Source organism: Candoia aspera, chromosome 11 (assembly GCF_035149785.1).
Source record: "Candoia aspera isolate rCanAsp1 chromosome 11, rCanAsp1.hap2, whole genome shotgun sequence".
Lineage (NCBI taxonomy): Eukaryota > Metazoa > Chordata > Lepidosauria > Squamata > Boidae > Candoia > Candoia aspera.
Genome location: NC_086163.1, coordinates 7613885 through 7758063, shown reverse-complemented (window position 1 = coordinate 7758063; position 144179 = coordinate 7613885). Strand labels below are relative to the sequence as shown.

The 144179-nt window shown below is 39.6% G+C and overlaps 1 protein-coding gene and 1 long non-coding RNA gene across 2 annotated transcripts; both read left to right on the top strand.

The window, feature by feature from the left end:
- Positions 1 to 12264: 12264 nt before the first annotated feature.
- Positions 12265 to 15423, top strand: LOC134503884 (uncharacterized). Its single transcript, XR_010068603.1, has 2 exons — positions 12265 to 13748; positions 14447 to 15423. It is a non-coding gene; the product is annotated as an uncharacterized LOC134503884 (long non-coding RNA).
- A 28643-nt stretch (positions 15424 to 44066) lies between these two features.
- Positions 44067 to 123045, top strand: CDYL2 (chromodomain Y like 2). The gene is made up of 7 exons (XM_063312741.1): positions 44067 to 44407; positions 79817 to 80411; positions 104081 to 104298; positions 105782 to 105954; positions 112963 to 113173; positions 114439 to 114582; positions 118220 to 123045. Exons 1-7 carry the CDS (start codon positions 44384 to 44386, stop codon positions 118376 to 118378), a joined length of 1524 nt encoding a protein of 507 aa, XP_063168811.1. The 5' UTR covers positions 44067 to 44383; the 3' UTR covers positions 118379 to 123045.
- Positions 123046 to 144179: the final 21134 nt, after the last annotated feature.

The window sequence follows — 144179 nt, the reverse complement described above, 5'->3', positions numbered from 1 at the left end:
AAGGCTGATGGAAGTGGAAGGGGAAGACAACATGTAAGGTGGCAAGTGAGGGGGGGGGGGGAGGATGTGCTCTAAGAGATTACATCACTATCCTTGGAAAAGCTTCAAGAAATCCTGGAGACAGATTTAGATGGTGAGCATTTGTCCATGTGGTAGACAGTATCAAAACCAATTAAATGGCATCTACCTTGAAAATGTCAGTTTTAAATTGTGCAAACTGCCACCGAATTTTGGTAGTTAAATCTTCGAGTGTTCCAAGGGCAGCCAAAAAGGGGGGGGGGTCATTATGGCCTTGGTCCACAAGTTTCTCACCCTTATCTTATATCCTAAGACGCATATTATCTCTGCTGCAAATTGGATAGATTTAATTCTACACTTAGAGCTACATTAAGCCCCTTTGTCAATATCACTGACCCCTGGGATCAATATTTAACTGCTGTTATTAATAGTTTCATAATGGGATTACTACATCTTTCTGCAGAGTTTGTATATTTACTCCAAAGGAAGTCCCACCGAGCTTCTTCTCAGACACATGTCTAGAAGTGCTATTTTTGGCAAAGGGAGGAGGTGACTATTACATTCATCCTGTCAGGCTTTGCATTTCTGGAAATCAAGTTGGCAATGCGCCAGTCCAAAAAGCAAAACAGTGCCTTGAAAAAATTCCTATTGATGCCTTTACACTAAATGAACTGCACACAGCAATTTTGCATGGTGATGTATTTCCTTTTTATCATGCTAGGCAGCCAAGTTTCAAGTGAACTTTTTTAACTGTAATATTACTTCCTGTAGTAAGTTCAACTGCTCAAAAGTCCTTCTTAATGAAGCCAGCTCTGCAGGAAATGGTCTTGCCCTACTTAGATATTTTCTCATTATACAACTTACTCCCCTTTGGATTTTCTGAATTCCCTCTTCTAAATTTGGAGTACTTTATTTGAAGGGGATTGCTGTTGAACATCAGGAATTATTCTTTTTTTTTTTTAATGAAGCATTTCTAACAGAATTTATATTCTAGCTGATAAATGTTTACATTAGAATCTCACCAGCCTCATCCAAGACAAAATGAGGCAGAAAGAAAAATCTTCAGGATATATAAGGAAGCTCACTTTCATGTGAAATACAGTGTCAAACTATTTAATACCAAGTTTTAAGTTTACTGCTGGGCACTGCCCAACATATATAAAGACGTATCTAGCATGGAAGCCATCCATTTCTATATTTCTGAGAAGCTTCCTCCACATGCCTTGAGCAATAGCAAACATACTTGCCTGGTTAAACCATGGTTGTATCTTTGCTGGGCGCCTGCTGAGACCCTGCTGATTTAAATATTGGTTAAAACAAATATTTGGAGGTGAATCTCTAGTCTTTAGTCCAGGTCAGCCTTTCTCAACTTTTTGACCCTGGAGGAACCCTTGAAATATTTTCAGGCCTCAGGGAACCCCTGCACATTCAGGCCCAAATATAGGCCAGAAGTTACAAAATTATTATATTCATTTCATGGGTAGGCCTGTAGATGTGCATTAACAGTGTTCTTAAAATTGAAAATAAAGAATGAAACCTACTTCTTTAATGTGAAGTTGCCTGAATTTGATAAATCATGATCTCCCAGGGAACCCCTAGTGACCTCTTGCAGAACCCTGGTTGAGAAACCCTGGTCCGGATTATTGGGTTTTTTTTAGCAATCATATTTCTTCATTGGGAAAAACAAATAGATCTTGATCTGACCCATTGAGGTCTATCTACCTGAGCTATACTCTCAATGAGCCCAGAGAAATGTATGACAGAGCTCAAATACAGAGTTCTATAGCTAGATGTCCCAAGACAGGAAGGTCATGACAGAGAGGTCAGACCAAATGTGATCCCTGGGGAAGGTAATGGCAACCCACCCTAGTATTCTTGCCATGAAAACTAAATGGATCAGTACAACCAGAGATATGTGGGTATACCATCGGAAGAGGAGACCCCCAGGTCGGAAGATGGTCAAAATGCTACTGGGGAAGAACAGAGGATGAGTTCAACTAGCCCCAGACGTGATGACGCAGCTAGCTCAAAGCCGAAAGGATGGCTAGCGGCCCACGGTGCTGGTGGTGAACGGCGAATCCGATGTTCTAAGGATCAACACACCATTGGAACCTGGAATGTAAGATCCATGAGCCAGGGCAAATTGGATGTGGTTATTGGTGAGATGTCAAGATTAAAGATAGACATTTTGGGCGTCAGTGAACTGAAATGGACTGGAATGGGCCACTTCACATCAAATGACCACCAGATCTACTACTGTGGACAAGAGGACCACAGAAGAAATGGAGTAGCCTTCATAATTAATAGTAAAGTTGCTAAAGCAGTCCTTGGATACAATCCAAAAAACGACAGAATGATCTCAATTCGAATTCAGGGCAAGCCATCTAACATCACAGTGATCCAAATATACGCCCCAACCACAGATGCTGAAGAAGCTGAAGTAGAGCAGTTCTATGAGGATCTGCAGCACCTACTGGACAACACGCCTAAAAGAGATGTTATTTTCATCACGGGAGACTGGAATGCTAAGGTGGGCAGTCAAATGACACCTGGAATTACAGGTAAGCATGGCCTGGGAGAACAAAATGAAGCAGGACATAGGCTGATAGAATTTTGCCAAGACAACTCACTCTGCATAACGAACACTCTCTTCCAACAACCTAAGAGACGGCTTTATGCATGGACTTCACCAGATGGACAACACCGAAATCAGATTGACTACATCCTTTGCAGCCAAAGGTGGCGGACATCTATACAGTTGGTAAAAACAAGACCTGGAGCTGACTGTAGTTCTGATCACGAACTTCTTCTTGCACAATTTAGGATCAGACTAAAGAGATTAGGGAAGACCCACAGATCAGCTAGATATGAGCTCACTAATATCCCTCAGGAATATGCAGTGGAGGTGAAGAATAGATTTAAGGGACTGGACTTAGTAGATAGGGTCCCGGAAGAACTCTGGACAGAAGTTTGCAACATTGTTCAGGAGGCGGCAACAAAATACATCCCAAAGAAAGAGAAAACCAAGAAGGCAAAATGGCTGTCTGCTGAGACACTAGAAGTAGCCTAAGAAAGAAGGAAAGCAAAAGGCAACAGTGACAGGGGGAGATATGCCCAATTAAATGCAAAATTCCAGAGGTTAGCCAGAAGAGATAAGGAATTATTTTTAAACAAGCAATGTGCAGAAGTGGAAGAAGACAACAGAATAGGAAGGACAAGAGACCTCTTCCAGAAAATTAGAAACATTGGAGGTAAATTCCAGGCCAAAATGGGTATGATCAAAAACAAAGATGGTAAGGACCTAACAGAAGAAGAAGAGATCAAGAAAAGGTGGCAAGAATATACAGGAGACCTGTATTGGAAGGATAACAATATCGGGGATAGCTTTGACAGTGTGGTCAGTGAGCTAGAGCCAGACATCCTGAAGAGTGAGGTTGAATGGGCCTTAAGAAGCATTGCTAATAACAAGGCAGCAGGAGATGATGGCATCCCAGCTGAACTGTTCAAAATCTTGCAAGATGATGCTGTCAAGGTAATGCATGCTATATGCCAGCAAATTTGGAAAACACAAGAATGGCCATCAGACTGGAAAAAATCAACTTATATCCCCATACCAAAAAAGGGAAACACTAAAGAATGTTCAAACTATTGAACAGTGGCACTCATTTCACAAGCCAGTAAGGTAATGCTCAAGATCCTGCAAGGTAGACTTCAGCAATTCATGGAGCGAGAATTGCCAGATGTACAAGCTGGGTTTAGAAAAGGCAGAGGAACTAGAGACCAAATTGCCAATATCCGCTGGATAATGGAAAAAGCCAGGGAGTTTCAGAAAAACATCTATTTCTGTTTTATTGACTATTCTAAAGCTTTTGACTGTGTGGACCAGAACAAATTGTGGCAAGTTCTTAGTGGTATGGGGATACCAAGTCATCTTGTCTGCCTCCTGAAGAATCTGTATAACGACCAAGTAGCAACAGTAAGAACAGACCACAGAACAACGGACTGGTTTAAGATTGGGAAAGGAGTACGGCAGGGCTGTATCCTCTCACCCTACCTATTCAACTTGTATGCAGAACACATCATGTGACATGCTGGGCTTGAGGAATCCAAGGCTGGAGTTAAAATCTGTGTATTTCTAGGTGCGAAGATTACTGCAGATGCTGACTGCAGTCAGGAAATCAGAAGACGCTTAATCCTTGGGAGAAGCGCAATGACAAATCTTGATAAAATAGTTAACAGCAGAGACATCACACTGACAACAAAGGTCCACATAGTTAAAGCAATGGTGTTCCCCGTAGTAACATATGGCTGTGAGAGCTGGACCATAAGGAAGGCTGAGAGAAGGAAGATCGATGCTTTTGAACTGTGGTGTTGGAGGAAAATTCTGAGAGTGCCTTGGACTGCAAGAAGATCAAACCAGTCCATCCTCCAGGAAATAAAGCCAGACTGCTCACTTGAAGGAATGATATTAAAGGCAAAACTGAAATAGTTTGGCCACATAATGAGAAGACAGAACACCCTGGAGAAGATGCTGATGCTAGGGAGAGTGGAGGGCAAAAGGAAGAGGGACCGACCAAGGGCAAGGTGGATGGATGATATTCTAGAGGTGACGGACTTGTCCCTGGGGGAGCTGGGGGTGTCGACGATCAACAGGAAGCTGTGGCGTGGGCTGGTCCATGAAGTCACGAAGAGTCGGAAGTGACTAAACGAATAAACAACAAATAGCTAGATGTACAAGAAGACGACCCAAGGCTTCACACCTCTGTTATGCAGATCTCAGAGATGTCCCCTTCATCATATTTTTATGATATTCTCCACATTTCACACAGAAGGGCATTTACATTAGTGTGATTCAATGTTTTGCCCTCCATGGAGATGATAGGAAGATACTATAATATTCCTTACCAAGACCATCCGTGTATCTACTCAGATACTTAAGCTAAGTCAATTATTTAAGGACTATTCTACTGTCATCAATATCATATCTGACATCTTAAAGTCATTGCACCCCTTTTTAGTAAATTCTTACACTAACACAATCAATGATTATGAACCAGGTGTTGTGAGATCAGTCTACTGACATTTCTAGAAAAGTTGCCGATTTTTGTTGCTATCGCTTTCGCCATTAGAAATTATGGAGTACGCCCAACAACAAATTATATTTGGGCTCTGTTTTGTACTCACCTTTATGAAGCCTAACCATTTTCACTTTTGGGCTGTTTTTCATTTCATTTCATTTCATTGGAATCTGTACTTGTTTGGCTTGTCACAGCAGCCCTCACTAGAAGTTGTTGGATTGGACCTTTTGATAGTTAAGACTGTTTCTTTGTCGCATAAGATGTTTATTTACTATTTATTTATTTGGCAATTCACAAAAAATATGTTCATGATGTCTAAATATTTACCTATCGTCTTCCTGGTCTTTAACCATTTAGCAAGATGAGAGAGAGAGAGAGAGAGAGATTTAATTAAAGCATTGAAAGTCTGGGAGGCTGTAGACTGGTAGAGAGATGATTATATATGTTTCATACCCACGTTTTGGCCCTGATGACTAAACAAAATGCAAGAACTCAATAGTCAACCTTTCAGCAAGAGTTTCAGCACATATATACATACATACTGTAAACACACACACACACACACATTCTTTTTTGAATCAAAGGAAATCAAAAATAGTTTTAAGGATTTCTTGTTTTTTTCCCACTGAATTGAAGGAGAAAGGATGGCAAAAAACCCAGAAGATTTTTTATTTTTATTTTTTGGCACAGCCCTGTTTTTCTGACCAAAAATGGTTTCAATAAAGCTTTATGGAAATGAATGAGATACAGGTCTAAGAAAAACACTTTTCCAGAACAAAAGAGTATCAGATCCCCTTAAGAAGAAATGAGTTATATTTAGAGTGGATTTGACTTGGAAGTCTGGTTCCATATGAAGCTATGATGACAGGAGCTTTATTAAAGTTGGTCAACACTGTTTAAGTTGCTGCCTAATTAGAGGGAGCAAGATGATAGTCCCAGCTACCCACCCTGCATTTTCTTCTTTGAAAATGTGCCCACCAAGAAGAGCTGAGAGGTGTGCCAACGTGCTGGACATGTTTCTGGGAGGGGGTGCAGTACAAATCCATTTTTTGAAAGGATTCAGAACAGGCCATCATCATTCTTCAAGGGAGGTGAAACCACTCAAAATAAAGAAAAAGGTAGGGAGTAGTGTGCTGGATAGAAAGGGACAGTGATATGTGGATCACAAGGAAATTCATCTGATGGACCTTTTGCTTTTCCCGGTCTGCCCAAAGTTGCCCAAAGTTGCTTGTTGATAATGGATACTGTTCTATGCCAACCCTAACTTTAACCTAACCTGTTGTGCAATCCACAGCTCTAAGTGTTGTGATTCAACAACAGTGAAGTCCATGTTGGTCAATATTTCAGAGCCAGAAATAGAGACGTGGTTGGAACAATCATTAGTTATTTACTTGGGGTGACAGACCATAGAAATAAAGTACAGTAATGAGGTAATACAATAAGCAGAGACTCATAAAAAGAAAAGATGTAACAAGACCATAAGGCCAAATTCAAATGCAATGCTTCCTAACAGTGATCAATATTGTGCAGAATTTAGCCGTTTTCACAGACAGAACAGTCTACCAATAAAACTAGTCTGATCCACTGATAAAAAAATACTACCTCCTCTACTAGATGAAACACTTAATGGGGAGTGGGGGATTAATAGTGTGGATGGTCAGATAGCATAAAAAGGACAGTGCGGCGACACAGGAACAAGTCTTTTGAGAGCTACACGGACACAGAAAATGGAAAACATTATTGTAACTTCCCCCCTAGAAGGAAAGATGTCTAATCTTAATGAGTAATGTTCTGTACTATGTATGTCATGCAATTTTTAAATGATGATTCTTCCTACTGTTTTGGCTCAAGTCCTAAGGGACAGTCTTTGAAACTGGGGTAGCCCAGGAGCTGGATCTTGCTGTTTCGACAGCTGATGCCAAGCTAAGTTGCCTTTCCTTCCTTCCTCACAGACATGGCAGGGAGTTCTCTGATGCTTTCAGGATTTACATATTAAAAGCAATCTGTTAGACCCAACTGTTCTAGGATTGCACAACAGAAATTCCACTGCTGAAAAACATAAACAGAGGCAAGCAGTTGGAAGGTCCTAAGTCCAAAGTTGTGTGAAAGGACCCACAATGGCAATTCTATTAGACTTCTATTTTTCTGATCCAGCAACTGAGCAACAGAGACTTCAGTGCCCCCCAAAATAAATAAAATAATCTATTAAGCCATTAGTTCCCTATGAGATTAGCACAGCAAACCAAACATTTTCAAGCTTCTTGTGTGTGTGTGTGTCTGTGTGTGTGTGTGTGTGTGTGATTACTGTCTTCTCCATGAACTGATATATAATTTGAACATGCACACATACTAGCTGGGTTCACATAATACATAATTTAGTTTCTAAACTCACTTTCTGAGATTGCCCAATGCTTTGATCCATAAACTATATAAACAGGTAGGTTTGCACAACACACTAATCCTCATAACAAAACCTAAGATTAACTCTAACCAAGTTTATCATAATGTATGAACACAGCTTCTAAGTTTTTAACTAACTTTTGGAGCCATGTTGGGTGAACATAGCTAATTGGTCAATGAAAAAACATTGAACAATTTTCTCATGAAAAATATAATGCTACATGAGTCTGTAATTTTCATTTCTGTATTGCTAGAATAGGGGACGCGGTGGCGCTGCGGGTTAAACCGCTGAGCTGCTGAGCTTGCCGATCGGAAGGTTGGCAGTTCGAATCTGCATGACGGGGTGAGCTCCCATTGCTAGTCCCAGCTCCTGCCAACCTAGCAGTTCGAAAACATGCAAATGTGAGTAGATTAAGAAGTACCGCTTCGGCGGGCAGGTAATGGCGTTCCATGTAGTCATGCTGGCCACATGACCACGGAAGTGTCTATGGACAAACGCCGGCTCTTCAGCTTTGAAACGGAGATGAGCACCGCCCCCTAGAGTCGGACATGACTGGACTTAATGTCAAGGGAAACCTTTACCTTTACCTTTTATTGCTAGAATACATTTTCCATGTTGGTGGGAGTTATGTTTTATATTTGGAAATCTATACACTGTAAGAGAAAAACCCAGCTGGATTTACAAAAACCTACAGAACTTTTCAAAACTGATAGTGATGCAAAAGAAAGGAAAGAGGATAGCGCCATCTTAAACCAGCCCTACTTAGATACTTCAGGTCTGGTTTATCCACTCAGTTGAGTGAGTTGAGGTTTATAAATTTCATTGCAGAAATCTGTCATTTGTGGGATACTTTGGTGTGTGGGGGGGCAGCAATAGTTTAGTAGAATTTTTAAAATTATTATTATACTGTGAATATTATGAAGCACTTGCTTGAAGAATTTTAATTTTGGTTACTGTCTTTCTAAAAACTTCCAGTTTTTTTTTTAATGCCAATTCTCAATTTCATTCTCCCTGCATAGATATGTACTGTATACTACTGAACAAAGGAGATGTTCATAGCCCCTTACAGGCAAAAATATTTATTTATAGCATGAAATGCAGTTTAAACTCATTGACTTCTGCTATTCTGTAATTGCAATTAGCAGTTAACATCCCAGCTTGTTTAAACATTTCTGTGGAAATATCCTCTACGAAGAACTGTGCACTCTCAGATAAGACCCAGCCGCTGCACCTAGCAAGGAGTGGGTGCAGTACTATAGATCACCAAACATGAAGACCATTGTTTAATTATTCTGATCTTACTATAGAAATCCTTCATAATACTAATTTTACATTGCCTTCCTTCCTAGAATTAATCTCCTCTTTCTTTCCAACATATTATCTGTAAGTCAGAGTTGGGCCACTATAATAAATATAACAAATTTGAATGAATGAATGAATGAATGAATGAATGAATGAATGAATAAATAAATAAAGCTGCCGCTGCCAATTAATTAAATAAATAAATAATTACATTTGTATGCAGCTGAATCTTTTAGTAGGCTACAATATCATAAAACACAATAAAAAAAAATTCCATGCAAAGTAAAATAGCCCTAACCCCACAAATAATATGTATAATGCAATTCAGATTCATAAACAAAAGACAACCGTTGCAATACAGAGTCATAACAAATAAATGAATAGAAGTATGAATTGTTCAGGTCATTCTAGGCTCTCTGATCGTCTTGCAGGAACAAAATAACTATGTCTTCCCATTCTTGATCGAAGAGTTCAACAGGTCTCCCAGGTAAGGTAGGATTGTAGCCTGAGATGGCAGTCTCTGAGGAAGCGATTGGCCAAAAGATTTCCCCAGCACAGTCACTCTCCTCTGGAGAAAGAAGGATTTGAATCTGGGGACAAAACATGTGAAAACTGTCTTGTCTCCCTTGGAGCTCTTTGTCCTCTCCTCCACTCACCAAACAAGCAAGAACTTGATCAAGGAAATGAATTTCCAGCAAACAGCTGCAACTCTGCTGAACGCACATTTTCAACTCTCCCCGTTAATGGTGTAGGGCATAGCTTCTTGGTAAAGATTGCTAATAGGAGGCTGCACACTCTTCCTGGATGGTCTCTCACAAATCACATACTCTGGCTTCAACACCTTTGGTAAATCCTAGAGACAGAATGGGAATGGAGTGGAAGGTAGCATTAAGGAGCTACTGTACGTATATCCCAAAAAAAAAAAAAAAGCCTCTGCATTCATGTCCATATTTCAAGCTGGTGTCATTTGGATTTTGATTGCTGTTGCCACTGCTGCAGTGATGGGGAAAATGTTTTGTCCTTGTCTTCATCACAATCAGCAATTGGACTCCTCTGTTTTTTTATATAAGATGGCAAATCCTTGATGCAGAGCAGAATTGGGAAGGTAAACTGTTAAACTGTTTTATTGTGAACCACCCAGAGTCCCCTGTATGGGGGAGATGGGCAGTGATAAAAATATGATAGATAGATAGATAGATAGATAGATAGATAGATAGATAGATAGATAGATAGATAGATAGATAGATAAACAAACTGTGACTCCCCAGCTCCAAAAGAAGCCAGGATTAATGGGATATGTTTCTCCCTCTCCAGAACAATAATTATTCAGGCCAATCCGGGACAGTTATTTGATACAGAATTTTCTTCCTAGCTTCTTTTCCTGTGTTCTTGGTAATAATTCGACAGATATGGCTAAAAATAGAGATACAGGTGTATGGCAGTTCCTTTCATGGAATGAACTGTACACACACACACACACAAACACAGTGTGCCACCATGCAATAAACCTTGGGAGATGTTTTCATGCTAGGTTGCAGCTTCCTCTTGTTCCAGTCCCAAGGGTTGTTTTTGGTATTGTTATTGGTGGTGGTGTTATTGTTGTTGTGCAAATTGAAAACTCTCATTGGCAAGGAGCAGGTGCCATTGGAGAAGAGATACTGTAGGTTTCACTTTGATTCCAGTTACTGGCCAACAGATGTATGCTGACCAGCTGAAACATTTCTGCTCATATATCTGGCCTATCAGGAAGGGCCTATTCTGAATGGTTGTTCTTAATTCTCCACAGGGACTAGAGGTCTGCAACAAAGAGATGCGTGCTGGAGTTGAAGCCATCCTCTTATGCCTTGCTCTCTTTCAAAAGTGAAATTAAAAAACTTGGGTGACCGAAAGCCTTCTCATTTGAAAGTGCCCATAAGTATATTATTTATCGAATTTTGTTATTATATTGATATTTTCATCATGTCAGCCACCCAGAATTCCTTGTGTGAGATGGACAGCCAATCCAATCCAATCCAATCCAATCCATCAATAAATAGTTATATTTGGACTTCAATGTGTTCTCTCTGTATTATACAGGTCTATTCCAAATTAATTAATTCACACTTAATTTATAACTGTATCGGTTTATTTGGAATCGGTGGGGAAATGTTGCAACTATGCAACTGAAATAAATGCAGTGACCTAGCAAACGTCACAGTAGAATAAGTGCCTTTTATGGGGTGACAGTCATGATTTTTGAAGCTGGAGCAACCAAAATACTTTCTAAAAGGGTCAGTGTGGTGGAGAAGACCTTGCTCTCTATATTAAATGGAGAATGTGCATTAGCAGGCAGACATGTTTCTGTCACTAGTGTGTCTCCCCCAAAAGGTGCTGAACTCTGAGATCTGCACTTCCTTTGCTAGTTAATTTATTGCATTTTCTTGCTTGCCATCTTCAAGAACCATTGTAGATCTTTCTAGTCTGCTGATCACATACAGAATACATCTTCTGAAGTGAACACACATCAGGGAAGACAGCATACAGTACACTCTTGGTTTCTATCTTGCTTCTAAGCTTCCCAGAAGGCCACTGAAATGGAATTAGATAAACCAGAGATAGATGATATGTGGCCATAAGTGCCAAGGTGCCCACAGAAACCTCCCTTGGTGTCTCTTAGGCTCCATGAACCATCTGACTTAATTTTTTTAACCCATCCTGCTAAGTTAAGGCTCACCCGCTTGGGCATCTTTACCTCAAGGATGCCTCTGAGAGCTTCTGATGTGAATTCTCATTCCAGGAAGGTAGATCCAGTCCATTTTACTGTCCAGGTTAATAAGATAGCACACTCCTTCAACCCATCACTTTAAAAAAAGCAGACTGTTTTGGAAGCTCTATAAAAGAAACCACAATATTTCAGCTATTTTTGTTCACAGCTTTCCTAGACATATGAAGCTTTATACCTAACTCTCAGTATTGCCTGGGACCAAAATGGTGCTCCAAGATATCAGTTTGCTTCCCAAGTTAGATTCTTCTATTTTTTTTTTCTTTTAAGCCAGCATGCTGCAAAAATGCTTAAGTATAATCTCAATTTCCACAATACCTGCAGTGGTCAGTATGTGCCCCAGTGTTATTCCCAGAAAATTAAAATGGAGGCTGGCTATTGCCCAGTTCTCTGCTTGGAAGTGTGCCCATCTGCCCAGAAAAAAAATAAAAAATAAAGGTAAGCTGGGATGGTCGAGAGCATCTCATGAGGCTAGAGGACAGCCCAAAAGATACAAACAAAAGGAAGTTGTGGATTCAAAAGACACAGTCAAAAGAAGGCAGGAAGTTTAGCTGAAGTCTATTCTAGAGTTCTGAAGGGGAGAGACAAAAACCAGAAATTCAGAGGAGTAGGCGTAACAAGTAATTAAGAGCCAAGCCAAAGTTCAGGAGTCCAGATGCAGAACAAGGGCAAGGTTCAGCGTTCACAAGGAAGGCTGCAACAGAGATAGTTTTCAGGCAACTTACTGAAAGGCTTTTATGCAGACTCAGCAGAAGACCATCTGAACTTACATCTGCATGGAAAAGTTTAGGCATCCTTGGTGAAACCGTATTTTCAATGAATCCCTTGGTGACTTGAAGCTGGCACAAACTTAAGGACATCTTCCTGCAAATGTGAATGCACACTTACTCTTTATGTCCTTTACAGCATCTGGAAGACTATGAGGTCCAGTGTTTTGTAATTAAGTAGTTGCTGGAAATAAAATATCTGAATTCTAATAACGTCTATTTAAATCCATGCTTCCACTTACATGTTATGAAACATCCCTCATTCGTAATAATTATGTTAATGACCCAGAGACTCTTAACTTGTCATATTTTCTGTGATGAAGAAAGCTCAGCTACAGCCCCAGTGCTACCGCAGTATTATTTCCTCCATTGTCTTCTTTTACTTTGACTCACATTTTTTTTATTCCTCATGTTCTGTCATATTCCCGATCCTCCATCACAAATGAATCATCAACTCCTAAAAGAGTTACATAGAGGGGAAGGGGAAGAAATAGAGATTATTGTTAGCTGTTTGTATCCCAGGTGTTTTGATGTAGTAAGTAAAATGCATTTTTAGCTGCTTGCATCTCAAATTATTTGATTGCTAATTGAACATCTCATGTGCTAGCCTATTGGATTAAGGGAGAAAAGGGATTTTTTTTTTCTTTGATATAAGGTTCTTCCTTGTATTTCCTCCTCAGGATGGGTGTATTTGTGAATGAGAGAAAGTTCAAAGTAACTAATAAAAATGAATAATAGCAAATCTTACTTCCTTTTAAGTAAACGTCCTCCTGCCTTTAAGCAGAATGGTTCACCAAAATGAACTGCTGTGGCATGACCAGGCACATCACTCACAAAATTTGCCAGCATCCATGTCAAAATCCTTTTCAGTTCAAAAGCTGAGTACAAAAAGCATTTAAAAGGTCAGGAACTGCATACAAAAATATCCATGATGAGGAAGGATTATACTCCCCTACCGAAACAAGTGTGGATTTTCTTAAAGCAAATTGGTAGAACTTTGATGGAAGTGAATTACCTTGGAATGCCAGAATGATATTCACCTGGAGCAACATAGACTGATAATTCCTAATAAGTATGATACAGAACAATTCTCATGTGCATTTTTTCTACCAGTTTATTGAAAAATGGTTTGTTTTTGAAATTCCTTCAAAAGGAAATTTTAGTAAATATATCATAGTTGAAGTCTGATATTTATATGCTTTTTGCACATCACCCATCATATTTAACAGGGCCCCAAGAAGGGAGGTAAGCATGTTGTTCAAAACTTAGCTAATTGTTTTTTTTTTCTTCCTAGCATTTTTCCACTGGTGCAGGGTCTCTTTTTCAGATCAGTGTTGATCCATTGCTAGCAACAGGAATTGACCAACCAGCTTGTCGCCCGAGCCTGATGTCGTGGGCTGAGAGAGAGGGACTGGCCCAAGGTAACCCAGCTGGCTTTCACGCCTAAGGCGGGACTAGAACTCTCCTACCACACCTGATTGGCTCTTGGGCTGAGAGAGAGGGACTGGCCCAAGGTCACCCAGCTGGCTTTCATGCCTAAGGCGGGACTAGAACTCTCCTACCACACCTGATTGGCTCTTGGGCTGAGAGAGAGGGACTGGCCCAAGGTAACCCAGCTGGCTTTCATGCCTAAGGCGGGACTAGAACTCTCCTACCACACCTGATTGGCTCTTGGGCTGAGAGAGAGGGACTGGCCCAAGGTCACCCAGCTGGCTTTCATGCCTAAGGCAGGACTAGAACTCTCCTACCACACCTGATTGGCTCTTGGGCTGAGAGAGAGGGACTGGCCCAAGGTCACCCAGCTGGCTTTCATGCCTAAGGCAGGACTAGAACTCTCCTACCACACCTGATTGGCTCTTGGGCTGAGAGAGAGGGACTGGCCCAAGGTAACCCAGCTGGCTTTCACGCCTAAGGCGGGACTAGAACTCTCCTACCACACCTGATTGGCTCTTGGGCTGAGAGAGAGGGACTGGCCCAAGGTCACCCAGCTGGCTTTCATGCCTAAGGCGGGACTAGAACTCTCCTACCACACCTGATTGGCTCTTGGGCTGAGAGAGAGGGACTGGCCCAAGGTCACCCAGCCAGCTTTCATGCCTAAGCCAGATTTTTCTATCACCAGTACTCTGCAGATTAAGAAGTCTCACCTGCTGAAAGCCAACAGTGGTGATTATCTCTGCCAGCACTGCTCAATTTCCATCTGCTTTCCAGTATCTAACAGGGACTCTTGTTTACACATGCCCTGTTGGATATTCAGAACAATCCTGAAGACTCAACAGCAACCAGAAAAGTTCTTCTTGAATCTCGTCCATCTGCCTGAGTATCTGGTGCTTGCTCTGCTCTCTGGAAATGATCAAACTGAGCAGATGCCTTTTGGATGCCTTTTAAACTGGTTTCAGGAGGGCTTGAGAGATGGAAATAGTGTCCTCCTGAAAATGATAATAAATGATAACTTACTGAAAGTTGCATTTACATTTGGCATTTTGCTTCTCTGCCTTTGAATTAGGCAGGTATGTATTTATGGATGTTATGACTTGCAGTATATCATTTTAAAAAAGAAAACTGAATGTACTTTCCCTAGCTCTGGGAGAACTAGCTGTGTTTCATTCTCACTGAACAGTACACGTTTTAGGGAAGAAGAATTCCAAATGCACAAGCATTATTGTTGGTGACACCTCTCAGACAAGGGGGAAAACACAGCTGATCTTTGGATTCCAGATGGAGTCTGCAATTATGACAGAGAGGCAACCAAAAGAAAAAGAATGGAAAAGAAATAAAGAATCTCTTTGCCTGCGGTGTAATTAGATTTTGATGCCACAATGAGAGAAATTAAACAATTGGCTTTATTGTGCTTTTTTCCCCCCAGTTTAACTGTAATAAAAAGTGCAATGTTTAGAGATACAATCTTTCCAGTGGCTTCCCGCTGAAGTCAAAATATGGAAAAGGAGTTTGATTGAGTGCAGGATTTCTCACCCAGCTATCAATCAGCTATGAGCTTCCAGGAATGGATTTGCAAGATTGTCAGGCTCCCCAATCAAATGTTCCCAGAACATCTTATCGGACTCGCATCCACCTTCAAGCAACCCGTGTCAGCAGACTGTGAGTCGCCAACAGGGAGGGGGAGTTGGACTGGAGTGTGAATCATTTGGTTTGGGCTAGATGCTCCTTGCCCCAAGGTCAATGGGCAGAAAACTGTTCAAGCCATCTGCTGGCACCAGGAGGGGGACGCAGACCTTTGGGGGTACTGGGGGGGAATTAGAGGCTTTCATGATTTTAAAATGTAGAATGCACGGGAATTGCCATTCACAACTTTTGCCTTGTATCGAATGCTACGCTTCATTAAACAGTTAACTAAGCAAAGGCTTATGGACTGTCACTGAATGAATGCTCAAGTGTTCTGGTCATTGTAAGCCGCCCAGAGTCACTCGCTGAGATGGGCGGCTATAGAAATCAAATAAATAATAAATAAATAAATTACAAAGACAAAGGAAATTAGAAGATGGCATTGAATAAAGTCCATGTCTACCTTTGTCATAATAGAGAATATATGTAACTCAGGGTTGACCGGTTGAGTTCTTGGTGTTCTTCAACATCTTTCTCTTCCTGCAGACTTTTCATGACAAGCTAAGTAACATTATCAGTACGTGGGGGAGTGTGGTGTTCACTGGATGTTTATATATGGCAGTTTGTTTTAATAACTTTGCCTGGGAAACTGTGGACATCTTAGACCAAGCCAGATCCAAAAATACAGGAGAATTTCTAGAGGCATGATACTCTGACAAAGCCGCTGTTCATAGCCACATTGAGATAAGCTCCATCTACAAACCAGTAAGAAGGAAGCAACCAAGGTGAAGGAAATAGGGAAGTAGACCTTAGGACGTCCCTCCTCATGGCACATCTTTTTAACCAATATGCAGATAAGCAAGAACCTGCACCAGATACACAAGAACAATCAAAGAAAAAAAAAAACCCAAGGAAGAAACAGACATCGAAGATTTATGGACTATCTTAAAAAAAAAGTTTTCCTGGCAACTTTGAGGAATAAAGAGGAATAAACAGACTATTTTTACCATCAATACATCTCAACTATCAAGTGAGAAAGATTGCCTTAAAACAACAAACTCAGAAATAAAATCTATGGTGCACTACCAAAATAAAGCCAGTATGTTTGTGTGCACTTCTGACAGATTAGGTCTAGTTATATAAAATAATAATAAAGGAGGGCGATGATGTTTTGATTCTGGGAGAAAAAAAGCAATTTTTGGCATGGCCTTTCCTTCTATTCTAAGTTTTAGCTTTTGTGAGTTTAAAAAAGACACACACTTAAACTACTATATTGTGGGTCTGTTTAAATATCGTGTAATAATTGTCCTGTCGGTCAAAAGCCTGATACATAATAAAATTCATTTTTTATTCTGCTAACAAACTTACATCTCATCCTGTAGATATACTTCACATTCATATAGTGATGTATTAATTGATACTTTCTTGGGTCTTGGATGTTGTGGTGAAACTGTAAATTTTGTGGAATAATTCTTCTGAAATTGGCAAGACTACAGTCCTAGCAAATAGTTTACAACCGTCATGGGAAGATGTCAGATTTACAGCAGTTCCAATGTTTTGCTTAGTGTTTGTTTTTCTTAGATCTCTTCTTACTAAAAGCTCAAAATATCCATGTTTTATACAAGGAATCTAAATAAAGTGATATGTTCCAGAATAGCTTGCATTCTACTTGGCATTGGAGAAGAGGGGCAAACAGGATAGGCAGAGAGAGAGAGAGAGACAGAGAGAGGTCATTTCAGAAACCAACTTTGATAATTTTTCAAATAACCTTGGAATTATCTCAGATTATTTCCCTATTTTGTTATACCCCACATTTCTCTTTATCTTTAGCAAGTGTAAAAAGTGCCTTAGAGGCATGATACTGAGACAGTAAAATGTGTGTATGTGTATTTGATTGTAAATGGATAAAGCAAAGCCTCCATACGCATAGTCTCTGTCTTGTTTAAAAAAATAAAATGTTTTTAATATGACAAATAATATATACATTGCAGTTTTGATCATTGATATAGATTGTTTTTATTATTAATTGTGCAGTTCTTAATTTATGATTTATTTGTTTGTTTATCAAATTTGTCACCGCCCATCTCCTCCGACTGGAGGGACTCTGGGCAGTTTACAATACAGAATAAATATACAATAAAATTCAAATAGATATACAATAAAATTTGAATAAAATCCCATTGAAACTAAAACTAAAGCAATTTCTTAACTACCCCATCTAATAAAATCCAGATGGCTGTGATCTCCTTCAGTCATTATGTAGGAGGGGCACTTTAAGGCACTAGCCAACCCCAAGTATGGCGATTCTCCTCCCTGCCCCAAGCCCAGTGGCAGAGCCAGATCTTCAACTTCCTCCGGAAGGCTAGGAGCAATGGGGCTAATCTCACCTCCGGAGGCAGGATGTTCCAAAGGGCGGGTGCTACTGCCCAGAAGGCCCGCTTCTTGGACCCTGCCAGATGGAATTCTCTTATCGACGGGGTCCACAGCATGCCCTCTAATGTTATTAAGAATTAGAAATATAATAAACGTCTTTTAAAAAATAACAAAAAATTACTGTATTAACTTCCCTATGGACTCATATCACATTTTCTTTACAAAGCACATCCAATTGTGCTGAGTCATGCTTCTTCAGCCTATTTTGCCTAATCCACATACCATGGCTTCCATGAACTGGATTCAGGCTTAGGTACAATGTAATCTCATTTTGAGCCAGTTTGGTGTAGTAGTTAAGGCATTAGGCTAGAAACTGGGAGACCGTGAGTTCTAGTCCACCTTCGGCACAAAGCTAGCTGTGGGCCAGTCACTCTCTCTCAGCCCTAGGAAGCAGGCAATGGCAAACCACTTCTGAAAAACCTTGCCAAGAAAACTGCAGGGACTCGTCGAGGCAGATTCCAAGAATCGGACACAATTGAATGAATAATTTAATATATAAGGGAATGGGCTGCCCTTATACACAACTGTCTGATAAATCCAAAAGTCTATCTTCACAGTCATTTGCACCACTGAAATGACAATATCATCTCAAACATGACACCAGTTAGTGCAATGATGTTATTAAATCTGCACAATCCGGTCATCAAGCTGAAAATTCCTCCCCTTTGTCAGGTTCATGTGTCAAGGGTGAAGCAGCAGACTTCCTTTGAAATAGCCCCTAACTTATGAAATGTCTCTCCCCTACCTTTCTGCTATTTTGTAAACAAGTTAAAGCTGTTTTATTCCAATGTGCTTTCAGACAGATGAGAGCCAGTCTGGTCTAGTGGTTAAGGTTCTGTGCTAGAAACCAGGAGTCTGTGACTTCTAGTCCTGCCTTAGGCATGAAAGCCAGCTGGGTGACCTTGGGCCAGTCAGTCGCTTTCTCTCAGCCCAGCTCAGTGCAATGCAGACTAGCCTCCTCGTGGTGCACCCCGGGCAACGTGACTTGTCATGGCTAAGTAGTCTACACATCTGGCTGCTGGACCTCACAAGGATTTCCCAGCAAGAAAAAGCAGCATGAACACCAAACTGCTATGTCATGCGATTAAAAAAAACAACACAGACAGATAGATATTCTTTACTATGGTTGCTGCCCAGCAAACATGAAAGAACAAAGCCTATTGAGTAGATATGGGGCAATATGGTGATACCTACTCTGATTGACTGTCTGTGGGACTCTCTCTTGGGTTATATCTTTCCTTTGATTTTTGCTTATTTTTTTGCTGTTGATATTGATTTGGATTTAGTTATTTATCATGCTATTTTGTTTTTCTTTGTACCCTACCCACAGTCCTTGGAGATTGAGGTAGATGTCAGTCCTGCAAAATAAATAAGTAAATATAATGCACACAAGTCTTGCTACATACATGCATGCCCAAATAAGCACATCCCAAATGTAAAAGTCTATTATGAAGCAGCACAATTAAAGTTATTTGATTCCATTTATATTAGAAGAATGGACTAAGCAGGGGACCTCTACAGAGAGTCTATTAGAACCTAATAATTTTTTAACTATATACTCGTCTGGCCCAAGAATTTTTCAAAAATAAAAAAAATTAGAAATGCCTTTACCAAAACAATATTTCAAATCTGGAAAAAAAAATATCCAGTATTGATAGACGGCATCTCCCCTCTAGCATCTCTATCTTTTTTTGTGACAGAGGATCAATATTGTCAGCCTTGCCAGGTAGACCAGACAGGAAACATGACTAAATAACCTACCTCTACTTTTTTGAAAAGCTACATTAACAGAATCATGTAAGTCTGAAAGTACAATTCTCCTGCCATCTCCTCTACATCCCAAGAAACTAGGGAGGGTCCCTTTTGAGCATCTTTCTCCACCCACTATGCAGCTGAGAACTAAGCCGTCTCTTTGCCCCGTCTCCCAAGGTCTTTCCCACATACCATTTCAATATGGACTAACCCAACTGAAACTGTTGAGTAATTACAACTACTATAAGATAAATGATTTTTATTGTAATACCATGCTGCATAACAAAAATGAGATTCAATAATGTACTGATTACCAGATATCTAAGTTTTTCTGGCACCAACTTAACACTGTATTGATAAAGGAGTCAGAAACTCTGCAACTCACCCATATAATTTTTGAAAACTTAATAATGACTTATTTGGTGGAACCAAAAGAATAATGTCAAAGATCTACAGCATATGCTGTTATTGCAAATTGAAATAGGGGAATCACTCTATTGGTTTAAAGGATGCTTGAGATATTGATTTAGTCAACCCAATAGCTGAATCAAAATAGCAATCGTGGCAATCTTTCCTTTCTGCCCTTATCCAAGACCTGCAGGTGGTATTTAATTCCAGCTAGATTAGCATATAGATGACACAATCATTTTCCAAAGTGTTGGAGGAGGTATGCACTAAAATGATCATTTTACCAAATGTGGTTGTCATGCCATAAAGTAGCACCCTTTATACCAATGTTTCTCAACCTTAGCAACTTTAAGTTGTGTGGACTTCAACTCCCAGAATTCCTCAGCCAGCCATGAATTGGCTGGCTGAGGAATTCTGCTGGCTGGGGAATTCTGGGAGTTAAAGTCCACACATCTCAAAGTTGCTAAAGTTGAGAAACCCTGCTTTAGACAGAAAATCTTTAGCAAAATTAGTATTATTACAAAACAAAGAGTAGAAAAACTTACAAATATGGACAGATGCTTCTGTGTATGAGTTAACTGGGTACCTCTTGACAAGGAACAAGAGTCATTCACAGTATACAATATATCCTTGAGCAAAGGGTTAGAAAGCCACTTCTTAAGAGTTAAGTCCCTCATTTTATTTAGCATTTTCTTTTGCAGTACAAAGTATTTCTGAAAGCATAGAGCAAATGGATGAAGACATTACATTCTTTTTCACTCTATCCATTCTTCTCTGAGAACTAGTTCAGGCAATTGAGGAAGACACAAGGGAAGATGTGCAGGTGCAGATGAAAGGAAAAACTCAACTACTTGAAAAGGAGTCTGCAAAATAGCCTCACTGTGGAAGAAAGGAAGGTCCCTGAGTTTCCAGTCACACACAGCCAAAGATTGTTGAGTATTTAATAAACCAGATAGAAAAAAATCATTCAGGTTTCTCTCTCTCTCTCTCTCTCTCTCTCTCTCTTTCTTTATTTATTTCCTTCTTGAGTATAAGAAACAAATATGCATTCCTTCTTGCACAAAGAACAAAATTAAGAAATAGAAAATGATGGCTTTGTCCATCAAGGACTTTGGATGCTTGTCCCTTAAAACATCTGAGTTTGACTTCAACTGAGTTTCAAGTCAAAATTGGCTTGGCATTTTTTCATTATGAAGATCCTTTTTTTCACACTTACAGTATGCAGCAGCCAGTTGAGCATAATCCTCTGAATGCTGGCAAATGCTGTTCATATTGGCTGGAATTGTGAGTGGTTGTGGAAGCTGAGAAAGTAATGTAAAAACGATTAGGCATAAACAATCAAGACAGAGAAGGCCTGTACAACTTATTTCATAAATAGCTACTCAGCCCAGGGGCTAAAAAACTGGGCTCAAATAATTGAAAAAGCCTCTGCCATAATGAATATACTACGCCGGTGCTAAAAACTGAGAAGAACCATTTCAAATCATTGAAATAGCCTCTGCCATAATGAACATACTATACATGAGGATGGGAATTTCATCTTCTGCTTTCCAAGATTCTGTATTTATCCCAGACTTGCCTTAAAGGTGCCTCAATGAAATCAATGTGCTTCCTGCTTCCTTGACCTTGCCTGGCTGCATGGATTAATGCAGGAACCAATGGAGTGATAATTTTAAAACCTTAATTAGTTAATTAATACCCTCCCCTGTAATGAGCTTGGCCCCATCCTTGTTAGCCTTCCAGGAAACCCTTAAAACATGGTTTTCCCACAAACCTTGGGGATCCCACGGTGATCCTGCGAGGTGGCTGTTAAAAGTTTTTAAATGCCTTTCAATAAGTCCAAGTGCCAGTTTGGTCTAGTGGTTAAGGCATCAGGCTAGAAACCAGCAGATCCTGAGTTCTAGTCCCACCTTAGGCACGAAGCCAGCCACGTAACCTTGGGCCAGTCACTGTCTCTCAGCCCTAGGAAGCAGGCAGTGGCAAACCAGTTCTGAAAATCCTTGCCAAGAAAACTACAGGGACTTGTCCAGGCTGTCTCTGAGAATCAGACACAGCTGAACAGAGAAAATCATATTCCTAATCAGTTATCAGAGAGATGGCTTGCCTCTCCATAAATAAAGTTAACATAACACTTTCTGTTCTTTCATTAAGATTGGCAGTAACCTTTCAAGTTTTCAGCGATCATATTTAGACCAATCATTTTTATTCTGAGAATCTTTTCATGAACAAAATTCCACACACTTACGTTTTAATTTGACATATGTGGAATTGTTCCCCTTTCAACTGAAATTCTGCATTTACTTTGAGAGCTGTCTTGAGACCACTTTATTATTTTCAAAATCATGAACATAAATAAGGAATATCAGCGAATCATACATTTGTACTCCCATGGGCTGGCATTTATTGAGAGAGAACGAGATGGTCTTTTGAGATTTTGCTTCCCCTAAATTCTTATTAGGAATGGCTGCACTACTCATAATATGTGAGCTGAACATGATACAAGTATGTGAAAATGCACGTGAGTGACTTAATATCCCTTCACTTCTTCAATTGCCTTTTTTTTTTGTCTCATTTGCATCAACAAGGACCAGGATGATCTCATGGTATTCTTGACTTTCTGCCGCTCTCATTTTTCAAGCTGTTGCTTGGAATCATGAGAAGTACAACTAAGAAAACAACTATTTGAATGAGGAAGAGACATCACAAGAGCCTTTGCACATAATTCAATATACCACCACTGCTTTTAATTCACTACACCCCTCATTGTCTGTAGCTGCACAGTTCTCTCCACCCACACAAGGTAATTTGACCCTTTGCATTTCATGTGCTGACGTGTCATTACAACACAGAACTTTCAGAGGCCATGAAAAACATTTCAGCTCTCTTTCTGTGGCACCTAAAGGCAGTTTTTCTGAGACCAGATCCCTAATATCCCAACAGTAGCCCCTAACTGACACAAAATTTCTTCAAATATGGCTAAGGATGCTTCCATAATTTCTTTCTGGGTTTTGATATTCTCAACGAACTACTCTTTTGCTCAGTTAGAACAAATGCATTAGGAGTTCTCCATTGTTCCATCTATGATTTCCAAATTCTGCACAGAATATCTGCAGTCTCCCAATATCTTCCCTTATTCATTCTACTCTGTGCCTTAGCACATTCACTGATAAAAATAGGCAAATAAGATAGACATACGATTGATATTAATATTCCTACTGATACAAGTCTATTTTTATGTATTGCTAATACTGCAAAAGAAAAAAAAGCAGGTTGACTATTGGGTTGTTATATCAGGATTCTATGTCTGTGATGTCTTAGCAACAAATGGGAGAGCTTTGCGTATCAATAAAATATTGCACAAAACAAATCCTTATGCAACTGGATGAATGCATTATTGCTGTTTTGCAGTGTTTTGCCTATGCATGGCTTGGTGCTTCAAGAATATAGGGGGTGTATAGAAAAAGCAAACGAACTGAAAACTATCGCGAACTCAATGTGCTTCATTCTAGAAATCACATTAGACATTCTCTTGATTGAGACAAAATCCAAAAAAACCAAGTGTCTAGCAGGGTGAATTCATAAAACCATACTAGAAAAGATCTTGTTGTTTTTATCTGATGCCAGTGGTGAACATGACATGATTATTAGGGCATGCCAAGAAACTGATAAAGTTTGGGACAGATGCAGCTGATTTGTTCTTGTTAAATGCCATAAACCTGTCCTCATGTACTGTACAGTATGTCTGTCATTAATCTGGTGAATCTTCTTACCAGGAACCCCAAAATGTGTCTTGGCAAAGCTCTACAGATCACCCCTTCCAATTTCTACATAAAGTGTGTATGTATGTATGTATGTATATGTATCCATTTCTAGTCCATAAGCAATACATATTTGTTGTCCGCATTACAATACTTAGCCAGGTTTCTAACTTCAGTTATTCTGAGAATGCAGAGAATGTACTTTCACAGCTGATTTTTTTTTTTTTAAAAAAACCACATCAACCATGCATTCTCGAAATGAGACTTGCTGTAAGAACCAGATTAGTCATCCAAAATTCATGTCAAAATATATGCAGTGCAGTCGATTCCTAGTCCATTGAACTATAAACTATTGCTGGGAAGGAAAACGTTCTTCTGCATGCTAGGATGCGGTCTAGTTGGAACTGTGGCACAAGACTTCAAACCAATGAGTTGTACAGTAACTGTTCACTTTGTACGTGCTGAAAAGTATACTTCTAGTGAACTGTGGGTGTGTAAAACCCCTGATTTCAGATATGTGGATCTAATAGATGCATTTTATTAGTAGCCTCCCTGGTTTAGGTTGGCGTTATGCACATCAAGGCTCTAATACTGGGAAAGGTAGAAGGAAAGAGAAGCAGAGGATGACCAGCAGCAACATGGAGGGACTCAGTTACAGTGGTGATGAGTGCACTATTGGGAGTCCTGAAAGACCAGGTTAGGGATAGTTCATCATGGAAAAAATTCATCTATGTGGACGCTAAGAGTCGACACAGACTTGATAGCAATCATCATCATCATCATGCACATCAGTTGGACTCCAGCTTCTCCCAAGGCTCTTTGTGCAGATATCAGATGGACAAAAAAAAAAGAGATTATTAGTGCGATGCACTCAAAGGCTACCTGTATTTCTGTAGCATAAAGAAATGAATCAAAGCTTTTGGGGGAGGGGATAGCTCATCTTGAAATAAACCATGGCAAGGCAGGAAAAAGCAGAAGGTGGTATGTTTCGGTAACTGTTGCTCATCCCCATTGTCACTAGACCCAAAGAAACTTGTACAGTATTTGATGGCACTTGGTACTTTCTTTTTGATTAGCCATGTCAAGTAGGAACAGTTTTTAGAGGCTCCCTCCAAAAAGTAATTGATAGGACCATAGCAAAACCTAAAACTGATTTCATTTGATTAAACTTAATTAAAAATTAAATAGAGTTAATAGGATCACTCTCCAGTCATGTGTAATTATTTTTTCATTCTGTCACATTAAGGCATACAATTTAGTAACAACTTTAGGAGATCCCTATGGGATGCATACAATTTCTAAAGCCACAGGCAGTCTTGGGGGTTCAGGTCACCCACTGCTGCCATAAATTATGGTTAAACAGATATTTGATTTAGGGCCTGACCTGGTGGAAAAAAAATAACCAATATCATCTCTTATCCAAAAACTCTGTGTGCGAGTGTGTGTGTGTCTGCGTGCGCACCTTCAAGTCAGTTTTTGACTCCTGGTGATTGCCTGGCAAGTCCCTGCAGTTTTCTTGGCAAGATTTTTTGGAAATGGTTTGCCCTTGCCTCCTTCTGAGGGCTGAGAGAGAGTGGCTGGCCCAAGCTGGCTTTGTGCCAAAGGCAGGACTCAAACTTACAGTCTCTCAGTTTCTAGCCTGATGCCTTAACCACTCTAGAGCCAGTCTGGCATAGTGGTTAAGGCACCAGGCTAGAAACTGGGAGACCATGACAATAGTCCCACCTTAGGCACAAAGACAGCTGGGTGATCTTGGGCCAGTCCCTCTCTCTCAACCCTAGGAACGAGGCAAGGGCAAACCACTTCTGAAATCTTGCCAAGAAATCTTCAAGGATGTGTCCAGGCAGTTGCCAGGAGTCAACACTGAGAGGGCCAGTTTGGTGTAGCAGTTAAGGCGTCAGGCTAGAAACCCAGAGACCAACAGTTCTAGTCCTGCCTTAGGCACAAAGCCAGCTGGGTGATCTTGGGCCAGTCATCCTCTCTCAGCCTTAGGAAGGAGGCAATCATTATTGTATATGTATATGTATAAGTATAAGTATAAGTATAAGTATAAGTATAAGTATAAGTATAAGTATAAGTATATGTATATGTATATGTATATGTATATGTATATGTATATGTACATATGGCTTGGAGATTAACTTGCTTATTTCTTCCATCATGCAAATTACAATTTGGACCATAAAAGATCCTGAAGAGTGGTAACTGTGTTTCTGAAATAATTAATATTCAAAGGCTTTGTGACATTCATATATTCAATCTGATTTGTTTGAGGGCACTGAAAAAGTATTCCAGTTTGTTGTTAGTTTCACTGTAGGTTCAGCAATGCTGGTAATTAGGTCTGGGGAGGGAAGGGCTGACATTTTGCCAACCAGTTTCACTGCCACTTCATTTTCTCACCCTCTAAATTAGTCAATGACATTAAGCTAAGAACTGCAGTTGAAAAGAAAGAAGAGACAAGTGCTTCTCAGTGGAGAAAGGGCACCACATTTGTCCTATGACTTGCTGGATCACCCACAAAATCCAAAAACTACTGTCTGTGTCTCTTAGCCAATTAATGTGCCACAGCTTTGTACATAAATAAGTAATAAAGAATTCCTTATTGAAGTCTGCCTTACTATACTTTGATATCTTGCTCTGATACAGGATGATGATGATGATGATGATGATGATGATGATGATGATGATGATGATGGCTTCTATTCAAATTTGTACAGATAAACAATATTTTAGCAAACATTATGCATTATTTCAAAGAGCCAGTTCAGTGTAGTGGTTAAGGCATTAGGCTAGAAACTGGGAGACCGGGAGTTCTAGTCCCGCCTTGGGCACGAAGCCAGCTGGGTTACCTTGGGCCAATCACTTTCTCTCAGCCCTAGGAAGGAGGCAATGGCAAACCACCTCTGAAAAACCTTGCGAAGAAAACTGCAGGGACTTGTCTAATCAGTTGCCAGGAGTCAATACTGTCTCAGAAGCACCAAAAAAACAAAATAACAAAACAAAATGTATTATTTCAGTCAGAAAGGAAAAAAGGATAAAACTTTCCTAAAAGAGCAAACTAAGCTGGAAGATTGGGAGTCTGGTGACAACACAAACCACATTCTAAATTAAAAGTGATTAATTATCTAGCTTTTCCTCTAGCATTTGTAAAATAGGTTGGATAACTGTTAAAATCACCCAGTGAACTCCTTCAATCAAATGGAAACTTGAATCTGGATCTCTCCAGTCCCATTCTCATTACCTAATCACTGCATCAAGCTGATTGTACAGTCTTGGGGAATTTTCAGGAGAAACAGAGAAAGGAGATGCCCACTGCTGGAGAGAAGAACAGGGCCCAGATATGTATGCAAACTCTATTTAGAGAAAAGGGTCATTTTAGATATTCTGAAAATTGATAAATTCCACCCATGAGTATCTGAAAGGAGGGGGCCTGTGGATCCAGGACTGAATCCACAGAGGCCTCCATTAAATCAGGAATCTTGATAATAGAAAGCATGTTTTGCATCCCTGGTGCTGGACTTCAGGGCAGTCCCACTGGGTAGATTTGCACAGCATACTAGCCCAAACCAAACAAATCACATTAGCGTTTAATGAAATGTGTGAATCCAGCCAAGAATGACCTAACGTTGTCTCAATGAGGTGAGGAATTGAACCTGAATTTTCCCAGTCATATTCCAGTAGTCAATGTATGACATAGCACTGTTTCCATTTACATGGAACAAGTTCTGTGGCAGAGCCAGGCATCCAAACCTGGGCGCCTCTTCTGAATGGGGTTGGGGCTGAAAAATAGCTGTTCACTCTGTTGCTCAAAATGTTCTGTGAACCCAGTCAGTGTGGTTAATGTTGGGGACGATGACTTGGATGTATATGGGCTACTCAGGTAGGCTTGTAGACTGTTACAGGTTTCATATCCTGGCCGTTGCTCAGATTGATTCCAAAAATGACTTTCAGATCAGTAAAAAGATACTTTTTTCTCTCTCTCTCTCTCAAGCTCACACTTTAAAAGACACACTACCAAAAGAAGGTGGCCTGGGGTAAAAAGGAAAAACATGAATATTCTGTTCCTGAGCCTTAATCTTATGCAGAATTTAGAATGACCAACTCTCATGCAGATGCAAAAAATATATGGTCATAAAACAGTTGTTGTTGTTGTTGTTGTTGTTGTTATTTCTGTCTTATTCTGAAACAGCTCATTGAGCCAAAGAGCAATCAATTCACATTTGCAGAGATGACTCTTTTCAGCTCTGCTATATTAACCTGACAGCCACAGAATCTCATCTTCAGGGCACAAAGTGTTAACTGACAGGCCTTAACCCTATTAATCTTACAACTTGAATTTTGCATGAAAAGCCTATTATTCTTGTTGGGTGGCTGCTTCTTCTCAAAGGACAAAACATGAAACTTAGTATGCAAGTCATGTGTAAAATCTTGAAATTAATAACTAAAGCTGTATTTTGTTTGCATGTGGGTTGTTGTTGTTTGCAATTCTTGTTTTTTTTTTCTGTGAGCAGATAACTTCTCTTTCTTTTCTTTTCTTTTTTTTCATTTACTTTTTCTTGCTAACTTGGCTTCTCTGGGCCAATCAGGTGACAGTGATGAGTCAGCACTGGTTGTTCCAATGATTCAGATCAGGAACTGATTGTACAGCGATGTGAGCAATGCATTTCCCTGGTCACATACTTTCACTTTGCATATTAAGAGCTGTGGAATGATGCAGCTTGTTCTAAGAATTCTTGTTACAGTGTGTTCCCTTTCCCAAGGCAGATGAAATGCGTACTGTTTGATTCTTTAAAACTCTACCTTCTTCCTGTAAATCATAGCTTATGAACTGTAAACTTGGGTTAGTAATTCTGCACAGAAGAGCTGGTGTAGAGTGGTAGTAAGTGGAGGACAGACTTAAAAATAAGCCTGGATGAATCTGTCTATTTCTAGACTACACTAGGTTTGCATTTCATTCATAGGTCTCTTCTGACGTGGATCTCAAAAGACAAAGTTCACAATGAAATGCATATTTTTGAAGGAGTTTTTTTTTCCCCTTTAAACAAAAACGGAGGAGGAGGAGGAAATGACTTTTCATAATGTCCTTTGACCAAAAGGTCAGGAAAAGGAGCAATATTACTGATTTTCCTTTCTGCAGAGAAAGGGCTGTTAAAAATTACAGGGGATGTGTACAGATCTCCCCTTGAGCTGACCTAAATTTCTTCACTGTTTGAGGTACTGAACCAGAGAAAAATCTGATCTCAGCTTCCTTCTTCAGAGGTCAATAGTCTACTTCTGAATTTGGAGGGCGGATGTATCCTATATCCACAGCTCTTGGTTATCATCCCAGTTCCCATTGCATTTTATTTGAAATGTATTCTGGTTAGGGTTTATACACAGGTTTATAGATACTTTGCAAGGTTTTCCACATAATATAAAATGTCATAACATTTGAAGTAATGGATTGAGGATTCAGCCAGTTTGAGGATCTTCCACACATTAGTTTGGGAATGAAGATCAGATAGATTCAAGGACTGAATGAAATCCTTGAATATCCCTAATTCAGGGTTCCAACTGGAGAATGCATCACTTCCATTTTCATCCTGCTTTGATAAATGTGTTGTCATGGGGTTACTGGCACATTTAAATACTCATAAGAGTCATGGGGCCTCAGTTCAATTTAAAAATATCACCAAAAAAAGAGGCTTCTTTAGAGATCTTGAAAATCAACAAGTACATATTCTGCAAATCAATAATAAATTCTCTCTTAAAGTCTGAAATGATCACATGGCATGAAGGAAACAGAGTAAGGGTGCCAGACCTCACAGACTTTTATAAGTAATTGATTTAGACATGCAAAGATCTCTTTATACCGCAAACGTGCATTCATTTGTTTGAGCAGTAGCCCTGTTAAATTCAAGAGACTTAATTTTAAGTACACTGTACATTAAAAAGCACCAGTAGCCTATTTGGCCAATAATTCCAGTGTCAGATATTTCTTCCTTTTTCCTATATGATAGCCCTAATTTTCCAGTTAAGGACAGCCTACTTTATAAATACTTTTAAAAGTATTTCTGGGGGAATGTTATTTATTAAATATATTATTGATTTATTTTATGCCAAGTGCTCTTGCACTGCTTCAAACAGCATAATACAATCAGCATGTCAAGTCATAATCATCAATGCTATTAATGTACAATATGTCTTAAATCATAGAAATGAAATCTATTATAGCAAGTCATATTGATAGCACCATCATTCACCCCACACAATCCATACCTTGTTTTGCAATCCCAAACACTCTTTGAAAAAGCCAAGTTTTTAACAACTTCCAAAATGTCAGAGCACAGATTTTCTGTGGAACAGAATTCCAAAAAAGGGGAGGTCCAGCAGGAAAAGCCTGCCTTTAGGTGGCCTCCCATCTGTAATGGTTCATCGTCAAGTTGATAAAGATTTAGGAGATGATCAGGTAAACAGCCAGCTGCAAGCTTTTCTCTTGTCAGTGAAAATATCTGCTTCCCTACCCGATTAATAGAAGGCTGTTTAAAAAAGTCATTTCAGTATCCATTTTAATGTATGAAATTGGTTGTAAATGGGAAATAAAATTTAGTTGCTGAAATTCTTGTAACGAAATGTGCTTGGAAAGTGTCGAAAGAGCATGACACTGGCAAACCTCAGAGGAATGGAAACTCTCTATAGACATGCTTTTGGTGAGCAGGTTATAATTAGAGTAATGAAGTAGAGCTAGAAAAAAACTAATTAAAACTAATGCTAAAGCCAGGCTCAAATACACAAAATGTAATAGTGCACTTTGTATCAGTCATTACTCTGCAGCCTAATCTACAACATAAGGTTATTGTTGTGAGGATCATTATTAAGGATAGACCTGATTTGAGTTCCCCAAATGAAAGCTATAAATATACATACACATATACAAAGGTAGAAATTTTAAGAAAGAGCAATAAAACATAGAAAATGCCCAATTAGATTTTTTTTCTTTTATCTCTTTACTGTTGTTGCAACTAGCAACAACTTCATGGTTTTACCTGTGAAGAATATGTACACTAGAAAAACAAGGACAAATTTCCATGATACCATGTAAATTAAGGGAGTACCTCTCCCTGGTTACATCTACCTGTCTCATCAGGTCCAGCTGATCCAGGAGATGAGCCTTCTCTGCCATGGCATCTGCCCTGTGGAGCATCATCCCCCCACCAGGTGAGAATGGCCCCAACCCTGCTGATTTTCAGAAATCTCTTAAAACTTGGTTTTTTCAGCAGGCTTGGGGATCCCATGGAAATAGGGAACCCACAAAATGGCTATATTTGCATTTAAGACCTTGAAGGGACTCCCCTATGCTTTTAGTTATATTTCTGCTTCAATTGTTAAATGATTTTCAAAGTTTTATTTTTAATTGTTCTGTTTTTTATTTTATGCCACCCAGAGTCACATTCGTAAAATGGGCAGCTATATAAATTTCATAAATAAATAAATGTTCCCATTCAAATGTATCAAAGGCTTTTTTGGCAGTTTAAGGGGAAGTGTGACTAACAGACTCAATAGATGAATTGTGCAAGAAGGGAAGCAACATGAATAGAGTAGAATAGAATAATAAATGATTTAATTATAAATTTAATTATAATCACAATGCCTGATTGGACATGTCAAAAAGATGCCACTAAGCATCATCTCCAAAATGTTTTTGGTGCTTGAAACAGTTTTCTATTTATTCCTTAGAAATATTTTACTTAAGAATATGTACTTTACATACTTATTTAAATAGAAATCCTACCATTATTATACAGTAAAGCTGGTCAGTGTGCTAAGAATTGTAAATACAGTTGCTTTGAGCACTGCTTACTATGATTATATACTGTATTAATTAATTATAAATATACATTGTAGTGTTGTCCAAAAGGATTCCTTTAAAAACTCCAGATTAATTGAAGAATGGAATAAAAAAAATGTGGGTAGTAGCAAAGAAACTATTTCGTGTGCACGCCTTTGAGTTAGTTTTTACTTCTGGCAACTATCTGGACAAACCCATGCTGTTTCCTTGGCAAATGTTTTTTGGAAGTGGCTTGCCATTTCCTTCTTCTTCCTAGGGCTGGGAGAGAAGGACTGGCCCAAAGTCACGCAGCTGGCTTTGTACCTAATGTGGGACTAGAACTCATGGTCTCCTGGTATCAGCTTTACTAGGTTGAAACATGACCAGATGAGCTAATTCTACTTTATTGTAAAGCTACATTACCAGAATCTTGCAAGTCTGAAAGTACTTCTCTCCCCTTATCCCCTTTACAGCCCAAAAACTAGGGAAGGTATCTTCTGAGCCTCTTGTCCCACCCACATTCCTGCTGCAGGCTCAGCTGCCTTTTATCTGACCATTCCCTGAGCTGTGTCTCTTTGCCCTGTCTCCCAAGTTCATCCCCACATACCATTTCAGCTGGTTTGTACACTAAACTATAAAACTATACTTTAGCCAGTACAATAAACTGGTTCTCACAGAAAAGATTACTCACTGCTAAATTGTTCTGAGGAAAACTTTGTTATGGGCCCAAGGTTAGGTTGTGAGTCTATGCTGGTCTATGACTGTAATAAAGATTGATTATTGATTTGATTTGATTTGATTTGATTTGATTTGATTTGATTTGATTTCATTTCATTTCATTTCATTTCATTTCATTTCATTTCTGTGATAGGATGTGAGTATAAACAAGGTATCTTACTGAAAGAGAGTTCTGATGTTAGTGAAGTTGACTCACTCATAGCTATGACCGATGCAAGTAGTCTGCTTACCTCAATAGATATGGAGGGAATGATCCCTGGTTTATTTCAATTCATGTTTAAGAGTTTTTCTCCTTAGAATTTGTCCTACTTAGCTGCAGTATTTGCTTGTTTCACACTAGGTCTTACAGCAAAACTCATCACTGCTTGCTGCAACAAAGGGTTTTGGTTTTATCACAAAGACTTATGCTGATTAAGACTGAGAGGGAGAAACTGGCCCAAAATCACCTAGCTGGTTTCCATGCCTAATGGAGGATTAGAACCTGGGTCTCTCCACTTCTAGTCTAGCACCTTAACCACTACGCTACATTGGGTTGCTGTCGATTCATAGTTACAATACAGAAAGAACTGTCATCTTAAAGAAGATGGATATGCTCTTCAGCATTCCTATTACTGATCACCTAAGCAGTGGGAAGAGAGGAGATGTAATAGAAGGATGATAATGGGTACAGAGGAACATGTAATAGTTGATTTCCAGATTGATAAAAATTCAGAAGACAGCTATGTAAACAGCCAGATGCAAGCTTCCACATTATCAATGAAAAGACCTGCCACTTTGCCAGTTCACAGGAAAGCTATTAGAAAGAAAATAAAAGAGTCCATGGAAATATATTGACCCACATAGGAAAATATTTCAGTTGCTGGAGTTCCTTCAACCCCATCCCATTATTCTCCATAAATCTTGCTAAAGAGAACTCTGAGAAACATGGTCTGCATAAAAATTTACATTTGGTTTGAAGCAGATGACAAAGAACCTGACAGAACATTAATGAACCACATGTGGTTTGTAGCTGTACTTATAAGAACTTCTGAATTATTTTTTAAAAGTGATGTAACAAACAAGAAAAATAATTTAAGTCCAGAAAAGCATAAATTTCATGTCCTACAGAAAACTAATTTTACACATGTACTCATGTCATGTTTTACAATTAAATGATTTTGTTTAACAATTAAATGCCTTTGTTTAACAATAGGAAAAAATGGAAAATTAAGCATATAAGCTAGGATACACAGTCCAGATTTCTAAAGAGACCCCCAATCAAGACTGTTGGTAAAATACTTCTTAAAATGCAGAGAGAGGTGTACCTGTGATGGTATGTGGGAATGTCCTTGGAAAACAGGGCAGGAGGTTGCCTCAGGGATAACAAGAGACCAAGTAGGGGGCAGGGAAAGTGACCCAGCTCCTTCTACATCAGGACATGGGGGGGGGGGGCAATTGATATCAGCCTCACAAGGTAGACCAGACAAGAAACAAGACTAGATGAGCTAACACTACTTTACTGTAAGGCTACATTAACAGAGTCTTGCAAGTCTGAAAGTACGTCTCTCCCCCTATCTCCTTTACAACCCAAGAAACTGGGCGGGAGGGGTTTCTCTTCTAAGCCTCTTGCCCTGTCTACATTCCTGCTTCAGATTCAGCTGCCTTTTATCTGACTGTTCCCTTGGCTGTGTCTCTCTAGGTCATCCCCACATACCATTACATTACCATTGTATAACATATGGGGAATCCAACTTTGCAATATTAGTTCTTTGGCAATATCATTTCTTTTTCTTTCTTTCTTTTTTTGGTTAGATTTCATTGATCTATAATTTAAAAAATCAGCTTCCAAAAATCCAAGGAGTCTTCAGGATAAAATTAGCATGAGAAATAATTTCTCAGTTACTTGAAAGGGAATCACTGTAGCACAGGGTTACATTTTGAGCACTACATACCTATCACTTAATAGATTCCCTCCTAACACTATGTGTAGATGTCCTATGAGTACAAAAAATACTACTGAATTCATCATAATTTTAAATATATAGAAATATGACAATAGATGCCAAAATGTAGTAACTTCCAAAACAATCTGGAAGCCCAAATCAAATCAATTTGCTTGGATGATGCAATTCAGATATCTAAAATGAGACTAATTTACTGAATTAGATCACCGGTTCAAATCAGATTTGCTTACCCGCCCCCGCCCCCCTCAGGCCACAGGGTAGTGCAGAACTCCCTTCTCTCCGCTGTGTGCAAATCTTTGTCTTCTCTATCATCATCTAGAAGCATTGGTTCATCTAAGGCAGAATAACTAGGCACAAATCTTGAGTCCTACAGCCTAAAGGTTGCATGGCCTGATGCACATACCACTAAAAAAATGCCAGGCTTAAAACAACTGTGACTAAATGCAATGTATATATTTAAGATATTTAAATTATGCAATACTTTCTGGCCACTGCTGCTAAGAGAGTCGAGAGGGCCCAGTAGTTAATGATCTGAGCAGTTCTTTGTACATAGTTCCTAAGAGTTCTTCCTAATTTCCTCTTTTCTAGCAAGTTCTTTTTCTCTCCCCTCTCAGAGGTTCTCAAGGGAAGAAAAGATGGGAATGAAAAAAGGTCAGCAGAGCACTGCTGATTTTTTTTAAGAGGAAAAATCACAGTAGGCTCCTAGACCTGTACCCAACAGTACTACCTTAGAGATACTAAAGTTTCTGGTGACATATTGACATAGACAATAGAGGTTTCCACAGAGCAAGGAGGAAGACTTGCATCATCCTATAATCTAGGGATAGGCAACTTGTGGACCTTTGGATGTTCCTGGAGTACTACATCTCTTGGAAGTACATCCAATAGAAATGAAAGCTAAAAGTTGTAGATCAGCATCTGAAAGGCCACAGTTATCCACCCTACTACTCCTGTTGCTCCTAGAACATCCTGTTGTCAACCCTAAAATTGCACCCTTGGCCTGTGTTAAGATTTTGATCAGTACAATTCCTCTTTCATGGTGCTTGATTTTCCCCTGCAAAATATTGGTCTCCTACTGTTCACCATCCTGAAACTTTTAAGATGACGAGCAGTTATTTTTTAAAATAGAAATAAAGACATGGCAGAAAAGAGTATTTTTCTCTGCATTTTCACAGTCACCAGTTTTATGGCTGAGCATCACAGGAATCATCAGTTCTTCAGCTTTGGGAGGGATTAAGGAATCTGAGCTCCGTGCATGAATGCTCTTGAGAACTCACCAACACAAACACCAAGGATAGCATAATGTGTCTTGAGCTTTCCTTTCTTGGAAATAATTTAAAGTATAAAAATAACACAAATGGGCAGAGGAGGGGCAGAAAGTAGCCGAATTAAATGTTCTGGAGGCTAAATGATATATACATGCTCAAATACATCTTAAGACCTTCACAAATATCTGTCCTCCAAGGTATCCTGGATTAATTTACTAGATCACAGCTCCAGCAAGAGCAAAGACACAATAGCTATTAAGCCACAGTTTTATGATTAATAAATAAAAGGTATAATACAGCTGAGAAGAGAACAACAGGAATTAAAGGTGTGTTTGCTCAGCTTTTAGCAATAAAATAACTCTAATCATTTTGCAGGGTTCAACTGCCTATGCAGGATGCTTTGTAAAACCTGTTCTTCCATTAAGTACCACAATTTGGAGACTTGGCAAGCTTAAAAAAAAGTGGCATCATTTTCTGGATGCTGTATTATATACAACACTACTGCATTTAGGAAATTATTTGCCAAATCATACCGTGCATTCAAAATCACTGTGGGGTAGCTGACAGAGGGCAGACTAAATCAGAAATGATCCTGGTTTAAACTCCCACTTACACATGAATCATCTTGAATAACTTGAGGTCACTTGCTTTCTTAATCAACCAACAACCCTCACAAGGTTGTTGTGAGTAGGAATGTGCAAAGGTTTGAAATCTGAGTCATTTCAAGTGTGAACCACTCAAGATTGAGTTCAAAACAGTTGTTTCCAATTTTGAAATGGTCTTCCCGAGGAGCAAGAAGTCAGGCAACCCCCAAGTCAGCTTGCCGGAATTTGGATCAAACAGAGCCCAGCACTAACCACAGAGATTGAGTCTTTGATCCGCAGCCAGTATAGAGACTTTTCAGATGTCTTCGATGAGAAAGAGTTAAACCAGTTGTCTCCCCACAAAAAAACTGATTGTGCCATTGAGATAGACCCTAAGGCCAAACTGCCAAAGCCGAAATTGTATGCCATGTCAGAAACAGAAAAAAAGGTGCTGAGGGAATTCATAGACAAAAACTTGGCAAGGGGGTTCATCGAGCCTGCCAATTCACCCATGGCTGCCCTGATGCTGTTCAGGGTGAAAAAGGATGGGACCCTGAGACTCTGCACCGACTACAGGGGTCTCAGTGCCATTACCATTACCAATCAGTACCCTCTCCCCCTAATGAAAGGCATGCTAGCGCATCTGGCAAAAGGGAAAATCTTCACCAAGCTAGACCTGAGAGAGGCGTATTTTAGGATCTGGATCAGAAAGGGAGATGAGTGGAAAACTGCTTTCAACTGCCCCTTAGGGGCATACCAATACAAAGTCCTCCCCTTTGGGTTGGCTGGGGCCCCAGGAGTATTCATGCAGTACATCAATGAGGTCTTACATGACCACCTATATAAGGGGGTCCTGGTCTATCTGGATAATATCCTAATCCATACCAAGACTGAGGAGGAACATGTGCAACTAGTTAGGCAAGTGCTGCCAAAGCTGAGGATTCCCAGCTATGTGCTAAACTGTCTACATGTGAGTTCCCTAAATCTCAGTTGGACTACTTGGGGTATCGCATCTCCACTAAAAGGGTGGAAATGGACCCCTTAAGAGCCCCTTAAGAGCCGATGTGCAAAGTTACATCTTTACGTGTTCTGTCTGCGCCCAGGCTAAGCATAAAGGGGGAAAAACTCAAGGGCTCCTGCAACCCGTGGCTTCCCCTAGTGCCCCATGGAAGGAAATCACCATGGATTTTGTAGTGGACTTACCCAAAAGCAAAAATAAAATATTTATTTGAACTGTAATTGACTTGTTTTCCAAACAAGCACATTTTATTCCCTGTGCCAAACTTCCCATCACAAAAAAAGCTCACAGCTCTTCCTACAACATGTCTACCACTTGCACGGCTGTCCCGAACATGTGATCTCCGATCCCAGGGTACAGTTCACCTCCAAATTCTGAGGGCCTTTTTAAAGCTTCTTGGGGTGCAGCAGTCTTTAAGCTCGTTGAACCATCTGCAGGCTGATGGATCCACTGGACAAGCTCAGGCTACTCTAGAGCAATTCTTATGCTGCTACATCAACTTTCAACAGGATGACTGGGTAGACCTCCTCCCTTTCGCTGAAGTGGCTTACAATAATTCAGTTCACCAGACCACAGGATTTTCCCCTTTTCAAGTGGTCTCTGGCCAGGATTTTGTCCCTATTCCCGAGCTGCCGCTCAAACCCCCCAACTGTTCTGCTAGCAAATGGTGTGCTAAGGTTGCTTCTAACTGGCCAGTCATCAAACAAGCTTTAACTCATGCACAACAAACATAAAAAATTTGCTGACCATAACAGAAGACCACAATGGGATTTAAAAGTACGGGACAGTGTTTACCTCTGCACTAAATTCCTCAAATCACAACAACCATCTAAAAAACTGGGACCAAAATTCATTGGCCCTTTCCCAATTGTCAAAGTCATCAACTCGGTTACTGCTCAATTGCAACTGCCTCACAGTTTAAAGACTTCACCCTGTTTTCCATTGCAGTCTATTGAAACCTGCCCAGGATTCATCTAAATGGCACCTGACTAGTCCTGCTCCACCTCCCATCATGATTGATGGCCAACAACATTTTGAAGTCAAAGAAATCATGGACTCTCGCATTCACCGGGGCTCCCTGCAGTACCTTATCAAATGGAAACACTTTCCTGATCATGAATGGTTCTTAAGCTGTGACGTAAACGCTCCTGCACTAACTTGCAAGTTTCATTCCAAATATCCTAACAAACCTTCCCTCTCCTAACATCCTTCCCTTCCCTCCCTTCCCTTTCCTTTCTCTGCATTATGTCAAATGTCTAACTTCTCTTAGTTTTTTTTAGGGGGGCAGCATGTCTTACTCCTTGATCACAATGTCCTCAGAACATCCTGATCTGACTCGCATTCATTTTTCATCAAACCCGTGTTAACAGACAGAGAGGCACCAGAAGGGAGGCGGGTGTTACTTTGGAGTGTGAATTCAGTTGTTTAGACTAGGTATTTATTGCAAAGGCCATCTGGCTGAGCACCATCCAGGCCATCTGGTGGCAAAGGGGGGAATAAATGCTTTGATGGGTAGAAGGGGGGGAAAGTAGAGAATGTGAATTTAAAATTGTAGCTCGCACAGGAAAGAAGCCATTTGCAACTTTGCTTTGCTTTGTACCAGATGCCTCACTTCATTAAACAGTTACTAGAATCCAAGTCCCAGAACTGTCTTTGAGTGAATGTTCGAGTGTGTGGATTGTTACACCATCCATTTCAGGAGTGCTTCAAGGTCAACATAGTCCTGCTTCAAGCTCAAAATAACTCTTTTAAGCTCAAAACCCTTCTAGAATGGTCAAGACAAGCTTTTTCAAACTCAAAACCAGTATTTCAAGCCTAAAATATTTCAAATATAAAAAGTTTTGCATGCCACTAATTGCAGGGATAAAATGAATAGAGCCCTCTGTACTACCTTATGCATCTGGATGAAAGGTGGGAGGTAAATGTAACGAATAGAGACATCATACACAATATTTGCTACAGATATGAATGCTGAGACTGAGCTTATAGAAGAAAAATCAATAGGAATTGAAGTAGATATGAGAAAAAGGAGAAAGGAGAAATGAGAATTTTTTTTAGAAGATGATGATGATGATGACGACGACAAATCTATAGCTGGAAGTCTTGATGATCTTATTACAATATAATATACTCTGGTTCTGATCCTATGTCCACTTATCAGAAGCAAATCCTGCTTGCATATTTATTAGAATTACATCCCAACATTCCTGTAAATATGGATAAGATTCAACTGCACATTATTATTCTAACTCTACAAAAGCTACTATGAACACCAAATTGCTTAGGAAAACACTTTGACCAGTACAGCTGCTACCCTATGTGAACCAGAAATAAAATAATGCAGGCATTTCACTTGTATATTTTTACTTTATTTAAATTTGCATTTCCATGTTTATATTTTTAATTAGCCTTTCTAGACAGAGTGTTGTGAAGATGATGATGATGATGATGATGATGATGATGATGATGACGACCCACAAAATGGAGATGGAATATCAATATAAACTTTTCATATTACAAAAATGAAGAAAGCAGCAGCACTTTAAAATATGTGTAATAGCCATAATAACATAATTATTGCAAACTCAAGCAATAAAGCAACCACTTAGACCAATAAAAGTTATGTCATTAAAAGCCATTTCCTTCTGGTCCCTGTGACTAAAATAAGAACCCCAGCAAGGTTGAAAAAAGTCACCAAGAAGCCACCCTCATTAATAAACCAAACCTGGGGTGGGCATTCCCTTGGCCTCCAAGGCTGTGTGTGTACTGTATGGTGGATTGGGGCTGTGCATGTAAATGCAAATCCACATGTACTTTGCACCATTTATACCCCACCTTTCAGCTTAAAAGTTTCTAAAACGAGCTTACCAAGTAATGTCAACCAGTCCCTGTCCTCAAACTTCTAATTTAAAAAGGGGAAGAGGTAGAGAAGAGAAAGGAAAATGAGATAGCCCAAGCACCAGATCTTAACAGCTTATGGCTCCTATGATCCTCAGCTATGATGAAAACAGCCTGCTCAAGGCAGTCCAATGACACCATCATTTCCAGAACAGCTATAGGTCCTATAACTTCTTCTCACAGGGTTGTGGTCTCAATAGTGTCTGAGAAGAAAGCCCAGCCCAATTGGCTGCAGCAGCAAAGGAAGTCTACGATTTTTGCTATCTATTTCCTCCTTACAGTACAATTCAAGATGCTAGTTGTGGCTACAAAGAGTTTCCTGGTGCAGGGCCAGGTTATTTGCAGGGCCACCTGTCTCTGATTACTTCCGCCTGTCTGATAAGATCAGACAGGGTGGGCATGCTTCAGGTCCCATCACTTAAGCCATGTCATCTGATGGGACCCAGAAGATATGTCTTCTCTGACACCATGCCTGCCCTATGGTTAGCATTTTCCCCTGAGACTCAGATGATCCCAACCCAACCTGCCTTTCAAAAGACTCTTAAGACCTGGATTTTCTACCAAGCACTGACTCAGGAGGCTTTACATCCATCCCAACTGATCTCTGTTGGATGAAGTTGCCTTAGGTGCACTATGTTTGTTTTTAATGTTTTCTTGTGTTGTTATGTATTGTTTTCATTTGTGTACCCTGCCCTGAGTTGCATATCAATCGGGCAACTCTATAAATGGATTTTATACGTAAATGAATAACAGAATAGATGGATTTTGCTGCTACCAACATCTGCTTTGTAAGCCATTGTGAGCCCATCAGATCCAGCAGCATGTACACCAAATATGTATAAAATAAATAAATAAATTGGGACTACTTTTTGAGTTCAGCCTCCATTTTCAGTCTGCTGGGTTTGTTACTTACATATTTGTGGAACTTCAATGTTTGTGCTACATATTCAAGAGTCTGACCTCTTGATACTATCCCTTTTCTTAGTTTTTTTTTCTATCAGCAGATATTTACCTATCCAAAACTACTATACCACAGTGTTTGGGGGGCATTCCCCTTCAACTGAAGCACTTTCTTCTAAAACATTTTCTTTCATTTGCAGACTTTAGGGTTCCCTCCAAACTCCTGGTATTTCTTTCTAATTTGTGGATTTGTGGGCTTTGAACAATAGAACCCACATATTTCTCTTTATACATTCTGATTGATTTAATGCCTGTTTTATATTGAGGGGGAGGTATTTATTGTATGGTTATTTTAATATATTCTTGTAATTATTTTATTCACTTAGACCCTGGAAATTAAAGATAATCCTCAGAAGTGGCCTGAACATGCACTGAATCCAGCAAAGTTTAAGAGTTTAAGGCTACAACTTGAACAGGTTACAATGGACACCATCTGAAAATTCAGAAGACGGCAAGAGAAGGCAGGGGAAGAGTAAGTGTTACTTTTGGTTGGGTGTTTTAGCCTCAGTACAAGGAGTGTTGTGCAGAAAAATTCTCCTGTCTGTTTTTTTGTACTTACTTACTAATTCAGTTTAATGGAAGAGATTTTGCTTTTGAATATTCTTGCAAAGGAGAAGAGAATTTCGGTGAAATTGTGGTGAGTGCTGTTGGGTGCTTTTGAATGTATTTGGTCATGAGATGCAAAGCATATATGTGAAAACCCTGTCTTTGATTCTAGAATGGTCTCCCTTGGAGTCTGTAGTCTCCCTGGCTGACCATCTTCTACTAAATTCCAAGAGAAGACCCCATGAGGGAGCTTCTCTTCTCCCATGAAATTTCTTTAGATTGAGAAGTATGGGCATCTGATGAGGCTTCAGAGTGATGGAAAGTTGTGGGACAGCAGCAAACATCATGAAGAGCAGTAGCACACCTTTGTCACCTCCAACAGGTAATTGAAAATCACCACCAAGAGACATTCAAAAGAAAATCTTGACCACTGTGCAAACTAGGTAGAAACATGGAAGCCTTTTTCACAGAGGGAGAAAGCTTTTGAGAAAGGTCAGAGCAGATGTCACTGCAGCATTACCACTATTCATGCTCCTTCATTGATGTTGACATATTATTTAGTTTATGTAGTCAAAGACCAAAATATTGTTAAAATACAAAACAGTACAAAAGTTTCATGCAGAACAGAAACTAAACACACTCAGATTATGTTCAAATAATACTAAAAATAATAATGGAAATGTTAATAAATCAAATACAATCCCCGTTTTACTGATGGAATCTAAAGAACTGGAGGAGGAAAACTCACTGGAATTTTCGAAGATCTATCCTTTCAGGCAAAGTAGTTCTTTGATGCTGTTTTTCCATTCTTTGCTTCAGCAGTGAGATGGGAAGGATTCCAGAATATTTTTCGTGTAATCCAAATAGGAGATGGAATCAATTTTTAAAATGAAATTTGAAGGAATTTGGGTGCAGGGGAGGCAACAATACTTCAGCCATCTCCATGGCTTGATTTACTAAGCTAGGGATTGCTATTCACTTGGCACATAGATTTACAACACTGATTTAAGACATTCTGTTCTTGGCGCTTTGATCATTTCTATTGGTTGGATTTATGGTGCACAAAATCATCATGCGACAGATGAAAATATGCTTTTCTTTTTGGTTAGTGAAACACTTCAGGGCCTTGGCAGAGCACGTGTGTGTGTGTATGTGTGAATGAAGAAGTTGAGTTTAAGGGAGCAAAGGCAACCATCTACATTTATGTCCCAGATGGGAAAAAAGTTTTAGCCTAAGGCTGAAGCACACACTGTCTGGAAAAAGTTCCAAGATCAGTTGATCAAACTGACATTAGAAGGTCTGAGAGCAACTACAGCTGGTTACAAAGATCATCCATGCAGGTGGTCACCAAGTTAGAAATGAGGGAGTTGAGTATGTTCATTCTTCAGAAGAGATTAGGGGTGGGGATAAGGTAGCACTCTCCAAATATCTGAAGGGATGTCACTCAGAAAGCCAGAAGGCGGTCCAGATGTAGGAAAAGTGGCTTAAAATAGAATCTGGCTGAATGTTGAGAGCTTCCTAGAAATTTCTCAGAGAGATGATGGTTCCTCTTTCTGGGGGAAGGCTGGGGAATTCCATGAGTTGAAGTCCACACATCTGAAAAGTTGCTAAGGTTGAGAAACACTAGTTTAGATTCCTACACTAAGCAGAGTTGAACTTTGCTAGGTATACACTTCCCCTCTGGGATTTCAGGCGACACTAGGAAAGGCTATTATCTGAAATTCTGAAGAGCCGTTACTGGCTAATTTGGACAAAACTAGGGGAGCCAATCCAACAGGTTGCTCTGGCCTACAACATCTTCTGTTCCTAGATTCCAGATGCTTCAAGCAGTCCCAGGCTCTGCGCCATCTCCTACCAGGCAGAACCGGAATGCTTCTGAAACCTTGAAAAGCCTGTGGAGTGAAGCCTGCAAGACACCAGCTTGAACCTGGGTTGTGCACATCCTTCTGGAATTGCAGGGATCCCCGCCTTCAAGTCCTTGTATATCTTCTACACCATAAGAGACGGTCTTGGGAAGGAACGGAGGGGACCCCCATTTGAAGAAAGCCAAGCATTTACCCACCCCACTGGCACTGCGGGTTGAGTGTGGACCACTACATGTGGCTCACCTCTTGAAACTCTCCCCAAGACTGCGGCACCCTCCTCCTCCTCCTCCTCCCCGCTCCCACCCCCCACCAAGTGTGGAGAGGATTCTTTCAGCAAGTAAGCTGAGTTTTGGGGCAAAAGCATACGGAAAGAGGTCCTCAGCAGACTTTCAACATTCCCCTCCTCGGGGCGGCGGGGGGGGGTGGTGGAAATCGAACAAAAACCAACCAACCAACCAAACCGACCTCCGTTTGACAAGTCAGGATCGCCGGGGTGGGCGTCAGAAGTGGCCCCAGGTGCGGGGGACTTTGCACGGCGGAGATGCGATGCTGGGGAATTACCCTCCCTTTTTATCCGGTCCCACCCCCCCAGCCACCCACCCGCTTGTGTTGCTTGGATGGGGGGGAGGTTCCTGAAGGCAGAGTCTCACCCGCGCGCAGACACGCGCGCGGGCGCGCGCCTTATACCCTCCCTGGCTCACACGCAGCGCCGGAGCGCTGCTCTCTGCTTCCCCGCCGCCGCCGCCGCTCCTGGTTACGCCAGCCTGCCAGCCTGCCTCTCGCCCTCTTCCTTCGCCTCCGATTCTGCGCACAGGAGCCCCACAGCCTGTCATTCTGCACAGCACAGTTGTTTTTCTTTTTCTTTTTTTTTTCCGCTCGGGTCGGCGAGCGAGTGGGGGAAAAACACACACGGAGGCACACGCACGGGCACACGCACGCCCGGAGAGCCAGCCGGCCAGCCCGCCAGCCAGCCGCGGCGAGAAGAGCGGCGCGCCGGAGCCCAGTCCCCCAGCCCAGCATGGCTTCAGGGGACCTTTACGAGGTACAGCGCCGGAGCCCGGCCGGGCTGCTCCCGAGGGCAGCCGGCGTCGGGAGGCGGGCACGGAGGGAGGCAGGGCGGGCGGGCAGGAGGGGCGCCCTGGCCGCGGCTGCTGCGGGGACCCGGCGCTGCCGGGGCGCCTTTCCCGCGGGGTCGCTCCCCGCCGTCCCTCGTCGGAGTTCCTGGAGGAGGCGGCGGCGCGGGTTGGGGCGGCGAAGGCGGGGAGGCGAAGCCGGAGCCAGGCGCCGCCACCGCCGCCGCGGCTTGAGCCGGAGGGAGGGAGCGATGGAGCCTCCCCTCTCTCTGCCCGCGCCCTCCGCTTTCCCTCGGGGGTCGGAGCTCCGCCAGGCCGTGGGGGGGCGAGGAGGGGAGAGAGGTGGGCGCCCGAGGGCAGCGGGGACGGCCCGAACCGGGCGCCCCCGGGGCGGCAAAGTCCAGGTAAAGTGGCTCAAGCGGAAGGGGAGCTGGCCGAAGTCTTGCCCAACAGCAAACTCTGCCTCTCCTCCTCCTCCTTCTCTTCTTCCCGGGGGCTGCGAGGAAGGGGCTGTCGCAAGGCAAGGAGAGTGGGAGGGGTTGAATGGGTAGGAGGAGCTCCAATGGTACAGATGCATGCTGGACGTTCTCTTTTTCCCCCGGGGGTTGGCCACTCAAGGGGGCTGGGGTTGCAAGGATGGGTGTCCAACGTTGACAGTAGAAGATGGGAAGGGAGGCATGCTGGGATTGGACAGCCTTTGGGCGGCAGAAGACCACCAAGGGAACGGCTTTGATTGACTCCCTGGTGCAGAAGGCTGGCGGGGACCTGTCTCTGTGTGCCTCCAATGGAAGAGAGTGGAAGGCTGGAAACACCCCCTCTTCACTCCTACAAAAAATACACTACGACATATGGCTAGATTAGGTCAAAGTTTCTCATGCAAGTTCTGTGTGGACTCCAGCTTTTGTGGACCCTATCTTTGCCATGTCTTTCTTTGGATCAGCCTTGGACCTCACCATCAGTGGCCACCTGGTTTGCGCTAGGTACATCCACAACCCAGCCAAAACATCATGTTGTCATGTCTGGAACCACTTCCAGAGCCCACTTGTGGCTACATGTTTCTCTTGAGGTACCATCACGCTTGACTCTCTAGCTCATTGTTCCCCAACCTTGGTGACTTTAAGCTGTGGATAGTTCAACTCCCAGAATTCCCCAGCCAGCATTAGCTCACTGGGGAATCCTGGGAGTTGAAGTCCACACATCTTAAAATCGCCATGGTTGAGAAACACTGCTCTAGCTCATCTTATGGCCTAGTTTACTTCACCAAGGGAAATTTCAGAGAAGTGGCAACCAGTGTTCCATACCATTAAATTGTTATGTGAAATACTATGAAATCATTTAGGATAGTCTTCCCCAAATTTTCCACAATGAAAGAGGAGTTGGGAGAAGAATTATCGAAAAGCTTCTCCCTTGTTTTTCCCCCATAATGTTCATTCATGCAATTTTTCAGACATTTTTATTTGCAACCAATTGTTTGATCAATTACCTGTTAACGTTTTACTTGTGATGGATCCCAGTTGGAAGTTTAGGTCACATTTTCTATACAACCCGTGTGAAATTACTAATGTGTTTATAATTATATGGGTAACTAGCATATTTGAGGATGACAACTACTTTTTGGTCAAAGAAAAATAGAAATATTCTTTCTTAAAGAAGTAATCTGTGAGAAAGGTGACCACTGATATTAAACATGACTGCAAAGCAGATCATGGTCTCAGTCAAAGACATCAAAATATAATCATACATGCATCCATCCATATCTATCACACTATCCCTTTTATAGTAAGCAACAATATGCAGAAGAGTAACAGATAGTAAATCAAAGAAATTAAAGGCATAAAACTAAAAAAAAAGAAAAAGGAAGAAAGAAAAGGAAATATAACTCCCTTAGTTTACACCAGCATCATTTACTGTAAGTCTCCATATCTTTCTTCTGTTGCAACCCATTCTTAATTCCACCATGCCCATACAATGATTCATTCTGCGTTCTGTTCTTTAAAATCCTCAGCAATCCTCAGCTTCATCCAACCACTGCTTTCTCAGTTTGTCTCTTCATCAATTCACTTTTCCTTCATATATTCGATCTGTGCTGCAAATATTCAGGTTTGCATCCAATAACATGGCACTGTCTACCTACAAAAGTATACACACGTGTATGGCCCAGCCAAAAAATCTCTAAGTCATCACAATCATTCTGTATATTTATCCATAAATACATTAAACAACCAAAAGGACATCCCACATCATAAACTTACAACATTGAACTAGTTATTAAGTATTCTGTTTATTCCCACATGTGTTTATTTACATGACATACCTCTTGTATCATATTCACCAACCAATCTCCAACTCCAGGCAAAACATTCCATAATTCAAGCTATTCACTTTATCATATGCTTTTTTTAAAGCAACGGATGTATACTAGACTTTCTCAAATCCATCTATTTCTCAGTAACCTCCCAAAGAGTAAAAATCTGTTCTGCCCACCACCCACCTAGCATAAAACTACATTGTACTTCCCAAACTTTGCTCATTCTCATCTGTTCTATCCCTTGGATCAGAATTCTGCCAAACAGCTTCCCCGGCAGACCTAACACAGTTATTTTCCTGTAGTTTTTCATTTACACTCACAACACTCTTGCTATTTAGGAACAATAATGGCATACTTCCAATTAGATATAAACGCAGTCTTCACAAACACATTAAACAAGTTATAGAAACACTCCAGAAGATAACATCCATATTTTATCATTTCTCCAGTTATATCATCTATACTTACCATTTCTCACAGCATTTATTATTTCAATTCCATCATTTTCTCTTGAACTTTGACAGTGATAACATTCATTATGATTCTTTGCTCACTTACATTTTTTTAAATGTTCATGAAAATTAATTTGCATTTTCTCTACTTCTTTTGGTCTTATCTGTTTCTTGCTCTCCTCCACAGTATTATTTGCAACTATCTTTTTTCTGTATACATTATACATTATCTTTCTCCCATCCTCATATTTTCCAGTAATCATTCTCTTATATGTATTTTTCTCATCCACAGCCTCTTTCACTTCATCACCCTACTGCATATCCTTTTTCATACTTCCTATTAGTATAGTTCCATTTTTATAGTACTATTAATTTGATTCTGCTCCAAGCAGCTTCTGCATCTTCTTTCCCTATGTCCACCTTCTCTTCATTCTATTCATTCTGTTAGGAGATTTATCTGTTTTTGAATATTCTCCACTTTCGTTCTAGTTTCTTTCATTTCTTTTCTTAATTTCCATGTCCATTTTCCCAAGATCCACTCTTGATCCTACCAAACTAGGGTCTGTGCCACATTCAGAATCTACCTTCACCCTGATATCCTTCATTTAAAGTTGCTAACATTAAGAAACACTGCCGTAGTTGACAGCAAGAAATTCCTTACTGCAGTTCCATAAATATTGTACAAATAAAGAAATATATACAGTATATTGATAATAAATACATGTGCATTGATTATTAACAACTCTTACATAAGCATTTATCATCTTCCACAAGAAACAGCGCTGAATAAAATTCAGTTTGAATCCCAAATTTTAAAGCAATGAAAACTGAGCCAAAGTTTTTTGTATAAATAAAGCAAAACACTTGATTTTTAATGAGGTTATATTAAACTTTTATCCTGAATCATAGCGATCTATTCCTAATTCCAATGGTGCCAAAATGACAAAGCATGTATTTGTGACATCAACACATGTACAAAAGCTCTGTGCTTTTGTACATGAGTTGCAATGTTGCACACCAATACATTAGAAGCAGGGTTTGCATTGTGATGACATATGCATGTTTCATCACTTCCTCCACATGTACACATCTTCACCTATGCATGAATTCCTTGTCTTGAACTAGTTTAGAGTTTAAGCCTGGAAGGTTGTAATGACATCCCCTTCAGGACGTTTAGTAGATGGCTCTAAATGGAAGCAGATACAGGTAGTCTTTGCATAACGACCACAATTGGAACTGGAATTATGGTTGCTAAGCAAAGCAGTCATTAAGTGAATCCGGCCCAATTTTATGACCTTTTTTGCAGTAGCCGTTAAGCAAACCACATGGTTGTTAAGTGAATCACACAGTTCCCCATTGATTTTGCTTGCCAGAAGCTGGCTGGGAAGGTTGAAAGTGGTGTTCATGTGACCACAGGACTTTGTGACAGTCATAAATGTGAACTAGTTGCCAAATGCCCAAATCAAGATCACATGACCATGGGGATGCTACGACAGTCGTAAGTGTGAGGACCAGTCACAAGTCAGTTTTTTCAGCACTGTCATAAGTCCAAACTATCACTAAACAAATGGTTGTTAAGTGAGGACTACCTGTATATCAAATTAATTATGTGTCTTCTATAGCCTAGATTTGTTTCTCAAATGGAAGAAGTATAGCTGAGAGTTGCTGTTCCTTTTGATAATTATTTCAGTTTTCTACAAAAAGCAAAAGGCCAGGAAGGCAAGATAGAGTATGAAAGGAATATTTAGGACATATCTTTATCATTTGGCGTTTATTGCTGTTTCTTTGGCCAAAATTCATGCTATGACCAATTAATGTTACTCTTGATTTCTTCTGGGGCAAATAGAAGCTTGCAAAATGGCCTTTCTTGATCTGAAAAATGACTATTCTCCACTGTCGTTATTGTCACTCTAACCTGATTCCTTCAGTTTTCAGTGTTTGTTTCTTTACACAATTTGTTAACTCTCTCGATCCCAGAGGACTTTAGGCATTCCTTAGAGTAATGAGCTTCGTTTGGTTTATCCGAAGATAGATTTTTCTGTCATATTATGCAAATGTTTTTGCAGGTGTTTATATTATTTTGCAGTCTGGAAGTATTTCAGCATAGATGTATCACCCTTTTCTAAAATAAAGCATGTTTCCTCTACAGAGTTGGCATGTCCTCCCCACCAACAATTTTGCTTTATAAATATTGACAAATATTGTGTTTAAGAACAGAAGAGAATTGATGGTTGATCTTAAGTTCCATGTGGAACGTCTATGAGTATCAAGTGGAATTTCTATGTGTATGCACCAGTACCATTGAGCTAATTTGGCTATCACCAATACTAGCAAAAATTTGAGTCAACAACTAGGAATATTAATAGATTTTCATCTTTGGATTTTTTTTCTCATAATGGCTGCTTTCAGTTGATGTAATATACATGTTGGAAATTCACAAGGTAGGTAAAAAATCTGTCTCTCCCTCTTACATGATAATAACAATAGCTAAAACTACAGCTAAAACAACTGCCCAGAGTCGCTGGGAGTCAGGTGGCATATAAATTTAATTAATAATAATTTTTTAAAAAATCTTTCTGAGATAATCCATAACATGGGCATCATTTTATGTGTAGAGTGCTTACTGAAGCTTCAAACAAGTAACCTTCAAATCTACACGTTCTTTTTTTAAAAAGCCTTTCACACTGAGAGTCCAATATGATTACATTTTATAAGTATCAGGCTTTGATTAAGCAACCGATTAAACCAAATAATCAACCACACAAAAATATCATCAACTTTTCCTGGAATGATAAGCTTCAAAGTTTTTTCCACCCAACTTATGGTCTTAGTTGGCTGTGTCATGTTTTATTCTCTTCATGCTTCAGATGCTGAACATGCTTTGAAGACATTGGCTTTAATATTATTAAGTAGGAGAATATTTATAAATTTACCATGAAGTGTAGCTTTGCAGTTCTTTCTGGTTAGTGCTCTATGTCCTTTAAGGTGCTCTATTTAATATCATATATTGTATTTACAGGATTCTACTACATTTACTAAATTATTTTATGATCTATGGTTATGGTCCCTGTGATCAAATAGTTATAATTGAGTGGAATATCTTCAGAATTCGTACCTTTTCCTTTGATCCTGCAAAGAACTCTACCCAAATTCTCTAAAAGCATAAATCTTTTTTTTCTTTTTATCTTTTTAAATTTGTTTGGTGAGTTTTAACAAAATGCACCAGTGATTATACAATAGTAAAAAAAAGTATATAAACAAACAAGCAAGAGAAACATAAAAAGGGATAAAAGAATAAAATGCAAATGAATGAGCAAGGGATTTACAAATGTCATGGAGGTTTCAAACATATCTTCACTTAATTTTGAGTAGCTGAATAAATTTTATCATTTTAAAGACTGAAAGTTTCTGTTAAGCTCTAAACAAAACTTGAATACCAATAAGCTTGATCAAAACAACATAAATCACCCAGTGAGATTATAAACTACAATACATTCTATCCATATTACTAAATGTCTCTTCTGATTTGAAAATCTGTAAAATTGAAGTGTAGACATTAAATGTAGAGAAACCCAAATTTGGAATGTGGTATAAATCCATGTGCTGAGCTGTAGTCCAGGAATGGTTTCCAATTAAATTTTATATAAAATTTACTGTTAACATCCAAAGTTAGTCAAATCATCAAAGCGTACTGCCCTAGCTTGGTTAACAATGTTGGGATCAAACAACCTTTCCAGTAAGAAATATATACAGTATTATCCTAGCACGTTAGTATGTATAAAAGTAATTCAGTATACTTTGAGGGAATGTATAGTTTAGTCAAGTTTAATGAAAGAATCACAGGAATTTGAAATAGGAATTCTACCTTTAAAATTTGTCTCTTTCTGGTATGAATCACTTCTTTAGAATTGTTGTGCTTTACAACATTGGTACCAGATAGGAAAGAATTATCCAACCACAGAAGTATATACTGTATCAGCAGTGTTACTAACAGATATATGTCCAAACTGACTTCAGGATGCATAAATAGGATAACCCTATGATGAGAACTATGTCATGCTCATTCTATGGCCCCGTATAGAGAGAAAAAGTGTGTACTATGATTGCCTTAGACAATTATGGAATGATAGTATCCATCTCTCATTACTAGAGATGGGTCTTGTAGAACCAGTTTAATTTAGAACCTATACAAGTTCTAGGTATGATTCAGTCAAATGATTCTTGTATGTTTCAGTAGGAAGCCCAACTTTCCTACTGAAATAAATGAGACTTAATAGTTAGTATGTATAAAGGTTGCCTAGACTGTACCAATATTTGTAATTTGTCCTGATTTTGTAGTACAGCACTTATGGTCTATGCGTTGTGAAGGCAACCTAAAAAGACTGTGCTGGTATTCACAGATAAAATGATACTCAAACAAGTCATAGTGTTTTATATTTCCTGATGTGTTTCTGTATAAAATAGTCTCTTGGTAGTAGTTTTGACGAAAGTTCTGCTGTATTTCTTGGGTGGTTGAGAATATTTTCCAGTTATCCTTCAACTTGGGTGCTGCTTAAGAAAATATTGGAGAATTAGAAATATAGTTCGGTTTTTACTTCTTAGGAATTCAGATTGTTGGAAAACTGCAGAAAGCGTATCTTGCTTACAGTTGCAGAATTAAATCATCATTATTAATCTGAGAGTCATTTTCAGGGCTGGATCAAAAGATATGGCAGGCTTGTTCTTGGTAGATTTGTTTTTCAGAAATATTTTTGACAGGTTGGAAAGTGTTCCCTTTTCCCAGTCATTTTGGCAAAGGTCTTCGATACTTTCTACCTGTTCATTTGCATTGCTCTCTCTAGTCCAGGGTTTCTCAACCAGGGTTCCTTGGAACCCTCAGGTTCTGCAAGAGGTCACTAGGGGTTCCCTGGGAGATCACAATTTCTTTAAAAATTATTTCACATTTGGGCAACTTCACATGAAAGAGGTAAGTTTCATTCTTTATTTTCAGTTTAAGAACACCATCAGTGCATACTGTATATACAGGCTTACCCAAGACACGAATATAATAATTTTGAAACTTCTGGCCTATGTTTGAGCCTGAATGTGCAGGGGTTCCCCGAAGCCTAAAAAATATCTCAAGGGTTCTTCCAGTGACAAAAGGCTGAGAAAGGCTGCTGTGGTCAATCTTACTGATTATGCTGTGCTATATCAAACTCATGTGTGATTGTGTGCTTCATGATTGGTTGACTTACCCAATATTCATTATTATTACAATATTACAATATTCATTATATTATAATATTCATTATTGGTTGACTGATGTAGGAAGCATTGCTCTCACCTTCTTGATTTTATTGGGTAATTACGTCAGTTCCAGCTACATATCATAAACATGTTGTCCCATTTGCTCTAGTTGGGTAGAGCTGCAGTCCTGCGCACACTTATTTGGAAGCAACTGGACTTCATTCCAAAAGAGTTATTTTGAGTAGGGAGAGATGGGATTTCACTGTGACTTAGAAACAAAGGTGTATACCAAGTGGAGATGAAGAGAGAAAAGGCTCCAAAATGAGAAAGCAGTAGTGGATGTAGTTTGTTCATTTGTTTGCGTATAGAAAGGGCTTGGAGAAAGTTATTTCTGAGCTTCCTACAGAATACATTTGGCCCACAAACCCTATATTCTCTGGGTTTCAGCACTGTCTGTGTGTGTGTGCCTTCAAGTCAGTTTTGACTCCTGGCCAATCCCTGCATGGTTTTCTTGGCATGGTTTTTTGGAAGTGGTTTGCCATTGCCTCCTTCCTAGAGCTAGGAGAGGGTGCCTGGCTCAAGGTCATCCAGCTGGCCTTGAGTCTAAGGCAGGGCTAGGCCTCATGGTCTCCCAGTTTCTAACCTGATGCCTTAACCACTACTGTACAACAAACTGGCTCTTCAGCATTGTCTACAATCTTTAATCTACTTGGCTTTATGTTTACTCCAGTATCTCCTCTTTGAAATACAGTGCCAACCAATATCTGTTTAATATCTCCTGACAGTTAGCATTGACTATTTTTCTGAATTAAATTGAGATTAATGAGAATTCACCACATCCTGAGCCACAGGATATTGAAAGACACCAATCCAGGAAATGCATATATAGAATTTTGGGTAGACAGAGCAAGAAATATGTATTCCAAAATTGGAAAGTTCCTTCCACCATCTATTTAACTCAGCAGTCTGGTTTTTGCCACACATAAACTTTCAACTAAAGCCTGGTTTTATTTTTTAGGGTTTTGTTTAGATCAAAACGCTGATTCTGTGTTTTTCCAGGAATTTGAGAAGCTGTTTCTGCAGTTGCTGCAAATAGTTGTCAAGGAACAACAGACTTGTTCAAAACTATGTATTTCTTGTCTACATAAGCAGTCTGTGTCTCTTCCTATTATAAATTTATATGAACAGATGAAATATCCTGTGATAAATATGACTGGTCCCAGCTCCAGGATAACAACTGCTGGCCCGAATACAGGAGTAATGGAAGACATTTCCCAGTCCAGGGATACGCCTGTATCCTATCTACAGAAGTATGGGCTTGTGGAAAATAAAGGTGGCTTTCGTGATCAAAAAAAGGAAATAGCAAACAGGCCTGTAAGCTTTAAACTTGGATCTAGAGATCAGCTGCAGGATGACTTTGATATTGGAAGAAGCAGTATATGAGCTGAATAAATTAATAAATTACAAGTAATAAGTTAAGATCATGACGAAACAGCAAACCCCCAGCGGAAAGAGAAAATACATTAGTGCTCTTCTATGAACACAAATTGTAACCGGAGTACAATGAGGTAGCACATCAGGGTCACATCACATCATATAAAGCAGAATAATTCCATGCAAGGTCTTAGATAAGAACACACGCAAACAGGGCCAGGGATTGCTAGACCTTTGTGCTGTCCATGTGCTCAACATGAAAATTTCAGTAGTATCTCAGTGAAGAACCTAGAAAGGATCACCATTGGATCCTTCTGAGCTTCTTATTCCACTTGATCTTTGGTTGAACAAGGAGGGGTTCCTAAGGTCTGTTGAGTTCCTACATTCTTGGTTATTTTTTGACTCCAACTTGGATTTGCTCCTTAACTCTCCCTCCGAGTTGTTGCTTTGGACCTAGTCTCTGGCTTGTTACATGAGCCTGAGTCCTCCCCTTTGGCTTAGTCCTGATCTTTGGCTTAGTCCTTGACTTTGCCTTATAGCCAGCAAGACTTGTGGGCATTGTTAGCTTTATCTTTCATGAATTTGTCTGGTCCTTACTAAAGCTAATTCAGGTGTTTAGTACCAAATTCTATTATTTCAACAGCACTGTGTGGGAAAGTAGTTTTATCTGCCCTAAATCTCTTTCCTCTTAGCTTCATTGGCTTATCCCTGCATTCTAGTAATATATAAGAAGGAGAATGCCTGTCTACTTCCTCCACGCCAAGGATCAGTTTGTATACCAATCCTCTCGTTTGCCACTTAGATATCTTTCTTCTTTCTATAATCTATCCTGTCTAATAGGACACCAATAAACATAGATATTGGCTTTTCTCTGATCAAAGACGTCAATTTGGCCAGAAATCTCAGAAAGTTCCATCATTTTCACCAACCATTCCTCCATTGTAGGTGTTGCCGAATCTTTCCATCTTTGTGCATACAATAATCTCACTGCAGTTATCATATACAAAAACAAGGTTCCATGACTTTTTTCCAACTGTTTGTCCATCAGTCCCAAAAGAAAGACCTCTGGTCTCAATTGTATATTAATCTTTAAAATCCTCTGAATCAGTGTATGGATCTGAGTCCAAATTTTCTAGCTTTTTTACATGTCCACCAAGCATGATAAGATGTCCCTTTTGTTGTTCACGTTTCCAACATGTATTTGAAGTGTCTTCATTCATTCTAGACCATTTCTCTGGTGACATAAACCAACGGTACATGATTTTATAAAAATTCCCTTTAAGATTATAACATAGTGTAAATTTCAGTTCTTTCAACCACATATTTTCCCATTGTTCCATCTGTATATTAGAACCAAAAATTTTAGCCCACTTCATCATACATTCTTTCACTTGTTCTTTTTCTGTTTCAAATTCCAATAGAAGTTTATTCATTTTAGCAATTACATGTTCCTCATTTGTACACAGTTCCATTTCGAACTCAACCTAACCAATATGTTGATGCCGAAGTTTTCTGAGATGTTAATGATAAACGGAGTTAGTAATATAGTCATAAGTGATAGATATCAAATTTGTTTACTGATATTTATTTAAGCTATTGTTCTTGTCTTGGAAAATCGTTATGCGGCCTCCATATTGCCTTCTGCTCTGGTATGTTAAGAATAATGAATGGCTCAACCTTAAAGGTACTTCATCACCAAAATCCCTATTGGAGCTAGATAGAGCAATTATGATTACAGGTGATCTAACCAGAAAGCTTCAAATGAGGCTTAAAACATAAACGCGCACTACTGGAACATCGACTTTGGAGTTATAAGCTTTGACTGCCAGATTAACAATCCTGGTTTCATATCTTGACAAGCAGGCTTTAATGGAAAAGCCACCTCTATTTAGATCTTTGCAAATTTTACAGCCGTGCATCAATTTGTTCAGGATATTACTAATTCACCTGTTAAAATAAATGATGGGATTTGGGAGGAGGCAGGCACGCTTGCTTCTAAACCTGATAGTTTTGGAATAGACATGAGCATTTTTGGAGCTGAATTAAGAAGTGGCAGAACAAAACTTACTCTTTTCTTTTCTTTCTCTTTTCTTTTATTCTTAAATAATCATTTTGAGAAATGAAGCCAGCTGATCTATTGTGCTGCTCACACTCTGAATAGATTACCTTGAGCAGTAGTAATATACTTTAGAAAGTAGCGTTGCTTACAATGGAATACAGAACCCAGATTCGGTGGAGGTAGCTGAGATCAGTGTGTATCTCAAGAATATAACTTTTCTATGATATAAGAATTTAGTTTCAGGTATCATTGTGAATAAGTTACACCTACACCTTTTCACTCCAGTGCTGTTTACAAGCTGATACTTAGAAGAATAGAACCTTTTGTTCTGTATTCTTCCATCCTTTAAGAAGTGCAAAAAGTTTTCTTTCTTCCTGAATCTCTTACAGTATAATAAGGCTGACATCTGTGGCTGGGGGAGGGCAGAGATGATGGTGATGGTGATGGTGATGGTGATGATGGCTGGGGAAGGGCAACCAGAGTAAATAGGCTGTAATGTTTGGTCTGACTTTTCTCAGACCAAAAAATCACACCACTCTTATTTGGGGGCTTCTCACCAAAGTTTGGCACTATGATCTTGGAAATTCTGAGTGCTGCAAACAGGAGCTCTGGGATTTATATGGTCTGCAGGCCATTGTTGCCCATCTCTGACTTTTGACAAACTTGTGAGATACGTCAGGCTGAGATAGTGGTTGACTCAAGTCATCCTCATCTTTTGCCTCCTGAAAAAAATATCATATCTAAGAAAAGACCCAGCTGGATCCATCCATCAGCCAGAGAAAAAAACGATGACAGGAGGCTGGCTGGCCAGGTTCCCCTCTCTTTCCTGACTCTCCAGAAGGACATTTGGGATATTTTAGATAAGGCTTTTGTTGTGAATTTGCTATGCTCCATTTATAACATTTTATTGTGGTTGACATCTGTCTCCTGTGTTTTCCCAACACTTCTTCCATCTTTTGGCTTTGAAAATAAATCCATTGATGGAAGGAGGGAGCAGGCACACAAAGCTAGGAGCTGTTCTTCTGGAAACAGTGACTACTAGTTGTCCTCAGACTACAGAGCCAAAGGGAAACATGTTCACTTTCTTTGCATCAGCTACTGGATTCAGGACCACCAGATTGTACATATGTGTACAGTTGTTTCTCTCTGGCAGCACAGATGTTATGGAATTCCCTGTCCTCTGAAATCCAATAAGCACCTACCTTGTGAGGCATCAGGAAATTCTTAAAAACAGAATTGTGTAAGAGGGCTTTTGTTTTATAGAAGTTTCCGTCTACTTTTATTGCTTTTTGGTGGTGGTTTTAAGATTTTTATTTGTGGTTTAATTTTGCCTGTTGCATACTCTGATGTAATTGTGATTCTACCATGGAGGTTTTATAGTTGTGATTATAACCCACGAAGAGTCCCTTGTTTACTGTGGGCAAGAAATCAATCAATCAGTCATCAAATAAATAAATAATAAAGGAGCTATGTGAGTGAAAGGGGAATAATGTATTAAGTACAATGAATCTTCAAATCAGTATAATTTGTATTATCATAATACATCTTCAGTCCAAATTCAACTAAACCTGATGTTCATTTAGTCCTTGTAGAATTGTGACTTTGCTAAAAAGCAAATGGAACATTAGTTAAACTAAGAATTAGCTGCTTTTTCAGGTGTGTGGTGATCTTTCAAGATAGAGTTGGCACCCTCCCCATTCCCCTCAAAAAGAAATAAAAACAATACTTTGAAAAAATAGCCAAAATCACACACGTTTGTAAGATTTCATGAGGTTTGCAATCTTGCCCTGAAACATCATGAGATTTCTCCATGAAATTTGGGGCAATATTTTAACTAACGTATGTTCTATGAGAATCCGTTTTGGGGATTGTATAGATACAACCAGGGAGTTTTACAGCCCCAGATACCCTTTTGGCCAGCCACTGGTTAAACCAAGAATGTAAAGAACACTACATTTTACAAGTCTGATGAAAAGCTAGTGAGGCTTATTTTTCTGAAAGCTGTTGCCTCTCTTTTTAAAAGGTACCGGTTTATACTTGAGAGAACCCATTATCTGTCTTCAAGTCCTTGAAAGAAACACCTGTGAGGTTCGACTGTTTGTAAATTTAATCAGCAAATTAAGTTATAAATCAAGCAGTTCATAATGTTTTCAAAAGATCTTTATTTCACTGCCAGTGCGAGTTAAAAACGTAGGCAAAATTACGTAGATGATTGTCCTAACTCCAGTTAGGGCTTTTTAGGAATCTGTGATGAATGCGTAATGCAGCCTATCCAAATCTGGTGCTTTCCCAGATGTGTTGGGCCAGAGACATTGGCTTGCAGGCTTAGATGGCAGCAAGTATAGCTCTGTTACAACTGAAAGATGCTTCAGTGGGAAAAGCTGAGATAGGCAAACAACAAGAAAGATTCTGCAGATCTGCAGTAGACTTCAGTGAGAACGTAGGGTAATGTTAACCAGGGGCAAAATCTGAACCTCACTCCAGGGAGTGTGTACCTATGGAGTCCTTGGTGCTCTCTGAGCTTGGAGGTTGGCTTGCAGACATTTCACTACCCAACTAGGTAACATCAACAGTGCTGCCTACATCTAGCACTAATGATGTTCCCTAGTAGGATAATGAAACATCTGCAAGCCAACCACTAAGCTCAGAGAACACCAAGGACTCTACAGTTCAACCCTGAGCTACAGATATTCTCTTCTATTGGAAGTGTGTATCTAAATTGTATCCTTTTTTCCCGTGACTTAGGAAAAAATAAAACACAGGGAGAACATTTGTCCCGGTCTGTGCATTTGGTCTAAGTGGGTTACTTGATTCCGGATAAGAGGAAAATAGTCATGTGTATTCATCTTATCACTCTAAGCCCCTGACTTTCCCTATTGAACTTCAAGGTCTGAAATGGGGATTTGAATCATAGAACTGTGGAATTCCAGAGTTGGAAAGTTTGTTTAGGTGTTGAGTAACTCCGTCCTCAGTGCAGGAATCCAAATTAAGGCATTTCTGAGAGATGGTTATCTAGCATCTGCTCGAGCATATTCAATGAAAGGGAACCCACCACCCCTTTGGATCATTGGTTCTACTGTTAAACTGCTCTTAATGTCTCATTTGTCTGAACACAACTAAAATTCTCCATGTGTTTGGGGACTGTGTTTTACTGGAGTTTCTAAGTATGCACAAAAAGCCCTTTAGACTTGGCCATTTATGATATGCCCTCTGGCGAGTAAGATCTCTCAAAATCAATTTAGGGTCTCTACCATAGGTGAGGTCAAAATATCTTCACCACTGACCTTGATTTACTGTAGAGTCAACCCCTTTTCAGGGACTGGTCCTGACTGTGCATTTTCTCATGGTGATGTACGTGGCAAAGTGATGTAAGTGGCAAAGAGAGAGAGAGAGAGAATGTGTGTGTGTGTGTGTGTGTGTGTGTGTGTGTAGTATAAAGTTAAGAGGTTCAATAAATAATATATTATTTATTTTTCAAATTTCTATTACCGCCCATCTCTCCCAAAAGGGGGACTCTGGGCAGTTTACAATAAAAGAAAGAATTAAAACCATATAAATTACAATATAACAAACCAGATACCACATTGTTGACCCCAGGGCTATGAATTGTTACTTATGTCTCAAGTCATTTTTTACTATACCTGCTACTGTCAGGCTCAGCCCATGAACGACATAGAAGCAATCCAGCCAAAGTCCAGTTCTTTATTTGTTTGCACCGCATAGACAGAATCTTGCCAAACTAAACCTGCATTACTCTAACTGAATGGATATACCCTGGGAGATTCTAGGGAGTGGCTATCCTAAATCTCTTCCTCTTCCCACAATCCAACTCAGTGTTGCCTCTTGTCTCACCCCCCCCCCCCCCGCACCCTGGAATGTGCTCTCTCCTTCCTGAGAACCTGCTGAGTTACTGCAGTCCATCACATCTACCATAATGTAGTGAAGTTCAGAGCTGCTGCGCCTTCCTAAGAGGGAGGGGGCGCATTCCAGGCTGATAAAAGAGTTCACAGTCTGCATTCTTCTGGTGGGAAAGTTAAGAGGTTCAAGGTAACTCTGCCTTAGAGCCATTGCTGAATATTTACCCATAGTTTAGTTAGAGAACCTTTAGTCTGGCAAGATTTTGTTTTATGGCAAGAGCAATAAAGAACTAGAGTAACGGCTCAGCGTGGTTCTTTGCTTGATTACCTGACACATGCCTAGGAAGTCCTTCTCTGCTGCCTTAGTTTTCCAAGTCCATAGGAGACTTAACTTTTGCCTTCATCCTTCTAGCTTCCTGCATTTCTTTAAAGGTGAAATTCTCCTCTGGTGGAAACACATGAACAGCAGGAGTTCCATCCCTGTGTGAACTCTGACCCCGCTCCAGAAGTAAGGTTGAAAACTGAGGATAGAGCAGGTGCTCATGTAGCTGTTGGGAAAAGGCAAATATGCATAGCTCTATCCCTCTAATAAATGATCAAATGGCCTTTTCAGGCAAGGCAGTTGCACTGGGAAGGGGCACCCCATCTCCATGCTTGATTTTTAGTGGCTTGCCTACTTGTGGCAGAAATCCTACTTGATGTAGGCAAAGAAACATTTCATAGATATGCAGAGATGAGGCCCTGTAAGAACCAAATTGTTTCACCCTTCACAGAGACCAGTAGCATCCAAAATCAAAGGTGTCTGGCCAGTTACATTATAACTAGCAGAGCTCTCCAAATTGCACCCACATTATTCTGGGCAGCAATGCAGAGCAGGCGGTGTAAATATCCCTTGCCTTTTCTGCCTTTGCTAGAACTCAGTAACCTGCTCCGATCAGTTGAGCAGCAATCTGCATGTCTTTCAAGAAGTCTAGCATATCTGAACTGGAATCATTTAGTAGTTGGGCACCACCATCTTGTTTACCAAGGCACTGTCCATTGTATCAATGTCAGAAGTAAAGTCAGTGTTAGCTACTGTTTATTCTTCTGCTGGAGCCTTGAACAGTGAGTAAAATATATCCCAGCTTGTGCGAGCCAATCCTGGTTTGGGCCAATTTGTATGGTTTGGGTGACCAACAAATGAATCACACAGTTCTAGCACACCCTGAGAATAATCAAGCTTTATGAGCATTTGGCAGCCTAGGTCACTGGGCCACACATGGTTCTCTTCCTTCCTCATCTAGTGATTTCTGAAGTTGAATTTTTTTGCAGAACCTCTGATCTGAGGCAAATGCAAACCTCTTGATTTAAGAAGAAGGAAACGATGGGAGAAGCAAAAGAAGGAGAATGTACCTATCCTGGGAATAGTATTTTTGAAACTGTTCCCAGACTTGGAGTTGATCTGAGACTGAATATGAATTAATGACATTTTTATTTCAGCCCTTGACAAGAGCAGGTAACATAAATTCAGAATTTCATTATTAACAATCAGATCTATGGGGTATAAAATAAGAATGGCACCTAAAAGCTAGCATTCTAGGACAATGCTATAACCTTGTAACACTAAGATCTCTATATAGAAATTCTAATTAACATTAATGTTAAAAATATAAAAACTGAGATAAAATACAATATAGGATATAAACTATAATTACTAAAATTAAAGAACAGGAATATGACTGTGTGAAAATATGAGTGTGGTCCTCATGTGATCTATTGGCTCTTGCTATGGTCAATTCCTGATGGATTTTGTACTCTGTGTACAAATCGTGATGACTAAAATGTTAGACAGGGATTATAGTCCAAGAGGAATAAACTTTAAATGTTAGAGAGGGATTATAGTCCAAGAGGAATAAACAGGCATTTGCTTGACCTAAACAATCTAGCAACCTATCAGGTATTGGGGAAATAAGAACATGTTGAAAACCTTTACGAAATGGACATTGAACAGCAAGTTCAATAGACTTAACTCATCCAGACTCATAAAGACGTAATTGTTCCACATACGGTCTCTTCTTGTATTTTCCCTCCAAAAAGCAGAACAAGAGGCAGGAAACAGTCTAGGGTAAAAGTCCTTCTACATCTTGGAATTCTAGCTGGCATTAAACACACCACAAACAATACTATATACTTACAATTGTCAGCAAAATGGAGTGGGGTCCTGCTATGTGTCCAATGTTCACAGCTGAGTCATATCCCAAAGAAAGTTAAGTAAGAGGGAGAAAGATGCAAATTTCACCATTGGTGATTGTTTCCATACAAATTGTAATCCATCCTCCAAAGTTGGAGGCAGATGTGCCCAAAGAGGGAAGGCAAATGATGAAATGAGCATCATGCTGTTGTGAAACAAGCTCTTCCCTTTTTGTATATGTACCATGGCACTGTGCGCACATATGTAAGAGACAGAGCTTGTATCACAATGTTGCAGTGCTTGTTTGTTCATTTTTATGAAATCATCAAATTCTGCAGATATCTCTGGCTGGAGAGGTTAAGCCCAAAAAGAAATATGACAATATCAACCAATAATTTAATATAGATATCCATACTCTAGCCTCTACTTTCACTACTCCAACTTCAAGATGCAATTTGGGATGCAACCTGGGACCTGGAATGCCATTCTAAAACTGAACTCAATGTTGTCTAGAGGGGCAGAGTTAGGAAAATGGCCCAACATATATCTTCATTGCCAGCACTTCTATTTTAAATGATGTGAAAGCAGCAGCAATATAACCTTTCTCTTCGGAGATCAAACAAACTTAAGAATGGCAGACACACTCCTCTGAGGGTTTGGGACTGAATAGGAGGCATGAGCCCACCTATTGCTAGAGGTGAGAACAATTATTCCCAAAGCTGAATATGGGTCCATAATGTGACATAGTTGCAAAACTAGTTAAGACAATGTTAGAGTGCATCAGTAGGACAGTTTTCAAATCATGAAAAGTAATAATTTCACCCTGTTTGACCTTGGCCAGTTTCTACATTGAGACTGTGTCCTTTTCTGGGTACCACATTTTTAAGAAAGATCCACAGAAGTTTGAAAACATGCAGTAAATGTCAACAAGCATTATCCAGGAACTAGAAGTGAAAGGCTGTGAGGACTCTTCAGGTACCTAAAGGTTTGTCACTCAGAAGAAGGCATCTTCTCTTACCTTCCCAGATTGTAGGACATGGAATAATTGTCTTAACTTACTGACAGACTTTCCAACAGAACATTAGGAAAAACATGCTAAGTTGCAGCAGTTGGACAATGGAGCCAATTCTTATGACAGCTGTGGACCTTCCATTACTAGATACTTTCAGGCAAAGACTAGACAGCCATCTGTTGGGGATATTTTAATTTGGATCCCTACATTGAGGTTGGACTAAATGGCCCTTTCCAACAGTTTGATGAAGCCTTGAACTCCTTGAAGGATTGTCTCCTTCCATGTGAATATCATGGCCTTTCAAGTCAGCTGCTGTGCATCCCTTGATATGGAACTTTATTTCAAAGATACGTAGGTGGCAATATGTGAGAAAGGTCCCCTGTCCCCCTTCTTTAAAAGTCCCTGTCCCAAGTCAGTAAACTTCCACTGTCATCTGCCGGTCAGTGAAGACATTTCTGTTTAGAAAGGCAATTGGCTCTGCTCATGCTTGATTTTTTTTTTACTTAGTTTAGGTGCTTTGTGCTTCTCTTTCTGTGCTACTTTTAATTAGGGAACAGTTTGGTGCCATGATTGGTTAGTTTCTTCATGCTATTTATTGTTTGTAAAGCCAGTTAGAGTGACTCGCTTTTCAGATGGGAAAAGTGGGATAGAAAAAACCTTAACTGAACAAAGGACCTCAGAGTAGGAAAGACTCAGAAGTTAGTTTGATTCCAGATTAGGAAGTCGGGATGTTCATGAATGTCTTTCTCACTCTCCTGATTTGGTTCTGTGCTGCTCCATCAAGATCTCCACCATAGGAGATCTTAGCAAATAACTCCTTTCTCATCTAATATATCAGCGACTACCAAGTTCATGGAACAATCACGGCGAAGGTTTTCCATTGCTGAACTGAATAGTATCTGATAATGGCAGGAAGAAGAAAAGCATTTTTGTAATTGACGTGGGGCAATAGAGAAGTTCATTTCAGCATTAATCTACATTGTTCCATTTGAGTTATCCGTTGACCCCATTGGCAACAAATGTTCAAAAAATCTATGAAAAGTTGGCCTGGGGCTTTCTTTGGAACACAGATTTCAAATTCAAAAAGGAAGCAACTTCTCATTTAAGACAAGGATCAAGGAACCCATGTGGAGGGGTTTTCCCCCTTTTTTCAGAGTTTTAGAAATATTTTTAACTGTAACACAGTTTTATTAACATTTCTCACAATATTTTTGCTTCTGTTTGAAAACCACAGAAATGTTGTTCCTTTGCTCTTTCTTTCTTGTGTGCCACAGATTGCTTGAGAGTGTGTGTGTGTGTACACACAAACTCACACACACAAATATGAAATGATGACTTGTGGTGGGACATGAATATGGAATTAATTAATGTTGAGACATGTCCTACTTCTAACAATTATAAAATTCAAATGTGATCAAAATTAGGCCTCTTTTCTAATCAAAGGGATGATTGTGATAAAGAACAGCTATGGAAAAATTCTTTTGTACATTCATTAGCCTTTTAACAGCATAGCATATTCATGGCTTGCAATAATTTTCTCTCTTTTTCTTGTTATTCACTATATTGGGGGAAAGTCAACATATCTATTTTATAACTTAAGGATCTTGGTAGTGTCAATCTTTTTTAAATAGATGAATTGCTCTTTATTTTGAAGAGCACAAGAATAATCAGAAGTTAATACCCAATTATTTCAATAGATGAAAACAAAAGCACGTATGGAGCAATGAATATATTATGGATTGTTTGCTTTATGCACATTAAAATAGAGTTTTGTTTAAGTTTTCTGAATGAAAGAAATTGTGATTTAGGAACCAATATTACCCAGTGATTAGTATACTGTTACATTTTCCTGGTCTACCAGAAAACTTAGAAGTGCAGAGTATTTCCATTCAGGATATCCATTCTTTTTTTTCAGTTTTCAAAATCTGCTCTTCAATTTCCCACCACGATTTTGTGTCCTCTGTGCATACTCATTCATCAGTCTTCTTGTGGATTTTCCCCCTATTTTACTAAAGTTGATTTTATACTTCAACTAATACTTGGATTCCCTTCTTTCCCACCTGTGCATGGGTACTGCCATGTTCCATAAAGCTCAGCACTTGGAAACTTCTTGTTAGCATATTTAAGTAGAACTACTGCAGTGCAGTATGATTTTAGAGGCACCAGCTAACAAAGTCCTCTTCTAGGATAAAAAGTAAAGTCTTTTTTAGAGTCAAGGTCAACTCCTGCTGATTTCATAGACAAATCCATGTTGTTTTCTTGGCAACAACGAAAATGGAAATTGTTTGCCATGGCCTTCTTCCAATTTTTTTTTTTTTCAACCTCCCAGTCTGGCCTACAGCCATGGTTGTCTCCCAGGTAAAACCTAACCAAGCCCAACTCTGTTTAGATTTTCAAGATTGGCCAAAGATAACTAAGTGCATCCATTCCATTTCTCTTCCTGGGCACTTTAGTGCCCTCCAAGAAATACTCGGTGTTTTGTGGTGCCAAGCATGCTCAGTTCTCAGAGAATATATGACTTTTCTGCACACCTTGGCTTCTCTGAATCCTCTGTTACTCCTTTCTTGTTAGCAGATATATTGTTTCAGTTGCTTATGAACAAGTACTCACTTTATAACCCTAAAATAACCCTGCATTCTTCACCATTGGTCCTGCTGGTGAGAGTTGCTAAGAGTTGTAGGGTGACATCTGGAGGACTGCAGGTTCCCCATCCTTAAAATAGCTAGTGTTAGATTCATTTTTCAGCTAATGCAGTGAGTTATGAGTGCTGATATATTGTTCATTGCTCCATTATCTTCTTGGGGTGTGTGTGTGTGTGTATCTATTTGTGTGTTTGTATGCATGCACATGTATACACAAATCTATATAAATACACGTACAAGCACCAAGTAGAGAAAATCTCTTGCATTTTTCATTTCTAGCTCTCATTCATTCTGATGAAAGACAATTTGCTGCAGAATGTTTTTCAGGAGAGTAGAAAATTTCTGAGAAATTCTCAGGGATGGAGGATGGAGTTTTTGCATGCATTTCAATATGACACTTAAAGTCCCTGTGTGAACATCCCATCTTTCATTGTATAATTGAAGTCTGCAGTTTCCCCAGCTTCCTACACTTCCATTAAAAATCAAGGGAAGACACAGAGAGAACTAATCTCAGGGGGCTTTCTCCATAGGGGAGCCTACCTTTAAGGTCCTTCCCTTGAAATAGGTTTGGAGAATTTCTCCTGCTCTTGGAGAAATTTGGAGAAATTATCCACCCAATTTCTCTGGCCACATATTTGGGGGAGAAGTTTGAAAAGCCATTTGTTCCCAGTTGTGATGTTAATTGCCTGTGGCCAGCACTTTGGAAAGAGTCATCCAAAAGTTCTCTGACCTAAGATGATGCATCATGTAAAATAAAGTGTGCTTACTGTTTAAGGGTCATTGTTTTCTCATATGGAATTTTGTGCAAACATAGCTCATCAGTTAATTTGTTAAAGCTCATAATTCAGTAAGATGATCGTCAAGGTGGTTTAATGCTATCAGAATGCATTGTCCTCCAGAATGACAGTTAATAAGATAGATCAACTGCCCTGATAGATTTACCTATTTCAGTGTTGTCAGGATATAGAGGGAGAGGAACAGGATGAAAACAAAGGTAAGCAAGAAGGAAAGTAACTCCATTATAAGGCTTCACAGAATGCCCTTCATCCAAAGTAAAGTTACTTGGGAGGAATTCCTTCCTGCCTCCACCCTCAGTATAGTCAAGGAATGCAGATATTACCAGAAAGAAGATATGAATAGCACTGAATACTTCATGCTGATAATAATACAAGTTAAGAACAGGAAGCACAAACAGAATTACGTTAGTCATGGGGAGTCACTTCATAAACCTGTCAGACTGGCCACTAACTTCATTAACCTGTTTTCAAATTTACTAAAAAGACTCCACATTCTGTTGCCTAAAAAGGATCTTTTCTTTTCAGTAAGGAAATCACAGGAGCGAACCCCCCTGTGTGGAGTGAGATGTACTTTCGGGTATATAAGTGCCTGAAGGCTCAGCTTTATAGCGGATGCACTCAAAATACTAGTTACTGATTAATCCCTTAAATTGAGAGTGGTTGCATTGGAAGAGCCATTAGAAGAGCCATTGGAAGAGCCATTGCTGTTCACAGAGTCCAATCTCCTGATCAGTGCAGGAATACCAATTAAAGCATCTCCAATAAATGGTCATGTGGAGTCTACTACAACACCTCTACCAAAGAGGAGCTCATTGTTACCAAGTCACCAATTTCATTGCCTATTCTTTTTTATATATACTGTATATGTAAAGCTTTATTGATTTTTCAAAGTATAATTAAAATACAAAATATAGAGTACAGAACAGATAGAATACAAGACTAAAAGGAAACAAGAAAAACTAAAACAGTGCAAGAGTAGATAGAAAACATAAAAGACAGGGGACCTCCGACCTTCTTCAACACAGATATAAAAGCATATTATAAAAAGTTAATCTCTTACTATTAGTTAAACATTTTGTAACATTAGTTCTCTCAGATCAAACCATCTAATCATCAAAACCCAAAATCAAAACTTCATTTTTTTTTCAGTTACAAGCAAATAGTCCAAAAGCGGCTTCCTGGAAACAAATCCAGTTACGGTATTTTCTCTTATCAATGCTGTCGGTTTAGCCATTTGTGCCAGTTCCATTAACTTAATCATCCAGTCCTCCATTGAAGGAATTTGTGAATCCTTCCATCTTTGAGCATATAAAAGTTTTGCTGCTGATCTCCTATGTCAGAACAGAGTCCCATGCTGCTTCTCAAACTGTTGATCCATCAAACCCAAGAGAAACAGCTCCGGTTTCATTTGTATATCCACTTTGAGAATCTTTTGAATAATAGTACATGTTTGATTCCAAAATTTCTTAGCTTTCCCACAAGTCTACCATAAATGATAAAAAGTTCCTTCAACAAACATTTGATACCCCATTGTTTCATTGTCTGTTCTTATGGCTAGTTTTCTCTAACATTCAATCAGAATCTGTCATCCTATAATTTAAGACAATTATTCTGTGTCTCAGGTGATAGAACCACAAGAGTCTTTCCTAGCCCTTTCCTATAACTGCTAGGTATTGAATTGGGACTGTTCATAATGCTGTTGAGCTATGATTTTTCACCTTGCCTTGTCATACCTTGACATTATCACTTACACTCCTTATTCATCCTTCTGCTACTTGCTATGTCTAACCAACCCACATTGGAGCCAGAAAAGGCCTTCTGAATAATTGGAAAAATTGTACATCATACCACTGTTTGCTGTGGTAATCTGGACCTTATAGATAGATTGGTGTGGGAGCAGGCATTCCCTCAAATATTTATCTCCTAGGAGTTTGTTTTAAACATTCTAAGCATCTCCTCTTGTCCTTGGAAATGGCACAGAGGCCAATAAATGTCTTCCAATATTGATGTTCTCAACAATGGTTCAGTTAACAGCATGCCTACCTAGAAGGCTGTGATTCCCATACTCACATAGTTGGTTCTGGCAAATTAATAAAGGCTATCAAAATTTGCAGAAACAAATTCTTTTTACTATGAATTCTTTACTGAAAAATAAATTAAAGCACCTTCTAGAAATCTTTAAGCATTACTGTGAGATGAGATTATATTGCTTTGTTGAAATCAGCAGGAGCATTGCAGATGTACAGAAGTACAGAAAGCACTTCATTAAAAAAGCTTTTTCAAAATATTGTCATAACTGTGAGGGCTGAATGCTGGTGTGCATATAAAGACATCTTCTAAAAAGGGCACTCTTTTATATCACAAACTGATGGCATAAGTATCATTTTTAGAGGTCACCAAGGAAGCTGCAGAAATACATCCAAAATTGGGCTGAAGGTTTCTTCAAAGATCTCTCCAAAGCCAGTATCTGGATGGTGAAAGAAGAACCAGCATTGATTTTTGGACTACAGTATTGTCTTTCTTGGGCACACCCGCATAACTATGCACTCACGATCTCTGAATTGAATGACCCTGTTGGAAAGGATTTTGTGGTCATGGCAAAAATGCATGATTCAGAAAGCACACAGCCCATGCATTTTCTCATCTCATTCTTCTCTCATACTCTTTATGTTCACCACTGCTGGCCAGAGAGTGACCTTCTAACAGATAGGGTGTCATCACACATTCTATTCAGTGAAGCTTTTAAATGATGCATCAGCTAGTGATGTCATACTGCTGCTGTTTGACATCTAGCCAGGAGCTTCCCATAGTATTCAACACCAATTAAGGAAGTTCTGATTGTAAGATCGGAGTTTATGTCAGCTGTCCATTTAAAGCCCAGGTGGAAAGGAGATGGATATTTTATTAAAAAAAAAAATGTTCTGTTTGCTTCATGGCAGCAAGGGAAGACCTTTATTGGTTTACCATAGGCCATTTTAGGACGCAAGATGTTGGACCTTTCACCATGTGGAAGTTCCATTTGATCCAGTAACCCTCATCTTAATTACAGAGTTGGGAGGGACCATTCATGCTATCAACTTTCTGCGCAGAAATTCAAAGTAACGCATCCCTAATAAATTGCGCTCCAACTTCTGCTCAAGTGAAGAGGACACCATCAGTTCACTAGACTAATCAGTTCCACTACTGAATTATTCTTATGTGTTTGACAAGACAATCTGAAATCATCACTTCAAATTATTTACTGCTCCCCCAGAAATTCTTAAATTGCCTTGTGCCCACCCATGATATTCTGTAGCAGGCCATCGGAGAGATCAGCTAGCCAAGAGCTACTAACTTTCATGGACAGTTAATTTAACCTAATAAAGGCAGATTCATATATTCCTTTTTGTTGGGGCCCCCACACTTTGGTAATTTCTAGTCTCAGAAATCTACACAGCCTCCTCCATCATGGCACTTTGAAATGTAGCCAGAGTGGTCCTATTTTACCAAACTGTTAATCCAAATTGGTTGCTGGAATTATCCATCCTGGGGGGGTTCAGGTACTGATTTGTGTTTTACCCTGTTGTAATCTTCCCAGAGAGAGCCAGTTGGTGTAGTGGTTAAGGTACCAGGCTAGAAACCAGAAGACCATGAGCTCTAGTCCTGCTTTAGGCACAAAGGCAGCTGGGTGACCTTGAGCCGGTCCCTCTCGCTCAGCCCTAGGAAGAAGAAGGCAGTGGCAAACCACTTCTGAAATCTTGCCAAGAAAACTGCAGGGACATGTCCAGGAAGTCAGCAGGAGTCAACACTGACTTGAAGGGGAAAAAAAAATAAATCCTTCCCAGATTGGGATGGGCTGTAAAAACTAAAGAAATTGGTACGTTCATTATATTCTCTCTCTCCAAGGCTATAACAGTTCAGTGAAATTACTGGTGTAGAGAAATGCATGTAAACCTAACCCACTGGATTAGTTACAGAGACACTATCATCAGATTCATTGAGGTACTACCTCAGTTCTTAGATCTTTAAGTTTTTGTGAGGAAGTGTGTTCTGCTTTCATGATCATGTGACCAGTCTTGCTGCTTTGGTATTGAAGAGTCCTCTGCAACCAGGTGTCATCCAGGTAGTCGACAAGGTATTGCTCTCCTAATTCCTAGCCAGCATAGAAAGCCACAGGCTGAGGGCGGTAGCACGGAATCCACAGGTATGTTTTTCTTCTCTGAAATTTTTCTCAAGATTCCAGTTTGGTGGGATTTAGACACTTCCACTGAGTTTGCAACTGAGTTTGGAACTGCAGGAAATGGTTAGCTTACATGCCTTTCTTACACCTGCAGTGTGTGTATACTTTTTTCATGCTTTCTTTGTATATTATATTCATCCTTCCCTGGACCACTTTCTTTTTTGGTGAAAAATGGCATGCCGACCATACATTCCCTGCAAAATTGCAGATTCATCTAAATGTAGAGCATCTTTTGTCTCCTTAAGGAAGATTTCTATTTTACTTGTCACTTTGCTTGCCTTGCAAGAGGAGGGGGTCACTGTATTTGTTCTAAGTTCATTTTGCATCAATTTGCACACTTAAAAGAAATCTCCATAAACATTCAAGCAAGTGAACCTATTTCTCCTTGTATATGTGTTGTCAAATGTACTTTTCCTAATATATGCATTTCTGTGTCTCCCAGAATATTTATTTATTTATTTATTTTTGCCATATTTATAAGCCTCCCCAATCAACTAGGAATCTGGGTGGCAAGCAACCCAATGGGTATACACAATTAAAGTTATATTATGAAATCCAAACAAATTAAAACTAAAACTAAATATACAAGAAGCACCGGAACTAACAAGTGGCCGAATGTCCATTGGAATAACATGGTGCTAACTTGCTTCCTAAATGCGAGGACAGAGAGGTCATCTTCACTTCAGAGATAAGGGGTTCCAAAGAGTAAAGGGCACCACTGAGGTATCTTCAAGCGAAGAGGAGACAGCCATCTGTCAGGGATGGTTTAATTTGGATTCCTGCATTAAGCAAGATATTACACTCATGACCATCCTGGGTTAGGATTCTATGGTTGACTGGACGTAACTCGCACACCCCAGAACCACATCCAAAAATTGTTCCCCTGTTGTCCTTTTTAATCTGACCCAAAGGGTAGCATTAAATACATAGGGAGTAATCATCTAGCTGTAATTTATATTTATTTATTTGTTTGTTTGTTATATTTTTATCACCACCCATCTCCCCCACGCGGGAGACCCTGGGTGGTTCACAATAAAACGTTTAAAATTCAATGAAAACATAAATAATGTAAAACAATCAATAAATACCGATATAAAATATAATAAAATCCAAATAACAACAGATTTAATTCAACCCAAAGGGGACGAGACCAGCCCCGGCAGGCCTAGGGAACCAACCAACCCCAAGAATGGCTCTTCTCTCCCTACTCCAAGCATGGTGACAAAATCAGGTCTTCAACTGTTTTCTGAAGTCCAGAAGAGAGGGGGCTAACCTCACTTCTGGGGGAAGGATGTTCCAAAGGGCGGGAGCTGCTGCAGAGAAGGCCCGCTTCCTGGGCCCCGCCAGATGGAACTGTCTTGCAGACGGAGTCCATAGCATGCCCTCTCTGCATGACCATTAAACTACACTTAAACGAAATCAAATCAAATGTAGTTTGTCTAGACTAGTCTAGACCTTGGCATGCCATCTGTTGGCCAACTGGGGCCTTTGGCCCCCTTCCAAATTGCCTATCTCTTAGGAATCAGACCAGTGTTCAGTGGCAGAGAAAGAAGTTGGTAGAATTTTCTGTAAGAGGGGAAAAATGTGATTCTCTGCAGCAAGCTCACAATTTCATTTTTTTTTAAAAAAGCTTTATGTTTTTTATTTTATGTTTTCACTGTTTGCAGTGTATACACATGCAACAGCCTGCTTTTCCCAGACCTTTTCACAGATAGATAAACAAAATAAGAAAGACTAAAGTCTAGCCAAAAGTGGTTTTAGGAGATTGTAGGCCCATTCTGACAGATCACCAGTGCACCAAGGGCTAGACTACATGAGATGGGAGCCGCCCAGAGTTCAATATGATGGGCGGCTATATACAGGTAGTCCTCACTTAACGACCACAATTGGAACCAGAATTTTGGTCACTAAGCAATGTGGTTGTTAAGCAAATCGACTGATTTTATGACCTTTTTTGTGGTGGTCATTAAGCAAATCACCACAGTTGTTAAGTGATCGCATGGTTGTTAAGCAAATCACACAGTTCCCCATTGATTTTGCTTGATGGAAGCTGGCTGGGAAGGTCAAAAATGGTGATTACGTGACCGTGGGATGCCACAACTATTGTAAATGTGAACCAGTTGCTGAGCGCCCGAATTTTGATCATGTGACTGTGGGGCACTGCAACAGTCATTAGTGCGAGGACCAGTCATAAGTTTTTTTCAGCACCATCATAAGTCCGATTGATCACTAAATGAATGGTTGTTAAGTGAGGACTACCTGCAAATGCTTTAAATAAATAAAGCTAATGGCATGATTTTAATTAACATACTTAGATTTTAAAATTGAAAGAGGCCGCACTGGATTAAACCCAAATGATATGAAGTTTGCACTTTCCCCTTACACCATCATTTTGTAAGAATCTCCCATACTACCACCATCAGAGGCTGCTACGCCTTCTCAAGGTTAACAGAAATACAAATAAATAAACAGAAATAAATAACAGTAAGAGCTGCGGCTTTGAATATGGAGACATTTCCATGTATATGGTGTGGGGAAAGGAGTTAACCCATGACCAACTCTTAGCTTTATATTCCCTAAAAGTTGCTCACTATATTTTAAACCATTGCCACAGTCATTGCATTTATGTATAATTAATGTCTTGTTTTGACAGGAAAAGTTAGTTGGCGGAAATTTAAATCGGTGGCTTGTTCTGCTCCTTTAATGCCGTTGCACAACATTATGCAGGATGATCCAGCCAAGCCTTTTTCTGCAAAATTAACAAAGGCCCACAAGTTTGCTAAAGTTTTGTGTGAGAGCACCAAACAATGTGAGATTAGCCGTGGAGCCAGAAAGCATATCTATCTGTATGCAGTGTATAATTTTAGGAGGAGTGTGCTTTCAAGATGTTTACCAACTGTTCAGATTACATTCATGCAAAAACCGAAGTCCGTTCTTTTTATTCTTGCCCAAATGATCCATCTCCATCGTTGTTACTGAATATAGCAGATAAACAACCCCAGTCAGCACATGGTCTCCGCTTGAAGGCAGGAAAAGAATGCAGTCCGTTAAGAGCACTTACACAATCTCTCTTTCTCTTGGATATTTAATAGGAGAAACGTCTGTTGGGTTAAATGGCGATGTTCCGTTTGCTTTAGGAATTCTCTTTGAATTCTGTGGGATGCTTGAGCTGCCTCTTCATGGTGGATTGCCTAGGGAGATCCCACTCAAGGGTAGTCAAGATGAGATTGTCCTACTGGGTCTACTGAATCGTAATTGTACTGAAATTGTTTTCACAGGCAAAAATAAGACCTCTGTAAGAAGTACTGTGGTCACCATACAGAAGCAGCGTTCTCTTTTCTGTAAGCAAGTGGTTTTGTTTTTGATGTTTTTTTAATCCATTCAATCGTGTCCGATTCTCGGAGATTGCCTGGACAAGTCCCTGCAGTTTTCTTGGCAAGGTTTTTCAGAAGTGGTTTGCCATTGCCTCCTTCCTAGGGCTGGGAGAGAGCGAGTGGCCAAAGGTCGCCCTGTTGGCTTCATGCCCAAGGCGGGACTAGAACTCCCGGTCTCCTGGTTTCTAGCCTGGTGCCTTCACCACCACACCAAACTGGCTCTCTAAGCAAGTGTAGGAGAGCAATATTTCACTCACAAAATTCTGACCTTGGTATGAGAGCTAAGGGGAGTGCAAAACCATACAGAACTTCAGCCACATTCAGTTACAGTTTTGTGGGACTTTAGGTGGCAGAACAGTAGATGAGGTCAGAGTTCATACAAAAGATCTGTAAGACCGGTGAGATTGCAGGAAATTGTAAGAAATCGAGACCAAGAGAAGACACATTCTGTATCCATTGGATCACTGGAAACAAGAGATATTTTAGACCGTAGTGGCTGGAAAAATAAATAGGACTCTTAGAATCCTATCACTCCAATGCAGGGATGCAAAAACTGGAGACCTCAGGTTGCTTGCAATTCCTGTAAGCCTTGGACATGACCCTGGTAACTGATCATTAGAAATGCCACACGTTGGGTCATCTGTCGAAGTCGTTTTCATTAGGTAAAAAGATGATGTCCATAATTTGATCAGCCAACAGATTTCATTTGTGCTTCTTTAGGATAAATGATTGGTCCCCAGGTATGAATGAGGATTTTTATGACGGTCACCGACCAGCATTGCGCACAAACACATGAAAAATAAAAATAAAGTGAAAACAAAACAAGATAAAATATTACAATTGGTGGTGGGTCTCCAGGTAATTTTTAGCTGTTAAAAATTTTCCAGTTGCCTTTGGCTAAAGATCATTTTATACTTTGTCATGCTAAGAGTATTCCTTTTATTCTAACTGTTTAGTCTGGGGCTGTCGTAAGAGTTGGTAATTGTTCTCTTTTCTTGGTTCTGAACTTCGCTTTGGAAAAATGTCATTTCAAGAAGCCATTCAAAAATAGGGATTACGTGGAAAAAAGGATCTAGAAATCTTTGTTTTCCAGTAGAACAATATAGTTCCATGCAACTCATCAAGGTTTTCACTTTGTTGAGGTGGAATCCAGCTTTTCCAAGTCTGCAGGACATGGTTGCCATTAGATTTCCCTGAATTCTTCCTTCCATATGTATCTTCCCTAATTCAACATTCATTCAGTATTCATTGAGAGCCATCCGTATATAGCCAGTGGTGGAATATTCTCAAGAGATGCTTGAAATCTGTTTAAAATTTGAGATCTGCTGAAACAGATGTTTCCTTGCCTCACTACTTTACATAGAAGTGTAAATTTTCTGGAAATGTTGATGCAATGTGGGGGGAAGGGGTTTTTTCCTTCTCACCTCCAACATGGATTTGGGGAAAATTTATATATATATATATATATATATATATATATATATATATATATATATATAATATTTAATTTGCAGCACACTTTACAAAGTCATGTAGCTTTTATACACACACACACACACACATATACATATACATACATATAGTGCGGTGCTAGGGACAGCTAAGATACTGCACAGAACCCTCAAACTCCCAGGCCTTGGGAAGAGGACCCAAGATTGAGGAAGACACAATTTTTTTTTATTTTCCTTCTCACCCCTATGGGTGATAATGTCTCTTCCTGAACCTCAGGTCCTCTACCCAAGGCCTGGGAGTTTGAGGGTTCTGCACAGTATCTTAGCTGTCCCTAGCACCGCAGTCTTCTGGACAGAGAGCTCTGATGTTGCTCCTGGGATCGGTTGGAGCCACTCTCCCAGCTTGGTGGTCACAGCCCCGAGTGCTCCCACCACCACTGGGACCACTTTGGCCTTCACTTTCCATATCCTTTCTAGTTCTTCTTTCAGGCCCTGGTCCTTCTCCATCTTCTCATACTCCTTTTTCCTGATGTTGCTGTCACTTGGCACCGCTACATCTATCACCACTGCTGTCTTCAGGTCCATATCTACCACCACGATGTCTGGTTGTGTGGCCAGTACCTGCCTGTCCATCTGGATCTGGAAGTCCCACAGAATCTTAGTCCTGTCATTCTCCACGACCTTCTGTGGAATCTCCCATCTGGACTTGGGAGAGTCTAGCCCATACTCTGTGCAGATGTTCCTGTACACAATGCCAGCTACTTGGTTGTGCTGTTCAGTGTATGCTGTTCCTGCCTGCATCTTACACCCTGCCACTATGTGTTGGACTGTCTCTGAGGCCTCTCTGCACAGTCTGCACCTTGGGTCCTGTCCTATTGTATATATAATAAATCGAATGGGTAACAAAGCACGTTTCATATATAAAAGTGAAAAGTTTGGTTGATCCAGACAGTAATTGTACAGTTTGTTGAATATTTTAACGGTTCCTACAAAAGGTGCTATAAATTGCTGTATTTTAAGGAAAGCCATGCACCTCAGTTTTATCACAGAAGACAGAAAATTTGTAAACTGGAAACAGAAGAAACAATCAGTATTGTAGTAAAACAAAGGAAGTTATGTATTCTGGTCTTTGTCCTCCACAGTATCAAAAACATACAAAAAGCACTCATTTAAAAAAATGCTGAAAGGGGAGGACCAGAGCTTAGAACACAAGCTTTGCAATATACAGTAAAATCCTTAATCAGTCCCATTTTCTGAATCTGAAATATTATCACTTACCAACAGTTTCAGCTTTTTTCTGATTGGCTGTATTACTTTATCATTTGCATTAACTTTTGGACCAGTGCAAGCTTCTCTGTCTGCCTTTTACATGTTAGTTTATTTTTTGATTTGGTGTATTTCCAAACGGAGTCCAATTTCTATGATTCTATTTCAAATGAAAACATCAAAAAAAAAATCTAAAATATCGATGTTTCCAGAATTTCAGAAAAAGAATAGCTACTGTATTGTGCTTTAGGAGAACCATTAAAAACAGGGTTTTTGGGAAAGCTCTGGGAGTGGGTCTTGTCTAATTTAGAACCCCTAGCCTGGATTGTATTTGGAAATGTTTGTTCTTAGTGACCTTATTTTTTTCTTAGTGTCTTTTGTTATTATTTATCCCTGTTTGTTGTTCTCTTGTACTGTTTTTATACAGTATTTTAACCTTTTTACTATAAGGAGGAAATGTAAGCTAGTCAAGCTGCTGGACTGTAGTGATATATAAACCCTACTAAAAAAGCACATAAATAAATATAAATTTTAAATACACATTATGTTTTAAGTTCATGTTTAAGCATGCCAAGTTCCATTCTTTTAACAGAAAGTGCACAATATTATGCTTAAGCACTCCGCTAAGCTTCACTGAATGGCAGTAATTTTTAATCATTTGTAACATTCTTAGAAGCTATCACAAAACAAATGTGGGAGATCCTCACAGTTGGATCACATGTTACCAGAAAAGCTGGAACAGTAAATTTTACCACCACCACCACTCCCCCAAAAATAGCTATGATGAACAAGTAAAGTTCTAAGTTGAGATAAAGTATTTGAAGCAGTCAGGTTCATAAAGAATTTTTGTAAACTTGTGGGAGATGTATTGACTTCTGGTACCATTTGTGATGATAGAGGAAAGGTCCGTTCTCCCATGGTCTTATTTATATATGAGTTTTGAACTATTTTAAATTGTTTTAAATCTTTAATCGTTGTATTATATTGTTGTTTTATCATTGTTTACTTGATTGTGTTGTTGCACGTTGCCCAGAGTCACATGCATGAGGTGGGCAGCTATATAAATTTAATAAATAAAATAAAAAAGGAAAATGTGCCAAACCAGTTCTCACAGTAAAGCATCTGTAGACATGAATAGGTTTCATACAACACAACTTGGTTACTTGAATTAATCAGTTTTCTGGGTTTACACAATACACTAAATCAAAAATGAAACAAATAGATTAGGTTTCGTGCCCCAAGCTACTAAGTCCCCTTCCCAAATCTAACTAACATTAGCATTACTGTTAATTAACATTAACGTGAGAGCCAGCACGGTGCGGTAGGTAAAATTCTCGACTCAGAGCAGGGAGAAAGCCAGGCTGTAGTCTACTCTCAACCACAAAGGTTCCCTGGGGGTCTCTGGGCCAGTCCCTCTCTCCCAGCCCAAGGCCAGTGGTAAAGTTGCTGGACTAGAAATAGGGAAACCCAGTTTCAAGTCCCCTGTTAGGGTTAGGGTTGCTGAAGTTGGACTGGAGGCTGGCTGGGTGACCTTGGGCAAGTCACTCTAGGTCAGCCTTAAATAGGGTTGAGCGCTGCAACAACTGGCTGAATAACAACACCCATCACACCATGCATTGATAGCTTTGCCACATGAACTGGGCAAGTACAGTACAGACAAGCAGACCTGCAACCAGGCGGTACAAACATTAAGAAGAAGTTAACCAACTTGAAGATCAGTTTAGTATTATTAACATGAGTCAGCCCGTAGATCTTTGCCTGACCTGGTTAAGCATGTTTAAGGAACATAGCTTACATATAACTATTTTAAGCAACAATTAATCACTTTTGTGCTTGAATTTTTACATACCCCACTTATTGCAATATTGATAGAACTGAGTTCAACTCATAACAAGAAAAACACCGACTAAATCCAGAGAGGGAGTACACTAGTTAGCAATTCATCACGCATCATAGTTAAGTTGACCTGGAATATGGGCTTGCAGAAAACTAACGAAAGTGTTTTATTATTTCTTTGTATGCCTTTGGGACGTAATCTGTATGACTTTGGGATTAACTTCAGCTAGCATTAGACAGTTAAAAGAATGAATTGGGAATGCATCTTCTAAGGTGACTATGCATATTTTAAAAGTAAAGAAAGCAGATTTTTTATTTATTTACGACTACAGTACTGAATTGGATCTATGCTTAGCATGGTTAATGTATCTCCCAGTTAGGTTAATGAGATAAGTCATCCATGACTGAATGAACTTCCAGTGATTACAGTGAGAACAGAATTCACTCTGGATGCAACCGTTGTTTCTTCTCATGTGCAAATTAATGCAGATCAGTTAATCAACTGAAATGCATATAAGCCATTGATTTAGGTTTGTACATGCAAAGGTTAAAACTGTGCCTTGGGGCAAGGACGTGAATGGAAGTCCTACAGGAGCTCCAAGGATGTCTCTCAGCACGAAGATGGTTGTTCGGAATTGTTCGGGTTGAATGCTAAAGTCTAAACAGGGCTTCCATCCACAGCTGGTTGAGCTTGCTTTAGAAAGAAACCCTGCAGATCTCAGGCATCCACGGAAAACTGCAGAAGCACTCAGCAAGAGACATCTGCAGAGAAACAAGGGGGAGGAAAGTAGCAAAATACATTGCGATGCAAATGGTGTCCCTTATGTATTTGCATGTAACACTGCAAGGCAAGTACAAAAGGGCAGAGTTTGCCTCTTAATGTCAAGACGCACATTTTGTCATGTGGTTTTGTCATAGCGATCCATTCCTACCCCTGATTGACAAAATCCATGTTGTCATTCAGGGGTAGGAATGGATCGCTATGCACCCAGGTATCCAGGAACGTTGCAGGGCAACTCACACACATACGCTTGCCCTTCCCAGATTTTAAATCCTTGCCTGGACACTTTCTTTGGAGGATTTTCTTCATTCTCTAACTAGACAACGGCTTGGCTAACCAACTGAGTCCCATCACTATTCATATGCATATTTACCGAGAAATAATTCCCACTGGTGTCACCTAAATTCTCAAGTAAGCACACCTGGGATTACCCACCGTTATTATTTTCCTCATAGCAGATTACAGATTTTCTTTTCCTCTTGTTTTCCTATTAGGTTGAAAGGATTGTAGACAAAAGGAAGAATAAAAAGGGTAAATGGGAATATCTCATACGCTGGAAAGGTTACGGAAGCAACGAAGACACGTGGGAACCAGAACATCACTTATTGCACTGTGAAGAATTTATCGATGAATTCAACGGACTGCACATCACGAGGGAAAAGCGAGCCAAATCTGGGAAACAAGCCAACGTGCCCAAATTTTTACGAGAAAGCCGGGGGTCATCCCTTGACAAAATAACGCACAGACCCTCAGACTCGGGGAAAAACAAAGGACTCTCCCATAAAAGGAAGCGTATGACCCCAACGTTTCAAAAGTCAAAAAAGAGCTATGCGGCAAAGCCTGCATCTTCAAACGACAGAGCTGCTAAAACGGTGTCATACCGGACTACCCCCAGCGGCTTGCAAATCATGCCTCTGAAAAAGCCGCACAACGGCTTGCAGAACGGAGATGCCACATTTGAGAAGGATTCTGCTCATTTGGGGAATGGCTCTCAAAAGGCAATCGAGGATTTAAATGAACCTGAAGGAGAACCCAATTTGCCTGGAGTAGTGGAGGCTAATAACGAGTCGCCCATCATGAATGGCATCGGTATGTGGATTTGTCTTTACTTTAAGCAATTATTGTTTTAACTCGGAATAGTATTGCGATAATGGTGTAATAGTGCAGTTGATTGATTGATTGTGTGCCATCAAGTCGTTGACTCTTAGCAACCACATAGATTTTTTCCAGGATGATCTGTCCTTAACCTGGTTTTTAGGTCTTCCAACGGTGCAGTCATCACCACTGTAACTGAATCCACGCACCTTGCTGCTGATCATCCTCTTATTCTTTTTTCTTCCACCTTTTCCACTATTAGACCCTTCTCTAGAGAGCTGGGTCTTTGAATTATGTGTCTTTGCATTATCAGATAGATAGATAGATAGATAGATAGATAGATAGATAGATAGATAGATAGATAGATAGATAGATAGACAGACAGACAGACAGACAGACAGACAGACAGACAGACAGATGACATATAGAGTCCTTGGTGCTCTCTGAGCTTGGTTGTTTGCTTGCAGACATTTCATTACCCAACTAGGTAACATCAACAGTGCTATCTATATCTAACTACCTACACCTAGCACTGATTATGTTACCTAGCTGGGTAATGAAACATCTGCAAGCCAACAACCAAGCTCAGAGAGCACCAAGAACTCCACAGTTCAACCGTGAGCTACAGATATTCTAGACAGACAGACAGACGTATGATCAATTGGAGACTGGATAGACTTTTTTCATGATGATATCTCCCCTACCTGGTCCTTCACATCTTCTAATGATGCACCTATTACTACTGTAACTGAATCTATCCACCTGACTGCTGGTTGTCCTCTTCCTCTCTTTCCTTCCAATTTTTTTTAATCCATTCAATTGTGTCCGATTCTCAGAGATTGCCTGGATAAGACCCTGCAGTTTTCTTCGCAAGGTTTTTCAGAAGTGGTTTGCCATTGCCTCTTTCCTAGGGCTGAGAGAAAGTGATTGGCCCAAGGTCACCCAGCTGGCTTTGTGCCCAAGGCGGGACTAGAACTCCCGGTCTCCCAGTTTCTAGCCTGGTGCCTTCACCACTACACCAAACTGGTTCTCTCCTTCCAATAATGTAATATAATAATATAATTTTACTGCAATATTAATTGAATAGCTTAAATGTAACATACATTCATACACTAATACACTGTTTAAAATGCAATCCTATGCATGTTTGCTCAGAATTAAATCCTACCCCATCCAAGGAAACTTGGATTAAATGGGTGCAGCCTAAAAAAATGGCACAAATGCAGTAGGGGCAAATAAACTTGTATTTTTCTAACCCTGCCCTACTACTGGAAAGCCTGTGATAAAATCATCAGAGTTTCCCACATCCCCTATCCTATATTCTCTAAATCAATTGAAAGTAGTTTAAATAGTTATGTCCTACTTTACTGCAGAGCTCAAAGTGGTTGATTACTCTTGCAAAACATCGTATGACTCATCATAAAAAAGAATTGGAACAAATCACTTTGGTCACAAAATCAGCAAAAAGCTAGTTGATGTAGATATATCCTCTACCCTTTGTGAAATGCTTGCAATTTTATCAATTATTACTTTTTATTTTAATCACAGAGTTATCCTTTTGCTTCTACCAAAGAGCAGGCATCTGTTTCTTAATGAGAGAAACGCACATTATTTTAGGGTGTATCAGAACTAAAATCTGGAATAACTCCAAAACTCATTTTAACTGCCACAAGGAGGGGGGTTTTCACGTTCTCCTGGAGAAAATAGATGTTCCTCACAATATAAGTTCACCAGCAGAACGTAACCCAATCAGGCTAAGCATTCCAAACCTGAAGGGCTACAGAGGGAAAGACTTTATTCTTTGTCACATGTTCTTCCTACTTCATATGAAGAAGGAAGAACAAGCAAGATCTTTCCTGATAATAGACTTAGTTGGATACAAACCCTTAGTTGGGCACAGACCCTATTCCTAGAGTATGCTTATTTGGGTTAATGGTAGAGGAGGCTAGTATGCAGTGTGAATATCTAAAAGCATCAGTTAACCTAGGCAGCTAACCTGGGGCTTAGATTTAACTCCAAATAGAGTCTGTCTTACACTGGGGTCCACTAAATCTATCCCATCAAGTAATAACCCCTACCTATGTTGTGCAAACTATATCAGACAGTTAGCTGTCTTTTCCAACATCTGCCACTGAGACAAAGCCCTTGAGAGGCCTCAAGGCACACCATCACTGTGATTGTTTTGGTATTCACCATCCAAGGCACGCACAAAGAAGGGACAGAAATAGTTGATTGTTGATATAACACCCAAATCTCACCAATGCACCACCATGGATTTTTTGCCAATGGAAAGAAAAAAATATAAGGTCCTGAAGGTGAGGAGGGAAGTGACCACCTCCAAACCTCTTTTGCAATGGAGAAAGACTAATAAAAAGCTGCCAGATGATTAATCAAGGCATCTGAGATTGCTGCTAGCATACAAAGGTGAGTCAAATGACTAGAAGGGAGTATAGATGGCACAAAGTCACTGGGAGACATGATGCTTTGGATTTACATAGGATTTTTATCAATTAATGTAACAATTTTGATTTCATTGATGAGGATATAATGTTGGAATAGCTCTGTGGGCTAGGGTTGAGGTGTTATACTATTCCCTCATCATGACTGACAGGCTGTTCACACCACAGGCTTAACCTGGTTATGAATTAACCCATATTTTCTAGGTCACACAATACACTAAATCAAAACTAACCAAATCAATGAGTTCATATACCATGCTAAGCCACAAAAATAATCCAACTAAAGTTAACACAAACCAAAATTAGCATGCTGTGGCCAATGTATCTATGAAGTTTTTACCTGGTCTGGTTAAGTATGCTACATGAATACAGCTGTGATGGGTCAGTTGCCACCATAGAATCTGGGGTTCAGAATTCCAGCCTGTATCTCAGTTGTGAAAGCTATTCCAGCAAATCCAGGCAGGACTACACCAAACATTTGCGTGTCACTAAGAAAATTTCAAAACATATGAGCAATTTATAGAAAAAAGGCAGTCATGCAGAATATCAAGCATAGCCTGGCAAAATTGGGCTTTCACTCCCATACATGGTCACAAACATATCTGATCTCATTTGTCAACTTTGGCTCAAATTCATAGGAGAACACTGATTCAATATCTGAAGAAACTGGATTTACTTAGCATCAGCAAGTTCACTGCATTCTGTACCATCAAACCGCCCAATGAGAGCCATACATTTCACTTGGCAGAGATCAGCACAAACATAGAATTAAAAGTGAAATTAACTTAAAAATCAGTTCTGAGACACCAGCTGTTGAGTTATTTCTATGGAAACAGTGAACCAAACAGCAAACGCAAAGGTGTAAAGGAAATGATCAGTCCAGCTAAGAGATCCTGACATGCTGACTGCAAGTTACCAATAAAATAGTTAAGGCTGTTCTTGATCTGGTTGGGCAAAATTTATTTAAGGCTCCCAGCCAATCAGAAGTTTGGATTGATAAGGTCCTGAAAATCCTGGAGAAGCAACAACAGGGCCAAAAAGTTCTTAGGAAGGGGTCAGCAACTCTTGCTTCCTTAGCCAAACTCAATCTGCCTCAATCTGTTGGTCTTCTGAGGTTGGTTTTCAGTTTAGCAGCAAAAGGAAGGTTGGGTTTATGATTTTCTATCTCAGACTCAAACATGTCTTCTAAAAGTTACTATAGATGAAAAACGGATGTCTCAGAAGATATCCTGTTTGCTGTTTTCCGAGGCCGGCTACAGACATGTGAATTCTAAGTTGATGCTCTCTTTATCATTATTTTATTTTGTTTTGTTTTGTTTTATTTTGTTTTATTTGTTTTTTGTGAATAGAGCCGGGTAATATTGGAAAAAGTAAGCACCTCACTGCGTTTAAATCTGTTGCATCCTCCAACATACAAAACAAAAAGCTTAAGGAACATCAACAATGCTTTTTTCATGTTGAAATTTGTACTGAATAGGTGCACCAAATGCTGTTCTGCATTAGCATTACATGTTCTTTGCAGTTCTGTTTCTGTCCCTTTGTTCTTGTAGTGTGTGCACCCTCTGATCCCAAGTATCTTCTCTCTATATCAAGCAGTGCCAATATTTTCAATTTTTTTATCAAAATTACCTTTAATCTTTTGCTGAATCCTTCTTTATATATGATTCCCTTTCAGAGATTATGGAATTAGGATTACACCTGCTGTTCGAACAAGGAAGTTATAGCAATATATTGGGTTCAGTATTTGTTTAGTATTCCTAAGTACAGATATTCTTATTCCTTCTATGTATTTAGAAAATAACTAAACTGCTACTGAACCTAACAAAGATTTTAGAATGTTCTGAATAGCTTTCTGCTACCAAAGAAGACAACTCTGTGGCTGGGGTAGGAAACAATTTTGTTTCTTAGCTCTATTTTTGACAGCTGAGAGCCACAGTAGTCCAGGGCAGCTCTGATGTCATGCAAATGAATGTGTCCCCATTTTCAGTGGTTTCCTGTAGGTATTTTGCTAATTTAAGCGAGGTGCTGGTGTCCTGAAGCTGAGTGCACCTTATTTCTTTAGTGTCCTGCTAGAAATTGATAGGAAAATGGACTGCTGGTTTTGAATAATTTACTAGAGGATTTCAGTAGTGCTAATCTAGGTTTCCTCTTGCATTTGGGACCCTTGTAGAACTCATAGGCTTGACTTTCTGTTTCTGCTTGACTGATTCATTTTAAGACTGAGAAGTTTTCTCCTTCATGGATCTCATGGATTCATCTCAGCGTTTAAAACTCAGGAATTGGCTGGGCCTGAAACAGCTGATAGTTCCCCACATCAGGGAATAAGGAGGACAGAAACCAGAAGATGTTGCTTCTCAGGGGTAGCATCAGCCCTTTGAAACAGTCTTCCAGGTGAAATCAGACTGGCCCCCTCCCTGATTGCCTTTCGGAAGATGCTAAAACGGAGCTCTTTTGTAAAGTGTCTTCAGTTCAAAATTAGCATTTGTTTTTAGTCAGTTAATGGCTTTGATTCATTTATGATGTGTTAATTTTAGATGTTTTTAATTAGAAGTACTGTAGATGGTTTAGTTCTGTGTTTTTTATATCTTGTAAACTGTTGAGAACTATTCTTGATTGCAGGGGAATATACATGCAATTAATTAATTAAAACTCCAAGAACCACTGGTTGAACTACCCTTTTTTCTTATACTACCCAATATCCAAGTCTTTTTTGTTTGGGGTTGTTGTTTTTTTCCTTACTCAGTTGGCCTCCAGTCTTTGCCAATCCATTTTTAAAATTCAGAACATTATTTTTTGAATCTTTTAAATCAACATTGAATTAGCAAAAAATAAGATGGGAAAGAGAAAGGGGATGAAGGGATAAGAAGGCATTGGCAGTCAAATGTCCAATGATGGCAGAATCCCAACACAGATGAATTACTGTTTCTCTGTGAGCATAATGATCTGTGAAATCTGACCAAATGGGTTTATGAATGTCCGTATATTGGCATAAATTGTCAGTTCACTGAGGGGCAAGGAAAGAAGTGTGTCAATTCCCTGCTATATCAGCAGCATGGATTTTTCTTTCGAGTGTTGTAAAATGAGCCACTAAGATGTGTTAAAAAGACATTCATCTCTGGTAGCTAAATAAGCAGGTCCCAGATTGCAAAAATGGGGCCCATTAACAAAACAAACATATGAAGGAAGAGTGAATGGTCAAGAGGAAGGGAAAGACTGAGAACTTCATGGGTGGGTCGAGCTGATAAGATCCTCAAAAAAAAGAGATGAGAAAATTAGATAATAAAAGGCAATGTATGAAAGAGCATATGGACATAAAGCAGAACAGTTTGCAAGGATGGGAAAGGGTAGTGAATTATTTTGATGTCAACTAGTTCTAGCAATTAGTTTCCTTATCTACAGTATTTAATTTCTTTAGCTTACTATTCTTTCTTACTCCTCTTCTGCACTCTGCATAATGTTTCTTACTCTGAAACAAAATATATGTATGTGTTAGTATAGAGGTATGCATATAGATCTTCAGGACCATCTTTAGCATGACAAATAACTGTTCCCCAACGTTAGCAATATATTATCACTCTTGCCTTAAGTTTATGAACCTGCTTCTATGATGTCCCAATTACTCTTCTTCCACCCAACAAAGTAGCTTTATGCCCAGTACTTTTTTGGTCAGTCTGACGTTCCTCATCTATTAATGTACTTCATTTGTCTTAGAGCATGGCGGGGTCAAATGATGCAATGTTGCATACTTGCATCAGACATAAAAAGTGATGGCATTTGCATGATGACATCACTACACAGATGTTTTTGCAGTTTGCTGTGTATGCCACTGACACCGTTTGGCATAAGTTGCCCAATGCTATATCTAATCTAATCTAACTTGGATCACAAAACCAATGTTTTGTTATCTACTATCTCAGTCTCATCTCTGTGGGTGAGAATGTAAGAACATGTGGAATGAGGTACTTTTAATTCAGAAAGCATATCCAAGTTTCTCTCTCTTCTTCTCTTTCCCTCTCCCTTCTCTCTACTTCATTTCTAACGATTCTGCCCATTTCATCTCTTGAGGAGGAGGCTGTGAACTGGTGAGCTAAATGATGTTTGAGGAAATCCCTACAGGTAGGACCCAGAGATGTAACCAGATGAAAGTGTGGTATGCATTTTTAAATGTAAAATTGTGCAGTTTTTGACAGTTGTTTCTAGACAAGATGTGATAAAATCTCTTCTGAAGGAGGCAGAGTAGCATTACTGAATACTTTCTGAAGGAAGATCTCCTGTTCTCGCCATACCACCAAGTTCTAGTATATATAATGCCTTCAGTTTCCCTCATCTCAGCCATCATGGTTAATGAGAAAGGAATCATAGTTACACATATCAGGAAATTGCCCTATTGCTTACCTGTGGTCTCGTTTCTCACACTGAATATGTGAACGATGTCGCATGGGACATTCTTTTTTGTACTGAATGCACAGATAATGTTGAAGTATTAGAGAAAGGGTTGCTTCAGGATGAGCTATGTCATATCTGGCACATAATTAAGATCACTGTCTGCATTCAAGTTAGATAACTTGGTCTGCAGCAAAACAAGTCCTTGAGTAGACCTTCAGAGTCAGTATATGTTAGATGACAAGTTGGAATGGAGTTGTTGCTCTCTTAATTTGATAATGGCAATTCCAGAAACATCTGGTTAGTCACTTTGAGTGCTAGACAAGTTTGACCTTTGGGGTGGGGTGATCCACGAGAGCGCTTTCAGAAGGGTCAGTGCAGTGCAGATGTTCAATGGTCAAAGGCAGATTGGTCTAAACCAGAAGAAGAATAGGTCAGAGAAATGGCTGTGACCCTTATGGCCCATAAGGGGCCAACTGTGCTAAGCATATTACCATTATATATTTTGAGGAGCATCTAGGAAGATCAGGTGCTCTACATTAAGCACTACAGTGGAGCAAGGAGAGAGGTAAATGAGTAAGGATGCAGTGGAAAATGAAATGAACTGTGATTTGTATATTTCTCACCATTAAGAGGGAGTTCATGTGCCCCCCAAATTCTGCCACAACACTATTGGCACTGAGGCTTAGATCTTTTCCAGCTATCATATCTATGGTTGTCTTTCAGCCAGTTACTTGATTTTCAATATATTGTACATCATTTGATATTATGATGTACCCATCCCATGATCCCAGTTAGTATATAATTCCACAAAGTACCTTGTCTTTCTTAGATTATGCAATGATGGTTATGATTATGATGTTGTTGTTCATGGATTGAATCCACACTTAATCATACGTAGCAGGGACGTATTGAACCCATTAATACTTAACATAATTATGATTAATGTCCTATTCATTTCAATGGGTCTACTCTAACTATCCATGATCATTTTAGTAGCCAATAATCTAAGTAAAACTATTGGTTCTCCTTTCCTTTACCAGATGTTGGGTACTACGTAGGTTGAAGCATCAAGGTAATTTGATATTTTTAGGTGGCTTTTGAGCATGCTAAGTGACAAAAGGTTTCCAGCATGGATTGAGATGAAATGTACTCTCTTCTTCCCACTCCCACTCCATTCTATTCTTTCAAAGCTTTGTGCTTCGCTGCTCTCATTCAAGTCAGTTCACTCCTGCTGGTAGCCACAAAAGGAAGCTGGATTCTTTTATTATCATTTTTATCCCAACTTCTCTGAGGCAGACTTTTTCCTCATGAGGTAGGATGCCAGCCCACATACGTAGCTTGCTTTGGCCAACCATGTAGTCTCATGTCCAAGAGCATGGCCACAACAAATATAACAGAGGAAGGACAACAAGACCATCAGACCACCACTAGAAATAAAGGAAAGGAAAATTAATGGAATGCTACACTGCTAATTTTTTAACAGATTTTTTTTTTAAAAAAAAAGCAACTCAAGGGCTGGGGTGAATAATGAATCAACTAAAACTATGAAATTAATACTGTAATTTGAGAAGAAATGTTTTCTTTATATGGCCTTCCCACAAACCTCTGATTACTTTCTGATTTCCTCCCACATCCCTTAAAAACAAAAACACAGAATTTCTTTTTCACCTTTTGGTCTGATTTCAAGGGGGAATTTTTGCAAGACATTTCTTATTCAAACAACGGAACCTATTCAAAAATATTTATCCTGGCAGTCCCGGTGTAAAAATAGCATTGGATGGGCACACTGTGGCTTTATATTTTTAACACACTTTACTCTTTGGTCCTTACATTGGACGAATATTTAAGACAGCATCTTCCTAACAAAATGAAATGCTGGAAGAATGACCAGCCCAACAAAAGTCACTCTAGGGAGACCCTCCTGGAATTTTGCTCACTACTCCATTTGTTCCTAAACCCCTGCAACTAGTTATAAAAAATTAACATTTCATGTATGTGGCAATGTCCTTGCGACCTGTCAAGGATTTTACTCATCCTTCACATCTCCAAGCTAATTTTTCCAAGTTTCTCCTGCTGCCTGCTGTGCAACTATTAATTATAATTAGTGGCCTTTGGTGGGGATTGATTGAATGAATGAGCTATTTGTGATGGCAGCAGTCATTTTGAATTTCTGAAGAATCCCAAAGTATCTGAATCTGAACCAGATTCCCTGGGAGGAAACCACCACTTTGATGTTCCCAAATGAATATCACATCCTTCCTGAAACAAAACAGCTGCTTTCGCAGCCGAAAAATATTCCTTGTCCATTCCAAGTACAACTCAATAATAATGATACTCCCTGGTCTACTCAACCTACTGTGATGTGTTTCCCCTTCTAAATGTTGTTTATTACTTTAGGATCGTGATGTTTCCCTACATCTGCTGATGAACCCTTTTGTGCCCAGATGCTGCTGTCTTGGCAACATCAGAACCCACTTCAGTTCCAAATTTCAGAAATAGAAAGAAGGATAAAAAGGGAAACGGATTTTGCTTGCAGTAAATGACATTGTGGAGGAGTGGAAGAAGAGGTAGAAGAGCAGAGGGCAGTATGATTGTCACACTTTGCAGGCCAAGGTCTTTACACTTTATAATTCAGTCACACCAGAATCACAAAGTGCAGTTGACACTGCAAATGTGCTCAACTTGCAGATGTCAGGAATTTTCCAGCTGTCTCCCAGCCCATGCTGGCCCAGAGTTTGATAACGTCCAGGACATCTGTTGTGGTTTCTTTGACTCCCAACTATTTTCTGTCATCTTTTCCTAGCATGCACTGCCTTCTGCTATCTTCTTCTTTCAGGAAATGTAATTAAGAGTGATCATGTTCTTACGTGCTTTGATGTTGTTGTTGTTTTTAAAAAAAGTCTTCACTCTCTCTATAGATTTCATTCTCCCCACCATTTGCAAATAAATACCTGTTATATGTCACATAAGCAGGCCCGCAACTTGGGTCTGTGTCACCCAGGGCAAACATGGATTCTGCACCCATTTTGGCACCCCCCTCAGCACTCATTTTGGTGCCCCCCCCAGCCCAGTGCCTGGGGCACATGCCCTGCTTGTCCCCCACCCCCCAGTTGTGGCCTTGCACATAAAAAGACTAAAACAGCCAAGCTGACCATGTGGGGAAAAGCCCTTATTGAACCAACTGAGGGTTTACAAACAAATGTGCAGACTTTTGGTTTACCAAGAACTTTCAAGCAACTAAATATGTTTAAAAATTGAAGGAATTGGTTTCCACACACATTCAGATACACACAGGTACATTAGGCCTCTTTAAAGCAGTGTTTCTCAACCTTGGCAGCTTGAGGATGTGTAGATGTCACCTTCCAGAATTCCCCAGCCAGCAAGGGGAATCTTCAAGTTGCCAAGGTTGGAAACATGGCTTTAAAGTGTCATTCAAATATGTGGAAGACTTCAAATTAGATGGAAAATAGACAGGTAACTTGGCTGTTCCCCATTTTTCCTGACCTCCATATGTTAAACTAGGGACATAGGCATCCCAGAGAAGCCACAATGATGTCTGTTACGTCATGTCATCATTACACAAAGGATGCAAATTATGTCAGGTCACACAACTGGCACAAATTACGTAATTCATAATTACATAAGTCATGTCATTTGCTAGATGATGTCATGACTCGGATTATATCACTTCTCTTGCCCCTCCTTCCCCTGGTTGCCCATAGTCAGGGAATCTGAAGAGGACCCGTACTCATGTCAGCTTCAAAACACATCTGAGGCTCTTCACGTGAACCGGGAACTTGTTTTATTAAGCTTTCAAATCATTCCAGTGGCTTCTGCTGGTAATCAAGGTCCCTGTCAAATTTCTCAGCAGACCTACATTTTTGCTCCACTTTCTTCTCAGTCTGATCTGCTGCATAAGTGCAGCTGGAGATGGGAAGAGTTCCTCTCTCTTCCTCTTGGTTTCTTATTTGCCCATTATTCTCACTCCCCCTTTCTAGGGATCACTTCTTAGTCACAGCTATTTGCTCTATAAAAACGGTGAACATAATGAAGATGGTTGAAAGGAAGGCATTTCAATTCTGCCTCCCAAGTGTCAGTGGGACTACCTTCCACTGTTAGCTCGATTACATTATATTATTATGCTTCTAAGTCTGCCAGATAGCTGAAATTCTTGGAGCAGATCACAAAGTTATTTAAAACATTAGGCATTTCTAAAAATGTTTTTTAAAAAATAAAAATAAATCAAAAAACAGTGAAATGCAATAGAGAGATACACACATACTGTATCCATGGGCAGACTTGCAGACGTACGTACTGTAGCAGGACATTGATAAAACATACAAATTCTATTATTCTGTTGTAGAGTGGTCACTTAAAATCAAGCTGTGGCTTTAGATTGCAGGGAGATAAAAATGGAGGAAATAAATAAACATTCCTCTTCCCTTAGCCTGTGTATTGGGAGACAACAGCACCGGTATTATTCACTACATTATTATTATTATTATTAATTCGGTATTATCATCATCATCATCATCTCAGTAACTATTCAAAGAAAGGAGAAAAGGTGTGCTCATTAGAAGATGCTCCCAGTTGCCTTGGATTCTTTTCCTGGCACCAAAGACAGAAAATTGTCCTATTAAACCCAGAGTGAATAGGAAACAAGTTAAACATAAACTTCGATCCATCTCCCATAATTACATAAGTAACCATCAGTTGTTCTAGTGAAGTTTGAGAAGACTGTGCAGTTTAAGTTCCTGTTAGATTAGGTGTATAAAATGTTCATGCATGTGACAGCCAAGCATGTGCCACACAGTATGCCATGACGCAGCACCATGTGTTGGTAATCTCTCTGTTTTTCACTCTGCACAACGAAGAAAAATGATCTCCCGCAGGTGAAATATTGCTCAGATGCCCATCAACGGGGGGTGCTGGCTGAGCATTGTCGGGGGGGGGGGGGGACTGCTGTGAGATTTTCTGCCTCCTTAGTATCTTTCCACCGGTTTGCTAGGTGCACGCTTTCAACAAATGAGGAAACAACAAATTATAATGATAAGCTGATTGATGAAAAGGCTTGTTGTATTACATTTCCCTCAAGGATTAAACCCCCTGCCCTCTTCTGTTACACTCTGTGTTGCCAGCAGCTGTTGCTTCTCCTTCAAAAACAAGTCAATTCCCATCACAAGAACCTACAACTCTGTTTTTCTTCCATTGCCCCGTTCATTCGCATTGCTTTTTCCTGAGCAATGCAGATTTGAGACAGTTGAGTGAGTTTCGGTTTCATTATAGCTACAGTAACTCCACACTTAGCAAATAGGCAAGGCAGACATAGAATATTTTTTTAATGAGAGTCGTTGGTCAGCTGGTTTAGGAACTCTTATTCCAAAAACTGTGTTTTCATTAAAGAAAAATCCTTTAAAATCCTTTGATTTTTAAATGCTTGTTTCACAACTAAGATTGCCTTTAGTAAGGACTGTTCAGTTATACATAGGAAATAACACTGCTTTTTACAGGATGCTTATTGCCTGTACTCATGTTAAACATCTTATTTTTAAAAAGTGTGTTTCACAGTTAATAAACTTTCCATCTATCAAAGGATCTATGTATTTCTCAAAGGATGGGGAAGTTTTGAGTTTAGCTGTTGAATTTTATATTTCCAGAAATGCGAGGCTAGGAATTACTGGCATGTTTCTCCATCTCAGGAAATGTTGAAAGAGTAATTGGTGCAAATGAACACCACTTCTATCCCTACAGATGCTGCAGTTCTGCCGTAATATGGCAGAGACATAGCTTAATACTGTTTTTTTTCCTTTAAGCCATCTGCCTAATGAAGAGTTCTTGAAAACTTCAAAGCTGCAACCATTTCATCAACCTTCATTTGGCCTAATAAAAATACTGCTGCAAAACATATTTCAGATTTTTTTTCTGATCAGGGTAATGGCACTTGGTTTTCTTGCCCTGAATTAATGAGGGAGAATGTTTAATTGATTAAACTAACCTATTTTTTTATTGGATTAACTGTTCCCAACCTGGCATGCTCCAGAAGTTGGACTGCATCTCATCATCATAAGGGCTTCTGGATTCTAAAGTTTCTGGAGGATGTCAGATTGCGGAAGCCTGGATTTGATGCAGACCATTCTTCTTACTATACTTTATTATATGACGTTTGTGAAACAGCCAGTCATTAAGAGAGAAGGTGGTTTGCCATTGCCTGCTTCCTAGGGCTGAGAGAGAGGGACTGGCCCAGGGTCACCCAGCCGGCTTTCATGCCTAAGGCAGGACTAGAACTCTCCTACCACGCCTGATTGGCTCTTGGGCTGAGAGGGAGGGACTGGCCCAAGGTCACCCAGCCGGCTTTCATGCCTGAGGTGGGACTAGAACTCACAGTCTCCTGGTTTCTAGCCTGGTGCCTTCACCACTACACCAAACTGGCTCTTATTTGGGCTGAATGCTTACTAGCAAATGTCCTTCTACAAAGACAGGAGGGACAGCTTCTCGCAGTGGTGTCTGCAGGGAGGGTCAGAGCTGGCGGACAGAGCATGGAGATGACATGACGAGCTCCTCAACAAGAGGTAGTAGTTCAGAAGGTGCCAGGGAACTTCAGGGTCTTGCTCCTTCCCTTCATTCCCCTCTGCAATTTTGCTGCTCCACTTGTTGTTCAGAACTGACCAGGACAGAGATAAAACCTTATCTTGTGCTTGCAAACAGTAGTTTATATATGGGAGCCGAAACAAATTCTTTTAATATGGGATGTCCCTCTTCAGTGTTACAGCCACTAGAGATGGTGCCCTCCAAAGTATAGGGTTTGCCCTGTACTTACGACCACAATTGAGACCGGAACTTCGGTTGTTAAGGGATGTGGTCATTAAGTCAGGCATCACGTCACCATGCCCAATTTTATAACCTTTTTTGCTGTGGTCATTAAGTGAATCACGTGGTCATCAAGTGAATCTGGCTCCCCCCACTAATTTTGCTTGTCCAAAGTCAACTGGGAAGGTTCCAAATGGTGATCACATAACCCTGGGACATTGCAGCCATAGTTAATACATGCCAGTTGCCAAGTGCCCAAATTTTGATCATCTGACTGCAGGGACGCTGTGCCAGTTGTAAGTGTGAGGACCATCGTAATTTCGAACAGTCACTAAACGGTCATAAGTCGAGGACTACCTGTAATGCATTTTTTTACCCCAGTTCCATTATACTCCCCTCAATGCTACTAATTTCTATGGATACACAGCATGATCAGTCTTTGGGGAGAGAGGATTGAGAAGGTGTCTTTTTAGTTTATTATTTCTCTCAAGTATTTTTTTCCTACTTGGGCAAACCCTGCGTTTTCCCCAAGCAGTCCAATTCCTTTCCATGTTTTCTGAGCCTGTCGTTTTCTGCAGGCTTTTGCTAACCTTCATCAAACTGAATCCATTGTTAGAAGGTATATAACGATTCAGATAAAGAGCCGCCCAGTGTATTTTGACACTGAAAAAGAATATTCCCAGAGTGAATTGTTTTAACAGGTTTACCAAAGTGAGTTCATAAAGGTTCTCACCCCTGAGGGAGGTGTTTCTCAAAACACATCTCACAAGTTTCCATAAATTGCTGTTTTCTAGGATCTGCCAGAGAATTTCAACTTTTGGGTGTTTTCTCCCACCTTTATTTTATTTATTTTATTTATTTTTCAAATTTCTATCACCACCCATCTCTCCCACAAAGGGGACTCTGGGCGGTTTGCTTTCTGCACCCCTGATATGAAAGGGTTCGGGGGCTGATGCTGGATACTTTGTACTTCACACCAATGGTTATTGGATTTGATTGGATTGGATTGGATTGGATTCCTCCACAAAGGAAAAGACATTCTTTTCTGTTTGATTTGCTTTTTCTTCTGTGCAGAGCTTTCTGTTTTCATGATGTTCTTGGAAGAATATAATGTCCGTGATCCCAAGGAGCACGTTGGCATCGAAAGCATTGGAAGAAGCCCATCAAAAAGTGGCTTTCAAATTGCCATTTTTAACAGCAGCAGAAGAAAATCACTAAAACCGTAGGGATCAATTGTATGAACTGCATTAAATTAGTGTCATTTAATTTTTACCAGATATAAAATTACATAAAGCTTTGGTGTGGTCCTGCCCCGCACTCTGTGAGATACCTGGATCTTGGCATACAGTATGTATAAAAGTCAGTCTTGTTCTTTGACCTCTTTTGTATAGATTCCATCATTAAAATGTTGAAAGACAAAAAATAAAGGCAGGCACATTTCATCTATTCTTATTTATCACTGTTCTAAGGCAAAGGTTTTCAAACTTTTTCAAGCCAGGAACCACTTATTTGTAAAAAAATAATCCCAGAACATCTGATCCAGTAGTAAAGCTCTAATGATAGTAAATTGGCTTCGGGTGCATTCTGTTTTGTTGTCATTGTTGTGGATTTTAACTTATTTTGCCCTTAATCTCTCACAGAATCCCATCAAGTTCTCATAAAACCCCAGGGTTCCATGCAGCACAGTCTGAAAACCCCACAGTAAGAGAGAGAAGGATTTTCAACTCCTTGGATTCACATTGTTTGGTCTTTACTGTATGATTTACCACTGAGCTTTGGCATGCTTTAATCCAACCTCTTCCTTGCTGAATTTTCACATCCATGTTAGTTTGCAAACTATACTGTACATGAGCTTCAGAGTTCCTTTCTGGACAATGCCATGGCCCAGCCTGGAGACCTTAATTTAAGACAGACTGAAAGTTGGTCTTGCCAACAGCAGTAAATTAGCATTTTCACATCCCTGGTAAACTTTTTCCAGCTGCCACAATGGCTGAAATTGCTGTGGTTACAATCCTAAACCAAGTACTCCACACTATTGTGTTTCCATACAGTTAAAACAGCAGACACAGTCCTGGGAATGGTAGCCACTGGTCAAGGTGTAAGAAGTTCCTTCTGTGACCAAGCCTTAAGAGACCAATCCATTTATTCTAATTAGGTGCCATTAAAGCTCTGCACAAAGGAACTCCAGGAAAGGAGACACTGCAAGTCCAAGGACCATATTCTTACACCTATCCCTGACAAAAGCTTGGTTAGGGCTACCAGATGTGGGCTGCAAAAATCCTAACAAGCACTAGATGACAGCAGAGACATGGAAAATTCCAACTGCTTGCAACCAGCTACTGGTCATCTGGATTTTTGCAGCCCAGATCAGCTCAACAATACTGGCAAACAATTCCCCTTATTGCCTCTGGTCATTGTGGGATATTGAAGTTAGTGTGCTTGATGGGGTTCATTTTAATTTCCAGCCCAGTGTTTTAGAAGAAGCTAAAATTTAAAAAATGGGAATTCTGCTCCATTTTCCATGGGGAATTTAAAAAGCGCCTAAATTAGTGATGGGAGAGCCAAAGCCAATTGTTTTTAGGGCTGATTGATTTAAAATCTGCTTTCTACTTTTCACAATAATCTTTGGAGCAGATCAGATTAGTCTGATAAAAAGCTATCACTTTTGGTCATGTCTGCCAGGTCGTAATACTTTTGTGGAGGTGGAATAGAGTCCTCTCACTTGAGATTATTTTCTCCTCTTATGGAATTAGGAATGATTGGGGGCTTGCTCCCGTTTTATATTATCTATATTTGCATATTGCCTTCTCTTTTACTTATCAGCATCCTCCCAGCTCCATATGACCTTTCTTTTACACACAGATGGTGCGACCTTAGCAAAGGCCAGCAAAGACCAGCATTGCCAAAATAGGTTTCCCTTTAAACTGATGTGCCCAGTTGTTACCAATCCTCTTGACTTTGCTGCCTCCTGGAGTGCACTCAAGCCCCTCCTGAGATTACACCTACACAGTCAGTTTGTATAAGATGGCAGTAAGCCTCAACAAACCTAGTCAATGTGCTGTATGGATTTTGTGTGGTTCCCCAAAGGCCCAGGATTCCCTGGCATTCCCTGGTCACGAGTTCTGTAGTAAAAAGAGCAGGGCTTCCCTGAAAATAAAAGTTTGAACATTTTAAACTAGTTCAACCATTCCTACTCTGGCTCCATCTTCAATGCAACAGATTACATTCCAGTGTTTCTCCCAGCATGATTATGAGCTGTTCTACTTGTCTGTCATTCAGCATTTAATCCAACACTGCAAACACCACTGAATATTCATGGGTTTACACCCACCCCAAATTCACTCTTCCGTTGTAAGTAAAGGTAAAGGTTTCCCTTGACATTAAGTCCAGTCGTGTCCGACTCGAGGGGGCGGTGCTCATCTCCGTTTCAAAGCCGAAGAGCCGGCGTTTGTCCAAAGACACTTCCGTGGTCATGTGGCCGGCATGACTACACGGAACGCCGTTACCTGCCCGCCGAAGCGGTACCTATTAATTGACTCACATTGGCATGTTTTCGAACTGCTAGGTTGGCAGGAGCTGGGACTAGCAATGGGAGCTCACCCCGTCACGCGGATTCGAACCGCCGACCTTCCGATCGGCAAGCTCAGCAGCTCAGTGGTTTAACCCGCAGCGCCATCGCGTCCCACCTTCCGTTGTAAAGTAAACTGATTAAAAAAAAATATCTAAATCATGCCAGCTAGCAATTTTAACCGGGAGAAGCACTGTTAAGAGATGGAAGTTACATGGAAATCATTGTTGAAATGAGTGCAGGATGTCGACAGCTAAGAAAAATCTCAGCTAGAATTGCCCCAGAACTGATCAGATCTGCAAAACAGAACCCACACTTTATTGTGAAGGACCGGCTGAAAAGTTTAACCAAAGAGTCCTTGGTGCTCTCTGAGCCTTGTTGTTTTCTTGCAGACATTTCATGGCCAGACTAGGCAACATCTTCAGTGCGAAGAGGGAGTGGGCCTTGCTTTCTGTTTATATACCGTGGCTTGTCCAGCTTGTGTTGGTGGAGGTGTTGTTCTCTTCTTGGGAGTTCCTTGATTGGGCTGTTTGCTGCTTGGTTGATTGACTGAGTTAATAGTTCCTTGATTAAGGTATAAAGTACTGTTTGTTCATCTGGTATTAATCCTGGTGTTAATCTTTGCATATCTGAGCCTGGAATAGTTTATTTGTTTATTCCGTTAAAGAAAACTGAAACCCCATTACAGACAAAAGTGTACAACACAACAGAATTGGCTCAGGTTGGAAAAAAAGCAGAAAAGAGATGTTTTCATCACATTAGGGAATGCTAGGAGGGAGGTGGCTACAGGACTAAAGAGTTCTACAACATGGGGGATAGAATTTAAAATGGTCTCCTTGTGACCATGTCCCCCTAACTTTCCATTGGGAGTGAGAACCCAGAACTGGGACGTTCTTACCAGACAATTGGAAAGAAGCATTTTCTCCAACCACATCATAAAGGTTATTGTCTAAAGTATGCAAAGGAAAACCTTAATAAGCCTGAAATATTTTGGAACAAACTGTTTTGGACTGATAAAACAAATCTTGAATTGTTCAGCCACAACCCCACAAGAGAAACTTTAGGGGTGGAGGGGGCAGAATAAGGACACCTTGCCAACCATTAAGCATGGGAGTAGTTTCATTCTGGGTTGAAGCCAGTGGCAAAGAACTATAGTATGGTGTGGGTACAAGGAAAAATGGATTCAGCTAAATAATAACATATCATAAAACCTAATGTCCCACAGTCAGTGAAGAAATTGAAGGTGAAAAGAAGTTGGATATTTTAGCTCCAAATCAGCTATGAAGTATTTACAGGAAAGAAGGATTAAGGTTTTGGAAAGGATGTTATTGAAAGCCTATGGGAAGATCTCAAACATGCAGTGCATGCAGGAAGGCTTAAGAATATTTCTGAGCTAGCAGAGTTCTACAGAGAAGAGTAAGAAAAAAATTCCAGAAGCAAGAACAGAAAGATTCTTAGCTGGGTACGTTTGGAAACTATTCATTCCGTCAAGGAAGTATTACGAAGTATTGACTGAAAGGCTGTCCAGATTTCTGCACTTCCTATGTTCACTGTTTGCATACAAAAGTGCATACATAAAAATAAAAATGTTGCATGCATGCATGCATGCATATGGGTGTGTGTTTGCATGCATACATAGAACCTTGAAAAAAGGTGTCATTTATCTTTGTACCACATAGAGGCTTTCAGCTTCTGCTGACTTAGGGATTCATTAACGTAATATAATCTGACCAGAGATGTCCAAACTATACTTGACTATATGTCATCTTGAGTTTCCAGGAAGGAAAGACAAAATATCAATCCAACAAATAAATAAAATTCAGAACAAATATTTTGAATCCACAAACATGTGAGCTTGAAGGAGCTGTCCAATGTGACAAGGGTTATTTTGAAATTGCTGCAAGTACTCCAGTGCTTTTTCTGCTCATTCCTGATACGTTCTAATCTAAAGATATCCCTTTTTTGAACTCAAAAACAGTCTGGAATGGTTGGAATGGCATCAGAAGGCTTCTAGCAAGTTCGGGACAGCTGTTTTAGACTCAGTACAGGTTTTTATTTTTCAACTTGAAACAGGAAATGTTAAGCTTGAAATTATTCACAAAGCTTATGCATACTGTTCATGAATATATATACTCAAGGTCCTCTCTACATGGGTAGACAAAACTGTCAACCATGCCTCGTAGTCCAATATTTTAATGTCAGTTTCTTATGTTATTTTTTATATATGCATATTTGCATATTCTTATGCAAATATTTATGACATCAACAAAATCTGACATTGTCAGAGGGAGATCCAACTGGAAACAAGCAGGAATTTCCTGACATTGAGAACTATTAAGCAGTGGAACAGCTTGCCTTCTGGAGTTGTGGGTGCTCCATTGCTGGAGGTTTTCAAGAAAAGATTGGACAACTATTTGTATGAGTTGGTATGAGGATTCCTCCCTTATTTTGTTTTTGTTTTTTTTAACTGTATGGCATAGGAGTTCGGTGTTCATGCTGCTTTTTTCTTGCCGGGAAATCCTTGTGAGGTCCAGCAGCCAGATGTGTAAACTATTTAGCCATGACAAGTCACATTGCCTGGGGTGCAGCACGAGGAGACTAGTCTACATTGCTGTAGCTCTCAGTTGGGCTGAGAGAGAGTGACTGGCCCAAGGTCACCCAGCCGGCTTTCGTGCCTGAGGCAGGACTAGAACTCACAGACTCCTGGTTTCTAGCCTTAACCACTAGACCAAACTGGCTCTCATTCCTCCCTTGGTAAGGGGGTTGAACTAGAAGACCTCCAAGGTCCCTTCCAACCATATGATTCTATGAAAACTCTCCATCTTTACCTTAGTCTGACTTTGACTTTTTGTCAACCTACATTAACCTTCTCTGCTTTGACCTGCAGAAACTCCTCAAAGTTTCAGTTCAAAGCCTTCGCTGGAAGTCCCAGGAGAAGAAAGGAACAGCATCTGAGTTCTTCTTCACATATTCCAATTGGCTAATAGCTCTCCCCTTGTTCTGATTTATTACATAGTAGCTATATTTACACAGCATACTTTTGACACCAAGTTTAAAACTAATCAAGCTTGACAATTTTTGTGACTTGCGACTGTTCTTTCTTTAACTAATCTGATTAAACATGTTGGGCAAAGACAACCAGTGGGTTTATGTGAGGAGATAACTCATAGGACCCAATTGTAATTTGTAAATTACATCAATGACATTATATGCACCAATAAATCACATGTTAGTGTTCTTCCACTTAACACTTGTTGAAGGGAGGGGGAGAGGATAATGAAATCTCATTACTAACTTCAAATGGACTCATGCAAAGTGAGGAACTAATTGAAGGGATTTTTCTGTATGATTAATAATCACCATCTGTAATCATTTCACAAACTTACTCAAGTAGGACTCCATTAAATGTGTTGCATATTTTACTCAGGAGAAAAATTAATTAAAGTCTGCTTGGAGAGAGGGAAGTAAGGAATTCTATAATAATAGAACAAAAATAGATGAAAGCTCCTCTGCTACTGGATGTTTAAAATAATCTCAGAATGTTTTAATAAGCATGATAATGGAAGAGGAACTGTACATTATATTAAGTTTGATGCGCAGTTAAAGTGGACCCCTTGAAATCAAGTTTGTCGCGATTAATTCCATTTAGTTCAGTGGGTTTGTTCTAAGTATAGATCCAGTCCTTTTTTTGCTGGAGCGTAATACTTATAGAGACATTAATGTGCCTTGGGATTAGCTATGCAGTCACAAATTATATTGACATTTTTCTTTCAACAGCCTCAAAAACACTGTAGTCAGACCCCAGTTATGTTAAGTGAAAGACTCGAGTTACCTTTGGTTATTCCCAGAGAGACTAATTTACTTTGAATTTGCACAGCAGTCCATCAAGGCTTTAACTAAGCAAAGATGAAGCCAGTCTACAAGATTCAAATTGAGATCCCAATGGTATAATGTTTGAGTCTAACTGAAATTGCAGTAGACAATCTGTTTTCATTCATTCCAGCTCAGAACTCCTTCAGCTGAGTTGGAGTCTTCATCAAACATCAAGATGCATCCATGTAATTTTCTTGGAAACAATACAGTAGTGTTGTTGATGCCCAGCTTCAGGAATAATTTTTTCAACTTCCGAGTCTATCCCTTCAATGGTCTCTCATCTAAGGACTAAATAAACCCAAATCATGAAAGTTCTCCATATCCAGACAAGGATAAACACTTCCTAAGATTTAGTGACCAACAATTAAGATCAGGATGAATATTAATCCACTAAAATATGTGTTGCTTAATATATTTCTATCCTGACTTTTATGGTAAAATACCACAATACAGTTTATAGAAATTAATAACTACCTACAAAAAATAAAATGTTATGAACAAAGCCAGATTAGGACATCAGTACATAAATCATTAGAGGAATAGCAATGAAATAATAGTCAAATTAAAGCCATAATTTTTTTTAAAAAACAATAGCTAGCCTTATTAATCTCCTGTGGAACATAATTCTACAGATATGAGCCATCACTGAAAAAAGCTTTGGACATTGATAAGGGATGGACAAATTATTCATTCATTATTCATTATTGTATTGTATTGTATTAAAATATTTTACCTTTTCTACTTTAAAAGCATTCAGAATGGCTTAGACCTAATCTTCTATGCAATTTTTTAAAAAAAATCTGTATACAAGTTCATATATAAATGCATATTTTAAATGCATTTTGCGTTACATAGTACTAAAAGTATTTCATACTAAGTTTTAAGAATATTTCATCCCAAAGTACACATTTCAAAATGTGGTGTCCCCCCCCCCCGCAAAAAATGCATATTCCTATAATTCTTTGGATTTCTTTAAAACCAACTACATTACAAAATTCAGAGAAATGTAAAATGCAAAGAATTAGCCATATTCAGACCTAATATTAGCCCCACAAGCTTTGGATTGGATTGGATCATACCACAACAAAGGCCAAATTATAATCCTGAATATTCACAATCCTGCTATCCAACAGATTTATAGATTATTTAACAAAGTGAAGTCTCTAAAATGCCTTTAGAAGCCACTATCTTTTTTTTTTTTTTTTATAATTTTTATTGAAGAAATTTTTAACAAAGTAAAAACCATAAAAGAAAATAAATATACTTTATTTTATCTTTATATCAATAAATAAATAAATTTGAGAAAAAATAAATAGTGAAACAAGGAAAAGGAAAGGAAAAGAAAGTTTATAAAGAAGTGGCTTCAGTCTTCTTGACAGCAGTTATAAATACTTTTATATTTTGCCCTCTCTCTCTAAAGTTAATCATAATTTCCTTCTTTCCATAAGCTACCCTTTCTGATCTTCGAACCCATAAATCACAGGTTCAATTTTCTCTTTTTTCAGGAAAAAAGTCCATAAGGAGTTCCTTTAGGGCCAATATCAATAGCTCTCATTGATTAGGCCATCTGTATTTTCTGGGACCCGTAAATCACTCATTGTGGGGCAAAATAATGAGGAGGAGGAGACATCAGCCTTGCATATGAAAAGCGGCATCCTTGGTGAATTGTTCTTTGACATCAGAATAGCAGTAAAACTAACATGTTCCTGTTGGCTGTTCTGAAACTGATCCACATATTCCTTTCATTTTGAAGCAGGAGACCCACCAAAACTGTAGTGTGACTCCAAAATTGAGTTAGTAAAAATTAAAAAGAAAGAAAACCCTAGCCATCCCCACATGTGTTACAGGGGGCCCCACATTTTACATCAGCACCCCAACATTGCTTCATTCGGTGTACAGACAGAAAAATACCTAGTGTAGTGTATGCTCAGACTAAATATTTTTAAATGAATGGGATTGCCAAAGTCTGAAGCAGTGTTATTCCCACTGATTCTATTTCCACTGATATATAGAGCATAGGTTGCTTCCGATGCGTTAGTGCAACATTTCTCAACCTTTGGACCCTGGAGGAACCCTTGAAATATTTTTCAGGCCCCTGCACATTCAGGCTCAAATGTAGGCCAGAAGTTATGAAATTATTTTATTTGTTTCATGTGTAGGCCTGTAGATATGCATTAACAGTGTTCTTAAACTGAAAATAAAGAATGGAAGCCTGAATTTGAAATATTTTTTAAATAAATTGTGATCTCCCAGGGAACCCCTAGTGACCTCTTGACAAACCCTGCATTAGTGAATAATTCTGTCCTATTGGGTGGAGTAAGTCAAACACATCCAAAGCAAGAAGATGTTCAGAGAACCTGGAGTTCATTTAGTTTGGCCTTCCCCAACCTGCTGTCTTCAGGGTGCTTGGGACAACCAATTCTTTCAAGCCTAACCCCAAGGCCAGTGATGAGGGAAGATGTGAATAGGAGTGGAGACTAAATCCAACAGAGACACCACCCAAGTTTCTCTCTATTTTGGAGTGACTGAGATAATGAATGTGTCCCTACTTACTCTTTGCATTTTGAAAGGTTCTTCTCTTGCAAATGGAGGCCTGAATCTTCCTAGCACTGTGAAACGGAAGCTGGAGGGGGAAAAGGATTACGTCTTCGATAAGAGACTCAGGTACAGCGTGCGTCAGAATGAAAGCAACTGTCGGTTTAGAGACATTGTTGTACGCAAAGAAGATGGATTCACGCACATCCTCCTATCCAGTCAGACCTCAGATAACAATGCACTGACTCCAGAGGTACGCAGGTGAACTTCAAAAAAAAGAGAAAACATCCTGAACAGTGAGAGATGATCAATAGCCATAAAAGTATCCCTCTGTTTATCATTTATCCCCTAATGAGATAACGCCCTTGAATTCCATTTCTAATTTTACTTTGAATGCTTACAAAATTTTGAAGGGAAAACTAGAACTGGGGCCGCAGATTTGAAATATCTTCATAACTTTGTATTTGTCAGTTTTTACTTGTATTATTTTACTTCTCTGGTCACATTCATATGTTGATCTGAATTCATCTCCCGGTATCAAATTCTTGAGGTTTCTTGTATCTTAGAATTTTTTGAGCTTGCTTTCTTTTTCAAGGGTGCAATCAATCTGAAGGACATAAATATTTGAGAGATTAGCTGGGAGACAGAAAAAGTCATCTCTTACAATTACAAATTGGACTTGTGGTGGTTGAAAGCATGGGTGCCTGTGGGGTATTATGCAATTAATTTTTTTTTTAATCTGTTCAATCATGTCCAATTCTCAGAGACTGCCTGGACAAGTCCCTGCAGTTTTCCTGGCAAGGTTTTTCAGAAGTGGTTTGCCTTTGCCTCCTTCCTAGGGCTGAGAGAGAGTGACTGGCCCAAGGTCACCCAGCTGGCTTTGTGCCTAAGGAGGGACTAGAACTCACGGTCTCCCAGTTTCTAGCCTGGTACCTTAACCACTACACAAAACTGGCTCTCTATGCAATTAATACAAATTACATAATTTGCATGATGATATCATGACATGCATGACATCCCTGTGGTTTCTACTGGATGTCTCTGCTGGAAAAGAGGTACCGTCAGTCAATATAAATAATATTGAGATACGGTGGTAACTCATCTGATCTGAAATAAGGCAGTTCCTGTGCATGCCTCTTTCTGACTACATTTGCAGGTGTGCACGATACAGTGTGTGAAATGAAATGATGGTCATGTTTAGGGAAAGCTTGGTGGATTGCTTTTCTGATCATTAAAACAGGCATATGTGACCAGAAGCTGAAGAGGCATTTAAAAAAAAAAAAGGAAGAGAGGTATTCCAATATTTTCACTGGGACTACCAGCAAAGCAAAGCAGCTGTGCAGAGACACAGAAAGATTTCCAAACATGCTCATCAGCCTCACAAAAGACCCTCAGAAGTGAAGCTCTTCATTTGGGCTAAGGCACATTGCTGAAAACCACTTTCAAACATTTGCCACAGCCCTAGTTATGAAAGATCAAAGCACCCTTGTGTCCTTAAATTTGCTTCTCCTGATTTGGGTTGCTATAGCTGATGTCTTTGATGTTAGGAAACATCTCAAAAGTGGATATGAAATATATATACATTTGAAATGCAGACAGTTTTGAGGGACTCTTGTTGGAAGCAAAGACTCTGTGATCAAGACCATGATGGCAGTCACTGACTCTCTTTTGAAAAAAGCCAAGGAAAATCTCTAGGATTCGTGTCAAAGAACTGGACTATCTTTGTTTCTCTGCAGATCATGAAAGAGGTCCGGAGAGCCCTGTGCAATGCATCTGCTGATGATAGTAAGCTGCTACTCCTCAGTGCTGTAGGCAGCGTGTTTTGTAGTGGCTTGGACTATTCCTACCTAATTGGAAGGTTATCCAGCGACCGGAGAAAAGAAAGCACCAGGATCGCTGAGGCTATAAGGTAGATTTTGTGTATTGTAATCCTCCAGCCTATGAGAGAAGAGATGGTTTTGTTTTATATTAATGTGTGAAGTAGGTTGGTTAGACCAAACAAAAGGGACGTTGATATTTAGGTTGTGTTGATTTACACACAAAATAAAGTGTATTTGCTCAGCATGCTAAGCTGGGTTGATGAGATGTCCATTTTCATGGCCTGCACAATTCTTTGAATGAAAACCTGATCAAACAAGGTGGGCTTGCCTAGCATATTAACCAACCCACACTCCCACCACTCTCTCTCACACACAATGACACTATCCTAGGTGAAAAATAACCCAATTATGTATGTTGTGATAATGGAGCAGCTGTTTCTTTAACTAACCCAGTAAGCATGCTGTAGCTTACCAGTGTATGCTTAAACATGGAGATAAATCATGAATTAGAGTGCATCAATACATTAGATCATGCTCGAATTTTTGGTAACACCATCTTCAGGATCTTGCCACAAAACACGTACAAAAGAGGGAGCTTGTGTCATAAGACCATGATGCTGTTTACTTCATGCCCTCCCTTGCCCCCTGCAGACCCTGGCTGTGGGGATTGTCAACATCAGATTGATTGACATGTCAGCTTCTACAACATGGATTTACGCAAAGAATCAATAGCCACCCCTATGTTCACAGAGGAATGGACACAATTTTATTAAATGATTTGGGTTGCAATCCTATAGAGAACAAGTGGCCAGTCCATGGCTCTGCTTTTTTCAGTTCAGAAAATTTATGGGCAAATTCATTGGTTCAATGACAGTTTGGGAAGGCACAATTCAACTTGTCAATTTAGACATTAAGATGGGTTGTTAAACCTACAGGAGGCTGAATGCAACTATTTGGGGAGGGGAGAACTAACCCGGAATTTTAAAAAAGTAAAAAATGCTGGCACCAGACCTGCCTCTTATAGTCTCTAAAGGCTGAAAACTTATTTTTAAAGTATGGACCTGGGCTATCCTTTCATTTTCTTTCTTTTTTGCTTGCAATAACTTTTAATACTTTATTATATATATTATAAAGAATATAAGAAATAAGTAACACAGAAAAGAAATCAGGCACAGATGCCAAAGTACAGGTAGATAAACAACAAATCTGAAATATCATAATACTATTATATTCCAATGCATCCTTAGAAAATTATAATATTACAATTCATGTCCATTTTCTAGTCACAATCTGCATGTTTCCATTGAACTTTAAACTAAAGAACACTTAGATAAGGTTGTTCAAATCATTAAGGGAAATGGTAAGTACTGTAGTAAATAATTCATTCTACTAATACTATAAATTTTACAACAAGTTAAAATAGGAACTCTAGATACTAAATTTTGAATGCAGCACAGTTCCTTGTATGAGATTGTAATCCAGGAAGGGTTTCCAATTCAAATTAAATTCTGTGTCAGATTTACTTTTTAAAAGCAAAGGTTAATCCTTGGCTTTTTGTTGGTCTACATATAATTCATTACTTGTCTGTGCCAAACATTTGATATCTTACTTTCATAAATACTGGAATCATTGGAAAAATAAAGTTTAGTGTTGGTAGAATATTCATTTTGGCACTGGGATTCTCCTTAACCAAGACGGTTTTTTCCATCTAGAATTGTCTCTTGATATATAGCTTCCAACTTGGTGAATAATCTTTTTAAAAAAAAAAAAACTTTTTTGTCATGTTGCTTTTCATCCTGTCAAATTCCATACCAACATTTGAATTTTTTCTTGATTAATTCAGTAGACCAAACTCTATATTCCATCAATGATACTAAAGATTCCCTGGGCTGAGTAATTGTGAGCACAGTATCATCAGAAAATAATTACAGCTTATGTACTTGTGTAGTTGATTTAACTCCTGAAATTCTATTTTCTTGATGTATTCAAATTGCCCATAGTTGTAATGCTAATCAAAATGAAGAAGGGACAGTGCTGTCTTGTTCCTTTTAGTATAGTACATTGCTGCAAGGAAAGGCCATTCCTTATTGACTTTTTATTTTTTATTAAGTACTCTGTATTGATGTCAAAAAAATTAGAGCCATAACCCATTTTCCTCAGAACTGCAAACATGAAAGGTCATTCCAAATTGTCAAAGGCTTTTTCAGCATCAAGGAAAATCAAAGCCATTTTGTTCTTTTGTTCATCTTGTCAATAACATTTAAGATATGTCTGATATTATTTCTCTTATCTTTCTTCAGAACAAAACATCTGGTCAGAATGTATCATATCAATTAGGAAGCCATTTTGTCTCTTTGCAAGTATTGCCATAAAAAATTGGTACTCCACATTCAGTAAGGAGATAGGTCTGTAAGCTTCAGGATAAGTTGAATCCTTTTATTCTTTATAAATCAAAGAAATAAAAGTTTCTTTCCATGCCAGAGGAAGTTCTTCATGTACCTGGATTTCATTCATTGCTTTGGTTAAAGGTTTGGTCAGAATTTCTTAGAAAGTTTTATAGTAAATTGCAGAGATATCATCAGGCCCTGGAACTCTGTTCAATTTCAATTGTTCAACTGTTTCTTCAATATCATCTTCTGTTACAGGTAGATAAGAACCTCTTTTTGTTGGTCTGTAAATTTTTTAAATATTTAAATAAATCCGTTTAAATATTCTTTGATTTTCTTTCTGAATCAGATTGGCTATCCATTTCTGGCAATTCTTCAATTACTCTTTAGAAAACTTCTGTAGGCTGGACCTACAGAGATGAAACTCTGAGAAGTAGAGGGGAAGTAGAACCAGAGTTTAAACTCTGTGACCTCCAAGCACTGCAAATGGCATCCTGTTGATTAAATGGAGAGTGTCTGAATTCTCCTAGCTCTGGTTTGGTTATCCATCCTCACTTTGGGTCCTACAGTGTTGCCTAATGACTACTTTAGTAGTGTGTTGAGAGAGGCATGACTCCTGCTCCCCATTCTTGAATTCTTTGTCAGACAGGAGTTAGTCTGTCCCAAGAAGATTTCTAACTAGTCCCCTTGAGACCGGTAGCCCTGAGAAACCAGATTACCTTTGCTGAATAAAGGAGAAACACAGAACCTATGGTTCTGTAGCCTTAGCTCCCCTTTACTACCCGCCCTAAAGCCCACCTTTGACCTCTGTGCAAGAAGTTACATGATCAAAACTGTACCATAACCCTTAAAATAAATTTAATATAGTTTTCTTTAATCAAGCCCCTCCCCTACATCCTGCAAAATACCAAAAAAGAAATCATGGTCAGATCATGTCCGTTGACCTTTCCACTGCAGGACCTGTTACAAAATAAAGGAATGGGTCCACATAACACACCAATACCTAGATATAAAAAACACAATATCTTTCACCCAAGAGAAGTCCAAACCTAAAATCAGAGTCAAAGTGATAGCTCATGGATGCCATACACTTAATTTTTAAAAGCAGTTCTCCCTGACCTGCTACCTTCCAAATGTAGTTACGTACAGTACTTCATTTTTGCATTGTTTTAATTGTCTTTCATTGTAAACCACCCAGAGTCCCTCCTTGAGAGGAGATGGGCAGTGATAAATTTGGTAAATAAAATAAATATAGATTTGGAAGGCAGCAAGTCAAGGAAAACCAGGAATTACTAGAATTCCAAGCCAACATACAGTAGCTTGGGGCTCTGAGACTTATAGTTCAATATATCTTAAGAACACCAGTCTGGAGAAAACTAAAGCAATCTTTCTCTTAACTTATTTTTTGAATTCTGTTAGCATTTTCCCATGGTTTGACTCCATCACATTTCTGTTATATTACCTAGACTTATAAAGGCAACATTTGGAGATTTTTCTTCTTAGGGAAATGGCTTCATTTACATGCAAATAGACTCTCAAAGTTAAAATATTGCCTTCTTCTCGTACATGTCATATTATGTTTAAATCTAACCTACATAATGTGAAAGACAGTTTTCAGGTGCAAGCCATCCCCGTCGGACTGATCCCAAACTGCTGCCAGTTGTGGTCATGTAATCATGGTTCATTTATACCAATTATGTTGATACCAAATAGCAATATATTTTCATTTGGGAAGGCACAGTACAGTGCTGAAACACAAGCTTTATATGCAGAAGATTCCAGGTTCAGACCAGAAGTATCACCCAGTACAAGAGAAACTCCCATTTAGAAATCTTGGACAGCAACCAACATTGAACTCAATGGGCCAGTGACTTAATTAGGTATAAAGCAGCTTCATCTCTTCCTGGAAGTTTTATTTTGAGCTGTGCCAGAAGTTAGTTCTCTAGTTCTAGTTCAGAAGTCTGTGATTTTATAAACCCAGAATCACCTAAGAGATTCCTTCCAATACTCGTCTGGTTTTTATTTATTTGTTTGCTTGTTTGCACCTTGGTGTGCAGAACATCTGCAGGCTGGAAACTGCATGAGGTTATCGGACACTGTGTAGGGATCTGAAAGGTAGGAGAAAGTAGATAATAGTCACGTCCAAAATACACCTAAATTTCCTGGAAACCCCCCCCCCCCTTCTCCTGTCTTTGACAGTTTTAGAAACAGTAAGTTGAACTTTCTCACACTTAGCAAAACTGGGCAGTGGTTGAAAGGGCTGCTCAGCTAAGAGAACTCAAAGCCACATAAAAAGCTTTGTGGAGTCCCAGCTTGCTCCAGGCCTGAAGTTGCTCATCCATGTCTTAAATGCAACGGATGAACAGAATTAAAATATGTTTAAATGATTAATGTGTTTTATATATAGTAATTTTATAATAAGTCACAGTTAAAAAGATAAAAACTAATACAAGCTAAAAGAAATAAAAGAAAAAAGAGAAAGTGCATAAATGAAAAAAGAGAAGAAGAGAAAGGAAAGAAAAAATAAGAATATAGTAAGGAAAAAGAAAAGAAATATATAAAGAAATGACTTCGCCCTTCATCACGTGTATAAACAATTTTAGTAACTTATCACCTTCTCTTAAAATAGATCATTTGTTAATTATCTCTTCTTCCCATATCCCATCTCTTGTCTATAAACAATCCTTAAAGCTTTGTTATTTCAGTCCTGATGTCAGCAAAAGTCCATTAAGGGTTACCAGAGATAACAACATGTCTATTTTAACCTTGATCAAATAAACCAACTTTATATTCCTTCCTTTTACTTTTAACGATCTTGATCGTTAATCCCTTCAAGTAATGTCCTAGAACTTGATTTCTTTTCATTTTTTTTCTTTGCCCCTTCTCACAAAATTCTTCAAAACTTTAACAAGTCTCTTTTGTAAATCCAATATAGGAAAATTATCCAGGTAACTTTCTTAGTTTATTATTTGTATATCCCTTTTAATTATTAAGACATCAGCCAGTGTCTTTTCTATGTCCAGTGTAGCATCTTTTTCCATATCATTCTCATACCCTGTCATTTTTAAATCCACTTTCAGATCAGTCTCAATCTTCTCAGGTAAAAGTTGTTCCTCTTTCATACAGTAACATGTTTGGAACACAGTCTATCTATAGAGGCAGACACTCTTAAAATTAACTTCTGGGTCTATTGTTCAGAAATATCCTTCAGTGTGTCCAATGTTAAAAATATTTTGCTTCATTCTATATGAGTAAGTCAAATTCAAGTGTTCTTCTCCTTTAATTGTAATCTTTAGTTCCTTCTGGTTCCCTCTAGTGTCCAACCTTCAAAGTCTCATCCTATCATTTTTTTAAAGAGAATTCAAAACAAAAGCATTTTCACATCAAAAGGATTCTTATAATTAATTTCAAAATCTTACTTCAAATCCATCTGGACCCTTAGTCCATTTATAACTCCAAAATCAAAGTTCTAATCACCCTCTTGCTTTTATTCCAAAAGAAAAAAAAATTAAGTCCTTAAACGTATATTTAAAACTTATTTCAGTAAGGATTGAAGGAAACCTACCCGGTGCTCTAAAATTTATCTTTCCTAAGGTTCCTAATAGCTGAAAAGCAGTTAATAAGCAATTTTCAAAAGTGATTAGAAAGGAAGTATGCAAACTTAGTGTCCTTTCAAAGGCGCTGGATGTGATTTGAGCAAGATGGCTATCTCCCAAGGCTCTAAATCCACTGGAGATCACTGTCTTGCAGGCTCCACACAAGAAGCAACTGTATGGAGCACTTGCAGGCAATCTCAAGTCCTCTCCTTGTTGGGAAAGGAATTACGAAGAGCCAGTCTACTCACCGGCTCTTTATTCAGCTGCGGTTGTCGGCTCCACTTTTAGATTAATGTTTTGGTATAGGAAGTAACATAGGGACATGGTGGCGCTGTGGGTTAAACCGCTCAGCTGCTGAGCTTGCCGATCGGAAGGTCGGCGGTTCGAATCCGCGTGACGGGGTGAGCTCCCGTTGCTAGTCCCAGCTCCTGCCAACCTAGCAGTTCAAAAACATGCAATGTGAGTAGATTAATAGGTACCACTTCAGCGGGCAGGTAACGGTGTTCCGTGTAGTCATGCCCATGGAAGTGTCTTCGGACAAACGCCGGCTCTTCGGCTTTGAAAACGGAGATGAGCACCGCCCCTTAGAGTCGGACACGACTGGACTTCATGTCAAGGGAAACCTTTACCTTTACTATAGGAAGTAACATATAAAGAGGGAGGGAGGGAGAGAAAGAGATAAGAAAGAATCATCTTAAAACTCAACATATCAAGCAGTAAACCTTTGGGAGGGATGAGACTTACAGCTGAACCATTTCTTTAGTGGCATGAATATCAGTTATTCATACTGCAAAGCCACCAAGAAGTACATTGCATTTTGAAAGACATCAACCATGGCTATGGAACCTCCCACTAATAGTAAGACAACAATCCAAGGCAAGATGGAGTTACTACAGTTTTGGTGGCACAGCCATGTTCAGAACTGTTCTCTTTCTGCTTACCATATGCTGTGAGGAAAAAAGTGGGATGAGAATCTTTGATTGGCTTTTGGAGAAATATGTGAAGAGCTTGACTCTATGGAGTCCTGCCTGATGTGGTGAAGAAAGTTCTCATGAACCTTACAGGGCAAGCAATTGTAGTTCATGGTGACTTTCATCCATCTCTTCCTTTTTAGGGATTTTGTGAAAGCCTTTATTCAGTTTAAGAAGCCCATTGTGGTTGCCATCAATGGCCCTGCTCTAGGCTTGGGGGCTTCAATCTTACCGCTGTGTGACATTGTTTGGGCAAGTGAAAAGGCCTGGTTCCAAACGCCCTATGCAACCATTCGGCTCACGCCTGCTGGCTGTTCATCGTACACATTTCCACAGATATTGGGCGTTGCTCTGGTAAGACTGCTTTCTTTCGGATTTCTATGGTCCCACTTCAGTTAAATAGATTGACACCTGAGGGGCTCTTCTGCATGTGCTCTGCTACTCCAGACATTTCCTTTCTGACCTTATGGATGAATATTGCACCAAAGAAATGAACTTAAATTCAGAGAAGGACTTCTCTTTGTACCAGTCCCTCCCCAGTCATTTCCCCTCTGGATTTCTGATTTTTATGTACAAAGCAAATATCGATGGCTGCAAGTTGTTTGCTACTGAAAAGCAGTTGAAGCAGTTGTTTGCAAACATAATTATCTGAAATGTGCAGGCTTGAGCCTGTTTAATGGTCAAGAGGCAACTTTCTGTCTGAAGCTCCTGTTTCTGAGTAGCTCTCCAGGCCGAATGAGGTTTAAAAATCAAGTAAGAATGGAAGAGACAGATCCTTGGTGACCCACCCACAATCACAGACAAAACAGACACTTAGAGTATTTCATCTGATTCATTCCTCCCAGTGTGTGTGGTGTGAGACCTTATTTTTCTGTTTATCCTAAATTTGCAACTGCCACTGAATAGGTCCCTGCGTGTTTTGTGCAAATGTGTGTCCACTGTCATCTCGTGTTTGCTCTTCGCTGATGAGAAGAACAGGCTGTCCTGTTGGAATTTTTTTATATTTCCTTATCAGGTTCGTTTCTGAGCCGGGACCAAAGACACAGGCAACTGCAATTCACCCAAGAGCAAAAGCGATGGCACCAAGCTGTTAGGTGGGTGCCGCACAGGACCCCTTTCTTAAAGCACATTATATACATTCCATTCAACTCCTCCTTCAGAATACCACCCCTTATTCAGTTACCCATAATCCACCTTAACCTTATTCCATATTAGGAGTTTCCTTCCTTCCCTCTACCTTCCTTCCCCATATAAGGGACTTATAAGGGACCCTCTTCCTTCCCCATATAAGGGACTTCCTTCCATCCTTGCTAGGGTGCCTTGACCGTTATTAAACAATGCCTTTCCTCTGGAGAAGCTATCCTTGGAATGTACACCTTATCTTGTTTCTATGGGCACAGCTATCTATCAAGGCCTGCTAGAAAGGAAGGGTAAGAAAGTCAACAAAATTCTTCTAGGAAACACAACACAGCTTCAGGGCCATAATACAAGTGCAAAGGTCTCTAATATATGAACACTACATATGAAATATATGAAAATGAAATATATTGATATTTAGTTCTATATACTGTATGTAAAATCTTCTATCAGTCCTACTCAGATATATTTGATCCTTGCAGGCCAATGAGATGCTGTTTTGTGGAAGAAAGCTGACAGCGCAAGAGGCCTGCAGCAGAGGACTTGTCTCCCAAGTCTTTTGGCCGACCACATTTGGGCAGGAAGTGATGCTGAGAGTAAAAGAAATGGCATCCTGCAGTGCGGTGGTAAGAAGAATATGAGATTTTTTGGAGAACTTTGGAGAGTTTATGTCACACACTTCTAACCTCATCTCTTTCAGAAACTCGCTTAGAAGGAACTTCAGACAAAGCACTGCCTCTCGTGTCTCTTATTTGCTTACTTATTAAATTTATAGGCTGCCCAACTCCATCCTGACTATAGCGTAAAACAGAATTTCTCAACCTCTTGACCCTGGAGGAACCCTTAAAATAATTTTTGAAGTAAATCATGATCTCCCAGGAAACCACTAGTGACCTCTCGCAGAACCCTAGGGTGCTACAGAACCCTGGTTGAGAAATCCTAGTTTAAAACATGAGATAATTAAAAATGGAATTCAGAGTCCTTACAGAGCAAATGTCTGGAAATTGAATGCCAACACCACCAGAAGAAACATCCCATAAGAAGTCCCCTACCCTCTCTAGCCCAAAAGCTGGGGGGTGAAATTGCTGGTCTATTTTATACAGTTGATGTCCTCAAGGGATTAGGGCTGGCTGGGGAATTCTGACAGTTGAAGTCCATGCATCTTACAAGTTGTCAAGGTTGAGAAACACTGAATTAAGGGACAAAACAAACTAGGGATCACCAGTGCTTACCCAGTCTTTTTCATGAAAGAGGATGGGTGATCCTAGGCCCTTTTGATGGCTCTTTTGATGCCTTCTGGAGCCTGTTCCAGCCATAGTTTGTTTGTTTGTTTGTTTGTTTGTTTGTTTGTTTGTTTGTTTGTTTGTTTATTGGACTTCTTGGCCATCCAACTTGTGTGCAACAACTCTGGGTGGTATACAATAATAAAAATAGCATATCATTAAAAATACAATGTACATATAAGTATAAATATATTATATATATATATATATATATATATATATATATATATATATATATATATATATATATAAATATAAAATCTATGACACAGCTTCATGAATAAATAAAAAAGTTGAGATAAAAAATGCAGACGACTACAATGTTAGCCCTAAAATACAGTAGGCTTGATGTAGGTTACCTGCTTAATAAGTAAAGGAATGGAAACTTCCTCCTGAAACTCCCATACAAAAGCCAGAGGGGGAACCACCCCCCCAAAAAATCCTGATCTTGTCCAGAGGTATGACATATTCTTCCCCATTGCCTACCTGCTATAATCTCCCCAGTTCCAAAAACTCTTAAGGACAGGGGTGCCTGGCTTCAAAAAGATTGCCCAAGTCAGAATGTTGAACTCCTGGATTAGTGTTCAATCCTCAAATAATTTTTCACACATTATGCAAGTCCTGAGTTTTCCCTCTGTGAGAGGTATGTAAGTAAGTTGGTAGAGAGGTATCTTTTCCTCCCCACCTTTGTATGAAAAACTGTAACTTTATTCCCTCTGTTTGGCAAAGACAGAGTAACTTCCCTTTTCACTTGAAAGAGCGGCAACAAGGCACCAGGGACTTTTAATTAAATGTATTGTAGATTATATCTCCTCCAAAATGTTTGGAAAAAAACACACAAAAGAAGCACATATTACAAAAGCGTTGTGCGTGTCTTGGATGAGCCGATAAGCATAGTGATCTGATAAGGACTCTGAACAAGTTCTGTGTTCTTCATTTCCCACTGTATCTCCTACACCTTCATTTCATCTTCTGTTTTTATAATGTGCAACATTAGAGTCCTCTAGGTCAAAAAAACTCATAAAAGGAATAGAGAAAATCACCACTGAAGCTAAGAATGCTTCCTGCTTACCCAATACTTTTTTTGAAAAAAAGTTAATTATATCCCTTTGTTCTACTATGGTAATAATGCAAAGCAGCTTTCAATTGTTAAACTAAGATCCAGCAGAATTAAAAAATAATGTAAACAAGGCATCTGTTAGAATAGGAAAAACAATACGAATATAAAACAGTATGAATGAATGAATGAATAACTTTATTGATTAGTCAATTGACCATATCAAAACATTAGTCACTGTAAGATATAAAATATAAAATAAAATACCATAAAACTGATAAAATACAGTAAGAGAAGATAAAATATACTATGGTAAGATAAAATACGATAAAATACAGTAGGGTAAAATAGAGATAAAATTGTAAGATAAAAATGCAAGATATAATAAAACAAGTAATAAAACACAGAAACAATGGGAGTTTAGATGAATTCATTACCTTTACATGCCACCCCAGTGTGTTCTATAAATTTTGTTCTCAGTTGGACAGCCCTAACTATAAACTTAACAGTAACAGGGCAAAAAGGGTGAAACTTCCAGCAGAAATAAAATTACATTTCTATATTAAAAGAAAAAAGTAAGTCACTTGTGGATGGATAGGCAAAAGCGAATACTGTATGAACTCAGATTTCCTGGTTTTCAGTTCAGTCTTGTGAACTATTATATTACTGTAGAATACAAAAACACCAAGGGAAGGGGTGTCTGTGGGAGGGGTTCAAAAAAGTCAAGATGAGGTCTACAATCAAAGACCTACCTCTTTTTTACGTGCATCTGACACACAATATGCATAAAAAAACAGCAATGCTTCAATGCTGTGGGCATCATCTTGATTTTTTTTTTTTACACTACCACTTCCCCCTGGACACCCCTGACAAATGATATATTTTATCAGAGTATCATTTTACGGAATCCATCCTTTAGAATGGATGAAATGAACAAATAGATCCTGGGGCTGCAATCTTTCCAAGCACATTTGGAATTTTGAATGCAGATTGTGGATGTTTACATCAAAGGGCTGCTCGGGTCATGAAGGGCAATCACAAGATGCCAGTTTAATAAGGGAGTGTCAGTCTTTGAGGAGGAGGTTTGATTCAAAGGCCATTTGGCTTGGGCTCCCAATCAAATCAGGTTTCCAAATCAGATCAGTAAGTGCAACCCTTTTTCTTTTTTTTTAAATCGTAAAGCATAGCAGTTTGATGTTCATGCTGCTTTTTTTTCCTTGCTGGGAAATCCTTGTGAGGTCCAGCAGCCAGATGTGTAGACTATTTAGCTGTGACAAGTCACGTTGCCTGGGGTGCACCACAAGGAGGCTAGGGTTTGGGGGGCCCTGTGCTTAGTCAGCTGCCCAAGAATTGAACTGACCAACTGCAAAGGAGTTGTCGGATGAAGCCAAGAGCCCAGAGGTCTCCTAACTCTAAACTTTTTTTCCCCCTAGAGAAGATTGGATTACAGTGCTATCCTTCTAATAGATTGCAGGTAGTCCTCAGCTTACAACCATTCATTTAGTGACTGTTCAAACTTATGACGGCGCTGGAAACAGTGACTTACAACCGGTCCTCACTCTTACGACTGTCGCAGCATCCTGTGGTCATGTGATCAAAATTCAGGTGCTTGGCAACTGGCATGTATTTATGACAGTTGCAGTACCCCAGGGTCAGGTGATAGCCATTTGCAACCTTCTGACAAGCAAATTCAATGGGGGAAGCCAGATTCACGTAATGACCACGTGATTTGCTTAATGACTATATGATTATCTTAACAGCCGCAGCCAAAAAGATCATGAAATCGGGCACAGTCATGTGATGCCTCGTTTAACAATCTCATTGCTTAGCGACCGAAGTTCCAGTGCCAATTGTGGTAGTAAGTTGAGGGCTACTTGTAATAAATTCCACTGCTGCAACAGGATTGCAATTTCTTTCTCCTAGGTTTTAGAAGAATCGAAATGCCTGGTTCGGAGTTTCCTAAAATCTGGCCTTGAAGACGTGAATGAGAAAGAATGTCAGATGTTAAAGCAGCTCTGGAGTTCTTCCAAAGGACTAGATTCATTATTCAGCTATCTACAGGACAAGATCTATGAAGTTTGAAACTGTTATATGACTTGAAAGGAAAAGGGGGAAGAATGTTCTGGGACAAAGGAGATTTCAGGTGTCTCCGGGTTTGAGATAAATAATACGAAAGCCAAAACCCAGATCCAGCAAATCCTCCAGGGGACTTTGTGATGGCATATCTAACACATCTGAGGTTGCACCAGTTTCCTTGTGAATTCAGCAACTCTTCTGAGCACGATTGGTTTTTCTTTGTCGAAGGAAGGGCAGATGTTTTAACCCAGCCTTTGGCAAGAGTTGCATCTGAACACACACGTGGCTGAGAGAAACATACAAACATCCAGAAGCACTAGTGGTAACCCTTTAAGGCACACCACCAATCTCACTTCTTTTGTCTTCTTTATTATTATTATTATTAATATTAATATTAACTAACTTATTCTTGCTACTGTAAGCAACTTGTCACGGCATCAGTCCAAATGACTCGGTTTAGAACTCAGGCCTAAATCATATTTACCTGGCTGGCCTGCTTTGAGAAGATGACAATACTTTTTGTCTGTTGGAACATTAACAACAGAACACATTGTATATGGGGGGGGGGGATATAATTTATCATGGATGATGGCTGAAAGAAAATAATGTTGCAAAAAAATCTTACCTGGATTCCTCCCCCCTTTTGGGTGAATTTATTTAATTAATTTATTTGTGTTTGTGTGTGTCTGTGAGTATGGGGGGAGATATATATATATATATATATACATATATATACATATATATATATATATATATATATATAGTTAGTTGTTGGCTTCGTTATTAATTATCATTGTATTAGATGGGATAGGTTTTGCACATGTGTACGATCTCCCTGATTGTCTTTAAACAGAGCTGCGCTATGTGAGCAAAGACATAGCAAAGACAAAAGGAAGTGAATCAGATAATGTCATGGACTATTGGGGGCATTTAAAAAAGGAAGAACTCTGTGATTCATATTCAGGAATTGTCCTCAGAGGTGGACATTGTGTTTGAACCTTCCTTAAGGAAAAACAACAGAGTGCCGAAACTGTGAGTGTAACACAAATCTTCTTGAGAACTTGAGGAATAGGGCAGGGTGTACCATTTTTTTTTAATAACAAATGTTTACTATTTTTTCTAATCAGCTGAACAGTAATAACTCAATTGCACCGACATAGGGTACCAACAGAGCATGACGAATTCTGCTTGCTATAGAGCATAAAGGCTACCCATCCTCCCAAGAAGTGGTATAATACTCTTAAGGACACCTTTCAAAAGCTGCTAGAAAAGGTTCTTGTGTTCCTTTTATTTTCCAGCAAATGATAGCTCTCCGTTCCATTAGAAAAAAAATGCAGAAAGACAGAGCTTTCTTTTGGAGTACTCTGCGCTCCTTTGCTCTTAGAACCTGACTCCAATACTTCCTGGAAGCACGGCAGAGATTTTAACACCTTCCACCGTCTGTGAAGTCCCTGGAAAAGTAATGGAAGAACAGTGTTCTTTTCAAGTTGGCAAGGTCCGGTCAAGGTGCATTAGGAGGAGAACATTTACATGCATGGGCTGCTTTATGGGATGGCTGCCCACCTTCTGGCTATGAAGATTGCAGAAAAAAAGAGGGAACAGAAAGTCAAATATCTCTAGGTTTAAGTTCATTTCATGAATTGTGGCTTCCATGAGTTTTCTGAACTTTTTGTTTGTTTTTCATTTCTCTTTCTTTTTTTCCTCTGTAGTTGTTTCCATTTAAGTTCAATTTCTTATTAGGTGTTAGAGCTTCCAAATGGGATATTGAATTCCTGGGGATGGGAGAGACTTCCTCTGTTTAGTTTGATTTTTTAAATGCATTTCATTTAGCAGAACTCCCTCTGGTCAGGAAGTCTCTACAGAATTCTTACAAATCAGTGCACAGTCTGGCTTCAAGCATCACTTTGAGGAAACCATGTTCTTACCAGAATGCATTGGACATATCAACTAGGATTTTCAGGCAAGGGGAATGGAGAATGTTTCTCTTCTTCTCCGCTACGGATGGCGAAGAATCTCAATAAATTCATAAATCATTTGCTACTGGAGTCCGGCTGTTCTGGACTCAGGACTAAAATCCTTGAAGTATATAATACCAAGCAAATGGAAATCATGGAAACAAAATTCATAGCAAAACATTCATTTATTGAAATAATATTTTTATAATTTTCAAAATGTGGTACAGCCCCTCTTCCAGAAACACATTTTCATGAACTCGCAGGAAGACTTTCCAGCCCTGAAATGTGCTTTGAGCGGATGGAATTCTTGGGATCCTAAACTTCTGGATTTCCAAATATACCTGATTTTGAAACTTTAATATTTTTTTCAAGGTATTCTTATTTTTACATTTTCCTGGCCAATAAGGAGTTGAAACAGGCTGAATATAATTCCTTCATAAAATTCTAAATCTTACTTTTTAAAAAAAAGCATCAATATGATTATTCTAATTTCAGGGGTTTAAGGTCAGTGATTATTTTAAAAAGGAAAAAAAAAGCTTCCTCATCTAGTTTTATCTTTCCAGCATCACTTGAGTATTTAGCTATATAGGTGTGCTGTATATACTGGGTTGAATATCTTTATTAATATTCACAGTATTTAATAAAATGCAAATTTGCTGTTAAGTATGTTATATTATTTCATGTAAATGTTTTTGTACAAATCTTTAAAGATTGCCCAGTTTTTGCATTTGTAGATATGAAAAAATAAGCAATTCATTTTTCTCTGTTTGTCTTGCATGTGTGTGTGGGTGTATGTGTGTGTGGGTATCTATATGTGTGTGGGTGTGGATGTATGTATACACACACATACATATTGCTGTACATAAAATGTGTTAGTTGGGTGCCCTTCTGTTTCAATGAATAAGCTTGCTGATTTTAATACAGTATATATTTTCAAAAAAATATAAACTTTTTATATTTCCGTGGTAGATTAGGGTAAGCGTTTTAGGCAATCTTTTTACACTATGGTTAACTCTTCTTTTAATCTCTAGTATTCTGGGATTGATGCCAATTGTTTTTCACTTAGAATAATACATTGTTTTACTGTTATTAATATATGCAGGCAGGTTTTTGGTTTCCTTCCTTCCTTTCTTCCAGCCTTGAAAGAAATGAATTTGTAGATTTGCTGCATTTGTGAATAAGCCTTACCACTAGTTTAAAACAAAGATTGTTAACTGCCTAAGGAAAATGAACAGTCAACTCTTTGGGGTGGCAGACTATCAAGGATTATAACATCCTTCCATAATCTGAGAACTCCAGGAGTTGTAGGCCCAATGCATCTGGAGGAGATGGGGTTGCAGAAGGTTGGGTTAGAAGATCAGATCCTGCCATGCAGACATGAAGCAAGTGGGGACAATTCATATTGAAAGCTTTCTACCCCAAAACTGACCCCTCTTCCAAGCATAATTTTTCTGCGCTTCAGGTTCTGGACTTGGATCCACCTGTAGAAAACTTGAAGAGGGGTGGTTTGAGGGAGGAAAATAATGTTAAATGGATTTAATCTCCATTACTTGTGATGACCTTTTAAGAAACCCCCTTTCCTCCAACAGCTGCATTCAGACAGTTGGCAAACTTAGAATGCAGGGCCTTAATTTTTTTCTAGTGAAAAGGAGAATACGGGTTGTACTGGTTGTATGTACATGTGTTCTTTTCAAACATAGTCAGGCTCTTTAGCATGGGCTTTGTTCTATAGTCAGGGATGGGAGCCTCCAGCCCATGGGTCTAATCTGGCCCACCTAACCAACCCTAATCAAGCTCAGGTTCTTTGGGTGGCTCAATCTATGAAAGTCAAACCTGGTTGAAGCCAACTCTCTCTAGGAGGCCCTAAAGTTTACATAAGAGATGTAGAGACAATCTGAATTGTGCATTTAAATGCTCCACATCCTGGATGTATTATCTCTGTTTACCCTATTAACAATATGTTTTGAAGCCATACTTAATATCTTTGCCACTATTTCAAACATGGACAAAGAAAGTCCTTCATGTAATTCACCGACATTTTCAAACAGGATTTGGGCTTCTAGGGAATAATACATGTAAATATAAAGCTTCCATTAAAAACAATAAGGACCAAAGAATTCCATTTTCCCAATCATGCCTTTGGTTGTCACGTCCTGTTCAACATGCATTTTGTATCATTTTTTAATTCATTTTAGAGAAAGAAAAAGGGGCAAGGTAGCCAGAGTAAGTCTATCTGGTGAAAAAACAATGGAAAAAGGAAAATGAAAAATAGTTATAAGTGATGAGGTGTCTATTGGTAAGGCTTATTACCAAACTCTGAAGATAAAGCAGGTAACCAAAAAAAGAGAAAAGAATTAAAATATAGATGTTTTCAGATATGGCCCATAAATTATTTTGTTGTCTGAATGTCATGTTTCCAATATTTGTGAAGATGGAGACTGCACAGTATGACCAATATGAGGGTATGGGGCACCCCTTGACCACAGTGTTGTAAATATTTCAGAAATTAGTTAAGTACTGAGGGATGCATATCTTCTGATATATCTGATATAGTGACTGTGTAGATCAAATTGTACACAACTTATTTGTCAATGGTCTTGTAAACTAGTGTATCAACACATTTTTCTGGGTGCCTTAGAAGTTGTATTTTTCATGTGTGTTAATATGCAGTATTTATACATTGTGAGAAGCTGCTTTGAATAAAAACATTGAAACTTCCGTTTGGTGCCTTTAGTGAATGGGGCTATGGCAGACTGTGTCAAGATGGGTGAAGTTTTTGCACAACATCCCACTAGAGTGTTCCCAGAACTGTTCCCAGATTTCAAATAGCTTGACTAGGGGTGGGTAACATTTTTAGACCAAGAACTTCAGTTTCTCTTCAGAGAATCTGCCAAAAGTCACACCTATTTTGAAAAAGATCAAGACTACCACATCTGGGATGCAAACATCTGGACAATTGTTAGATGGGAGCAATGAGTACAGAGGTGTCCACACATGTGGGTCAAAAATTGCAAGATTTAGCTGCAACAACACAATTACAGCTCCATTAATTTTTTATGTGCTTCAGTCTCAGGCCTGCCATCTTCTGATACCCCCCCCCACAGTGTATGCCCCTGTATGAATATTTTTTATGTGCCAGAAAAGGATTATATGTCTTCTTCATTTGCAGCAATTGAAAATAGTTACAGCTACATATTTAATGGAGGAAGAAGACTGGTTTCCATATATGATTTAGCCATAATATATTTGGTTGGATCCTGGAAACTGCTGTCTGTGCTTTAGTGTTATGTGTAAACCCAAGTATTATGCATGAACTATGGTTTAAAAAACCATGGCTCACCAGATACGTGCACTCAATTCTCCAGCCAGCCTAGTGCTGGAAAAGTTGAGTTCTGCTTCTGCCACAGATTAATTTGGCGGCTTTTTGGAGCTGAACTGTAGCTTTAGATTCCACATGCAGCCTCTGACATACCTTTTCAAAAGGGCCTTTTTAGAATTTTTTTTTTTTAAAAAATAGGGCTAGCATAGATATTTAGATATTGTCACGTCTTTGTAATTTTAGATGTTATTATACTTATATCATTTTAGTGTTTATCTTTTAATTTAAATATAGACTGCACCCTGGACCTCACTCATAGATGTTTTATAAATCTATTTTAACTTTGTCTTAAATTTTATTTCACATTATCTATTAAGACAGATTTATATATATTCACTAAGCACTGTGCTTGTACTGGTCTACGACCGTAATAAATAAATGGATTGATATAAGAGGAAGGGAAGGGAAACACTATTGGACTCTCAAGACTGATATCCACCCTTCAAGATACGCCAGGTCAAAAAACAGGCACCACAAGAAATACTAGAAATTTCCGTTACTGAAAAGCTGTAATAACAGAATCTTGAAAGCCTGACAGAGTTTCCCCTTCCCTCCCTCTTATAACAAAGACAAACTTGAATTTCTTTCTCACACTTTCCTGGTTTCCTGAAAAAACTCCTGTTTTACTAACAGTCTCAGCATACCTTCTCCAAGGTCATCTCCATACTCCTGTAGACTTACAGGGCCATCACAACAAAACTAATGATGTTACAGTCCAATGGAATGTATGGATCCAGCTGCTGGAAGTTGATTTTGAAGAGATGCGTAGGATTTTGCTCTAAAGCTGTTCCACAATGTACACATGTGTGAGAAGTGGTTTGATGGCACATGAGACGGTAAGTAACTTCACAGCATAAATTTGGCAAACCAGCAATAAGTTTTTTCTTCAAACAGGTGAGAAATTCAAGCAAGCCGAGGTGTGACAGAATAGATAGAGATTCTGCCATTTCTTCTTCCTGTTTAAATTATTCAAAATTCTAGATAACAATAACAAAAATGAATAACAAAAGTCAGTTTTTAGTTTTTTTCTCTTTGCAGGGGTAGAGGAAATTAGACATTTCCTATGCTTTGGCAGATGTTTTATATTTCCTGAAATTATATTGTATTTTACATCAGCATGTAAAGGTATTACACACAAGTGGTTCTTTTTACAGGCTGCGATGACTTTTTTTCTAAAAAGAGTGTGAAAGATGCCAAAATGTAATTGAGCAGTTTAAACAGTACATTCATTTCTTGCTGTGCTCCAGACATATCAAAGTAAACTTTTTCCCCAGTCCTTCCTTTAGTGCCATTTATCATACAAAAGCAGAAGCTAAATTTACTTGAAAACCATTATAAATTGCTTTTCTTATACAATAATTCCACCAACAATTTATTGCTTTAAAGGCAGTAAGAATATGTTACATCCTGTCCAGTGAGGTCAGCTAGATTGGGCATGATCTGGGTCCTATCAATTAAACAATGTCATCTTGCAGGACCCAGGAAGTGTGTCTTCTCAGTGATGGTTCCTGCCCTCTGGGATGACATCCCCCCCAAAGATCCATATTATTCTCACCTTACTGATTTTTCACAAACTGTTAAAAACTTGTTTCTTCTTGCAAGCCTTGGGATATGGCAGTGGTCAAGTTCCTGGTTTTTTTTATTTTTTTGCATTTTTTTGCATTTTTTGGGTTATGGGGTTGGCCTTCTGGTCAGTGGTATCCCTTTTTAATATATGTGTTCTCTTTTAATTCTCTTTTAATTGTAGAGTTTGGCAGCCTCAAAACTGAATTAAATAAATGAATACATTGGTAGACTGTCATTGTAGACAACATTAGCTAGCTAACTGATTACTGCATTTAGGGGCTACAGCTTCCCAAATATAAGCCCCACTGAAGAAGATACAATAAATGAGTTGAGATCCTCTAGAGGTTTGGTGCATGATTCAGCTGTTCTATACATTGTGAGACAGGCACTGCACCTGCAAATCTACTAGATTTAATGTTGGTTCTTTAGTAAAACATCAGAATGAAGAAAGTTGAGTTGAGTTGAGTGACTGAACAGTCTTATTTCCCATCCAACAGAGGAATGTGGAAGAGGATCTGGTCTTGGGGAAAAGTTTGATAGGAGAAATATGAATATCTATAGGTTGTATTGAGGGGGCGTGGTGGCTCAGCGGTTAAGATGTCAGGCTTGTTGACCAGAAGGTTGCAAGTTCAGCAGTTTGAGACCTAAGCACCGCGTGGAGTGAGCTCCTGCACTTGCCCCATCTCTTGCCAACCTAGCAATTTGAAAGCATGCAAATGCAAGTAGATAAATAGGTACTGCTTCGGCGGTAAGGTAACAGGTTTTGGTGACTGTCATGCCGGCCACATGACCACGGAAGTGTCTTTGGACAACACTGGCTCTTCGGCCATGAAACAGAGATGAGCACCGCCCCCTAGTGTTGGACACTACTGAACGGGAACCTTTACCTTTTACCTATAGGTTGTATCAGGCCCAGAAATTCTGCCATCTTCTTATTGCATCACATATTTTGCTTTATTTATTAATTATTTTATTTATTTATTTACACACATTAGTACAGCAAGCTGAAAAAGCAAATATAAACTGTATATTCAAGCATTTACTAGCCCTGCCTAAATCATATTTCCAAAGAACAACTCCCCATCCTACCCACCAGTGCCTAAGTTCAAATGGAAAATAAACATTCTTGAATTGTCTTAGTACACCTATTCTAAATGCTCACAATTCCCAAGGCAATAAACACCTACCAACTTACATGAAAAAAATGGGTCATCGAACACCTGGTTTCTTGTAGACGTGAGTTTCCCTGCTGCTACCCTCCATACTGTATATGTTGGGACAAGCCAGTTCAGACTTCACGACAATGTGCTCCTTACACTTTGGACAGCATCAAGTTGATCTAGACAGCTTAAGACAACTCTGTTATGACCACATTTACAATAATTAAGTTCCTAGTGATATTAGAAATGTAGCTTTTTATCTATAATTTTCTTAAACCACTTTAAATCAGACTGGCTAAGGACTATGATGATACAAGTCAGTTAATTGGGCTTTTCCCCAGTTAGCCTCTTTAATCCAGGTTTTGATTTTACCAAAATACTTACAAAAGTACTGTGATTTCTTGTTCCTTTTATCCTATTCTTCAGGAAATTCCAATCTGGGAGCTTGATTTCTACCTACATTATCTACTAACTGACTATTATTTTGGTAACACCAGTAGAATTGCTTCATTGTTTGCCTCTGTATGTCACTGGGCTGCAAGATAGTATTTCAGAGTTGTGTCAAATGCTTCCCATTGCAGCCAGCTACTGACCATAATAAATTTGTAATTATGATAGCAAGATACTCAAAATCACAACCCTTTATTAGGAATAAAATAGATTTTATTTATTATTTAAGCGCATTATTCAGAGAATGGGATGAATGCATACTGTACACAGATGTGATGAGACTTCCACTGAACCCAGGACATATGCATATTTTTGGTTAATGCTTTGAACACAATAATAAACCTTAAAACACATCTGAGTCCTTTAATCATGGATGTCATGGTTTCCTTGCTGCTCTTCTTACAAGATTTGACATTCTTTGCTGTGTCTATTTTGTTCCTGTTTGTGTTTCTTCTTTATTTAGTGGTTCATATCTTCAGCTGTTTTTAGAATATTCCAGAGAAAGGCTGAGTCAAGATATTCCGTGGAATGAATAAACGATAAAACAACAAGCAACAACAGAACATGGAAGGTTGCCAAATATACAAAATCACAGCTTCAGGGACACTTTAGAGACACTCATGGAAATAACAGAGTTATTCTCTCTATGCACTTTACACCCTGGATGCAGTTCAAAAAATACCCCAAACTTGAGCTAACAAAATAGAATTGTTGGGCTGATACAGGTAGTCCTTGCTTAATGACCACAAGTAGGACTGGAATTTTGGTTGCTAAGTGAAGCAGTCATTAAGCAAATCTGACCCAATTTTACAACCTTTTTTGTGGTGGTCGTTAAGCGAATCACACAGTTCCCCATTGATTTAGCTTGCCAGAAGCCAGTCAGGAAGGTAAAAAATAGCAATCACATGACCATGGCATGCTGCGATGGTCATAAATGTGAACCATTTGCCAAGCGCCCAAATCGTGATCATGTGGACCGCAGAGACGCCGCAATGGTTGTGTGAGGACCAATCACAAGTTGTTGTTTTTTTTAGCATCATCATAAGTCTGAACCATCACTAAACAAATGGTTGTTAAGTGAGGACTACCTGTACATGCTGAAGGGGCAAGGGAGGGTCAAGTGATGTTATGTGGGTGACATGATGACACAGTAATGAAAATTATGTAACCGCCTAGAGTCATTGGGAGTCAGGCAGCACATAAATTTAATACATTGTTGTTGTTGTTGTTACTGTGTTGTAATGCAAGTGACATCATCAATCATTGCATTTACACATGGCCATGACTATGCTCAGATCAATACAGCCTGTTACAGTTTAATGTAACGGCTTGGTTTACACACTTGCTGGTAACCATGGTTTTTATTTTAATGTTGCATTATGGCTTTTTGTTGAAAGCTGGTGAGATTGAACAGCATAGAAACTGTGATGAATGAATAACTAAACCCTCCATTCAAAGAAAATGTCTGGATCTTTCCAATACTGCTGGGTTTGGTATGCAATGAAACAAAACACCTTCAGCAAAAAAAGGTCCTACAGGACAGTCATCAGACAACTTTCAAGAAAGTTGGGAAGTTTAGCCCCAACCTGATCCATAAAACTGGAAGAAGCTGAAACCACTTGGTGTAGAACATCTAAGAGCTGATCCATAAAACATATGGGGAGTATGTGGTGAAGATGGCTATGCATCCTCTCACTGAAGATAGATTTATGGACTACTCTTGTCAAGCTAGAGATTGAGTGGAATTCCTCTTAAGTGGAGAAAGAGGGCTTCAGGCCAGACTTATGACTGGGCTGAGTTCCGCCTCACACCAGAACAGAATATGGCTGGTTTGTTTTAGATTTTGGGTGATTCATGAATCCAGACATTATGACACATGATTTGTGAACCGGTGGCCACAGTTTGTTCAAGAAACCATTGCCTGAAAAGATCCTGGCTTAGCACTCCAGATGAATGCAGTTATTGCCTTGGACTAGGGCTGGAGTGAGAAAGATGTAGGTCCCTGTTCATCCATGACACTCTCTCAGGCTTGGCAACCTCACAGAGCTGTTGTGTGGGTAACCCAAGGCAAGAAATATGTGTGGTGTCTTGAGTGCTTTGGAGGAGAAGAAAAATAGAAATAAATCTGAGCAGATAAATCGGAATCTGAAATTAATCTGAGCAGATAAACTGGAACAAAGAAAACAAGTCAACCAACTTTTTTGCACTGCTTGATATTATGCTTTCATTTTATTTTTATTTTAATACCATTCTCAGTGCCCCTGGGATCATTAGGTTTACCTCGCATTCAAGAAAGTGGAAACAGAAGTTGTTCACTATAAAAGCATTTTGCTACATGATGATGATGGTGATGATTGGGGCACATTCACTTAAGTGTGCACTAAACGCACACACAGCCAACCTGCTCCCCACAACTTTCCATGGGTTAAGAGAAAAAGAAGCTACGGATCTGTGTTAACAGTCAGTTTGTAAATCCTTGAGAATCAATCGGTGAATCTTGGTTGACTAATCAATTTATTTCTTCTCCATGTCAGTTTCATATGAAATCAATCCTAAATCCATTCCTACTAATTTCCAAAGCAGGCTGTGAGCTCTTTACAAGTGTATTTACATGCGAAAAGCTTGTGTATTTCCTAAGATATACACCTTCTCTGCAACTTCCCTAATAAACACATCTTTGTATGAATTGGTAAGGTCAGGAACTGGATTTTCACATTCAGAAAATGGCACATTTCAAAGGATGATTATCTTCTGATCCATGGGTACTCAAAGAAATGTGTATTAGCCCTCAGATGCTCTTTCTCACCCCATCTGACTTTTTTCTTTTTTCTAGGCAAAAGTTTATACATACAATGCAGACACAAAAGCACACACACGCACATGATGTCATGGGCATCATGATGTTATCATGCAAATGACATAAATGATATAATTTGCAGGATGACGCCATGATTCCCATGACTTCATCACATGTATACCAAATGTCTATGAACACCATGCCTACGACCTCAGGAGAAGGTTTCACAAGCACAAAAAGCATGTACTGTGGTTTGTAATCCATGGTTTATAACTTAGCTTGATGTATGACCCAGCATGTCATGGCTTGTTCAATTAAAAAACAAACCATGGCTTAACAGTACAATACAATACGTATGAATCCAAGAATAGCATTTGGACAATTCAAGTCCCACCAGCGCTGTTATCAACTCCCAGTCTGTTCCATTTGCTGAAGCAAAACCCCAGCTGAGCAACATCTGGCTCTTCCCTTCCAATATGGAAAAAAAAGTCAAGTGTCTTTACTTTCCAAATCCATTTAAACAGGAGAGGAAAATAATTTTAGAAGTGCAGCTCCAGAGCTCCAGATCAGATGGTATCTGTGGATTACCAGCCAGTTTAATTCATTTGAAAAGGAGGTGGTAGAGGAGCAGCAATTTCACTCTCAGTCCCAGTTTTAATTTAATATTAATAATTATGCTCTCAGTTTTGCAGGCCTGTATATTATCCTCTGAAAGAAATAGGAAGAAAAATCCAGGATGGAAAGCAAAAAGGGACAACAGGGGATTTTATTGTAAACCGCCCAGAGTCCCTCTTTTGGGGGAGATGGGCGGTAGCAAAATTTGAATAATAATAATAATTAACAGTGCAACTGTCGGGATGAAGTGCTGTGGTTAACAGTATTAATTAAGGTTCTGAAAAGCTCCTTCTGTTCTTCTCCACCTGGCGCACAAGCCCATATGAAACCATGATGCAGAGGCATACAAGTATGGAGCAGAAAATGGATGGTTTCGATCGAGAGCAGTTAGGCTGTTGTCATGCTCATGGAAAGCTGCCTTATGAAGGACATCGACAGATTTGTTCACTGACATCAGTAACTCAAGCCGTGGCTTTTACTTTTAAAATGGGGTATAACATTGTTTCTGAAGTTTTTTCTATTATTAATAAAAATCGTATCTCCTGCTACTATTATTACCACCACTGTAACATTTAAAAACAAATAACCAAAACCAAAAAAGTTAAAAACAAGATTAGATATAAAATTATTATTGTCAGTAGGGAGTGACCACAGTGTAAACAAAGTTGATGCAGCTCAGATTGGCTTTGCAAAGTTGGAAACAGTCAATATTTACTTTGAACCTGCTTTTCATTTCTTCCTTGTAGTTCCTAAAATGGCGTTAATTCATCACTGTTTTGTAAAAGGGTTGAAGGGCTGGCCAGGGCATTGGTGGGGAACGGGAGTGGTTTCAGTTGTGTGCCTGCCGTCTTGATTTTTTTAATCTGTGTATAGATACCCCAGGATCTGGCTGTGATGTGCGTTCCCAATCACACTTCCACATACACACTGGTTGATTAGATGATGGACAGGATTCTTATCAACAGGATTCTTATCATTAGGTTAGGTCAGTGTTTCTCAACCTTGGCAACTTTAAGATGTGTAGACTTCAACTCCCAGAATTCCCCACCCAGCCAGTGTTGAGAAACACTGGACTAGACTATAATTTCAGCCTGTAGAGGGGTGCTCACATTGTTGAGTAAATTCTCAGGCAATTAACAATGGGTGAAACCACATAGTTCACAGGCATTGCCCAACAGAGCAAGCTTCTGACTAGACCAGTGTTTCTCAACCTTGGCAACTTTAAGATGTGTGGACTTCAATACCCAGAATTCCCCAGCCAGCATGGCTGGCTGGGGAATTGTGAGCATTGAACTGCACACATCTTAAAGTTGCCGAAGTTGAGAAACACTGCATTATACCCTGGATTTAGGCCATGGCACTATTGTACATCAAATATAGTAACATAGATATTACAAACTAATCGATTACACCCATTTCCAAAAAATCCCTATCCAGTCAAAATAACCATTGAATGAAAAATAACAACCATGCTGGCTGGGGAATTCTGGAAGTTGAAGTCCACACATCTTAAAATGGCCAAGGTTGAGAAACACTGGGTTAGATAAACTAAAAGATCTGTCTTGGGAGGTTTGCTGGCAAGCCACAATTCAATAAGTACATTTTATTTAAAGCAAATGTTAGAACTTTATTTATGGGGTTCAAGGATTGATGGGAGGAAGAAGGGAAAATAGAAAACTGCTTTATTTGATTATAGTTAAGTAATGGGTTGTTATTTTTGGTATCATTTAATGGTTATTTTGACTGGATAGGGATATGTTGGAAATGGGTGTAACCCATTAGTTTGTAATATCTATGTTACTATATGTGATGTACAAATATGGGATTAGTATGGGTTAGGGGGATTATGTTTAAATGGACAGGGAGACTAAATGTTTAAGTTGTTAGTTATGTCTGTTAACTTTTACACCCTTTGTTGATTAATAAGGAAAGCTGAGGATTTAGCGATGGGTTTATACAATGTGGGGTGAAATATGGAATGAAGAACTATTTGGTAGTATTTTAAGAGACAGTGATAAATTGTTAAGGTTGAATATACTTGTTGGGGATGAAGGGAGTAGTTTCTTCTTCTTTTTTTCTTTTTTGGTTTTTTTTTTCCTTTTTTGCACTTCTTCAATTTTTGTTAATGTATTTTTGTATTAGCCGTTTTTTTTCTGTATTAGTTTTATCAGTTTTATATAACCTTTAAGAAAAATTGTTGAAAAAAATCAATGAGTACCTTTTATTTTATTTTAGGGACGCGGTGGCGCTGCGGGTTAAACCGCTGAGCTGCTGAACTTGCCGATCGGAAGGTCGGAAAGTCGGCGGTTCGAATCCGCGTGACGGGGTGAGTTCCCGTTGCTAGTCCCAGCTCCTGCCAACCTAGCAGTTCAAAAACGTGCCAATGTGAGTAGATTAACAGGCACTGCTTCGGCGGGCAGGTAACGGTGTTCCGTGTAGTCATGCCGGCCACGTGACCACAGAGGAAGTGTCTTTGGACAAACGCCGGCTCTTCGGCTTTGAAATGGAGATGAGCACCGCCCCCTAGAGTCGGACACGACTGGACTTCATGTCAAGGGAAACCTTTACCTTTACCTACCTTTTATTTAAGCCTGCTTTCTGAACGTTTTTCTTGGCAGACTGATTTTTCCAAGATATCCATAATTAGAGGGCAAGAGCCCTCTACAAATTAGGTTACGCTGTTGCTATCAGTACTGTTATTTTTAGCCAAGGCCAAGGCCAGCAGGGTGATTGTTTAAGAGGCCCTGGCGTCCCTAAAACATTGCCGTGTTCAGCTAAATTTGTTATCTAAGGCCGCTTTCCCAACCTGACAGCCTCAAATGTAATAGGCTATAGCTTCTACAATTCCCCATTTCCATAATCCAATACATCTGGAGGTTCTCAGATTTGGGGGGGGGGGGTGCTGATCTAGGATAAGTGTGCGTTTGCTTCAACATGGGGAAAAAATACAGGATGAGCTATTGTTGCAACTATTCTTGTTAATCCTCAGATCTCAGAGGCTGGCTGTTTCTTTCTATTTCCAAGCGCTAAAGCTACTTGCTTGGCTTCCCAAGACTGGGAAGATTCAGTTCTATAAGAAATATTGTATACAGATACCTACCATTGATTTTCTTTTCCTCTTTTCATGGAAGAAATATAGAACATGTGAGAGAAAGATCAACATTGGATTAACTCTCATAGCAAGGTCCCATCAGAGATTAGGTGGCTTAAAACAGGGGTTGGCAACTTGCAGCTCTTGAGATAAATGCGGTCCTCAGCCTATTTCAAAAGCCTTCTACAGGCAGTCCTCACTTAATGACCACAATTGGGACCAGAATTTTGGTTGCTAAGCAAAGCAGTCATTAAGTGAATCTGACTCAATTTTACGACCTTTTTTGCAGTGGTTGTTATGCGAATCACTGCAGGCATTAAGCAAATCCTGTGGTCATTAAATGAATGATCAATGCAGTTCCCCATTGATTTTGCTTGCCAGAAGCCAGCTGAGGTTGAAAATGGTGATCGCATGACCATGGGACACTGCGACGGTCATAAGTGTGAACCAGTTGCCTAGCACCCACACTGTGATCACATGACTGTGAGGATGCTGCGATGGTCATAAGTGTGAGGACCATTCATAAGTCGGTTTTTCCAGCACCATCGTAAGTCCAAACCATCCCTAAACGAATGGTTGTTAAGTGAGGATTACCTGTACAAGCAATATGTTTAAACTACTGACCTCTCTTTCCTTGGCAGACTGGTATATGGGAGATACAGAAGAGGTTATAGGAAAGAGAGAACAAGAGAGAAATGGGATAGCAGAATGAAAAGAGGAAGGTCATAAAGGCTTCCTGATCCAGTCCTACCTACAACTTGTTGTGCACCATACACATATCTGCATGTAGCCCCAAAGAGATTACCCATGAGAGAATGTGTTCCTTGACAGGTAGTCCATTTCAGCTTAAATTTTTAATTGGAGGTTACAAAAAGAAATCAATAGCTAGTACCTGAGACAAAACCCTGAGTTCCAAAAGCACTTTTTAACTGATAAGCAAATATGGGAAAAGGATCTTCTTTCCGGGCTTCTGGGCTCTGTGACACAGTGAGCCAAACAGGACAGCTGGCAGATGGAAAAAACAAGTGAGGAGAGAGTGTTTTGTGGGATGGTACTGGTAGTACTTGTCTGAGTGGTGTGCTGAGTGGTGTGCTGAGAATTCCTGATTTCTCATGGTTGATGACTGACTGACTGCTGAGTAAGCAGAGGTTGGTACAACACTATAAAATAAATATAAGGCAGCCAGTTTCCAGGGAGTGAACTTACTGAGCAAGTAACCAGGGAGGTATAGGGCTTTGGTAGAAAAAGTCAGCATGGGAGTTTGGAGGGACTCTAACAAATCTCAGAGGTCTATACAAGGCTATCAGTGAACTGGAAACTAAGCCTTACAAACTGAGACTGGGTAGGTTTGAGGAACTCAGTAGGTTTAATCTTGAGAAAAGATGACTGAGGTGAGATATGGTAGACTTTTTTAAGTACATGAAGGGATATCACTCAGAAAAAAGCCAAGATCTGTTTTCCAAAGGGCAGGATACAGAACAATGAATTTATTTATTTTATTTTATTTTATTTATTAGATTTATCCACCGCCCAATCTCATTCAGTGACGACTCTGGGTGGTTTACAATAAATAAAGGAATAAAAATTGGTTATACAATATAAATATAAATAAATAGTAAATATAAAATATAAAATGTAAAATATATAAAATATAAAATCTGAGATGGTCTTGATGGAATTTACTGGGGCCGCATCACAGTACCAGCCACCTCCATGATCAACTATCCCCCCTCCCACCCCAAGCAAGGTGGCAAAGCCAGGTCTTAACTCCCTTTCTAAAGGCCAGCAGAGTGGGGGCCAGCCTCACCTCTGGGGTAAGTTATTCCAAAGGGCAGGCGCCACGGCAGAGAAGGACCTCCTCCTGGACCCTGCCAATCAGCAATCCCTCATGGACAGGGTCTGTAGCATGCCCTCTCAGCATTTAAATCATCTCAGATTTTATATTTTATATATTTTACATTTTATATTTACTATTTATTTATATTTATATTGTATAACCAATTTTTATTCTTTTATTTAGGCAGAACCCAGTGGATGTTGGGGGTAGCTGTTGAATCTGACAGTTAAGCAGTTCAATAATGGAATCAATAATCTAGAGAAGTATTAATTTCCCCAATGCTGGATGTCTTCACATAAAGGACAGATAGCTATATATTAGGGATTCTCTAACTTTAATTTGTGCAGAGAGTCTGTCTCAATGGCCTAAATGCTCCCTTCCAAAGCTCTAGTTCACTTAACATGATAAGCCTTAATATTAATAGCCTTCTAGTTCTATATGCTGCCCAGAGTACTGTGGAGTTGGGCAGCCAATATATTTAAATAAACACAAATAAATAAATAAATAAACAAACAAACAAACATATATGGTTTGCTTGGGGCTATAATGTAGCATGTTACATCAACTCAGCCAACAGGGCTTGCCAGGCATGGTTTATGACTTGGTGTGATGTGTGATGCCAGCAAGTTGTGACTCATTCAACCAGTCAGTATTAAAATAATGTATAGCTAAGTGTGATGGGGTAATCTCTGGTCCTCAGGGCCACCTTACACCAGTCTGCTGTCATTGCCAGCAATAATTTGTGTGGTTGGAGGTAGAAAGTGGAAATCACTCCCAAGTGCCCATTTCTCTGAGTCCTTGAAAGATTGAGTCTCACTATCCAATTTCAGGGAACAATGGTCTTGGAGAAGTGCTCCAGTTGTAAACAAATTGGGTTTTCTCTAGAGCTCTGTTCTTCCCTACTTAGATCTCAGCTGAACCCCAAGTGACAAGAAGGGTAAGCCAACCCCAGTAGGCTTTCTCCTTTTCATGGTTTTAATAGGCAGGGGGTTAAGGAGGAAGAGACATCAGTTTTTCATTAAGTCAATAAGGATATCCTGACTTTTCTTCCAAAGAGCTCAGAGTCATTGTTTTTGCTGGAAATCAGCAATAGATATTGGTTGATATGAACAATTTTGGGAAGAAGTAGGGGGCAGAGAATGAATGCCAGAATGTTCATGGTGTAGTGGCAATGCGGAAGACCATTGTTATTTCGAGGAGTTAAGTGACATATGTTGATTTTCTCCCTCACACAAAGATTAGAGTTTATGTCGAGTTATGCTGATGTTTCTTCAGCAAAGGATCGTTACCTTGTCGTGGTGCTGGAGCTTGAGCACCTCAATGATGCCATGAGCTAAACCGTGAAGGGCCACCCAAGACGGGAAGGTCATGACAGAGAGGTCAGACTAAATGCGATCCCTGGGGAAGGTAATGGCAACCCACCTCAGTATTCTTGCCGTGAAAACTAAATGGATCAGTACAACCAGAGATATGTCGGTATACCATCGGAAGATGAGACCCCCAGGTCGGAAGATGGTCAAAATGCTACTGGGGAGGAACAGAGGATGAGCTCAACTAGCCCCAGACGTGATGACGCAGCTAGCTCAAAGCCGAAAGGACGGCTAGCGGCCGACGGTGCTGGTGGTGAACGGCGAATCCGATGTTCTAAGGATCAACACACCATCGGAACCTGGAATGTAAGATCTATGAGCCAGGGCAAATTGGATGTGGTTATTGGTGAGATGTCAAGATTAAAGATAGACATTCTGGGCGTCAGTGAACTGAAATGGACTGGAATGGGCCACTTCACATCAAATGACCACCAGATCTACTACTGTGGACAAGAGGACCACAGAAGAAATGGAGTAGCCTTCATAATTAATAGTAAAGTGGCTAAAGCAGTGCTTGGATACAACCCCAAAAACGACAGAATGATCTCAATTCGAATTCAGGGCAAGCCATCTAACATCACAGTGATCCAAATATACGCCCCAACCACAAATGCTGAAGAAGCTGAAGTAGAGCAGTTCTATGAGGATCTGCAGCACCTACTGGACAACACGCCTAAAAGAGATGTTATTTTCATCACAGGAGACTGGAATGCTAAGGTGGGCAGTCAAATGACACCTCGAATTACAGGTAAGTATGGCCTGGGAGAACAAAACGAAGCAGGACATAGGCTGATAGAATTTTGCCAAGACAATTCACTCTGCATAACAAACACTCTCTTCCAACAACCTAAGAGACGGCTTTACACATGGACTTCACCAGATGGACAACACCGAAATCAGATTGATTACATCCTTTGCAGCCAAAGGTGGCGGACATCTGTACAGTCGGTAAAAACTAGGCCTGGAGCTGACTGTAGTTCAGACCATGAACTTCTTCTTGCACAATTTAGGATCAGACTAAAGAGATTAGGGAAGACCCACAGATCAGCTAGATATGAGCTCACGAATATTCCTCAGGAATATGCAGTGGAGGTGAAGAATAGATTTAAGGGACTGGACTTAGTAGATAGGGTCCCGGAAGAACTCTGGACAGAAGTTGGCAGCATTGTTCAGGAGGCGGCAACAAAATACATCCCAAAGAAAGAGAAAACCAAGAAGGCAAAATGGCTGTCTGCTGAGACACTAGAAGTAGCCCAAGAAAGAAGGAAAGCAAAAGGCAACAGCGATAGGGGGAGATATGCCCAATTAAATGCAAAATTCCAGAGGTTAGCCAGAAGAGATAAGGAATTATTTTTAAACAAGCAATGCGCGGAAGTGGAAGAAGACAATAGAATAGGAAGGACAAGAGACCTCTTCCAGAAAATTAGAAACATTGGAGGTAAATTCCAGGCAAAAATGGGTATGATCAAAAACAAAGATGGCAAGGACCTAACAGAAGAAGAAGAGATCAAGAAAAGGTGGCAAGAATATACAGAAGACCTGTATAGGAAGGATAACAATATCGGGGATAGCTTTGACGGTGTGGTCAGTGAGCTAGAGCCAGACATCCTGAAGAGTGAGGTTGAGTGGGCCTTAAGAAGCATTGCTAATAACAAGGCAGCAGGAGAAGACGGCATCCCAGCTGAACTGTTCAAAATCTTGCAAGATGATGCTGTCAAGGTAATGCATGCTATATGCCAGCAAATTTGGAAAACACAAGAATGGCCATCAGATTGGAAAAAATCAACTTATATCCCCATACCAAAAAAGGGAAACACTAAAGAATGTTCAAACTATCGAACAGTGGCACTCATTTCACATGCCAGTAAGGTAATGCTCAAGATCCTGCAAGGTAGACTTCAGCAGTTCATGGAGCGAGAATTGCCAGATGTACAGGCTGGGTTTAGAAAAGGCAGAGGAACTAGAGACCAAATTGCCAATATCCGCTGGATAATGGAAAAAGCCAGGGAGTTTCAGAAAAACATCTATTTCTGTTTTATTGACTATTCTAAAGCCTTTGACTGTGTGGACCATAACAAATTGTGGCAAGTTCTTAGTGGTATGGGGATACCAAGTCATCTTGTATGCCTCCTGAAGAATCTGTATAACGACCAAGTAGCAACAGTAAGAACAGACCACGGAACAACGGACTGGTTTAAGATTGGGAAAGGAGTACGGCAGGGCTGTATACTCTCACCCTACCTATTCAACTTGTATGCAGAACACATCATGCGACAAGCTGGTCTTGAGGAATCCAAGGCTGGAGTTAAAATCTCTGGAAGAAACATTAACAATCTCAGATATGCAGATGATACCACTTTGATGGCTGAAAGTGAAGAGGAACTGAGGAGCCTTATGATGAAGGTGAAAGAAGAAAGTGCAAAAGCTGGCTTGCAGCTAAACCTCAAAAAAACCAAGATTATGGCAACCAGCTTGATTGATAACTGGCAAATAGAGGGAGAAAATGTAGAAGCAGTGAAAGACTTTGTATTCCTAGGTGCAAAGATTACTGCAGATGCTGACTGCAGTCAGGAAATCAGAAGACGCTTAATCCTTGGGAGAAGAGCAATGACAAATCTCGATAAAATAGTTAAGAGCAGAGACATCACACTGACAACAAAGGCCCGCATAGTTAAAGCAATGGTGTTCCCTGTAGTAACATATGGCTGCGAGAGCTGGACCATAAGGAAGGCTGAGCGAAGGAAGATCAATGCTTTTGAACTGTGGTGTTGGAGGAAAATTCTGAGAGTGCCTTGGACTGCAAGAAGATCCAACCAGTCCATCCTCCAGGAAATAAAGCCAGACTGCTCACTTGAGGGAATGATATTAAAGGCAAAACTGAAATACTTTGGCCACATAATGAGAAGACAGGACACCCTGGAGAAGATGCTGATGCTAGGGAGAGTGGAAGGCAAAAGGAAGAGGGGCCGACCAAGGGCAAGATGGATGGATGATATTCTAGAGGTGACGGACTCGTCCCTGGGGGAGCTGGGGATGTTGACAACCGACAGGAAGCTCTGGCGTAGGCTGGTCCATGAAGTCACGAAGAGTCGGAAGCGACTAAATGAATAAACAACAACAACAACAACAAGCTGGGTTTAGAAAAGGCAGAGGAACTAGAGACCAAATTGCCAATATCCGCTGGATAATGGAAAAAGCCAGGGAGTTTCAGAAAAACATCTATTTCTGTTTTATTGATTATTCTAAAGCCTTTGACTGTGTGGACCATAACAAATTGTGGCAAGTTCTTAGTGGTATGGGGATACCAAGTCATCTTGTATGCCTCCTGAAGAATCTGTATAACGACCAAGTAGCAACAGTAAGAACAGACCACGGAACAACGGACTGGTTTAAGATTGGGAAAGGAGTACGGCAGGGCTGTATACTCTCACCCTACCTATTCAACTTGTATGCAGAACACATCATGCGACAAGCTGGCCTTGAGGAATCCAAGGCTGGAGTTAAAATCTCTGGAAGAAACATTAACAATCTCAGATATGCAGATGATACCACTTTGATGGCTGAAAGTGAAGAGGAACTGAGGAGCCTTATGATGAAGGTGAAAGAAGAAAGTGCAAAAGCTGGTTTGCAGCTAAACCTCAAAAAAACCAAGATTATGGCAACCAGCTTGATTGATAACTGGCAAATAGAGGGAGAAAATGTAGAAGCAGTGAAAGACTTTGTATTCCTAGGTGCAAAGATTACTGCAGATGCTGACTGCAGTCAGGAAATCAGAAGACGCTTAATCCTTGGGAGAAGAGCAATGACAAATCTCGATAAAATAGTTAAGAGCAGAGACATCACACTGACAACAAAGGTCCACATAGTTAAAGTAATGGTGTTCCCCGTAGTAACATATGGCTGCGAGAGCTGGACCGTAAGGAAGGCTGAGAGAAGGAAGATCGATGCTTTTGAACTGTGGTGTTGGAGGAAAATTCTGAGAGTGCCTTGGACTGCAAGAAGATCAAACCAGTCCATCCTCCAGGAAATAAAGCCAGACTGCTCACTTGAGGGAATGATATTAAAGGCAAAACTGAAATACTTTGGCCACATAATGAGAAGACAGGACACCCTGGAGAAGATGCTGATGCTAGGGAGAGTGGAGGGCAGAAGGAAGAGGAGCCGACCAAGGGCAAGATGGATGGATGATATTCTAGAGGTGACAGACTCGTCCCTGGGGGAGCTGGGGGTGTTGACGACCGACAGGAAGCTCTGGAGTGGGCTGGTCCATGAAGTCACGAAGAGTCGGAAGCAACTAAACGAATAAACAACAACAATGCTGATGTTTAATTGGCTTGTTTTTATTTCTGCTTGGCATGAGGAGGGGGGAGATAAAACCACAAGACTGAAAGTTTGTAAGTCGGCTCCCCCAACAGCCCTCCAGAACATATCTTTGGAGTGGGGAGAGAGATAAGAGAAAACCCCCAGAGTGTTTTGTTAAGATCTGTAAGACTTCCCAGGCTCTTGGATGATATCATAGACAGGTGTTTTGGGGCCTTGGGAAGCTGCCTAGTCAAGGTCAGGTTTCGTAGCCTGCCACCATGGAAACATGGTCACGTGCTTTAAGGGCCAGACTTGGATAAAACCCTTGGAATTCTTTCTGGGGTTTGGGAGTTTCTGTACAGCTCCAGTGCACTGGGTGCTGTAGAACAATTGCCACCCTGGGGTGTCCCTGTTGCCTTGGTCAGGAGGCTCCTGGCAACATAAAAGGGATTGGGCATCACCTTGCTTAGGTATGTTATTATTTCTTTCTTTATGCTATGCTTTTTATGCTTTTGTTTAATCTGCCTAAACTGTGTTTCTGGTTTAAACTGTGTTTCTGTTTAACTCTGTTTGCTTACGTTTATAATAAAGCTTAAAGTTCCTTTATCCACTGGCATGCTTATTGTCTCTGGATCTAAAAGAACCAATTGCCTGAGCACCTGATCACTGCTTGGACACTTGGCAGAACACATGGATTCTGTGTTCCTCTCTAATCTCCCCTCTCTTACCTGTTCTCTGTTCGTTGTTCCATGGAGTCACAATCAAAGCATGCTCCCTTTTAGCTACTGCATAACTTCCTCATTTGAGTGTGCTTCTGCACAAAAAATAGGTCCATCTCACTCCACTAAATAAGCTTTCAGGTTGAAGTTTCACCAACAGCCAGCAATTACAGTCTGAAAAAGAAAACAGACAGTATGTCCATAAACAATTGAAACATGGCCATACATCTGTACCCCCTTCCGTTTATATCTTCAGAACAATCCCAGGAGGTGGGTTAAGATGAGAAAGAACAAACTGCCTCCAAATCATGAAGGCACCATTAGGCTAGGCAAGGATTTCAGTGGGTCTTCCCAATTCTAACCGCACTGAAGCCAGTATTGTCAGATTTTTTTTTTTTAATCCATTCAATCGTGTCCGATTCTCAGAGACTGCCTGGACAAGTCCCTGTAATTTTCTTGGCAAGGTTTTTCAGAAGTGGTTTGCCATTGCCTCCTTCCTAGGGCTGAGCGAGAATGTCTGGCCCAAGGTCACCCAGCTGGCTTTGTGCCCAAGGTGGAACTAGAACTCCTGGTCTCCAAGTTTCTAGCCTGGTGCCTTCACCACAACACCAGACTGGGTCTCACTGCCAGATTAGTAAGTGGCATATTTGACATCTGAAAGCATAGCAAAGTGGAAACCTTTCTGAAAACAATGCCTTTCAGAAAACAATGTTGATCCTTGGTTTGTCTGTCTGGATAACTTTATTTCCTGCATTTTGCATAACACTGATTACCCCAAACACACAAATAGTATGGTGACTATGTATGTAACCATGTACATATGAATTATATCCTACTCGGGAACATCTTTAATAACAAAACAAAAAAAACAGGGTAGAGATTTTATAAATAACTAAATAAAATGAAAGCCACTATTGTGGCTGGTAAGATCCGATTTGCAAGCCAGGAAGCCTTTTCCACCAACCAAGACTGTAACACAGTACAGATGTGGCTTTAATCTCAGTCGTTTTTTCTTCCCTTCCTTCATCTCCTTTTTCCTTTAGTTTTTTAGGAAGGAAAAGGCATTCTAGGACACTCCAAGGTCTGTAACAGAAAGCACTGTCTTGATACAGCCTTGAATCTTCTTTTCTTCACTGATCTTCTGGTTTCCAGTACGTCTCATGGGACTTCCTCTTCTTTGTGCTCATGTTGGGATCGAAGGCAGTGCACCAAGTGTCTCTCTCCACAGGCAGCCTCCATGTGCTCAGCATCAAACGTGCCTCCAGCTGGATATTTCCAGGCCAAGGAGCAGAGCTTCCAATGCTGCTCTCCCCAAAACTCTGGCAGAAATTTGTTGTTGTTTATTCGTTCAGTCATTTCCGACTCTTCGTGACTTCACGGACCAGCCCACGCCAGAGCTTCCTGTTGGTCGTCATCACCCCCAGCTCCCCCAGGGACGAGTCCGTCACCTCTAGAATATCATCCATCCATCTTGCCCTTGGTCGGCCCCTCTTCCTTTTGCCCTCCACTCTCCCTAGCATCAGCATCTTCTCCAGGGTGTCCTGTCTTCTCATTATGTGGCCAAAGTACTTCAGTTTTGCCTTTAATATCATTCCCTCAAGTGAGCAGTCTGGCTTTATTTCCTGGAGGATGGACTGGTTTGATCTTCTTGCAGTTCAAGGCACTCTCAGAATTTTCCTCCAACACCACAGTTCAAAAGCATCTATCTTCCTTCTCCCAGCCTTCCTTATGGTCCAGCTCTCACAGCCATATGTTACTACGGGGAACACCATTGCTTTAACTATGTGGACCTTTGTTGTCAGTGTGATGTCTCTGCTCTTAACTATTTTATCAAGATTTGTCATGATAAAATCCTTGCTCTTCTCCCAAGGATTAAGCGTCTTCTGATTTCCTGACTGCAGTCAGCAACTGCAGTAATCTTTGCACCTAGAAATACAAAGTCTGTCACTGCTTCCATCCCCCCCCCTTTTTTTTTTTGCTATTTGTTTGACTTTATTGTAAAATGCTGTGAGCAAATGGCAGTGGGGCTCCATATCAATTTGAGGGAGAGAGAGAGAAAGGCAGCTACTTATTTCTTCCTGAATTTCAAAGGAAAAATTGAAAAAGGAATTAATTCAGAAAAAAAGAAAGCCAACCAGTTGTGCTGTGCTACTGCATGTCTTGCCAAAATATGCAGGTCTTTTAAATAACTCCTGTGCAGCTCTCACCTTGCACTCAAAAAAGAAAAAGTCATGATAAATAGGCAGCCATGAGCATGCTACAAGACCCCGCACTGCTTTTCCTATGAAAGACTAGCCATGTTACCTCTCTGAAAATTTATTTCTATATTTATTTATTTAAACAATGCATATGGCTGCCCATCTCATAAAAGTGATCCTGGGAGGTGCACAAGAGTTAAAAGCTACAACAATTTCACAACAACCGTAATGCCCAAGCCCACAAAGACAGCCCAATTCATTAAAAACAACATAAACCAACATTATCCGTCAGAGCTTGCCTGACCAGCCAGCCCAAAGGCCTGGAGGACCTTCAGTGCTGTATAAAAGGCTAACAGAATTGGAGCCAT

Excerpts from the sequence above, each read along its gene's own strand:
- CDYL2 (XM_063312741.1), top strand. The coding sequence starts at position 44,384 with ATGGCTTCAGGGGACCTTTACGAG. Across the intron at positions 44,408-79,816 it reads CTTCAGGGGACCTTTACGAG|GTTGAAAGGATTGTAGACAA; the intron begins GTACAGCGCCGG and ends TTTTCCTATTAG. Across the intron at positions 105,955-112,962 it reads AGGATCGCTGAGGCTATAAG|GGATTTTGTGAAAGCCTTTA; the intron begins GTAGATTTTGTG and ends CTTCCTTTTTAG.